We start from the raw sequence: 142,476 nt of genomic DNA, 5'->3' as shown, positions 1-142,476 counted from the left end.
TTTTAGGATTGGAATATCATATAATCCAATAACTGAGCTCCTAGGCCTTTTTCCCAGAGAAATGCAGACTGTTCACAAAGAAATTTACATATGAATGTTTATAACAGCTTTTTTCATAATAAAATTGTTTCCTAACTGGAAACAATGTAAATGTCCTTTAATGGGTGAACCATTAAACTGTGTCCCATCTATACCATGGAATATTTCTCGGCAATAATAAAGAATGAGTTATTGATTCATGAATCACCTGAATTAATCTCCAGAGAGCTATACTAAGTGAAAGAAAGCCAGTCACAATATAATAGATATGGTACATCTCTGTAACATCCTAGAAATGACAAAATTATAGACATGGATAGATACTAGTGTTTGCCAGAGACTAAGGAAAGGGTAGATGTAGGACAGGAATGGGTGTGGCTATAAAAGGATCACATTAGAAATTGCTGTAGCATGAAAGTGTTCTGTGTCTTGACAGTAACAATGTTGATATTCTGGTTGTGGTATTGCTTTGCAAGGTACTGCCTTTGGAGGGAAATGGGTAAAAAGTAAATGAAATCTCTCCATATTATTTTTTAAGTGAAAGGTGCTCAGTTATGTCCGACTCTTTGCGACGCCATGGACTATAGCTGGCTGGGCTTCTCTGTCCATGGAATTCTCCAGGCAAGAATACTGGAGTGGGTTGCCGTTCCCTTCTTCAGGAGATCTTCCCAACCCAGGGATCAAACCCAGGTCTGCCGCATTGCAGGCAGATTCTTTACCATCTGAGCCACCAGGGAAGCCCCATTGTTTTTTAAAGCAACACATAAATCTACAATTATCTCAGAAAAAATGCTTAATTAAAAAACAAACAAAGTGCAGTACATTGTTAAAAAACCAAAACCAAAATGATGGAACTTTCATGGTGGTCCAGTGCTTAGGATTCCATGCTTTTACTGCCAAGAGCTGAGATTCAATCCCTGGTCCACAAACTAAGATCCCATAAGCCACACAGCTTGGCCAAAAAAAAAAAAAAAAAACCCTAACAAGCAAATTATATAAATGTGTTGGAAACAGAAAAAAGTCAAAGGCCAAAAGAAAACAAACAAAAAAACAAAAAAGAATAACAGTACAAATTAATGAAATAAAGAACAAAAAGGCAATAGAGAAGATTAACAAAATAAAAATTAGTACTTTGAAGATTAAGTTACACGTTTGACAAGACTGATCAAAGCAAAAAAGGAAAATGTGCAAATAAATAAAATACAGACAAGAAAAAATGGCTATATGTACAACAGAAACTTTTTATATTTCTGAATTAAATATATACTGAAAAATCTAGATGAAATGGATAGATTCTTGGAAAAACTTCAAAAATATACAATGGGGACTTCCCTGGTGGTCCAGTGGTTAAGAATTGCCTTTCAATGTGTGGGACATGGGTTCAATCCCTGGTCGGGGAACTTAGAGCCCATACGCCATGGGGCAACTAAGCTGGCATGAACCTCAACTAAAAAAAATACAGTGCCACAACTGGCAGAAGAAAAGACAGAAAACCGTACAGAGCAAAATGTATTAAAAAAAATTGCAAAGAGAATCAGACACATAGGTCTCAAAACCCAGGTGTTTCTCAGATAAGTTCTAACAAATTTTGAAGGAACAGTTTATTCCTGTCTTATACAAGCTTTTCTAGAGGGTAGAAAAAGATAGAAAACCTTCCAGTTCAATGTGCAAGCCTTTTATAATTTTGATTCCCAAACCTGGTGAGACTAATTCAGGTAAAACAAAATTATAGACATTTTTTTATGAACACAGATGCAAAAATTCTAAATATTGTATATCTAAATCCAACTCTTATATTTAAAAAATACATTAAGAATGAATAGAATTTATTCTCAGAGTATAGTGATAGTTCAACATAGGAAAAATTTATCAGGGTAATTTGCTATAGTAAGAGGAGAAAACTATATATTATCTTGAGACCTACAGAAAAATTTTTTTATAAAGTTCAATATCTATATATGATAAAATTATAATTTTTATAATGACAAATCAGTAATAAAAGATTATTTCTTTAATTTGATAAATTGTTTACCAAAACCTTATAACAAATGCTATTCTTTTTTTTTTAAGATTTTTTTTTGATGTGGACCATTCTTAAAGTCTTTATTGAATTTGTTACAATATTGCTTCAGTTTTATGCTTTGGTTTTTGTCCTCAAAGCATGTGGGATCCTAGCTCCACACCAGGGATCGAACTTACACCTCCTGCATTGGAGAGCAAAGTCCTAACCACTGGACTACCAGGGAAGTCCTCCAAATGTCATTCTTAATAGAAAATTTTAGATGCATTCTCTTTAAGACTTTATTTGGGAACCAAAATAAAGATTCCCACTGTGATTGCTACAATTTGATGTGGTACTGAAGGTCTTGGCCTAATGCTATAAGGAAAGACTAAGAAATATTAGGTGTAAAGAAGGGAAAGATATAACTGTCATTATTTGGAATTGCTACAATCATTGACTTTAAAACAGCAGAATAAACAAAACAACTGAAGCTAAAACGAGGCTGTAGCTGGCTTGTCAGACACAAGTAAATGGCATACTGGTTAATAGACTCTACCCTGTTAAAAGATTATCTTTGGACTCTCAGCCTTAAACCACAAGACAGCCTCCTCCATGAGGAAATTTTGTACAGCTGCTAAAGGAATAAATATTCTCAATGTGCTGCTGCTGCTGCTAAGTCGCTTCAGTCGTGTCTGACTCTGTGCGACCCCATAGACGGCAGCCCACCAGGCTCTGCCGTCCCTGGGATTCTCCAGGCAAGAACACTGGAGTGGGTTGCCATTTCCTTCTCCAATTCTCAATGTAGTTAGGTCTATTTACTCTTAACTAACCATGAGTATTTTGAGGACAAGAACTTTGCTGTTGAGAGGGAAAGTTGATGAAGTCCCAATCAACTGGTATTCCTTCAAGAATGGAGATATAAACTTCCAGCTGGAAAATAAATGAGTCATCTGCCAGGAGGAAATATATAGCATGGGGAACACAGTCAATAATATTGTAAAAAAGTTGTATATGGCAAAAAGTAATTTGATCACATTGGTCATTTTGCAATGTATAGAAATATTGAATCACTATGCTGTACACCTGGAACTAACATAGTGTTGTAAGTCAATTATACTTGAGTTAAAAAAAATAACCATGATCAAATGGATGTGGAGGCAGGGAAGTTTGCCAAATTCCTTTTAGCAGCATCCTGTTCCTAAACATAATTAGATAAAGTTGTGGGAAAAAGTTGCATTGAAGTCTCACTCAGCTATAGTGTCTGTATTCCAGATCCCAAGTCCAGCTCAAATGCCATCAGACAAGACAGAAATCACCAAAGCATAACAAAAATGTGATGCTATCTCTGAGGGTGGAATTGTGGGTCATTTTATTTTCTTCCTTATACTCTTATGTATGAATAACTTGTATAATAAAGAATGGCATAAAAAAACAAAAAAAGTGAAAACAGAGTCCTTGATATGGAGATAAAAACAGGTGGTTGCCTAAGGAGAGCAGGGTTTGTAGAGGCAAAATAGTGGAAGGGGATTAACAGGTACAAACCTCCCATTATAAAATATAAGCCACAGGGATGTAATACATAGCATAAAGAATATGATCAATAATATTTTAATAACTATGTTTGGGGAAAGATGGGTACTAAACTTATCATGGTAATTATTTCATAATGCACGCAAATGTCAAATCACTGTGTAGTACACCTGAAACTTACATAGTATTGTACATCAGCTATATTTCCATAAAAAAGAAAACAAAATGCAGAACTCCTTTTTCAAAAAGCAGAAAAGAAATAGTGCTATTAAAGGTACTAAAATGTAGAGGTTTTTCCTTCCTTCCAGGATCTTCTTGATATGTCCTGGCGTTTTTATTTAATGTAGGTCTGCTGCTGCTGCTAAGTCGCTTCAGTCGTGTCCGACTCTGTGCGACCCCATAGACAGCAGCCCACCAGGCCCCGCCGTCCCTGGGATTCTCCAGGCAAGAACACTGGAGTGGGTTGCCATTTCCTCCTCCAATGCATGAAAGTGAAAAGTGAAAGTGAAGTCGCTCAGTCGTGTCTGACTCTTAGCAACCCCATGGACTGCAGCCTACCAGGCTCCTCTGTCCATGGGATTTTCCAGGCAAGAGTACTGAAGGCAACTGGAGTTGCCTTCTCCCAATGTTGGTCTAAGCAAAGAAAAATTAAAATAGTAAATTATGAGCTTGAATTTTATATTTGATTTTATATTGTGCAGTGGCAGTTTTAAATGCAAATATCAGAGGATTTTACTGCATGTAGAATTGCCGAAATTATATAGTTCTGCTTTGAAACTCATATATGCGTTTGCATTTCATTCTTACATGAATAGTGGAAATACTGCAAAAAGTAACTCGACAGATTTTATTTCACTTCTTGATGAGCACATGTTCTACCAATATTCTTTGACTTACTGATAAATGAGAAAGGCCTGAAAGGAAAAGAATTATGGGTTGCCCTGTTTTTCCCTTTCCTTTTATGTTGCCAGTTTTGGCAAGTCATCAGTTACTACAAGGAAGTCACATAAATAAGAATATGCTAGGGTTCTTCCATTGTCTGCATTTTTTTATCTTGTTTTAAGTATTGTTTTATTTTCTTAACTAATAAACAAAAATTAGATTTTGAATATAAATTAAAATTCTTATTTTTCCAAGTGAAAATGCTGATGCTAGCTAAAGTTGATAATTTAAGAAAACAGTACTAGTAGATTACTTAGAATTATGGTAGCACCCACCAGAGGAAATAGCAATCAGGAGGACTAGGAATGAGACGGTACTTTTCCTTATGTAGAACTAGGCAGCAGAGTCTCTTAAGATGACTTGGGCTTACATACAGTATGATATATAACGTACATCAGGATTTTAAATGCCTTCAAGAGTTTAGTAAATCATCTTAAGTAAAGCCAGGCACATAAAACAAAAACCAAGAAGAACCAATTGTATATATTAGTTGGATACTCAGTAACTGAAAATAGTTTGTTTGTTTTTAAACAATTGTTTAAAACAGTTGTTTTTAAACAAACAACTTTTATCCTCAAGTGGAAAGTTCGGTTCAGTTCAGTCACTCAGTCGTGTCTGACTCTTTGTGACCCCATGAACCGCAGCACGCCAGGCCTCCCTGTCCATCACCAACTCCAAGAGTCCACCCAAACCCATGTCCATTGAGTCGGAGATGCCATCCAACCATCTCATCCTTTGTCATCCCTTTCTTCTCCTGCCCTCAATCTTTCCCAGCATCAGAGTCTTTTCCAATGAGTCAGCTCTTTGGATCAGGTGGCCAAAGGATTGGAGTTTCAGCTTCAACATCAGTCCTTCCAAAGTGGAAAGTAGCCACGTTCAAATGCGTTAAGAGATAAGTAAAAAGGAATAAAACTTTATTAAAAGTAAATAAATGTAGCATATAACATGTACAGATGGCCCATGGTGCCAATTTTATTTGCAGATAGTATTCCAAAGTTCACAAGTTACACTGTTGCCACAGCCTTGGCTAAATCTTGAACTAGTGCAGAATTCAGCTGTGCTGATCATGCTTAGATGTGGCATACCTGTTCTTGATAGTCATGTGCTTTGTAAGCCCACGATTCACCATGACCGTATTTTTGCCAGGTGTTGCATAACAAGAAGGGATTCTTCAGTGTATGACAGGTAATGCTGTAGAGATGGTGTCCATTCACCATTATCAAGAATTTTCAGTGCTAAGCAAAAAGCTCCCGCTGCAATCCGAGGAGGAAAGTACACCATATCATAGTCCAGCATAGTTAGTTCCATCAAATATTTGACCAGAGTATGTAGCTCAACATTAACCTCTCCAATCTTAGATGCTCTCTGAAGGAAATGCAGGAGTAGAGAGTGACCCTGACTAAAATTTACAGCTCTTAGAATCTTCATTTCTGTCTGTCTGATTTGGAACTTGGAGTAAGAATTGTCAGTCACAAAGGCAAAGTCACCGATTTCTGGAGGGTACGTTTCCTCATATTTGCTTGGAACAAACACGGCAGTGACTCCAGCCAGCTGCAGCATCTTCTTGGGCACACAATTATCCTGCATGAACCGATCAGTTTTGGAACAGTCATGTACCTGTTCTCCTGCAGTAACCTGAATTTCATTTGAACATGCACCTAGCCAGTCAATTAGGATGGCTCTCATGTTTCCAGTGACTTCATGACCCATTGGGTATTTTGGTTTGACTGCTTGCTCTTCCTCAAGTTGTCTCAGATAAGCATAGATATCTTTTACATATTCACTACAGAGGTTTGGATCCACTCCGTCTTCTGCATCCACATCACTCACTGCAAGAATTACATCCAAGAAAGCCTGACACAGATATTCTTCTGCAGGGGCACAGCTAGATGTTTCCATGGGGCTTGGAGAGGGAGTATGGACCAAAATGGGCTCAGGGGAAAGTTTCTCTTCCTTAACAGGCTCTGGTTCTGTCTCCGGCCTCGGCTGGGGCTCCGGCATAGGTACAGGAGCCTTTTCCAGAGGTTTTGCTACTTTTTTAGCAGTAACTTTTCCTGCAGCTAAAATTTTTGCTTCCTTTTTCAGGGGCAGTTTGGCCTGCGGCTGTTTACTGACTTTGTAACGGATGTCTCCAAGAGCTGTTCGGGGCCTCAGCCCAGGCTTAGAGGTTGCAACAGTAGCCACAGGCAAGCGCTTTGCCCCTGCCATACTGATCTTCAGCTTATTTTCAGCATTAGTCTTTGTGTTCTGGTGATCCAAAGCACCATGGCTTCTTCTGCAACAGGCAGCAGCTCAGTGAGGGGAAGGAGAGCACTGGAGCCCCAGACCAGCCTGGAACTTGATGGTTGCACCACAGGCCAACCCATTGTCTGCATTTTAAAAGGTTTTTTGTATTTTGCTATGGTGGACATGGAACAACAGACTGGTTCCAAATAGGAAAAGGAGTTCGTCAAGGCTGTATATTGTCACCCTGTTTATTTAACTTATATGCAGAGTACATCATGAGAAACGCTGGGCTGGAAGAAGCACAAGCTGGAATCAAGATTGCCGGGAGAAATATCAATAACCTCAGATATGCAGATGACACCACCCTTATGGCAGAAAGTGAAGAGGAACTCAAAAGCCTCTTGATGAAAGGGAAAGTGGAGAGTGAAAAAGTTGGCTTAAAGCTCAACATTCAGAAAACAAAGATCATGGCATCGGTCCCATCACTTCATGGGAAATAGATGGGGAAACAGTGGAAACAGTGTCAGACTTTATTTTTCTGGGCTCCAAAATCACAGCAGATGGTGACTGCAGCCATGAAATTAAAAGACGCTTACTCCTTGGAAGGAAAGTTATGACCAACCTAGATAGCGTATTCAAAAGCAGAGACATTACTTTGCCAACAAAGTTTCGTCTAGTCAAGGCTATGGTTTTTCCCGTGGTCATGTATGGATGTGAGAGTTGGACTGTGAAGAAAGCTGAGCGCCGAAGAATTGATGCTTTTGAACTGTGGTGTTGGAGAAGACTCTTGAGAGTCCCTTGGACTGCAAGGAGATCCAACCAGTCCATTCTGAAGGAGATCGGCCCTGGGATTTCTTTGGAAGGAATGATGCTAAAGCTGAAAGTCCAGTACTTTGGCCACCTCATGCGAAGAGTTGACTCATTGGAAAGGACTCTGATGCTGGGAGGGATTGGGGGCAAGAAGAGAAGGGGACAACAGAGGATGAGATGGCTGGATGGCATCACTGACTCGATGGACGTGAGTCTCAGTGAACTCCGGGAGTTGGTGATGGACAGGGAGGCCTGGCATGCTGTGATTCATGGGGTTGCAAAGAGTCGGACATGACTGAGCGACTGATCTGATCTGATCTGATGGTGCGTCTTCATTGTTACACGTGGGCTTTCTCTTGTTGTGGTGTGCAGGCTTCTCATTGCAGTGGTTTCTCTAGTTCTCAATACAGAGTCCTGTGCATAGGACGTACATACACCCATGGAGGTGGCCCTGGGTATAATAGAAGGTAGTAAGAATGGTTGTAGACTCCAATTACTATATCCAGTATAGTGCACTTGTAAACAGGTGAGTAAGGAATGTGGATGGAAGGTGAGGGGGAAGAAAGAGCAGAGGAACTGAAAGAAGCCAAGAGAGACACAGAGAGAGAGAGAAAGAGAGAGAGAAACTGGTGTTGACTTTCTAGTTCTGTGAGGCCCAGTTCTACTTCGTGTGTCCTGCTGTTTACCAGCACTACATTGGGCAATGCAAAGAAAATGGAGCCCCACTGGTAGTTCATGCGTGATTTGGGGTGAACTAGAAAAAGATGCCCCTTTCTTAAGATACTTTACTGCCATCTGTTGGGAAACTGTCATAATAACTATGTGAATGAATAGTGACCACAATGAATCCTATCTCTTGGGCAGAGCTCAGTCTGTATACTTGTGAATGGCAGCCCTGCCTGTTACCCTCAGGGTCCCCAGGAGTCAGAGGCACGAATGGGGATAACTTACAACCTGAGCTTAGCAAACTTAGTGGGTAGCAGGCAGCAGGCCTGCCCACACGTGGGTTGAGACAACAGGCCAAGGGGTGGCCCAGGCACACCTCTGAATAGCAGCTTCAGAGACATTCAGTTGAGAATCAAAGCCAGTTCTTCACTTTATATCGCCTTGCCCCTAGGAGCTTATGAAAATTATCTTGGTGAGGGCTTTTGGCCAATTCCAACATTTGAGAAAGTTTAGTGGAGGAGATTGGAGAAGGAAATGGCAACCCACTCCAGTACTGTTGCCTGGAAAGTCCCATGGATGGAGGAGCCTGGTAGGCTGCAGTCCATGGGGTCGCTAAGAGTCAGACATGACTGAGCAACTTCACTTTCACTTTTCATTTTCATGCACTGGAGAAGGAAATGGCAACCCACTCCAGTGTTCTTGCCTGGAGAATCCCAGGGACGGGGGAGCCTGGTGGGTTGCCGTCTATGGGGTCACACAGAGTCGGACACAACTGAAGCGACTTAGCAGCAGCAGTGGAGGAGAATAATATTTTTATCTAGGAGAAGCCTGTGCAGGCTAAAAAATCCCACCAAGCTTCCTTTTCTTTTGCTTTTAGCTAGAATTACATTAACTTGTTGTGGTCTACACATCTTGTGTTAATAAAAAGGTCTGAAATAAGATTAATGTATCTTTTATTAATAAAAAATGGGAAAACTATCTATGCAGTTTTTTTCAGAGATATCTTTCTAATTATAGGGTATCTGAGGTGGGAAAGCAATAAAAGGACTCTGAAAGTTGCAGCTATTAGAAACTGTACTTCTCTGTAAAACTGGGTAAGCCAAAGACTTGAGAGAATGAGAAATCTGCCGAGGTCACTTCATCCGAGCACATTGCATAGTGGGGATTCTAACCCGGGTTTCCTGGTTCCTGAGTGTCGTTCACTGAGTATTTCCAGTCCCCAGGAGCGGCATCTGCATCTTTCTTCCTCCTCCTCCTCTTCCTGAAATTTCATGAAATTTTATTCAGGCTCAGAAAAAACCCAAACCATTTCTTTAACATTTGCTAAAATCTATTGAACATTGTGAATGTATTGCATTGAATAGCAATTATTAATAATTCTTTTGCAAGCTCCACAGTTACCAGCAACACAATAATATCTCTTCTTTGTCCACAGAGTACATTAAACTGTACTCTTAAAAGAGAACATCTCGGAAATTCCCTGGCTGTCCAGTGGTTAGGACTCAGCGCTTCCACTGCAAGGGGCATGGGTTCGATCCCTGGTTGGGGAACTAAGATCTGGTATACTGTGTGGGACAGCCAAAAAAAAAAAGGAACATTTTCTTATGTGTGAATAAAAACAAAGAGGTCCCCAAATATAAACTAGGACATAATTCTGTGAACTTTTTTAGAAATTCAGTTTGATTATAGTTAATACTTGATGTGTTAAAAAGTCTTGTGCTGTTTAAGTCTGTCAATTCATTATACATTTAATCATTTCAACAACTAAATTTCTTTAATTTTTCTATATGTAATTACTCTTACATGTTTTTTTTGTCTGCCATACTAAAGACAAATTGATATAAACTAGCAAATTGATACTGTGACACTGGTTTTGTTCATAGCTGAAAAAATATTAAATTATTCAATTGTCAATTGTACAGACTTTTTCCTATTTTTTAATTAAGATATGATTTACAGTAGAATTCACTTTTTTGGTGTACAATTCTGTAAGTTTTGACAAACATACACAGTTATGTAACCACCATCACAATTAAGATATATAACAGTTTCATCACCTCCCCCTCCAAAATCTTTGCAAGCTCAGCCACAGTTAAATATATCTTCCTCTTGGGATCTGGTCCAAAGGCCTTTCACTTCCCCTCAGCAGACCATCTGGCCTTTCTCAGAAAGCTCTTGGCTCTCGAGTTGATGGGAATAGTAAGGGGCTGTGTTCACAGCCTAAGGGATGCAGCACATATAAGGTCATCCACCCAGACTCGCAGGCTTTCCTGGTGGCTCAGATGGTAAAGAATCTGCCTGCAGTGCAGGAGACCTGGGTTTGACCCCTGGGTCAGGAAGATCCCCTGGAGTAAGGAATGGCTACCCACTCCAGTATTTGTGCCTGGAGAATTCCATGGGCTGAGGAGACACATGGGCTAAAGTCTATGGGATTGGAGTTGGACATGACTGAATGACTAACACTTAGACTTTCACCCAGGCTCTCAAAAGACTCTCAACCTAGGAGGATAGAAGCGACAAGGGGACAGAAGGGACCACCAGTGAATCACTCCTAGGTTTGTCAAGAGCCTCTGCTTATCTGGTCTAGCAACTTGTTCAGCCTTCTCAGATATACACAACACACACACACACGCACACACTCACATGCTACACACACATATAATTTTTGACGCCTGCAAATATGAAGACACATCTAAAATATTTAAGTGCCTATATATACATGATCAACTCTGTATACAAATGTTCACTCACATATAAATAAACAGACACATACATAGATAAACACATGCACACGATCATGCACAACTTCTGGGAATGTTGCACCATTGTGAACATTATCGGCAATTTGCTCTTCCTGTTGCTCAACTTTATACCTCCTCAGGCCATGGGGCAGGGACTCTTCTTTGGGGCTTCTTGGTTTCTGTGAGTTATGGTGGCTAACTGTGATATCTGGTTTTCAACCAATTTAGAGCTCTTGCGTCAACAAGCGACGTGAGGAGCCTGATGCTGGTCATGAGTGAAGTACTGGGGGCTGGTGGGGCAGCAGGGCATGGATCAGTGTACAGAGGGACCTGACTGCCTGAGATGTTGTGAGTGTGTCACTCTATACCCAGCAGTGTTTGCATTTTCTTGTGTTAAGAAAGCCTGTATTGGGACTTCCCTGGTGGTCCAGGGCCTAAGACTCTGAGCTCCCAACACAGGAGGTCCAGGTTCGATCCCTGGTCCAGGGAACTAGATCCCACATGCCGCAATGGAGAGTTCACAGACCACAACTAAAGACGTGATAGGGCACAGTGAAAATTGAAGATCCTGCGTGCTGCAACTAAAAGCCAGCATAGCCAAATAAATAACTTTTTTTTAAAGGAAGAAAGCCTGTATTATGAAGCTTGCATTTTTTTGTATAATCAGTGGGATTCATTTCAGTTTGTACATGGTGAACTCTTCATTGAACATTGGAGAGGAGGGGTTTTGAGCACCTGTGAGTTCACCTGCAGGCCTTTCTTGAATGCTGTAATGTCATCTGGGAGTGGGCAGGTTCAAGCCACCCCTCAAGCCCACCCCACTGATCTGCCCCTACCCTCATCCCATTTAAGGGATCAACTCACTCCCCTCAGGGAGTGAGCAAGGACCCCTATTACCTTGTACTACAGCAGGAGTCCCAATAAAGCCTTGCCTGAATGTCTCATCTGGCTTCTTATCAACTTCTATCTGTTAAAGCGTCCAAGGGTCTGTTACCCTGGGTGGGTAACAGAGGAGGAGCCACAAATGAGTGATTAACTCTGGGCTTTCCAAATGAGGATTGGTTATGGGTACTTCATCCCAAGTCAGGTGACTGCTGGGAAAGTAGTGAGTAGTAAATCTTGACTGGAGATAGATGGTGTGAAGGGGGATGTTGGAAGAATAATAAGGTGGGTGGGTTGAGCCTGGATCATACAAAGCCTTAGCAGTCACACTGGAAAGAGTTTGTGCCCTACCAAGGATTCTGACTGGCCGGGTGTAGCATGACCAGAGCCATGTCTCCAGAGGATTAATCTTGCTGTGTGAATAGGGGGCAGTGGAGGAAGGGGATAGCGTTTTTAAAAGTTTTAATATTGTCTGTTCTTGAGTAAATAATGCATTCTTATGGTTCAAAAGTCAAAAAGTAAAAAACAATGTATAATGAAATATTTCCCCTCTAGATCCCTGTGAGTTTCCATTTCTAGAACAATACATTTTAACAAAATTATTTATTCTTCCAAAAATAGTATATGCATATACAAGAAAGAATAAAGTACATATTTCTTTTATTCTTTTTACACAGATGATAGCACAATACATGCACATTCTTTTTTACGTGTATCACTTTAATTCACACAACAAACATATGAGACAAATAACATTATTGTTTTCCTTTTACAGATGAAAAAATTAAGGCTCAGAGAGGTTAAGAAATTTACCTAAAAATACAGATTTCATAAATGGTAAAGCTGAGATTTGAACCTTGGGTGTCTGACTTCAGAGATCTGTTTAGAGCTCCACTCAGAGCTCTTCTTTAATAAGTCAGTTTGCTTCTTCTACATTTTATTTATTTTTACTTTTTGAAGAAGAGTTGATGTAAAAATTATGAAAGTTATAAGTGTACAATATAGTGATTCACAATTTTTCACATTCTTATGTCATTTATATTTATATTAAATATTAGCTGTATTCCTTGTACAATATATCCTTGTAGAGTATTTTCTTGGAGAAGGCAATGGCACCCCACTCCAGTACTCTTGCCTGGAAAACCTCATGGACTGAAGGGCCTGGTAGGCTGCAGTCCATGGGGTCGCTAGGAGTCAGACACAACTGAGCGACTTCCCTTTCACTTTTCACTTTCATGCATTGGAGAAGGAAATGGCAACCAACTCCAGTGTTCTTGCCTGGAGAATCCCAGGGACGGGGGAGCCTGGTGGGCTGCTGTCTATGGGGTCGCACAGAGTTGGACCCGACTGAAGCAACGCAGCAGCAGCAGCATATTTTCTACCTAATATTTTGTGTCTTTTAATCCTCTACCTGTATATTGTTTTCTTCCACATTTTAATTGTATCTTTAGCTCATATCTACCTTTTCATTTTTAAAAACCAGTGTCCAAGAAATAAGTTCAGAATAACTGAAGAATTGTGCGTTACTTTGAAATTATTTATTTATTTATTTATGGCTGCGCTAGGTCTTCGTTGCTTTGCTTGGGCTTTCTCCAGTTTCAGTGAGCAGGGGCTACTCTTTGTTGAGTGCACAGGCTTTTCACTGGCGGCTTCTCTTGTTGCGGAGCACAGGCTGTAGGCCTAGGGGTTCAGTAGCTGTGGCTTGGGTGCTCTAGGAGCTTTGTTGCTCCGCAGCAGGTGGAATTTTCTTGTACTAGTGATTGAACCTGTGTTTCATGCATTGGCAGGCAGATTCCTGTCCACTGTACCACCAGAGAAGTCTACCTTGAACTTTTATTTTATTTTTACTGTGTAATTTTTTTCGTAATTTGAGAAATTGTGATAAAATACACATAAAATTTATCATTTTAATCATGTTTAAGTGTACAGTTAAGAGGCATTAAGTGCATTCATAATGTTGCGCCACCATCATCATCCATGACTCTTTTCATGTGCAAAATAGGTACTCTATGCCAATTAAGCAAAAACTCCTCATTCCTCTCCCCCGCCTCAGCCCCTGACAACCACCACTCTTTTTCTGTGTCTATGACTTTGACTCTTCTAGGTACTTAAATAAGTGGAATCACACAGTACTTGTCTTTTTGTGACTGGCTTATTTCACTTAGCATGATGTCCTCAAGCCTCACTTGTGTTGTAGCATATGTCAAAATTTCCTTCCTTCTTCAAGCTGAATAATATTCCACTGTATCTATATACCACATTTTCCTTATCTAGTCACCTACTGATGGACACTTATGTTACTTCCATGTTTTAACTATTATACACAGTTTTGCACCTTGCTTTTTACATTAGCAAAGCAACTTGTATTTTTTTCTGTATCAGTATCTAATGAGTCTCCTTTTTTTCTTGTCTTTTCTTTTATCCTTTCTTCTTGTTTTGTTTTACAGGTGCATATTTCAGTATTTGTACAAGCTGTAGTTTCTTTAACCTGTTCCCTAAAGCTGCATATTAAGATTGTTTCCAGTTGGTTTTGTTTGTTTTCTTTTGTCTTGTTTTGCTCTTACAATCAGATCAGATCAGTCGCTCAGTTGTGTCCGACTCCTTGCGACCCCATGAATCGCAGCACGCCAGGCCTCCCTGTCCATCACCAACTCCCGGAGTTCACTGAGGCTCACGTCCATCGAGTCAGTGATGCCATCTAGCCATCTCATCCTCTGTCGTCCCCTTCTCCTCCTGCCCCCAATCCCTCCCAGCATCAGAGTCTTTTCCAATGAGTCAACTCTTCGCATGAGGTGGCCAAAGTACTGGAGTTTCAGCTTTAGCATCATTCCTTCCAAAGAAATCCCAGGGCCGATCTCCTTCAGAATGGACTGGTTGGATCTCCTTGCAGTCCAAGGGACTCTCAAGAGTCTTCTCCAACACCACAGTTCAAAAGCATCAATTCTTCGGCGCTCAGCTTTCTTCACAGTCCAACTCTCACATCCATACATGACCACGGGAAAAACCATAGCCTTGACTAGACGAAACTTTGTTGGCAAAGTAATGTCTCTGCTTTTGAATACGCTATCTAGGTTGGTCATAACTTTCCTTCCAAGGAGTAAGCGTCTTTTAATTTCATGGCTGCAGTCACCATCTGCTGTGATTTTGGAGCCCAGAAAAATAAAGCCTGACACTGTTTCCACTGTTTCCCCATCTATTTCCCATGAAGTGGTGGGACCGGATGCCATGATCTTTGTTTTCTGAATGTTGAGCTTTAAGCCAACTTTTTCACTCTCCACTTTCCCTTTCATCAAGAGGCTTTTGAGTTCCTCTTCACTTTCTGCCATAAGGGTGGTGTCATCTGCATATCTGAGGTTATTGATATTTCTCCTGGCAATCTTGATTCCAGTTTGTATTTCTTCCAGTCCAGCGTTTCTCATGATGTACTCTGCATATAAGTTAAATAAACAGGGTGACAATATACAGCCTTGACGAACTCCTTTTCCTATTTGGAACCAGTCTGGTGTTCCATGTCCAGTTCTAACTGTTGCTTCCTGACCTGCATACAAATTTCTCAAGAGGCAGGTCTGGTGGTCTGGTATTCCCATCTCTTTCAGAATTTTCCACAGTATGTTGTGATCCACACAGTCAAAGGCTTCAGCATAGTCAATAAAGCAGAAATAGATGCTTTTCTGGAATTCTCTTGCTTTTTCGATGATCCAGTGGATGTTGGCAATTTGATCTCTGGTTCCTCTGCCTTTTCTAAAACCAGCTTGAACATCAGGAAGTTCACGGTTCATATATTGCTGAAGCCTGGCTTGGAGAATTTTGAGCATTACTTCACTAGCATGTGAGATGAGTACAATTGTGAGGGTAGTTTGAGCATTCTTTGGCATTGCCTTTCTTTGGGATTGGAATGAAAACTGACCCTTTCCAGTCCTGTGGCCACTGCTGAGTTTTCCAAATTTGCTGGCATATTGAGTGCAGCACTTTCACAGCATCATCTTTCAGGATTTGAAATAGCTCAACTGGAATTCCATCACCTCCAATAGCTTTGTTGGTAGTGATGCTTTCTAAGGCCCACTTGACTTCATGTTCCAGGATGTCTGGCTCTAGGTCAGTGATCACACCATCATGATTATCTGGGTCATGAAGATCTTTTTTGTACAGTTCTTCTGTGTATTCTTGCCACCTCTTCTTAATATCTTCTGCTTCTGTTAGGTCCATACCATTTCTGTCCTTTATCGAGCTCATCTTTGCATGAAATGTTCCATTGGTATCTCTGATTTTCTTGAAGAGATCCCTAGTCTTTCCCATTCTGTTGTTTTCCTCTATTTCTTTGCATTGATCGCTGAAGAAGGCTTTCTTATCTCTTCTTGCTATTCTTTGGAACTCTGCATTCAGATGTTTATATCTTTCCTTTTCTCCTTTGCTTTTCGCTTCTCTTCTTTTCACAGCTATTTGTAAGGCCTCCCCAGACAGCCATTTTGCTTTTTTGCATTTCTTTTCTATGGGAATGGTTTTGATCCCTGTCTTCTGTACAATGTCACGAACCTCATTCCATAGTTCATCAGGCACTCTATCTCTCAGATCTAGGCCCTTAAATCTATTTCTCACTTCCACTGTATAATCATAATACTGCAATGCAAATATATATAATTTTGCAGTTAGTGTTGATCCAAGATATACCAATGACCTCATTCCAGCTTTTGAAGGAAGGTTCGTGTCTGTAAGCGGACCTGTGTGGACCATTCCTAGGGGCTCACTTCTCTGCTCTTGAACTGATCTATTGGGATCACATCCTCCTTCCCTCTCTTTACTTTGGTGCTTCTGTGTAAGGTACAAACTTGCAAGATTAGCCCTGCTATTCCTACATTTCTCTAGGGAAGAACTGACACCCATGGGAGTTATAAGGCAAGTAACCCTGTGTATTTCAAACTGATATTTTAGAAATGTTTATTGACTATGTATTAAGCAAAGGGAAATAAACTGACATTAATAAAATTACCTACTTTTTTCTTTATATTAAAAATAATGGATTTATTATCGTAGCTATCATTATATTTTATACAGTATAAATTTGTGTTTTTCCTCAGTTTTTCCATTATTGATATCATTATCCAGCAATACTAACTAAACATACGGGTAACTTATAAGATATAGTTACAAAGTGTTGGGTCGGTCAAAATGTTCATTCAGATTTTCCCAATAGATGTTATTGAAAAACTCAAATGAACTTTTTGACTAACCCAATATTTTTCAAACCATGCTTAGTGATTTTCTGGAATTCACGTAACCAAGATGTTTCACACTTTCAGAAACCTGTTCTTTCTCCAGCTTCCTTTGATAACTTTCTGAACCAAACAAGGGTTAAAAGTAGACAACTTGCTATGCTTTACTTTGTTAAAATTTTCAAAAGCAATAGACTTTTCTAATGGATATGATGTGGTATGTGTGCATACGTGTGTGTCTGTGTGTTTGTGTGCATGTGGTATAAGAGTGAGGAGGGAGGGAAAGAGAGAGAGAGAGAGGAACGAGTGTGAAGTTTTTGAAATGAACTGAAAGCATGAGGTTGCCAATTACTGAGATAGGGAAAGTGTATGGAAGGGGCATCGTATTATGGGTGTAAATTAGAAATTTGATTTGGAATATGTTAACTTTGAGATGTCTCTTAGCGACTTCTAGATTTATATGATAGAAGTCGGTTGGATATACAAATCTTGAGTTCAGGACAAGTTCTAGACAGAGTTAATGTATATAAAATGCTTAAAATGGTACCTTTTGTTGTTCAGTGGCCTAGCCGTATCCAACTCTTTGCAACTTCGTGGACTGCAGCATGCCAAGCTCCTCTGTCTCTCACTATTTCCTGGCATTTGCTCAAACTCATGTCTATTGATGATATCAATATTGATACATTCAATAGCATAAATGATGCTATCTAACTATCTCATCCTCTGCCGCCCCCTTCCCCTTATGCCTTCAATCTTTCCCAGTATAAAGGTCTCTTCCAATGAATTGGCTCTTTGCCTCAGATGGCCAAAGTATTGGACCTTCAGCTTCAGCATCAGTGCTTCCAGTGAATATTCAGGGTGGAGTTCCTTTAGGATTGGCTAGTTTGATCTCCTTGCTATCCAAAGGACTCTCAGGAGTCTCTCCAACAGCACAATTCCAAAGCATCAGTTCTTCGGTGCTCAGTCTTCTTTATGATCCAACTCTCACATTCATACATGACTACTGGGAAAACTATAGCTTTGACTATACCTTTGTTGGCAAAGTGATGTCTCTGCTTTTTAATACACTGTTTAGATTTGTCATAGCTTCCTTCCAAAGAGCAAGTGTCTTTTAATTTCATGGCTGCAGTCACCATCCACAGTGATTTTGGAAAGTGAAAGTGTAGTCGCTCAGTCGTGTCTTACTCTTTGCTACCCCATGGACAAGAGCCCACTAGGTTCCTCTGTCCATGGAATTCTCCAGGCAAGAATACTGGAGTGGGTTGCCATTCCCTTCTCCAGGGGATCTTCCTAACCCAGAGATCGAACCCAGGTCTCCCGCATTGCAGGCAGATTCTTTACCATCTGAGCCACCAGGGAAGCACAAGCAAAAGTGATTTTGGAGCCCAAGAAAATAAAGTCTATCACTGTTTCAATTGTTTCCCCATCTATTTGCCATTAAATGATGGGACCGGATGCTATGATCTTAGTTTTACGAATGTTGACTTTTAAGCCAGCTTTTTCATTCTCCACTTTCACCTTCATCAAGAGGCTCTTTACTTCCTCTTCACTTTATGCCATTAGAGTGGTATCATCTGCATATTTGAGATTGTTGATATTTCTCCTGGCAATCTTAATTCCAGCTTGTGAGTCATCAGCTCAGCATTTTGAATGATGTACTCTGCATTTAAGTTAAATAAACAGGGTGACAATATACAGCCTTGGTGTATTCCTTTCCCAAATTGGAACCAGTCTGTTGCTCCATGTCTGGTTCTCACTGTTGCTTCTTTACCTGCATGCAGATTTCTCAGGAGGCAGGTATCTCCATCTCTTTAAGAATTTTCCACAGTTTATTGTGATCCACATTGTGGATCTCCAGTGACTTTTCATATTATTCAGAGACAAAGGTAAAATGTTTACAATGTGCTTACAAGGCTCTCTGTAATCTGTTTCCCCCACCCCAATGTCTTCTACTTGAGTGATGGTAATGCTGGTTGCCATAACAAAAAACAACACACTACCAGTGGCTTAACACAACTGAAGTCTATTTTCTGTTCACCAAACAGTCCTATGGGGGTATTCTTGGTCAGCGAGAGCCTTTCCTCCATGTAGTTGATTCAGAGATCCAGGTTTCTCTGTCTTCTGATTTGCCGTTCCTTAGAACCTCCGAATTCTTTACTTCTAGCTGGTGGAAGGCAAAAAAGAGAGACAGAAAATGTCTCATTTGTTTCTTAAAATTTTAATTAATTAGTTAATCTCATTTGCTTCTTTTTAAAATTTTATTTTTTTTTGACATATAGTTGATTTACAATGTTCTGCCAATGTCTTCTATACAGCAAAGTGACTCAGTTATACGCCATGTAGACATTCTTTTTAAAAATATTATTATTCTTTTTTAGTATAGTTTATCACAAGCTGGAATCAAGATTGCCGGGAGAAATATCAATAACCTCAGATATGCAGATGACACCACCCTTATGGCAGAAAGTGAAGAGGAACTCAAAAGCCTCTTGATGAAAGTGAAAGTGGAGAGTGAAAAAGTTGGCTTAAAGCTCAACATTCAGAAAACAAAGATCATGGCATCCGGTCCCACCACTTCATGGGAAATAGATGGGGAAACAGTGGAAACAGTGTCAGGCTTTATTTTTCTGGGCTCCAAAATCACAGCAGATGGTGACTGCAGCCATGAAATTAAAAGACGCTTACTCCTTGGAAGGAAAGTTATGACCAACCTGCTGCTGCTGGGGCTGCTAAGTCGCTTCAGTCGTGTCCAACTCTGTGCGACCCCATAGACGGCAGCCCATCAGGCTCTCCTGTCCCTGGGGTTCTCCAGGCAAGAACACTGGAGTGGGCTGCCATTTCCTTCTCCAATGCATGAAAGTGGAAAGTGAAAGTGAAGTTGCTCAGTCGTGTCTGACTCCTAGCGACCCCATGGACTGCAGCTTACCAGGCTCTTCCGTCCATGGGATTCTCCAGGCAAGAAGATTGGAGTGGGTTGCCATGCCTTTCTCCAGGGGATCTTCCCAACCCAGGTATTGAACCCAGGTCTCCTGCATTGCAGAATGCTTTCCCATCTGAGTCACCAGAGAAGTCTAGGAGTATTTCCTGTATTTACCTTCCCTCAGATGTCGACTTGCTCTCTCCCAGATCCTCGGTGCTGAAATGGGTGCTCCAAGTTGCTGCTTATTAAGAGTATGTTATGGGGACTTCCCTGGTGGTCCAGTGGTTAAGAATCCATCTTGCAATGCAGGGGACATGGGTCAGATCGCTGATCAGGGAACTAAGATCTCACATGCCATGGAGCAACTAAGCCCGAGCCACAACTACTGAGCCTATGTGTCACAAAGATCCTGTATGCCATGACTAAGACCCAGTGCAGCCAAATACATAAATAAATATTAGAAAGAAACATTGGTTTAAGAAGAAAAGAGTATATTATGTTCTAGATATTTAAATTCCTTTCTTCATTCATTAAAAAAAATTAAGAATCTTGAAAGCAATCTTGTGGGGGTAAGAATGATTATTCTCAATTCAGAGAAGTTAACTGATGTACCTCTGCTCACATAACTAGCAAGAGTGGAAGTGAGGATTTAATCTAAAACAAGAGCACGCAGCTCTGTTGTTTTCCTCTGAATCTGGAAGAAGCAATCACTCTGCCAAACATATTTCCTACTGGAAGGAGATCACTTTATTCTGGGCCTCTGAGCAGTTACATTCCCCAGGGCAAATTAATATAGTCTTTTGTTTCTAACTTGTTTTATGAGTTCAGTTAGTCTGAGAGGTCTCCTAGCACCTGATCACCCTGGACACATTGAATAAAAAGTTTCTAGACTTCAAACTGAGGATAATCAAGGCCTTTTTAAGTCTCTTCTTCCACATGACTCCCAGAGGGAACATTCTAAGATGTAAATCAGATCTTGTCACGCCTCAGCTTAAACTCCTCCAGGTTACCATTCCTCTGACACAGGGTAAATTCTTTAGCCTGGCATTTGAAGCCTTTCCTGCTTTGTTCCTCCTCTCTCCCTGGTTTCATCTTTTAATTCTCTGTCTTCCAGAGAAATGAATTACATCTTGTTGCTTCTATGTAACCATTTCAACCTGTCATTCCCTGTGTGTTGTTGCACATGCTGTCTGAAACATCTTTCTCTCCCTGTTTCACTTGAGATATTTCTTTTGGTCCTTTGGAACTCAGGTCGGATTATATCTCCTCCTGGAAGCCTTTCCTGACCATCACCCGTCCTGGAAGGATGCCCCCTTTCCGTGCATTGTAACCATTTAGCTCTCTGAGCCTCCTCTCCTGTCTCTGTGTCCCCAGCATGCAAGAGAGGGTGAGGCACCACCCCCAATGTACTTTGTAAAGCTATCTTTTCTGCACTTTTTTTCTTACTGGTTCAGGCAGGTTACATACAAAGAGGATCAGGTGCTATGGTTCCAAGTGATGTTTGCTGTGACCTCCAAGTCACCCTCCCCGCGGGAACCAATACTTGAGAGAGGTACCCAGGAGAGAACTCAGGGTGAGCCTTTGGGGAAGCCAGCTGCCTTCTCAGGCCTTTAGCAGCAGCCTGTCAGAACAGTCCCTAGGCACACCTCTTGTTGGAATAATAATATAATCTCTAATATTTATTGAGTGCCTTCTACTTCCAGACACTATTCTGATCACTTAACCCATATAAGCATTCATTTTATGTAATCACAAGAAACACGATTGCTGGCACCTGGAAACTGCCCAAGGTCACACAGTAAATGATAAAGTCAGGTTTCAAATCTGAGCACTGTTTCTAGAGCCTACTAGAAGTAACCACTATACACATTGCCTTCTTGATTTCTGATCTCCAGTTTTCTGCTTAGATTCTGTGGGAAATCAAATCGGAGAGTCCCAATCCAAGTACCAGGAAGCAAGTTTCTCTCCTGGTCCCCCACTTCTCTCAGGAGAACTTGCTTAGGGATGGAACTGAGAATTGTCAGAAGCAGAAGGGGAGCTCGCAGTAACAGGGGCCTCTGGAGGCTCTAGGAGAGAGAAGGGCACAACCATGTGCAAGGAAAAAGGCCTGCTTGGAGTCGGGGTGAGAGGGCAGGGACTCTCCTCAGACAAGCTCAGGATTCAACTCCAGGCTTTGTCTTTCAGAGTTTACGTAACCATGGGGAAAGGCCTCGCTTCTTTCTGAGCCTTAGTTTCCCCATTTATAAGCCAAGTGTAAATACAGAGCAGGCTGATTCACATCTGGCGAAAGAGGAGACATCACCAGCTCTACTAGAGAAAAAGCCAGCCATGGACGTCAGGGAGCGGGGCTGGGGAGAAGGCTATCTGCGGTTTAGGCCGGTGGGCTTCCTAGAGTTAGGATGAACTGGGCTTCCTAGCTCAATCTTAAAACCTATTCCCGAGACAGCGCGTTGGACCTTTAGTGGGAGGCGGGGGTGGGGGCGGAGCATGGGCCAGGGGCCAGGCTCTGAAGGATGCGTCCACTCATCCCGCACCTCCGCTGCCCTTCCTAACGGAGTCGCAGCCCCGAGGGGGTGGCGGATGCGGGCGATCCAGCAGTTGCCTGCCGCGCTGCGGCGACCGCCTCGGAAGCCGCAGCCCGCCAGGCCAGAAGAGCATCACGTCATCCTTTCGGCGAGGAGCCCGCCCCCTCCCCAACGGCGCCTGCGCAGGCGGGAGGGAGCCGCGGTAGGGGCTCTCCTCAGCGCTTTCCGCCCTTCTCCGAGCTCGCTCCGGCCGCGGCGCTCTCGGCTGGCGACAGCGGCCGCGAAGCGGAGGGGAAGGAGTCCAGGATGCGGCGCGGGGCGGCCCGGTGCCCCCCTGCCCCGTCACGGCAGCCGCGGCGGCCGCGGGGACCGGGCCAAGGCCGGGGGCGGCGGCCGGAGCCGCGGTAGCGGCGGCGGCGGCGGGAGGGGCGGCCTGAGGGCGGGCGGGCGCCCGGGTGCGGGGGCTCGACGCTCCTCACGGCCCGGCCCGGCTCGGCCCCGGCGCCATGAGCGGCGGCGGCGGCGGCGGCGGGGGCTCGGCGCCCAGTCGCTTCGCCGACTACTTTGTCATCTGCGGGCTGGACACCGAGACCGGGCTGGAGCCGGACGAGCTGTCGGGTGAGTGCGCGCTGAGTCCGGGGCCGCTTCCCCGCGCCCGCGGCCGCCGGCGACCCCCGAGAAATCCTCCCTCACCCTGGCTTTGTCCCGGGAGGCGGGCGAGGGGCGAGCGCCGGGAAGGGGGCGTCGGGCTGAGGAGGGGAACAGGCAGAGGGGCCCTGAGCTATAACGGGTCCGAACGGTCCCTGCTCCTCGCCGCTCTTGTGGCCAGGTCCTCCCGGCTGAGGAGGGAAGGATTGTGTTCTCAGTTCGGTGAAGGTTGACTGACTTAGTGTAAAATAAAAGGGAAGCTTGTTCTCGAACACCCGTTGGGGAGGGAAGAAGGCATCCCACTCCTGGTGAAAGTAAGTTCCACCAGACTTTAAAAAAGAAAGGAAAACAAAAACTTGGTGAGTTTTATTTGGCCTCCTCCCAGGAAACCTGTGATCGCAGTTCCTCAAAACATTTCTAACCCAGCCCTGGGCTAGGCCCCCTGAGTTGATGGGACGTGAAGTAATAAAGTGAACTTGGGCCACACCAAGGAGGGCGAGAACTCCCTTCGTTCTGGAAAGGGTTCGTAACCCGGGGCCGTGCCGTTTTTTTTTTTAATTGAAAATAATTTATGCCCTTTATGAGACCAGCGTCATTGGTGAATAAAAGGGCAGCAGCCTACTTGGAGAGCCTGGGTTGCGTAGTGATGCTTCTCAAGTCATCTTTCAAAGGGAAGTGGTGGGGAAGTGAAGATAAGGCCCAGATCAGATCTGGCACTAATTGCACATGAGTGTCAGAATTGTAAAATCCCGTGAATTCCACTGCACCGGTGTCAAAGTTGTAAAGTCCCCGCGAATTCACCACTGCACCGTCATTGGTTTTGGAAAAGTTTTCGTCTGGAGTGTCCAGTTTGCAGGTTTTATGTAGGTGGAGGTTTGTTGTGTCATCCTGCTTTGGATGAGAGAGATTCCTTTTTACTGTTCTGTCATGATGTGTTTACTGTAGAGTTTTTCTCCTGAAAGCGAATATCCTGTTGACTAATTTTCCTTTGCTCCAGAGATGACAGGACAAGTTTTGTGTGTCCCCCCACCAACCAGAAAAATTTCAGTGTTTCTTATGAAAAAGAATTAGATGCATGCATCAAAATGGACTGTCTTTTAAAAAAATGATAAATCGATGACCTTTAACAAGGTCAGAGCAAATACACTACTTCCTCAAATTAATAGCAGGTGGAGAAAAAAATCATGAAGCAGTAATACAATTAATACTTGGTCTATTGTTGGGGTAGTTTTAAGTTCTCTTTTTTAGGTCTTTGAATTCCTGTAATCTGATGCTAATTTTTCATCTGTGTTTCCTATTTGTTAAATTTATGACTTTGATATATAGTTGTTGGAATTCAGTTCATGGTACTGGAGCTGGAAGGATCTCAGAGAAGAAAATGAGCCCACGAAGGACAGTAAATTGCCTCACTTTGATCCAGTGCCCCTCTTGTGCCATAAACTGCATTTCATTGCTTGGCTGGGATTTTAGAAAACACTAACATGTTGACAAAAAGACTTAAAATGATACAGTTCTCCTCAGTAAAAGAAACTTTAAATTGGTGAAATAAACCAGTGTTATTTTTATGCTGTGCTTTTGAGTGTCTTATTTGATTTTCAAAAATAAAGAAAATGATTTGCAGATGATAAAGCTTATGAGTCGAATTGGGAATGATTTGATTTGTTAGTGAGAACATGGGTTTTGGGGTTAAATATTCTCACTCTGCTATTGACTATCTCTGTGACTGGAGGCCAAGTTATATAACTGCTGGGGTCCTCATCTCTAAAAAAGAGAATTTAAATAAAAAGTGTCTTATTAAGTAGACTCTCAAAAGTGTTAGTTCTCTTTTAGTGAATATCTGTTAATTATCTGGCTTTTCAGGAAGCTAAAATTATATCCTTGTGAAAGCTTATTGAGAGAATAAAGAGGGGGATGAGATGTATAAAATGTGTAAAGAGGGGTATTTTTCTTTTTAAATATGGTTGCAGTAGTGGAATGCCAAGACTGTTTATTCAGTAGGTGGCCTTTGCTAGAATAAGCACTGATTGAAGGATTTCTTTTTTTTCTTCATTTCATTTCTGGTAGGTTCATAGGGGAATCTGGACCCCAGAGGGAATCTTTAAGGAAAACAAAACAATACAAATAGCTCTATGCGGGTCAGTGTTGAAGCTCTCCAGGGTGTATTTTCTCTCTGCCTTATAGCTCCCAAACTGATGATGTCATAGTAAATGAAACTACAGGAAATTGTGAGTTGCACCCAGATTCCCTAGGGAGGTACTGAGGCGCCTATGTTCTCTTCAAACAAATTAAGTTATATACTTCAGATAGATTCTATATCTTAGTAAGTAAATCCAGAACAAACAGATCAAAGATGCTGTGTTCTTCTAGCTTTATGGAGAAAGATTAAGATTCCTTCTTTTCTGTTTGCAGCAATAACCATAGAACTTGCACTGTCAAAAAAACACTTTGATCATTTAATTTTATATGAAGTTTCTCCCTGTCACCTCTTCCCCTTTCTTGTAGACTTAAGCATTTAGGCAAGTTATGTAGTTACCTGTTGTGCAGGAACTGAAGAAGGTATGAAAATTTATTTTGTTTCTCTTTGAGTTCGTTGAGGAATTACTACTTTGGGCAGAAGGAAGGAAAGGTAATCTGTTGGTGAAGCACAGGTCTAGCCGACTGGAAGAAATGGTATCTGCTTGTTTGGGTTTTGAGTTTGTCAAGGAGATAAAAGCAATTCTGGAAGGAACATTTTTGATTTTGATTTTACAAAACGTTGGCCCCTTCTAAGTGGGGAGGCAGATGGTCGTAGATTCCAGGCTCTCTTTCTACCTCTTTGATAGATGGGTGTTCTGGACATCTTCATTTTTGCTTTTTCTTCTGTGATCACCACCAGGTGACAGCAGCAGCAGGTTTACCAGGATATGGGACTCTTGAGTTCACTTTCCCTATCTCTGTCTGAGAGTTAAGTTTCCGATATGCTTATAACTTATTTCTTACTTTGGAATCCTTATATTCCTTTTCACTGACCTGCACCCAGCATTGAGATATAAGTATCCTAGGTTCATGAATCCGCTACTCCAGTTTCTTAGGCTCTGAGTAGTGGGTCTTGCCAAGAATTAAAGAGAGGGCTTGGGAACATAGATGGGAAAATAACCAGTGTCCTGTATGAACCTACTTAGAATACAGACAGTACCCTGAAATCATCTTTTAAAAAGAGAAAAAATGGTTCACTGTCCAGGAAAGCCAGAGGACTGGACAGATCTTACTGCTCCTTAACTATATTGGGCAGTGAAGTTAGAACAACAGAATCATGGAATGTCAAACATGGAAGCACCTTTTTTTTTTTTTTTTTTTTAATATGTATTTATTTGGCTGCATCAGGTCTTAGTTGTGGCATGCAGGATCATCATTGCATCATGTGAGATTTTTGTTGCCTTGCTGTGCAGACTCTCTAGTTGTGGCACGTGGGCTCAGTAGTTGTGGTGCATGGGCTTAATTGCTCCAAGGCATGTGGGACTTTAGTATTGCATGGCGGGTACATAACCACTGGACCACCAGAGAAGTCCTTGGAAGCACTCTTAGAGATTATATAACCTGATTTTTACTGATGAGGAAACAGGTCCTGAGAAAGTTGGGGAATATTTATCTCACTTGCTACATTTTATCCTTTTTTTTAGAGTGATGTTTTGTATGCTTTGCAGGAATTTGATGGGTGGTAGGGAGACAGTAAAACGTTTGGCAGGAGCAGACATTCGATTCTTTTTTTCTAGGGCAGGTTTCTGTTTCATGTTAAGCAAGGATACTGTGTGATTAACAAGAAAGAGATGGGTGTGTTTTTTTTCTTTTTTTTTTTTAATTTTTTCTTTTGATGTAACTTCACACCAAATGTTGTCATTCAGTACCAAGAACTTTAGTGCATCCTTTTTCCGGACTCAGTGTTAACATTTTGCTCCATTTGCCTTATCACTTAGTATATACATCACCTTTCTCTTTCTAATATATAAAAATGTCTTTATTGAGATATGTCTTCTATTTAAAATACACAATTCTGTGTTTTTTAGTATATTCACAGAGTTGTACAATCATTACTACAATCAATTTTAGAATATTTTCATTACTTGCCCTTCAGACCTATATCCATTAGCAGTTACTACCTGTATCCTTCCAACTCCCTAACACCCTAGCTGTAAACACCCACTATTCTACTATTTTTTTGTGGGGGGAAACCTTTTATTTTTTTATCACCAAATCAGTACTAGTTCACATCATTATTCACATCCATAGTATAAGAAAAATGTAATCTCTTCATGTAGAAATAGTAGTTAACATTTTAATATAGATTCTTCTAGACCTTTTATTAAAATGAAAGGCACTCTTATTATTGTAATTATAATTTTGTAAAAACAAGTGCTGATGAGTTTGAGAAAGAAGAGAGTTTGAGGGCGATAGGTTGTTGGACAGGGAGGCCTGGTGTGCTGCGATTCATGGGGTCGCAAAGAGACGCACACTACTGAGCGACTGATTTGATCTGAATCTATCTTTGATCTTTATGGATTTGTCTATTTTGGACATTTCATACAATGGAATCATATAATATATGGTCTTTAGTGACTGGCTTCTTTCACTTAGCATGTTTTCAAGGTTCATTTATGTTGTAACATGTATCCGTACATTGTTTCTTTTTATGGCAGAATGATATTGTATAAATATACCACCTTTTGCTTATCATAAGTTGATGTACATTTGGGTTATTTATATACTTTTCATTTATTACAGATAATGGTATTGTGAACATTTGTGTATGTATATTTTCATTTCTCTTAGGTATATGCTTAGGAGTGGAATGGCTGGGTTAATGGCCAGTGTTTAACCTTTTGAGAAATTGCAGACTGTTTTCTAAAACAGCTGCATTATTTTACATTCCCACTAGTGGTGTTTGAGGGTTACACTCTCTGTACCCTCACCAGCACTTACTATCTTTTTGATCATGGGTGGCCTAGGGAGTGTGAAGTGGTATCACAGTGTGGTTTTGATTTGCATATTCCTGGATGACTCAGAAGGATATTTTACTTAGAAGGAAAAAAAAAAGCTCATCCCTTCTCAGAGATGGAGTATAAAAAGTTTGATGAGCCAGTTTCAAACAGATAGTCAGTTTGAACTAACCTTAGATTTTATTTTCCTCTACCAGTCTGGTCAGTTCTGGGCAGATTCTCTCAGATTCTTTTTATAAAATGGTCATTTTTCTGAAGCTCAGACTCTTAGCTGAAGCAAAACTCAGATCCTGATGGCTTACTTCAGGCATTTGTGGATACTTTCAGGGGTAAGAGTAGGAGGAGGCGAGTTCTTAAGTTGGGTCATGTGTTTCCTTTTATAAGGTAGAGCAAAAAAGAAGTCAGAAGGAGAGACTAACACACAGAAAACAATTACACAGCCCCAAGGCAGTTTAGAATTATATGCTAAATTTAGTTGGAGAGACTGTGTTCTTAACAGAAGAGCACCTACTTCACACACCCTTAGGTAGGGAGGATCACATTGAAGGTAAGTGGATTTCACTTTAATAACACTAGGGCTCTGCTCCTCTTTTTTTAGGAGGAAATCCTGAGTAACTGTCTGGTGTTTAAACCAAATTCTTAGACTCTGTTTAGCCCTTCCTTCCTTTTGTAGTAGATTATAGATAAAGTTTTTCTAGCCTGGTCCTCCTTTGGTAATGCCATTTCCAGTCCTGTATCCTTTTATAAGTCTAGTCCTATATCCTTTTTTATATCCTTGTTTTTTTTTTTGGCTGACTGGTGGAAGATGGACTTGACTCAGCTCCTCAATTCCCATTGCCGTCCTTGGGTTTGAATTATTGTCAGTTAGTCTTAGAAGTCTCTCAGGAACCTGGGTACACAGGAGGGGACCTATACTTGACATGTTTTAGGTTACTGCTGGATAGGCATAGGACCTAGTCGAAGAGAGAAAGCCTTGCCTTTTGGAAGCTGGTGTCTTCTTGTGGAATTCATTGATAACACACAGGCTATCGCTACTAAATTTTTAGATTTAGTTCTCAAAAGTTTTTAGGTGAGGCAGATACTGGTTAAATGTCTGTGTTCCAGATGTTTTGTGATGACTGATTTTAGTTTGGAGTATGTAACCCTGGATGTTGGAGTCCTGTCATGGTGGAAAATGAGGGCATGCGCTGGCTCTCAAGCTATTTTCAGTGTGCTTCCTAGGAGTCGGCTATGGCTCCAGGAAGTTAGATGGGAGTGGCTATTGTTTAGACCATCAAGTTTTCAAATATTACACTTAGGATATTTGCTTGATTGTCATCCATGGGATCTATCATAGTTTCCTGTTAAAGAAAGCCAGGTTAGTAATTTGTTTGTTTTGTTCATTAGCGTGATGGGCATTTCAGGTCAAAACTTTGCTAGGCCATCTGTGATATACTCAATGGACTGACCTAGCTGCATTAATCTAAAATGTTTTCATGGAGTGCTGAGGGGCCTTGAGCAGGGAGAATATGTGTGGAGGTTCCTCTTATTAAGCTTCATCCCTCTGTGAGTGTGAGTCCAATTCCTTGTTTTCTAAACTACTCCTAGTTGGCAAAACATAATATGAGTATGAATTCATTTATCTTGGTCATAGAATCAAAAACTGTCAGAGCCAGATCTGAGATAATCTGGCTCCCACATTTGACATATGGTAATGATTAATATTTATAAATGACATAATAGTTTTTAAACACTTTTTAATGTTTTCAGCCCCATTTGAGAATATATTTTTTGGTCCACTGTTCCCCAGCAGTTTAGAAAGAACTGTTAGAATCCAGGTCTTTTTTCTGCTTCTCACCATTGATGAGATTACTCCTTTTTTTTTTTGCCATTGCCAAGTGGCTTGTAGGATCTTACCTGGGGTTTGACCAGGGATCAGACCTCCCGCCTTGGCAGTGAAAGTGTAGGGTCCTTACCACTGGACCATCAAGGAATTCCTGAGATTATTATTTTGAAATGATAGATTTGTCAATACTTAAGAAATGACTTAAGTATTAATACCAGACCACATTACCTGCCTCCTGAGAAATCTGTATGCAGGTCAAGAAGCAACAGTTAGAACTGTGCATGGAACAACAGACTGGTTCCAAATTGAGAAAGGCTGTATATTGTTACCCTACTTACTTAACTTATATGCAGAGTATATCTTGCAAAATGCTGGGCTGGATGAAGCACAAGCTGGAATCAAAATTGCCAGGAGAAATACCAATAACCTCAGACGTGCAGTTGATACCACCCTTATGGCAGAAAGCAAAGAAGAACTAAAGAGCCTTTTGATGAAAGTGAGAGAGGAGAGTGAAAAAGTTGGCTTAAAACTCAACATTCAGAAAACTAAGATCATAGCATCTGGTCCCATCACTTCATGGCAAATAGATGGGGAAACATGGAAACAGTGACAGACTTTATTTTCTTGGACTCCAAAATCACTACAGATGCCATGAAATTAAAAGACGCTTGCTCCTTGGAAGAAAAGCTGTGACCAACCTGGACAGCATATTCAAAAGCAGAGACATTACTTTGCCAACAAAAGTCTGTCTAGTCAAAGCTATGGTTTTTCCAGTAGTCATCTATGGATGTGAGAGTTGGACTATAACGAAGCTAAGTCCCTGAGAATTGATGCTTTTGAACTGTGGTGTTGGAGAAGACTCTTGAGAGTCCCTTGGACTGCAAGGAGATCCAACCAGTCCATCCTAAAGGAAATTGGTCCTGACTATTCATTGGAAGGACTGATGCTGAAGCTGAAACTCCAATACTTTGGCTACCTGATGCGAAGAGCTGCTTCACAGGAAAAGACCCTGATGCTGGGAAAGATTAAAGGCAGGAGGAGAAGGGGATGACAGAGGATGAGGTGGTTGGATGGTATCACTGACTCGATGGACATGAGTTTGAGCAAGCTCCGGGAGTTGGTGATGGACAGGAAGGCCTGGCGTGCTGCAGTCCATGGGGTCACAAAGAGTTGGACACAACTAAGTGACTGATGTACTCCTTTTCCTATTTGGAACCAGTCTGTTGTTCCATGTCCAGTTCTAACTGTTGCTTCCTGACCTGCATATAGGTTTCTCAAGAGGCAGATCAGGTGGTCTGGTATTCCCATCTCTTTCAGAATTTTCCACAGTTTATTGTGATCCACACAGTCAAAGGCTTCGGCATAGTCAATAAAGCAGAAATAGATGTTTTTCTGGAACTCTCTTGCTTTTTCCATGATTCAGCAGATATTGGCAATTTGATCTCTGGTTCCTCTGCCTTTTCTAAAACCAGCTTGAACATCTAGAAGTTCACGGTTCACATATTGCTGAAGCCTGGCTTGGAGAATTTTGAGCATTACTTTACTAGCGTGTGAGATGAGTGCAATTGTGCGGTAGTTTGTGCATTCTTTGGCATTGCCTTTCTTTGGGATTGGAATGAAAACTGACCCTTTCCAGTCCTGTGGCCACTGCTGAGTTTTCCAAATTTGCTGGCATATTGAGTGCAGCACTTTCACAGCACCATCTTTCAGGATTTGAAATAGCTCAACTGGAATTCCATCAGCTCCACTAGCTTTGTTCGTAGTGATGCTTTCTAAGGCCCACTTGACTTCACGTTCCAGGATATCTGTCTCTAGGTGAGTGCTCACACCATCGTGATTATCTTGGTCGTGAAGATCTTTTTTGTACAGTTCTTCTGTGTATTCTTGCCACCTCTTCTTAATATCTTCTGCTTCTGTTAGGTCCATACCATTTCTGTCCTTTATCGAGCCCATCTTTGCATGAAATGTTCCCTTGGTATCTCTAATTTTCTTTCCTTTTTTTTTTTTTTTCTCTAATTTTCTTGAGGAGATCTCTAGTCTTTCCCATTCTGTTGTTTTCCTGTATTTCTTTGCATTGATCGCTGAGGAAGGCTTTCTTATCTCTTCTTGCTATTCTTTGGAACTCTGCATTCAGATACTTATATCTTTCCTTTTCTCCTTTGCTTTTGACTTCTCTTCTTTTCACAGCTATTTGTAAGGCCTCCCCAGACAGCCATTTTGCTTTTTTGCATTTCTTTTCCATGAGGATGGTCTTGATCCCTGTCCCCTGTACAATGTCACGAACCTCCGTCCATAGTTCATCAGGCACTCTATCTATCAGATCTAGTCCCTTAAATCTATTTCTCACTTCCACTGTATAATCATAAGGGATTTGATTTAGGTCAGGCTATGGTTTTTCCAGTGGTCACGTATGGATGTGAGAGTTGGACTGTGAAGAAAGCTGAGCGCCAAAGAATTGATGCTTTTGAACTGTGGTGTTAGAGAAGACTGTTGGGAGTCCCTTGGACTGCAAGGAGATCCAACCAGTCCATTCTAAAGGAGATCAGCTCTGGGTGTTCTTTGGAAGGAATGATGCTAAAGCTGAAACTCCAGTACTTTGGCCACCTCATGCGAAGAGTTGACTCATTGGAAAGGACTCTGATGCTGGGAGGGATTGGGGGCAGGAGGAGAAGGGGACGACAGAGGATGAGATGGCTGGATGGCATCACCAACTCAATGGACGTGAGTCTGAATGAACTCTGGGAGATGGTGATGGACAGGGAGGCCTGGCGTGCTGCGATTCATGCGGTCGCAAAGAGTCGGACCCGACTGAGCAACTGAACTGAACTGAACTGAACTGATACCTGAATGGTCTAGTGGTTTTCCCTACTTTCTTCAATTTCAGTCTGAATTTGGCAATAAGGAGCTCATGATCTGAGCCACAGTCAGCTCCCGGTCTTGTTTTTGCTGACTGAATAGAGCTTCTCCACCTTTGGCTGCAAAGAATATAATCAATCTGATTTCAGTGTTGACCATCTGGTGATGTTCATGTGTAGAGTCTTCTCTTGTGTTGTTGGATGTGGGTGTTTGCTATGACCAGTGCGTTCTCTTGGCAGAACTCTATTAGCCTTTGTCCTGCTTCATTCCGTATTCCAAGGCCAAATTTGCCTGTTACTCCAGGTGTTTCTTGACTTCCTACTTTTGCATTCCGGTCCCCTGTAATGAAAAGGACATCTTTTTTGGGTGTTAGTTCTAAAAGGTCTTGTAGGTCTTCATAGAACCGTTCAACTTCAGCTTCTTCAGCTTCAGTGGTTGGGGCATAGACTGGGATTACTGTGATATTGAATGGTTTGCCTTGGAAATGAACAGAGATCATTCTGTCATTTATGAGATTGCATCCAAGTACTGCATTTCGGACTCTTTTGTTGACCATGATGGCTATTCCATTTCTTCTAAGGAGAAACGTTGGGCTGGAAGAAGCACAAGCTGGAATCAAGATTGCTAGGAGAAACATCAATAACCTCACATATGCAGATGACAGCACCCTTAGGGCAGAAAGTGAAGAGGAACTAAAAAGCCTCTTGATGAAAGTGAAAGAGGAGAGTGAAAAAGTTGGCTTAAAGCTCAACATTCAGAAAACGAAGATCATGGCATCTCGTCCCATCACTTCATGGGAAATAGATGGGGAAACAGAAATTTGATGGGGGAAACAGTGTCAGACTTTTTTTGGGCTCCAAAATCACTGCAGATGGTGATTGCAGCCATGAAATTAAAAGACGCTTACTCCTTGGAAGAAAAGTTATGACCAACCTAGATAGCATATTGAAAAGCAGAGACATTACATTGCCTACAAAGGTCCATCTAGTCAAGGCTATGGTTTTTCCAATAGTCATGTATGGATGTGAGGGTTGGACTGTGAAGAAAGCTGAGCGCCAAATAATTGATGCTTTTGAACTGTGGTGTTGGAGAAGACTGTTGGGAGTCCCTTGGACTGCAAGGAGATCCAACCAGTCCATTCTAAAGGAGATCAGCTCTGGGTGTTCTTTGGAAGGAATGATGCTAAAGCTGAAACTCCAGTACTTTGGCCACCTCATGCGAAGAGTTGACTCATTGGAAAAGACTCTGATGCTGGGAGGGATTGGGAGCAGAAGGAGAAGGGGATGACAGAGGATGAGATGGCTGGATGGCATCACCAACTCGACGGACGTGAGTTTGAGTGAACTCTGGGAGATGGTGATGGACTGGGAGGCCTGGCATGCTGCGATTCATGGGGTCACAAAGAGTCAGACATGACTGAGCGACTGAACTGAACTCAACTGAACTGAGTGACTGAACTGAACTGACTGAAGCAATAACTTAATCATTGACTGGCAGAACTGTTGTGTGGCCTCTTTGATTCAGTCCCCAAACCACAGTGCAGCAGAGGAACTCTGTTAGGAGAGGAGTCAGGTCACTTGATTTTTGAATTGTCGTGGCTGGTTGGTGTTTTATATATATATATATATATATATATATATATATATATATATATATATATATTTTCCTATCTCCCCATTCTTATCAGTTCTGGAAATGTTTTTTTTTAAGACCAAATAGTTATTGGGGCTTTGTTTCTAAGAAGCTGTCTTTTGTAAGTCTGTTTCAGAATGTTTTATGCTTTTTGTCTGAAGTCAGTTTTCTTTGAAAAGAAAAAAAAAAAAAGGTTTGCATTTGCTAACCTCAGAAATCCTTCCCTGTAGCCTGCAGTTTGCATCTTTTTCTGATTGTCGTTGGGTGCTATCTGTGACTTCTTTTTTTAAAAAATAATCTTGTTTATTTTTGGTTGTGCTGGGTCTTTGTTGCTGCGAGGGCTTTTCTTCAGTTGTGGCGAGTAGGGGCGCTACTCTGTTTGCAGTTCATGGGCTTCTCATTGCAGTGGCTTCTATGTTGAGGCTCTCGGGCTCTCGGGTATGTGGGCTTCAGTAGTTGTGGCACGTGGACTCCATAGCTGTGGCTCCCGGGCTCTAGAGTACAGGCTCAGTAGTTGCAGTGCAGGGGCTTAGCTGGTCTCCACAGCATGTGGGATCTTCCCCGATCTTGGTTCAATCCCGTGTCCCATGCATTGGCAGGCAGATTCTTTACCACTGAACCACCAGGGAATCCCTGGACTTCTGATTTACCATATTCTTTATAATGAAAGGATATGGAAAGCAACTAAGAAACTTTTAGGATTTTTAAAGTCAGAAAGACAGAAGAAAATGATTTAGAAATAACAATCATAAACCACATGGATAAACCCAATTTACAACAACTTTGAATCTACATTAGAATTACTTTTCCAGTAATGTCAGAAGAATTCCTTTCTCAGTTGTGTCATCTCTGGTGTCCTTTTCCCCCTTGTTTTTTGTAGTTGTAAAATAGCTTTTTAACAGTGTCATGAAGATAGGTATTAATTATTGCTATACTGTTGAAGAAAACCAAAGGTTTTATTGTGAGTATGTTAGATGTCTCTTTTCTTCTTTCCCCAGAGTCTTTATTTGACAATGACCATTACATTAAAATTTTTTCCTGATTATAAAGACCATAGGTCTTTATACAAATTAAAACATGTTATAACTTCACTTATCCTAGAGTCAGGTAGACAAATTTCTTAGCTTTGCTAGAAGACCATGCTTTATCTAGTAGGTATTTGATAAATATTTGTATTAATTATGAAAAGATAAAGCCTGCTTATTTAGGCTTTCAAAGAATTGTATGTAACCATGCTTTTTTTTCCTGATAATAAGGCATAGTACTTAACTTTTTAAAACTTAAATAAGTCATACTTCCACAGCTTTTCCAAGTGCTGAGTAATAAAGAATGTGGAGGTTTGTAGAAGAGTAGCAATGATTGTTTTCCCATATTCAAAAAGCTAAGGGTCAATGGCAGATTTGGAGTTAAAATGGTGATAGGAGAGGTATTTTATATTGCTGCTGCTAAGTCGCTTCAGTTGTGTCAGACCCTGTGCGACCCCATGGATGGCAGCCCACCAGGCTCCCCCGTCCCTGGGATTCTCCAGGCAAGGGTACTGGAGTGGGTTGCCATTTCCTTCTCCGATTTTGTATTGTGCTGTGATTATTTTGTAATTTTTAATAGAGCTAAATTTTATAATAGTTTGGATGAACTTTTTTTTTTTTTTTAAAGTGAATCCATATAGTTTTAGTTATTTAACCAGTCCTATTGACAAGTTGACTTAGGATCACAGTCTCTTTTTGGGAAAAATAAAACAAAAACCTAGAAGTATCACCTGCCAAATTAACCAGTTGTGCTTAATTCTAAGATTCTGTATGTTCAAATGGTTCTTAATCCTTTTCTTTGCTAAATAATTATCTAGGATTTATCCTTTACGCCCACTGTGAAACATTCTTTTTGGTGCAGTTTTATTGTTTGAAAAGTTGATATTTAAGCATTTGTAGTTTTATCTTCTAGAAGAATGTTTAGTGTTTTGTGGAGGATTGTTGATCTGCTGGTCTAGCTCTGTTGGTTGCTCAGCTCAGTTGGTAGTGAATGTGATGAATTTAATGAGGCCAGGGTCATTGAATCAATCTTCCTAAGGACCAGTTAGCTTTGTTCTACCCATTTTTATGCTACCTTCTGCTGATCATCCCACTCACAAGTACACTGGGTCATGGGGAACACAGTCAGCTCCATGCCTAATAATGAAATTAACATATTATTTATTGAATAGATTTCATTGCTAGGTACCACTAGACATTATCCTCGCTTTACAGTTTACGAAAGCGCTGGTAACTACTGAGCCCACACTTTGGAGCCCAGGAGCCTCAACTACTGAGCCAGTGTGCTGCAATTGCTGGAGCTGGTCCGCCTACAGCTCTGGGTCTGCTACAGGAGAAGTCACTGGAGTGAGAATCTCCTGCACCACAACTAGCAAACCCCATGTGCAGCAACAAAGACCCAGTGCAGCCAAAAATAGCTAACTAAGTAAATAAACAAGTGTTAAAAATGAAGTGAAAGTAAAAGAGATATTGCCAAATCACCTTCCTCAAAAGGTTAGACTCTTTGTGCTCAAGTCACTCAGTCATGTCAGACTCTTTGTGACCCTACAGTTTTTAAGATGCTACCCATTTTTTTCTCTACATGTGTAATGGAATATTAGCTGCTTTTCTAAAGTGTTTTCAATCTTCTAGGAAGAAAATGTCTGCTTTAATCTAAATTTAATTATTTGTGAGGCTGAACATCTTTTCATATAGTTCATGTACATTTGTATATTTCTTCAGTGAATTACCTGTTTAGTACTTTGTTCATGATTTCTGTTGTGTTGTTTATCTTTTTCTCATTGACTTGCATAAACTGTCTTTTGGAATATGTTGATTGTTAGGAAATATTTCAAAAACACTTGCAGTGAAAAAATATATGGACACTAATATAGATTTATAAAATTGAGATCATAAGAGAAAAAATGTATCCTGCTTTTTAAATTTACTATTATATGTTGATCGTTTTTCCATATTTTTAAATGTGTCTTTAATATTTTTCCATGTCATTAAATATTCTTCATAAACATGATTTTAATTATTATTTTTTTAACAAATAAATGAAATTGTTACTTGGTTTTATTTTTAATTTGTTATCCAGAGTATGAGTGAACTATACAATTTTTAATGATTAACTGGCACTTGGGTGGTTTGTTTCGGAGAAGGCAATGGCACCCCACTCCAGTACTCTTGCCTGGAAAATCCCATGGACGGAGGAGCCTGGTAGGCTCCAGTCCACGGGGTCGCTAAGAGTCAGGCATGACTGAGCGACTTCACTTTCACTTTTCACTTTCATGCACTGGAGAAGGAAATGGCAACCCACTCCAGTATTCTTGCCTGGAGAATCCCAGGGACAGAGGAGCCTAGTGGGCTGCTGTCTATGCGGTTGCACAGAGTCGGACATGACTGAAGCGTCTTAGCAGCAGCAGCAGCAGCAGTAGCAGGGTGGTTTGTTTATACTCTATTATGATAAGTAATTTTACAACATATATACTTTATATAAATCTGTGTCTGTTGCTCTAGTATAACAGTAAGACAGTTATTTAAGCACATTTCATATGTATGATGAATTTCTTCTTGGAAGTGCTGTGCCAATTTATGCTCACTTCTAGTGTGCTATCATTTCACCATATATATATATAAGTTATATATATATTATTTGGAGAGGGGGTAGTAGATTACATGTAACATAAAATTTACCGTTTTAGCCATTAAAACATGTACAGTTTGGTGGCATTTAGTACTCTTCACAATATTGTGCATCATCATTATGTAAGTGCTTAACAGGTTCATCGCCACAAAAGGAAACCTCCATCTATCGAACAGTCATTCCCTATTCCTCCCTCCCCCAAGCCCCTGCCAACCTCTGACCTGCTTTCTGTTTCTTTGGACTTGCCTATTCTGGATATTTTTGCCTTTTCATACTTCAGGAAAGTTAGAGATACCAAGGGAACATTTCATACAAGGATGGGCACAGTAAAGGACAGAGCAGCAAGGACCTAATAGAAGCAGAAGATATTAAGAAGAGGTGGCAAGAATACACAGAAGAACTATACAAAAAGGTCTTAATGACCCAGATAGCCATGATAGTGTGTTCACTCACCTAGAGCCAAATATCCTGGAGTGTAAAGTCAAGTGGGCCTTAGGAAGCATTACTCTGATCAAAGCTAGTGGAGGTAATGGAATTCCAGCTGAGTTATTTCAAATCCTAAAAGATGATGCTGTGAAAGTGCTGTACTCAATATGGCAGTAAATTTGGAAAACTCAGCAGTGGCCACAGGACTGGAAAATGTGTTTTCATAACAATCCCAAAGATGGGAAGTGCTAAAGAATGTTCAAACTACTGTACAATTGTGCTGATTTCAAGTGCTAGCAAGTTAATGCTCAAAATCTTCAAGCTAGGCTTCAACAGTATGTGAATCGAGAACGTCCTGATTTAGAAAAGGCAGAAGAACCAGGGACAAAATTGCCGACATCCATTGGATCATAGAAAAAGCAAAGGAATTCCAGAAAAACCTCTACTTCTGCTTCATTGACTATGCTAAAGCCTTTGACCTGTGTGGATCACAACATACTGTGGCAAATTCTTAAAGAGATGGGAATACTAGAACACCTTACCTGCCTCCTGAGAAACCTGTATGCAGGTCAAAAAGCAACAGTTAGAATTGAATATGAAACAATAGACTGGTTCAAAATTGGGAAAGGAGTACGGCAAGGCTGTATATTGTCACCCTGCTTATTTAACTTATATGCAGAGTACATCATGAGAAATTCCAGGCTGGCTGTTCCAGAAGCTGGAATCAAAATTGCTGGGAGAAATATCAGTAATCTCAGAAATGCAGATGACACCACCCTTATGCAGAAAGTGAAGAGGTACTAAAGAGCCTTTTTATGAAGGTGAAAGAGGAGAGTGAAAAAGCTGGCTAAAACTCAACATTGAAAAAAACTAAGATCATGGCATCCAGTCATATTACTTCGTGGCAAATAGATGGGGAAACAATGGAAACAGTGACAGACTTTATTTTCTTGGACTCCGAAATCGCTGCAGAGGGTGACTGCAGCCATGAAATTAAAAGACGCTTGCTCCTTGGAAGAAAAGCTATGACCAACCTGAACAGCATGTTAAAAAGCAGAGACATTGCTTTGCCAACAAAGGTCCGTCTGGTCAAAGCTATGGTTTTCCCAGTAGTCATGTATGGATGTGAGAGTTGGACTATAAAGAAGAATAGACTATAAAGCTGAAGAATTCTTCAGCTGAGCACTGAAGAATTGATGCTTTTGAACTGTGGTGTTGGAGAGGACTCTTGAGAGTCCCTTGGACTGCAAGGAAATCCAACCAGTCCATCCTAAAGGAAATCAGTCCTGAATATTCATTGGAAGGACTGCTTCTGAAGCTGAAACTCCAGTATTTTGGCCACCTGATGTTAAGAACTGACTTATTTGAAAAGACCCTAATGCTGGGAAAGATTGAAGATAGGAGGAGAAGGGGGCAACAGAGGATGAGATGGTTGAATTGCATCACCAACTCGATAGACATGAGTTTGAGCAAGCTCCGGGAGTTGGTGATGGACAGGGAGGCCTGGCGTGCTGCCATGGCCTCATGGGGTCACAGAGACGGACATGACTGAGTGACTGAACTGACTGACTGATTGATGGAAGGTCTTAACGGGTGAAGATAATTCTCTTCTGTTATTGAGGGTAACCTGACAGGAGGCTCACAGATTCTTAAATCTCTTCACCCGGGGAAGAAGACTGTTGAGTGCTTCCTGATAAGCTGTGGTTTTAAGTTTGGATTTAGGGACATATTAGTGTTCTTGGTGCAGCCGTGTTTCCTTCTCTGAGTTCTGCTTCGGTCCTCATTCTGTGAAGCTGATATATATGCTGTCACTTTCATGCAGTAGAGGCTTCCTTTTGGTGAAGCATTTGAAAATTTCCAGGGCATTTCTGTCTGTGTCTTGTTTCCGTGGTTAAAGATTTAGATGTGATTCTTGCATGTTTAGGATTTCCCTGGTGGCTCAGACAGTAGAGAATCTGCCTGCAATGCAGGAGATCTGGGTTCCATACCTGGTTTGGGAAGATCCCCTGGAGAAGGGAATGGCTACCGACTCCAGTATTCTTGCCTGGAGAATCCCATGGACAGAAGACCTGGGGGCTACAGTCCATGGGGTGGCAAAGAGGTGGCCATGACTGAGCAACTTTCACTTTCACATATGGATTTTTTTTTTTTTTTTGCCTCTGTGCTCCATACAAGAATATGGTCATAAGGAATGTCTCCCATATTCTTTATACATATTTACACACTCAGTCCTCTCAATAAACCTGTGAAATAGGTATCATTATCTATATGATACAGATGACAAAACTGAGATTTATAGGAGAGAGACCTTGGTCAGATTAGTTAAAATTCAACAAGACATGGAACTAGTATTTGAATTTAGATTTGCCTGTCATTAAAATCCTGTTTGTTCCACTATAGTATCTATAACACAATACCTTCCTTAGCTTCCTCTGAATGAGAGGCCCCTTCAGATCTGTGAGGCCTGTCTGCTTTGGAGAAAGAGATACAAGGTTATTCAAATTGTGTTCATGAATTCCAGGAGTGGTTGGTTTTGAATGATAAATTTTTGTGTCTCTGTAGCACTTAGCCTCGGAGAAAGCAATGGCACCCCACTCCAGTACTCTTGCCTGGAAAATCCCATGGACGGAGGAACCTGGAAGGCTGCAGTCCATGGGGTCGCTGAGGGTTGGACACGACTGAGCGACTTCACTTTCACTTTTCACTTTCATGCATTGGAGAAGGAAATGGCAACCCACTCCAGTGTTCTTGCCTGGAGAATCCCAGGGACTGGGGAGCCTGGTGGGCTGCCGTCTATGAGGTCACACAGAGTTGGACACGACTGAAGCGACTTAGCAGCAGCAGCAGCAGCAGCACTTAGCCTAGAGCTGGGTGCCACACAGTGGGAAGGAACTCAGTGAAGATTGAGAAATTGCTTGAGTATGGAATAATGTAGTAGTGTCACATAATAGGCAAGTGTGGGGTAGACAGTGTCTCTGTCCCATGGTGGCTGAGTGGAGAAAACATCATTCTTTGCCTATGTTTATAGCTTGGATTTTTTGAGAGGGTGTGAGTATGATGTTAGGTTTTGAATGAATAGTTTTGATTAAATGCCCTGCACGTTTAGTAAATATCTGTTGGTTTATATGTTGACGAATTATGGGGATATTTTCACCTTGAGAGACAACTAAAATTTTTGGCTTGACACATTTTCTTCCCTGTCTGTGGCAGCAGTATATTCATTTTCAGAATTCTTTAGCCTGATTTTGTAATACATTGACTAGTTTGGTGTTGGCTGCTGTGGTAAGAAGAACTGTGCTATAATTAGCATTTCTGCTTCCTCTAACAGTTTTATGGATTTGCTTTGAAGAATCGTAAAAAAAAAGAGAAAGTTTTATTGTGATAAATATTTCTTCAGGAAGGATGTTTTATACAGAGTGATATTCTAAATGTGAAATCCCAAATAACCACATTTGAAAAAAATATATCCACAAGACTGAAATGGCCCCAGAATCCCTCCCCACAACGCCCATTGTCAGGGTAAATTATCAGTAGATTGGCAAGGATAGAACTGAATTGTTAAGAGGAGACTGAAACCTGAGATCATTAAGCATTTACATAGAAGCATTTAATTTCTGTGAATAAATTCAAGTCTCATGACCCAGACAAATTACACCTTAGTGTTCTGAAAGAATTTTGGGATGATTATAATGATGATTAGTCACTGTCAGTAATCTTTAAGGAATGATAGAATTACCACAGTAGACATATTTTCAAGTCTGAGAAGAAGGTAAGAGCTTGGCGTATTCCTAGTCAAAATCTCAGATGGTTTATTAAGGATGTATTATGAGGATTTAGAAAAGAAAGCTGTGATTATTAGGAGCCAACATGGACTCACTAGGAATGTGTTGGTGACTTAATAACTACCTTTTCTTTATTAAGGGAGTAGACTTCTAGAGGAGGGGAATACCGTCAGCTATCATTTTTTGATTCAAGAATGTTTTGAAGGGAATGATTAGAATATAGTTGGGGTTAAGAGATTTGAGTTGTGTGGTGAAATAGGTCATGCAAGGAGCTCCCAGACGATTCAGTGGTTAGAACTCTGTGCTTTTACTGTCATGGCCCTGTGTTTAGTCTCTGGTCAGGGAACTAAGATCCTGCAAGCCGCTGAGGAGGGGAAAAACCTAAGGAGGGGGAAAAGAAATACGTGATGCAGAAGTATGGTGTGATAGAAGGGAGGACTTAATAGCAACACAAAAATGTAAGGCTTGTAGTTGTCTGTAAATTGGATTTATGGCAAAAATGTAGTTTGGTTGACAAAAAGTTTTGGTTTTAGCCAGCATTAATAGCTACTGTTGAAAGAGTGAGTGGATAGTGTTGTTTTAAACGATGTTAGACCACTCCAGTGGTCATGTATGGATGTGAGAGTTGGACTGTGAAGAAAGCTGAGCACCAAAGAATTGATGCTTTTGAAAAACTGTGGTGTTGGAGAAGACTCTTGAGAGTCCCTTGAACTGCAAGGAGATCCTACCAGTCCATTCTAAAGGAGATCAGCCCTGGGATTTCTTTGGAAGGAATGATGCTGAAACTCCAGTACTTTGGCCACCTCATGCGAAGAGTTGACTCATTGGAAAAGACTCTGATGCTGGGAGGGATTGGGGGCAGGAGGAGAAGGGGACGACAGAGGATGAGATGGCTGGATGGCATCACTGACTCGATGGACGCGAGTCTGAGTGAACTCCAGGAGTTGGTGATGGACAGGGAGGCCTGGCGTGCTGCAATTCATGGGGTCGCAAAGAATCAGACACGACTGAATGACTGAACTGAACTGAGACCACATCTATCTAGATAGATTTTAGTTCTAGGAGCTCGGATGGTGAGGGACCTGAAAATATGAACTACTTTCAAAGGAGCAGATTTGTTTTTTGACTAGTTAATATCTCTGACAATAGCTTCCACAGAAGAGTTCCAGAAGAACTTGGAGAAATGGCAACATTGTTGGAATACCGTAGATTTTGATAGCATTCATTTGAAAAAATGTAAATTTTGGCTAATCAGAGGTCATGCTAGGCAGGGAATAGCATCTGCAAAAAGAATGAAGGCATGAAAAAGCATGCCACATTTGAGGAACAAGTGAGTTAGTACAGATGCTGTGTAAAGAGGGAGAGGTGGGCTATAAGAGGTGAAAGTGGGGAAATTGGCAGGTGTTGTATATGAAGGTGGAGAAACTGGAATCCAGGAAGATAAAGTGATTTGCTTAAGTCTTGATTGTGTATTGAACCAGGCCTAGAATTCCAGGCTTTCTTGTGTCCTTTCAGGAGTTCGTTCCATCTTTCTTTTCTTTAGGTATGTTCTACATTTACTTTAAAATGGCCAGGGCATGCCCTATGTTTATGAACGGATTCTAAATAATCATGTAAGACTATCTTTTACATTCTTTAATAAACTAAAAGAACTTAAGTAGCTGTGATCTATAAGCAGTATAACTTTCCCAGTTATCAGTGCCAGATATTATGGTTTTAACTTTTAGAGACCAGCAGCCTATATTCTGGGTCATGCTAGAATCAAGAACTCTTTCTACTTTCCCATGCTATTTGTTTAAAAGAGGATTCTTTCTTTGCCTAGTTCAAATGATAGATGCTTGGATTAACAGTTGCAGCTATAATGATCAGTTACAGTGTTGTAGCCACGCGTTCTGGGAAACAAACTCACTCAGAAGGACAATGCAGATAGTGGAGTGCAGTTTATTACACCAGCGGGCCCAAGGCAGAGTCTCCTCTTAGCCAAGGACCCCGACCAGCATTTGTGAAAATCTTTTATACCCCATATGTACGTGTCTGAACCCACCACTCCAAATTCCTTGAGACTTACATAAACCGAGGAAAATACAGTCCCAATAACCCCATCATTCACGTGCTGTGTGATCAAACAGTCAAACAATTAGCCAATAATCAATAAACCTGAGGTTATAATCCAATAGATACAGAAAAATTCATGGCCTCTCTGGAGGGAGGGGTGATTAGTGTATGTTTTCTCTTAGGCGATAAGTAACCTAGATACGATCTTCAAGGTTCCCCTCTCTGGAGGGGGTCTTATCCTTCTGTTGTTGTTTTCATAGGCACTAAACACAGAGTTCAGAGTCCATTGGAAAGGTGGCTGAGCATGATCAGCATGAACAGGCCTAAGATGGAGTCCAGGCCCTATGAATTCCTTCTTCCAACAGCTGTGCAAAGTAAAAGATAAGTTTATCAAGAACTTGTGGCAACTTTGCTTGTGACTGCTGTGGTTGTAACTTGTTGTTCCACTGCAGACAGGGGTGAATTTCACATGGGAAGCAAGTTTCTGAGGCCTCTCTGTTTGTTCCTTAGTCACAGTTCTATCCAGGTTTGATGTCCAGTCAGTATACCATATGTGAATATGTATATGGCCAGCATTTGTCCTGACTGGTTGGTGCCCACATTGTATTGATTGTTAACTATTTTGAGAATCATGTCTAACTCTCACCATCCATCTTTCCTCATTTTATGCCAGATCAGAAGTTTCTCTAATTTGTTTGTGGTTTATTCATACAGAGAAATTCCTACCTTTTCTTCTCAGGCTCTTAAATAATTTTATTAAAAAAAATTCCTGGAAAGACTTACCTGACAGTCCATTGGTTAAGAATCTGCCTTCTTAACCACTTAACCAGTCTTCAAGGGGACACAGGTTCAATCCCTGATCTAGGAGCTAAAAGTCCCACATGGGCGCCCCGAGCCGACATTGATAGGTCTTCGCGATTCGGCCCGACACGCCCCCTCTCGCGACATCATGGTGGCGTACTGGCGACAGGCTGGACTCAGCTATATCCGATACTCCCAGATCTGTGCAAAAGCAGTCAGAGATGCACTGAAGATTGAATTCAAAGCAAACGCCATGAAGACTTCTGGCATAAAAATTGTGAAAGTGAAAAAGGAATAATCTACCCTGAGTACAGCCTGAATGCTGCATGTTCAAGGTGAAGCTGTGGGCACGTATTATAGCAGATTGGAAACCATCTCCCTTCATGGAAAAAAAACAAAATAATACCTGTCTTGCTCATAGATTGACAATGCCAGTAAATTAAAGTACAGTTCACTCTAAAAAAAAAAATAAAAAAATAAAAGTCCCACATGCCCTGGAGATAGCATGTGATCTGGAGTTGCAGATCTGACCCTGTAATGCTGTGCGCTGCAACGAAGAACCCATGTGCCATAACTAAGACCTGATGCAGCCAAATAAATTAATATTAAAAAAATTCCTGGAAACAAAATTTTTTAAATTATGAAGACCACTATGTTCTATTTTCCTTTAGGTCCACTTAATGATTGAAAAGCTAGTTTCAAACATTTATGTGACAATTAAGGAAATCTGAACACTGATTAGATATTTAGCTTTAAGTATTCTTTTGGTCAAATTTTTTTAGGTATATTAATAGAATTGTGGTTATGTTAAAAGAAAAAGAAGTCTTATTTTTAGAGACACATGGTGAAATATTGTAGATATGTCTGGATTTGCTTTAAAATAATTTGGTATGAGGGTGTACAGATATAAAGTAAGACTGGACATGCATTAATATTTGTTGAAATTGGGTGATGGATATAAGATAATTCGTTGTACTTTTTATAATAAAAAGTTATAAATAGTTTATTTTTAACCCCCTGAATTTATAAAATTATAATTGGATTTTTAAAATTTTCAAAGGTATATTATTGGCAATTATAACTTCTGATTGCCTTGAAATAATTAGAAGTACAACTTGGGGTTAGTATGGGCATACCTCATTTATGTGCTTCCCTTTATTGGACTTCACAGATATTTCATTTTTACACAGTCAAGATTTATGGCAACCCTGCATCAAACCAGTCTGTCAGCACCATTTTTCCAACTGTATTTGCTCACTTCATATCACTGTGTCACATTTTGGTAATTCTGGCAGTATTTCAGACTTTTTTTCATTATTATTATATTTGCTCTGGTGATCTGTGATTAGTGATCTTTGTCTTGCTGAAGGCTTCAGTGATGGTTAGCATTTTTTAGCAGTGAAGTATTTTTAATTTAGATCTGCATATTAATTTTTTAGACATAATACTGTTATACACTTACTAGACTACTGCGTAGTGTAAACATAACTTTTATATGCATTGGGAAACCAAAAAATTCGTGTGACTTCCTCTTGCTTTATTGTGATAATTTGCTTTACTGAGGTGGTCTGGAACCAAACCCACAGCCTGTCTCAGGTTTATCTTTGTACATGCATGCTAAGTCGCTTCAGTCATGTCTGACTCTTCGTGACACTATGGACTGTAGCCTGCCAGGCTACTCTGTCCATGGGATTCTCTAGCCAAGATGATGTGTGGGTTGCCATGCCCTCCTTCAGGGATTGAACTCATGTCTCTTAATGTGTCCTGCATTGAAAGGTGGGTTCTTTACCACTAGTGCTACCTGGGAAGCCCAGGTATGTCTGTACTTCCAGCCACAGGCAAAGAAATTTGACCTTTTAATTTATGTAATATTTAAAAATATGTTTTAATGTAGCTTTTTGAAATATTTAAAGTGGTCCCCCTATCATTACCATTTCATTTATGAGCCTCTAGTTGGGAGCCATTAACTCTAAAAAATTTTTTTTCTATCTTTTGGCCATATCATGTGGCATGTGGGATCTTCTTTCCCTGACCAGGAATCATACCCTTGTCCCCCTCAGTGGAAGGGCAGAATCTTAGCCACTGGATTGCCAGGGAAGTTCCCTGGCTCTAAAAATTTTGATCAACCTTGTTTGTATTTAGACTTCTTAACTCAATTGTATTAATATTGTAATTAATACAGAATTTTTTCTTTTCTTGTGTATATTGCTTTAATGGATAGATTGTATCCCTTTGCCTTAATGTACCTAACTTTTTTTTAAAGCATTTGCTTTTCTTCTTTTTCCTGCAGTTATAAATATCTTTACCATGAGAAATAGCTTTTCTAAAAAATGCTCCTTGAGTGCTATTTTAGTGGGGGCTAGTTTTTTTCTTGGTGCCTTTTGGGTGGTATTTTAGTGGATTTAGCAGATCAAAGGGTATTTTTTTTTTTTTTTACAGTTTTTGTGGTGTCGTGCTACTTTGGTTGAGCTTCTTTCAAAGGTGTCACTTTGTGGGTTGGAACCATTTCAGTGTTTAAATCTCGACTGCTGAACCAAAGTTTTAAGGCATGTTAACAGTCTTGAAAAAATGATAAATTGGATCTATTCAAAACTGAGCTTTCATTGGAAACAGGTGGAAGGATGGAAATGCATTAACTGTAAATCTTGAAGTCAGTTTATTAAGATACTGCTGTTTAGCTTAATTAGAGAGCTGTATAACAGAGGTGGCATTTGAATGAAGTATTGAAGGATAGGAACGACTTAAACTTGAGGATGTGAGTTGTTGTTTAGTTGCTAAGTTGTGTCCGACTCTTTTGCAACCCCATGGACCATAACCTGCCAGGCTCCTCTGTCCATGGGATTTCCCAGGCAAGAATACTGGAGTCAGTTGCCATTTCCTTCTTCAGAGGATCTTCCTGACCCAGGGATCAAACCTGCATCTCCTTCATTGAAGGTGGATTCTTTACTGCTGAGCCACTGGGGAAGCCTGATGATGGTGGGGATGGGTAAAAGGTGGGTGAACGTGGAACTCTGGGGCATGTTTAGGCAATCTTGAGTCATACTATTTGGCTATAACATATGCTATTTAGAGTATAGTAATGGAAGCTAGGATTAAAGAGTTAGTTAGGGGAACAAGTAAAATAAATAAGACTATACCAGGTAGATTGTGAAAAAATAATAGTGGGAAAAAAAGAAATGATGGTAATTGATTGTAATAGCTTGAAGACTATTGAGAGGGTAACAGGCAGGAAGGCCTGGGGATCAAATCTATTCCAAGTTTTTCAGGATACAGTTCAAAGGAGTGAGGCTGGAATTGTTAGCTCCCATCTGTAAGAGAGAAAAAAAGCCACCAGCGCCATCTTTCTACCAGAGGCGTCCCTTGCTGTTCTAGATGGGGGTGTAGACAGTCTGTACACCAAAGCTTTTCTTTCCTGGTTAGACTTAGTCTGTCCCTTACCGACGCAGGCGTCATACTCATCCCTCCCGGTTCTACCACCGAGACGGGGTGGGGATGCACTAGGGGTAGACCTGATGGCATCCCTGACCGATGTCCAGCTCCTCACCATTAAAACCTTATTTGCCTCTGATGTCACCTGGGTGCAATCAGAGTAAGCTTCTGGAATGTCTCCCAAGCTGAGACCGCTGGGGGAAACATTTTTCAGCTGAGTGCCTGTGCACGACCCTGAGTATATTCCTGACCACTATAAGACCAATACCAACATAAAACTGAGATGTTCCTTCCAAGCGTCACCACACCAGTATAAGAGCCTCCTCTGGTCCACTAAGAGCCAGTGTTACTAAAGGAAAAAACCCATTGTAGTTCCAATCTGAGTAACCTTTAACTTCAGAGGTATTCTGGGAGCTAGAGCTCCATCTAGCTTCCGAACTTCCGATTCCTAGCGAGGCTAGGTGCTTCCTGACTACCAATGCAAGAAAGGCGCCTGCTCTTTCCCTTGGCCCGTGGGTTACAGAATGCCGGTCTGACGGTGTGGTTCCCACAGTGACTGCTCCTGGGAGGCCACTGTTAATCGGTCATTTTGGTCTTCGTGTGTGATCCTCACATTCCTCACCATCAAACCTAATCAAGCGTAGGTTCCAAAAGTGCCTTGAGGTTCCCCAGGCACACAGGGCTCATAAGCGTGTGGCAGTTGCGCATTTGTCCTCCCCACCTTGGTGGGGATCCTGGTGGCACAGGAGAGGGGGCTCCTGATTGCTGTCTCCAGGGGCAGTGCAGCTGGAAACAAAGGGCTGCCCACCCACAGCTCCTCCCGGACCTCTCCACCCAGTATCTTCTTCATCGTGGTTGAATGTCCCCTTTCCTGCCTTATTTGTTTGAAGATTTTTGAAAAGCCAACTATGTTTTGTAACCTCAAATACTTTCTTAATTTACAATTTTTATTATAAAAATTATGTAACCATGCTATAGGAAATTTGGAGAAAAGGAAAAGAACCACTCTAATGTGACAACTATTAATTATATTATATTTCATGTTAAGTCATTTTCAGTGGATATTTAAGATGCCATTGTACAACTTTGTTCTTCAAAAAAGCATTTATTTGATTTTTTTTTAAGCCAGTGAAAGTATTCATGGAGCCATAGATCTTCTATATTCAGGGTTTACTGTATTAATAAATACGATATTATTCAGATTTAAAAAAAAAAAAAAAAGGGGGCCCCCAGTTTAACCTCATTTATTACTCTCTCTGGATCTCTAGTGCCAAGAGAAGACTCTGCCAAGAAGACAGTACACAGTAACAGCATAGATCACAAGTCCCTTGAAAGTCTATGATCCAATAGATTAGGTTAGTACTTCTGATTCCCAAGGAGTTATGAAATGGTCAAAGAGACCGAAAAGTTTGACCGAGAAAGGAGAGTTCGGTCCACACACTTTGCCCATTTCTGGTTGGTCCCCAAAGGAGACATTGGGTGCCTCTTGGGATTGGCAGGTCAGTATAAACTTCCGACAGGTTTCTGCCATAAGCCATATGAGATCACCGTAGAACCACAGAGCAGGGCTCCTCACTTACTTCGTGCAGGGCGTTTCATTCATTCACACAAGCACACCGTAGAGTTAGTAGAGTATAGCAGAAAACGTGTTCGCTAGGAGAACAAAGAACTAGAGCTCCAAGCATCCTTACCTTGTCCTGAAGGATCCCGGACGAGCCCCCAAGATGAAAGGTTGTTGTTGACCCACGAAAAGACGCCGTGATTCTTGGCCTCCGGAGGAGAAAATTCAATCCGGGGCCAGAGACGAGGCTTGATCACTCAGAGCTTTTGTGTAATAAAGTTTTATTACAGTATAAAGGAGATAGGGAAAGCTTCTGACATAGGCATCAGAAGGGGGCAGAAAGAGTACCCCCCTGCTAGTCTTCAGCTGGATGTTATATAGTCACTGGCAGTCTGTTAGGAGAAGGCAATGGCACCCCACTCCAGTACTCTTGCCTGGAAAATCCCATGGGCGGAGGACCCTGGAAGGCTGCAGTCCATGGGGTCGCTAAGAGTTGGACACGACTGAGCGACTTCACTTTCACTTTTCATTTTCATGCATTGGAGAAGGAAATGGCAACCACTCCAGTGTTCTTGCCTGGAGAATCCCAGGGATGGGGAAGCCTGGTGGGCTGCCATCTATGGGGTCGCACAGAATCAGACACGACTGAAGCGACTTAGCAGCAGCAGTAGCAGCAGTCTGTTAGTGAAAGAAAGGAATGTCTTAAAACTCAGAATGGCACTAGGCCCCTCATCCATAAGATGTATTTTGGGATAATCTTGGCACCAGACGATTCATCCCAGACCATAAAACGGTTGACTTGAATCTTGTAGAAGGGCAGATTACCATACAAATAGTTTCGTTTACATAGGTTAGGGGAACAATGAGTATAACATACTGGTTTGTCAAGTAGGTTCTGAGCCATTAGGCAGAACCGACTTGAAGACAGAGTTTGGGGTAAATGCATAGTACATTAACATAGCTTAAGACAAACATTTCCATAAGAAAAATGCATTGGTTAACTCAAGGTTTGAGAATAGTTAACTTCAGGTGAAACCAAGAGTCATTATGGCAACACAGTATTTTAAGAGAAACCTCCTTTTAAATTTGTATCTAAATAGCATATTCAAAAGCAGAGACATTACTTTGCCAACAAAGGTCCGTCTAGTCAAGGCTATGGTTTTTCCTGTGGTCATGTATGGATGTGAGAGTTGGACTGTGAAGAAGGCTGAGCGCCAAAGAATTGATGGCTTTTGAACTGTGGTGTTGGAGAAGACTCTTGAGAGTCCCTTGGACTGCAAGGAGATCCAACCGGTCCATTCTGAAGGAGATCAGCCCTGGGATTTCTTTGGAAGGAATGATGCTAAAGCTGAAACTCCAGTACTTTGGCCACCTCATGCGAAGAGTTGACTCATTGGAAAAGACTCTGATGCTGGGAGGGATTGAGGGCAGGAGGAGAAGGGGACGACAGAGGATGAGATGGCTGGATGGCATCACTGACTCGATGGACGCGAGTCTGAGTGAACTCCAGGAGTTGGTGATGGACAGGGAGGCCTGGCGTGCTGCAATTCATGGGGTTGCAAAGAGTCGGACGCTACTGAGCGACTTATCTGATCTGATCTGAGAGAAGGGAAAAAATATCACTAGTTTGTTTCCTCCTGCCGCTTCCCAGAGATAAAATGTCTGACACTTGCAGCCTATTTCCTGCTTTGGAGACCCCTGGCCTTCCTGCCCTTACCCTCTCACTATCAGCTGCCACTATTGCTACTATAAATAACTCTTGCAGGAAAATTACTACTCTGTTAGTCATTCTGCTAGGGTCCTCATTTTAGCAGACCTGTGATTTTCTAGGAAAAGTAGGGTCAGTGTTTGTTTGTAGGGTTGTTGATATAGGTGGAACTGATTCATTTTCATAGTCTGTTCAGATACGAGACTATGAGAGATACAGAAGACAGTGGACATTGAGAAGGTGGAGAGGAAAAAAAAAGTGAAATAACGTTTGCTTCTTGGGCTCTTTCTAAGAAGCTTTTAATCTAAAGCTTCAGCAACAATGGTGGCTTTTAGTCTTGGTTTTCTTCCAAGGACTGATAGAAGGCCCTAGTCTCATGTGTTCGTGTTACTCTTACTAAACTCAGTTACTGGCAGGTTGGGCCCCCAGTTTAACCTCATTTATTACTCTCTCTGGATCTCTAGTGCCAAGAGAAGACTCTGAGGGGCCATCTTTGTCGTAACTGCAACTTGAAGATTGATGGTGCTTGGAGCAGTGAAAGGATCCAGGAGACTTGGGTTGCTTTAGTTGGGGAGGAACCCCTCTTATGACCTGTGGGTTGAGGATGCTGCTTTGTATCACAGTGTAGAACTTGAGGTTTTAATGGCTTTTTAACCTTCTGATGAAGATTACTTACTCTTAACATCGAGATGTACTTCGTAACAGCTCCAGATTCTAAAGTTTTAAGAGACATCTGCGCTCATGCAGTAGGTGTAAAGAACATTGGATGGGATGTCTGGAGAGGTTTCTAACCCCATTTTGCCTTATATTCATTGGTGACTTACTCTCTCTGAGCCAGTTTCCTTATCTGTAAAAGCCCTCTGAGGGTTGTGATGAAGCTTAATGAAATAATATACAATATGAAAATGTTTTCAGTGGATTTCAGGTGGTATATATGTTTTTCCCTTTTTCTTCTTCAAGGTTTCTCATTCCATATCTTGCCACGCGAGTAGGAAATATGCAGAAGTAATGTGTAGATAAGTATGAAAATTTGGGTTCATGTAATTGACCTTTTGAAAAGGAGTGCTTTTCACTTAAAAAGATGTATAGAAAACTGTGTCCTTACTGCAAAATTCAGGGTTAAGAAAGTAGGGAAAGAAGAAAGTAGGGAAAACCACTAGGCCATTCAGACCACTAGATGTAAATCAAATTCCTTATGATTGTACAGTGGAGGTGATGAATAGATTCAAGGGATTAGATATGGTAGATAGAGTGCCTGAAGAACTATGGACAAAGGTTCATAACATTGTAAAGGAAGCAGTGATCAAAATTAACCCCAAGAAAAAGGAATGCAAGAGGGCAAAGTGGTTGTCTGAGGAGGCTTTACAAATAGCTGAGGAAAGTGAAAAGCAAGGGAGAAAGGTAAAGATATACCCAGCTGAATGCTGAATTCCAGAGAATAGCAAGGAGAGATAAGAAGGCCTTCTTCAATGAACAATGCTAAGAAGTAAAGGAAAACAATAGAATGGGAAAGACTAGAGATTTCTTCAAGAAAATTTGAAATATCAAGGGAACATTTCATGCAAGGATGGGCACGATAAAGGACAGAAACGGTAAGGACCTAACACAGGCAGAAGAGATTAAGAAGAGGTGACAAGAACACAGAAAAACTATACAAGAAAGGTCTTAATGACCTGGATAACCACAATGGTGTGGTCACTCACATAGAGCCAGATATTGTGGAGTGTGAAGTGGGCTTTAGGAAGCATTACTATGAACAAAGTTAGTGTAGGTCATGGAATTCCAGCTGAGCTATTTCAAGTCCTAAAAGATGGTGCTGTTAAAGTACTACACTCAGTATGTTAGCGAATTTGGAAAACTCAACAGTGGCCACAGGACTGGAAAAGAAGGACAATGCCAAAGAAGGACAGTGCCAAAGAATATTCAGACTGCTGTACAGTTGCACCCATTTTGAATGCTAGTAAGGTTATGCTCAAAATACTTCAAGCTAGACTTCAGCAATATGTGACACAGAGAAATTCCAGATGTACAAAATGGGCTTAGAAAAGGCAGAGGAGGGTCAGGATGGGGAACACATGTATACCCATGGCTGATCCATGTGAATGTATGGCAAAACCACCACAATATTGTAAAGTAATTAGCCTCCAATTAAAATAAAAATAAAAAGAAAAAAAGGGCGGGGGGAGAGCAGAGGAACCAGAGACTAAATTGCCAACATTTGGTGGATCATAGAGAAAGCAAGGCAATTTCAGAAAAACATCTACTTCTGCTTCATTGACTGGGCTAAAGCCTTTGACTGTGTGGATCAGGACAGTGGAAAATTCTTAAAGAGATGGGAATACCTGAACATAATACCTGTCTCCTGAGAATCCTGTATGTAGATCAAGAAGCAACAGAACCAAACATGAAACAAAGGACTGGTTCAAAATTGGGAAAAGAGTACAGCAAGGCGATAAATTGTCACCCTGCTTATTTAACTTGGATGCAGAGTACATCATGAGAAATTCTGGGCTGGATGAATCACAACTGGAATCAAGATTGCCAGGAGAGAAATATCAACAACTTCACATATGCAGATGATACCACCCTAATGGCAGAAAGTGAAGAGGAAGTAAAGAGCCTCTTAATGAAGGTGATAGAGGAGAGTGAAAAAGCTGGCTTAAAACTCAACATTCAAAAAACTAAGATCATGGCATCCAGTCCCATCACTTCATGACAAATAGAAGGGGAAAAAGTAGAAGCAGTGACAGATTTTATTTTCTTGGGTTTCAAAATTACTGTGGATGGTGACTGCAGTCATAAAATTAAAAGACACTTGCACCTTGGAAGGAAAGCTATGACAAAAACCTAGACAGCATTTTAAAAACCAGAGACATCATCTTGCCAACAAAAGTCTGTATAGTCAAAGTTATGGTTTTTCCAGGGGTCATGTTCAGCTGTAAAGATGGCTGAATGCCGAAGAATTGATGATTTCAAATTGTGGTGATGGAGAAGACTCTTGAGAGTTCCTGGGACTGCAGGGAGATCAGACCAGTCAATCTTAAAGGAAATCAACCCTGAATATTCACTGGAAGGACTGATGTTGAAGCTGAAGCTCCAGTACTTGGCCACCAGATTCGAAGAGCTGACTCATTGGAAAAGACCCTTTTGCTGAGAAAGATTGAAGGCAAAAGGAGAAGGGGACGACAGAGGACAAGGTAGCTGGATGGCATCACCGACTTAGTGGACATGAATTTGACCAGCTCTGGGAGATAATGAAGGGCAGAGAAGCCTGGTATGCTGCAGTTCATGCTTTATTCATTTGTGGTAATCTGGGAAGGGAGAACCATGCTGAGTCTAGTTGGAAACTGAACCTAATTGGAAACTGAACTTAGAGTCTCGTTAGAGTTTTCATCATAAGGTAGTATTGGGTCATGAATTTCAGATACTTTTTCCTCCTAAGAGGAATTTTAGTAACAAGGCAGGAAGTGATGTTTCTTCTCCCTTTTGCAGTCAGTGAGTAATATAGCTATGCAAGTCCCTTTTGTAGTTGATGAGTCAGGACTCCTACAGTTGTTTTGGCTTTGAGTTAAATTTTAAGTTTTATTCATTTCAGTTTTCAAATACTGTGTTAATATTGTGGAACTATTTTAATATATGTTTCTTTGGTTTAAAAGAAATCATTTCATTGGAAATAGATGGGGAAACAGTGGAAACAGTGTCAGACTTTATTTTTTTGGGCTCCAAAATCACTGCAGATGGTGATTGCAGCCATGAAATTAAAAGACGCTTACTCCTTGGAAGGAAAGTTATGACCAACCTAGATAGCATATTCAAAAGCAGATTACTTTGCCAACAAAGGTCCATCTAGTCAAGGCTATGGTTTTTCCAGTAGTCATGTCTGGATGTGAGAGTTGGACTGTCAAGAAAGCTCAGCGCCAAAGAATTGATGCTTTTGAACTGTGGTGTTGGAGAAGACTCTTGAAGAGTCCCTTGGACTGCAAGGAGATCTAACCAGTCCTTTCTAAAGGAGATCAGTCCTGGGTGTTCTTTGAAAGAACTGATGCTGAAGCTGAAACTCCAATACTTTGGCCACCTCATGTGAAGAGTTGACTCATTGGAAAAGACTCTGATGCTGGGAGGGATTGGGGGCAGGAGGAGAAGGGGATGACAGAGGATGAGATGGCTGGATGGCATCACCAACTCGATGGACATGAGTTTGAGTAAACTCAGGGAGTTGGTGATGGACAGGGAGGCCTGGCGTGCTGCGATCATGGGGTCACAAAGAGTTGGACATGACTGAGCAACTGAACTGAACATGATATATTAGTCTTCTAATATTCACCCTTAAATTGGTATATATAAATAGGAAGAGTTTCTCTTTGTTTTTTAAATTTTTTTATTTATTTAGCTGTGCTGGGTCTTAGTAGTGGCATGTGGGATCTGGTTCCCTGACCAGGGATCAGACCTAGGCCTCCTGCCTTGGGAGCACGGAGTCTTAACCACTGAACCACCAGGGGAATCCCGAGTTTTTATTTTAATCCTGTACTTTAATATTATTAAGACATGTAAGTTTTGCAATGTAGAAATTAGGAATAAGTTAGTATTATAAATCCAAGTTGAAAAGAATCTCTTACCAACTGGAGAGAAATGTGCTATTATGCATATATATATATATATATTTTACTATAATCTCTTTATCTTGGGATCATATGTGCTCAAAGTAGGAAATTTAGAAAGTACATAAAAAGCATAAAGAAAAAATAGCAATCACCCATAGTCCAGCCTTCTAAAAGTAACTTGAAAGTGAAAGTCTCTCAGTTGTGTCTGACTCTTTTCAACCCCATGAATTATAAAGTCCATGGAATTCTCCATGCCAGAATACTGGAGTGGGTAGTCTTTCCCTTCTCCAGGGGATCTTCCCAAACCAGGGATTGAACCCAGGTCTCCCACATTGCAGGTGGATTCTTTACCAGCTGAGCCACAGGGGGAGCCCAGAAGTAACTTAGCCATGTTTAATATTTTGTGTATTTCTTTCCATAATTGTTTCTGTGTTGAATTACAAATACATTGTAATTCACCTCAGTGTTTACAGCAGCATTATTTACAGTAGCCAAGACATGAAAGCAACCTAAATGTCTCTTGAGAAGTGAATGGACAAAGAAGATGTGGCATATATACACAATAGAATAGTACTCAGCCATACAATGGAGAAGGCAATGGCAACCCACTTCAGTACTCTCGCCTGGAAAATCCCATGGACGGAGGAGCCTGGTAGGCTACAGTCCATGGGTCGCTAAGAGTCAGACATGACTGAGCGACTTCACTTTCACTTTTCACTTTCATGCATTGGAGAAGGAAATGGCAACCCACTCCAGTGTTCTTGCCTGGAGAATCCCAGGGATGGGGGAGCCTGGTGAGCTGCCGTCTATGGGGTCGCACAGAGTTGGACATGACTGAAGTGACTTAGCAGCAGCAGCAGCAGCCATAAAAAGAATGAATTAATGCCATTTGCAGCAACATGGTCAGAAAACTAAGATCATGGCATCTGGTTCCATCACTCCATGGCAAACAGATGGGGAAACAATGGAAACAGTGGCAGACTTGGGCTCCAAAATCACTGCAGATGGTGGTTGCAGCCATGAAATTGAAAGACACTTACTCCTTGGAAGAAAAGCTATGACCAACCCAGACAGCATATTAAAAAGCAGAAACATTACTTTGCCAACAATGGTCTGTCTAGTCAAGGCTATGGTTTTTCCAGTGGTCATGTATGGATGTGAGAGTTGGACCATAAAGCAAGCTGAGCGCTGAAGAATTGATGCTTTTGAACTGTGGTGTTGGAGAAGACTCTTGAGAGTCCCTTGGACTGCAAGGAGATCCAACTAGTCCATCCTAAAGGAGATTAGTCCTGGGTTTTCATTGGAGGGACTGATGTTGAAGCTGAAACTCCAATACTTTGGCCACCTGATGTGGAGAGCTGACTCATGTGAAAAGACCCTGATGCTGGGAAAGATTGAGGGCAGGAGGAAAAGGAGACAACAGAGGATGAGATGGTTGGATGGCATTACCGACACAATGGACATGGGTTTGGGTGGACTCTGGGAGTTTGTCCCTGGGTGGACAGGGAGTCCTGGCGTGCTGCGGTTTATGGGGTTGCAAAGAGTCGGACACGACTGAGCGACTGAACTGAACTCTCTGTATTTCTTCTCTTTGAGATTTGCAGCATCTGAAAGATTCTTTTTGTTACAGGAGTTTGTTGTGGTTTGACTCTTGAGTGAGACCTGTAATGCATACTTTAATTTAAGGTAGTTGTTGGTTCCCAGATCCCTTTGAGAATCTGATACCAACTATGGATCCTTGCTCTAGCTTTGTCAATCTGTTTCATTTGAAATCTTGGCTTGCCTATTGCACAGATAATATTCATACCTTAGGTTGTCCTTTTACTTTATCTTGAAGTTATTCTTGTGACACTTTTCTGTGATAGATTCAGTTTCCTGTATCTCATATATACATCTTTCTTGGTTAATTTAGTTTTGGCAGAGAACCTTTTAAATTTCCACAAAGCTTGCTGTTGTCTCTCTTTTTTTAAGAAACTTTATTGAGATATAATTTACATACCATGAAGTTCATATTCCCCCCAATGTAGGCAACTACAAATCTACTTTCTGTCTTTGTAGATTTGCTTATTCTGGACATTTTGTTTAAATGGAATATAATTTTTAAAATCTTTAAATTTATTTATTATTTTAGAATAGATTTAAACTTACAGAAAAGTTGTGAAGATAGTACAGGAAGTTGCTGTATGCCTCACACGCAGTTGCCCCTAATAGTAATATCATTACACTCATTTGTCACAGTTAGTGAGCCAGTATTGACACATTATTAATTAAAGTGTGGATCTGTTTTCATCCACTCTGCTAGATCTTTGAAGTGCACTTTCAAATTTGGGAATTCATGGCACTTCACTTCTGGAAGAGTTTGTTGAATTATTTTTTTGATCTTCCCCTTAATTTTCTCTTTATGGGATTCTGTTATTTGGATATTAGACTTCTGGACTGACTAGATACTTTATTCATATTTTCTTAGTTTTTGCATAACTCTCCTTCTGTTCCAGTATTCCCGTTCAGGATACTGTATTATAAATAGTAGCTATGTTTGCTTAGGCTTCTTTTAGCTAAATCGTTCAACTGGCTTATTTTCTTTTTGATGACTTCAGCAGTTTTTAAGAATATTGGTCAACTGTTTTGTAGAATGTCCCTCAATTAGGGTCTGTGTGATATTTTTCTTCTTGATTAGACTGGGATTATGGTGTTTTGAGAGGAAGATTACAGAGGTATGTATATCAGGAGTACACACATATTCTGAACATGACTTATCATTGTTGACGTTTATCTTAATCTCCTGGTAGCATTTATCAGACTTTTCCAATGTTTATCAGGTTTGTCACATTTGGTAGTGTTTGTCAGATTTTTCCTATGAGCAGCCCATACTTAAGGAGTGGGGAGTTATTTTCCACCTCTTTGAGAACAGAGTATTTATTTACATAAATTATTTGGAATTTTTCTGCACATGAGATTTGTCTATTCTCCCTCTATTTAATGACTTATTTATATTAGTATCACTCATCACTCATGGATATTGATTTTATTCCTTGGGTTATAATTCAACTTCTTTATTATTACTATTATTATTGGCCATGCTGAGCAGCTGGCAGGATTCTGGTTCCCAGACCAGGGATCAAACCCGCCGCCCTCAGCACTGAAAGCATGGTGTCCTGATTATTAGCACGCCAGGAAATTCCCTCAGCTTATTTATTTTGTTGTTCAAATTATTCTAGCTTTGGCCCTTGGAAGATGGTTCAGTGGGCTCTTGTGTCTGATGTGCCTGAATCATTGTGGGACTTTTTTGAATACTTCCTTACTTTTTGGCTCTACAAGATGTTCCAGGCTCCTCCTTTATATTTCCTGCTCAGTTAAAGAACCAGCTGTTTCTCTAAGTAGCCTTAAGTCATTTTATTGGAGAATAATATTAGAAACTAAGATCTCGGTATTAGTTGTGCTCATTGTTAATGGGGTACTCTTGCCTTTAAGCCTAATCAATAGTATTTTTGAAACTTTTTTTTCTATATAATTTTCTGTTTCCTCAGAGTTGCATTAATTGATCGATTGGGTATGCTGTGCTTGGTGGCTCAGTCATGTCTGACTCTTTGCCACCCGTGGACTCTGTAGCCTGCCAGGCTTCTCTGTCCATGGGGATTCTCCAGGCAAGAATACTGGAGTGGGTTGCTATGCCCTCCTCCAGGGAATCTTCCCAACCCAGGGATCAAACCCAGGTCTTCTGCATTGCAGGTGAATTCTTTACCATCTGAGCCAAGAGGGAAGCCCTTGATGTCTTTCTTTAATTGTAGTCTTTCCCCAAATGCCTCATGATCTCTGGCTATGCATTCACATCTAAGAATAATGCACCAGGAAGATGATTGGGAAGCTATGTGTTTGTAGGTGGGGTTTGGTTACTGAGAGGTTAACTATAGAATTGATTTGGCTACATAGTTTTTTTTCCTGGGCCACCAGTATCTCTGGGTCTTTTTTCTTGTGCTGGTCAGATTCATGTAAAAGGCTGCTTAGATCTCCGCCTTGAAGTCATAATCCTCGCTTCCAGTTTTCTTGAGAGCCAAGGGTTTCTTGAAGAGAGGCCAAGGGAAGAGTTCTGGGGGGCTCAATGTTCAGTATGTAAATGTTCTATTTTCCTATTTTTATTTTTTAAAAAATTTTATTTATTCGTTTATTTTTGGCTATGCTGGTTCATTGCTGCACAGGCTTTCTCTGGTTGTGGAGAGCAGGGGCTGCTTTCTAGTTGTGGTGTGTGGGCTTCTCATTGTGGTGGTTTCTCTTGTTGCCGAGCAGGGGCTCTAGGGCATGTGGGCTTCAGTAGTTGTGGCACGTGCCCTCAGTATTTGAAGCTTCCAGGCTCTAGAGCACAGGCTCAGTAGTTATGGTACATGGGTTTACCTGCCAAGTGGCATGTGGGATCTTCCCTGACCTGGGTTGAACCCATGTCTTCTGCATTGGCAGGCAGATTCTTTATCACTGAGCCACCAGGCTCAGACACTCCTTATATTTATATTGTGAAATGATCACATACGTCTAGTTAATATCTATCACCAGACATAGTTACAAGTTTTCTTCCTCGTGATGAGAACTTTTACCCTTGAACAGCGTTTAGATATATAGTATATTACTGTTAACTATTGGAAGGACTGATGCTGAAACTGAAGCTCCAATACTTTGGCCACCTGATGGGAAGAACTGACTTATAAGAAAAGAACTTGATGCTGAGAAAGATTGAAGGCAGGAGGAGAAGAGGACGACAGAGGATGAGATGGTTGGATGGCATCACCAACTCAATGGACATGAGTGTGAGCAAAACTCTGGGAGTTGGTGGTGGACAGGGAAGCCTAGCGTGCTACAGTCCATGGGGTCGCAAAAAGTCGGACACAATTGAGTGACTGAACTGAATTGTTAACTGTGGTTCAGTTCAATTCATTCATTCAGTCGTGTCTGACTCCTTGTGACCCCATGAATCGCAGCACGCCAGGCCTCCCTGTCCATCACCAACTCCCTGAGTTTACCCAAACTCATGTCCATTGAGTTGGTGATGCCATCCAGCCATCTCGTCCTCTGTCGTCCCCTTCTCCTCCTGCCCCCACCCTCCCAGCATCAGGGTCTTTTCCAGTGAGTCAACTCTTCCCATGAGGTGGCCAAAGTATTGGAGTTTCAGCTTTAGCATCAGTCCTTCCAGTGAACACCCAGGACTGATCTACTGGTTGGATCTCCTTGCAGTCCAAGGGACTCTTCAAGAGTCTTCTCCAACACCACAGTTCAAAAGCATCAATTCTTCAGCACTCAGCTTTCTTCACGGTCCAGCTCTCGCATCCATACATGACCACTGGAAAAACCATAGCCTTGACTAGATGGACCTTTGTTGGCAAAGTAATGTCTCTGCTTTTTAATACGCTATCTAGGTTGGTCATAACATTCCTTCCAAGGAGTAAGCATCTTTTAATTTCACGGCTGCAGTCACCATCTGCAGTGATTTTGGAGCCCTAGAAAATAAAGTCTGACACTGTTTCCCCATCTATTTGCCATGAAGTGATGGGACCAGATGCCATGATCTTAGTTTTCTGAATGTTGAGCTTTAAGCCAACTTTTTCACTCTCCTCTTTCACTTTCATCAAGAGGCTTTTTAATTTCTCTTCACTTTCTGCCATAAGGGTGGTGTCATCTGCATATCTGAGGTTATTAATATATCTCCCAGCAATCTTGATTCCAGCTTGTGCTTCTTCCAGCCCAGCGTTTCTCATGATGTACTCTGCATAGAAGTTAAATAAGCAGGGTGACAATATGCAGCCTTGACATACTCCTTTTCCTATTTGGAACCAGTCTGTTGTTCCATGTCCAGTTCTAACTGTTGCTTCCTGACCTGCATACAGGTTTCTCAAGAGGCAGGTCAGGTGGTCCAGTATTCCCATGTGTTTCAGAATTTTCCACAGTTTATTGTGATCCACTCAGTCAAAGGCTTTGACATAGTCAATAAAGGAGAAATAGTTGTTTTTCTGGAACTCTCTTGTTTTTTTGATGATTCAGCAGATGTTGACAATTTGATCTCTGGTTCCTCTGCCTTTTCTAAAACCAGCTTGAACATCAGAAAGTTCACGGTTCACATATTGCTGAAGCCTGGCTTGGAGAATTTTGAGCATTACTTTACCAGCGTGTGAGATGAGTGCAGTTGTGTGGTAGTTTGAGCAGTCTTGGCATTGCCTTTCTTTGGGATTGGAATGAAAACTGACCTTTTCCAGTCCTGTGGCCACTGCTGAGTTTTCCAAATTTGCTGGCATATTGAGTGCAGCACTTTCACAGCATCATCTTTCAGGATTTGAAATAGCTGAACTGGAATTCCATCAGCTCCACTAGCTTTGTTCGTAGTGATGCTTTCTAAGGCCCACTTGACTTCACGTTCCAGGATGTCTGGCTCTAGGTGAGTGCTCACACCATTGTGATTATCTGGGTCATGAAGATCTTTTTTGTACAGTTCTTCTATGTATTCTTGCCACCTCTTCTTAATATCTTCTGCTTCTGTTAGGTCCATACCATTTCTGTCCTTTATTGTGCCCATCTTTGCATGAAATGTTCCCTTGGTATCTCTAATTTTCTTGAAGAGATCTCTAGTGTTTCCCACTCTGTTGTTTTCTCTATTTTCTTGCATTAATCACTGAGGAAGGCTTTCTTATCTCTGAATTACATCTCCAGGACTTACTTATCTTATAACTGGAAGTTTGTAGCTTCTGACCACAATCACCCGTTTTGCCTTGCCCACTTATTGTTTTATTTACTCACTGTAAAGGATAAATTTTCCTTTTTCTTCTGCAATGGAGGAGCTAGGTGGAGTGGGAAAGGTGTGGGGTCAGGTGGGGTGGGATGGGATGGGGTCCAGCTGGTTGTTTTCTTTTTTAATTGAGATATAATTCATGTAACATAAATGTGTCATTCTGAAGTGTAGACTTTAGTGGTTTTTAGTGTATTCACTGTGTTGTGCAGCCATCACACTATCTAGTTCCAGAACATTTCCATCATCCCCAAAAGAAACTACATAGCTATTAGCAGTCTGTCCCTTGGTACTACTTTTTGTTTCTACGAATATGCCTATTCTAGACATTTCATATACGTGAAATTGCACAACATGTGGCCTTTTGTGTCTGGCTTCTTTCACTTAGCATAATGTTTTCAAGGTTCATTTGTATTGCAGCATATAACAGTACTTCATTTATTTTTATAGCCAAATAATGTTCCATTGTGTAGTTATACAGTGTTTTGTATTATCTGTTCATGAGTTGATGCCATCTGGTTCTTAAATAGACTTTCAATTAGTCCTTCTGTTTTTAGCCCCATCTTAATCCCTACTTCCATAAGTACCTGATGCTACAAGTTCTTGAGCTTTTTGGAGATTACCTTCAATTTTTCATTCTGTAGGTTTATGCTTCCCTAATTCTGGTATTGTTTCAGTGGGATTTGGGGAAGAGACAGGCAGCAGAGGAATAACCAATGCTCACAATTTGAGAGGTAGGATTTCTGTGCTTGGTCAGACCCAGTAGTCATTTAGTCATGGAATGATCGAGCTGGAAAAACCTTTACAGATCACCAGTGAGTTCTCCACTTTTTAAAAAAAATCTTCTGTTGAGGAAAGTAAGACCCACAAAACTCAGTAAATTGTTACGAGTCGTACATCTGGTAGTCAAGGTAGGACCTTGACCCTCTCTCTTGCCTTCTACCCTAGTTTCTTACACTCAGTTTAGACTGCTAATTTTAAAATTTGGTATTGAGAGCATGGGAACTGTTGCTCAGATTTGTCCTCTGCCACTTCTTTCTTAGAGATTCTAGTCCAGTGGGTTTGCCTAAGCCTGGTCTTCTGGACAGCCCAGCTTTTAGAGAAAAGTACCCCAGTGTATGCATATGTATAGCCTCTGGGAGCCCTCACTCTGTTAAGAACAGTATGTGTATTTCCAGCTCACAGGACTGGGTTTGTTAGACTGGCCTGAAATACCATGAATTTGAGAGCTTTTTACTTCCCCCACTAAACACCAGCAAATTACATGTCTTAGTTCAATATGTTAGCTCAACAGATGTGTCCCCTGCAGGGTATTCAGCTGGGCTGAAAGGGAGGCAGTCTGCACCTGATGCCTTGCTACTTAAATTCTGTCTTATCTGTGGTTTGGGGCAGTCCTCTTTAGATAGGTACTCAAATCTCAGTCTCTTGTTAAAATTGGGTACGTGAGAAGTTCAGCCATTTTAAGAATACTAATTGCATGAATTGGACTAGGGTGGTGCCCTGATGATATCAAGTTGGAGGCAAAGCATCAATAAAGGTAGTGGCCATATGTACAAATCTCAAGTTAGTCTGCCAAAGAAAATACATTGAGAAAGAAAGTGAACAAATTTGCCCCAGGGGAACACATAGGGGTAACAGATGGTTTCTGTTGCGCTTTCTTTGAAAGCCTGGTAAACAGCTTTCCTGGGTTAATAGTGCCTTAGAAGAGGCCTGTGGCTTGTCCAGATGGGGGGCAGCTCACTATCTGCATTGTGGATATTTGTGAGTGTCTGTCTCCTGAGCATCACAGTCATCTGGTGATGGGGGGCCAAGGTACAGGCTGTCTCTTCAAGGAGTGGTTGTCTTCTTCACTTTATGCAGGAGCTGTGAATTTACCTCAACTTTGTGTGTACAAGAGAGAAAGAAGACAGTGATGAGAGCAGTGTAAGATGGTTTTCTTTAGGTACCAAAACTCTGCTTGTTAGTCTGTGTTATTTTAAAGCTGTCTCTTATTTAAAAAGTGCTGATAGTAATGAAGTTGTCATCTAAAAGTAATAACAAGTTAATTTAGTTAGAAATTTGCATTTCCTTCTCTTTCTACATTGTGCCCTGTTAGAGTTGACAGAAGGTGATCTCTGATTCGTGCACAAGTTCAGAAATTATCTAGAAGACAAGGAAAATTGAAATGCTGGGGCAGGAAGTGAATCGAAGATACAACAGTTGGTTTTCAACATGCACTGAAAACCTAAATTGAGTTGGGCAATCAATTTCAGAAATGTTTATAACAGGAAAAATATAGTGAAATCTTTTAATGCAGGAAAGAAATTGATTATAGCATGAGTAGCACTGAATTGGTGACCAGTGTCACTAACAGGATCAGTTCTAGGACATCCCAGGTTGTCATTATGCAAAGGATAGCGTAATCATCTGATTATATCCATTCCCAAGGGCTTCTCTGGTGGCTCAGTCGTAAAGAACCCCCCTGCCAATGTAGGAGAATCAGGTTCAATCCCTGGGTCAGAAGGATCCCCTGGAGAAGGAAATTGCAACCTACTCCAGTATTCTTGCCTGGGAAATCCCATGGACAGAGGAGCCTGGCGGGCAACTGAGCATGCTCACACGCATGCATATATCCATTCCTAGGGAAAAAAAATTTCATCACTCTTGCTGTAGATAATGTGAACTAGACCTTATAGGATTGGTGGTGTTGTGTTGAGAAGAGGCAGTTTATATGATGCTTCTGTCTTAGAGAGGGAGAACATAGCTGTCTTCAAAGAACTCTGTCCCAGGTATAGCTTTGAATGCTGGGTTTGTGTTGCCTGCAGTTTTGGCTTTAAAACCTTGGCCGGTTGTTTAAAACATTAAAACACTTTTTTAAAATTAAAAATACACTTTTTAAATACATTAAACTTTTTATTTGAGGTAATTGTAGAATCAGTTATGCTGCTGTAAGAAATAATACAGGGAGATTATTTTCCTTTACCCAATGGTAACATCTTGAAAAACTGTAGTATACTGTTACAACCAGTACATTAACATTGATACATGTTAATATCAGGACATTAACATCCTGATATAGTCAGGATACAGGATAGTTCCATCACCACAAGAATTCTTGGAGTTGCGCTTTTATAGCCTCCCTCCACCCATCCCTGACTTCTGATCATTCATTTCTGTGATGAATGAATGAATACCACTCTTGATCTGTTCATTTCTATAATTTTGTCATTACAAGAATGTTATAAAATGGAATCATACAGTATATAACCTCTTCTCATTCTTGTAAGTGCAGGTCTGCAGCAGTGAATTCTCTCAGCTTTGTTTTACCTGAAATGTGTTAATTTTTGCCTTCAATTTTGAAGGATTTTTGTTTGTAAAGTTCTAGATTGACAAGGCTTTTTTTTTTCTTTTAGTATATGTAGAATGTTTTCCATGTCTTATAATCCCTACTGTTTCTGATAAAAAGCAGTAGTAATTTCAGTCATTTTTCTTCTTAATGTAATGTATTCTTTTTCTTTGGCTCCATTCAAGATTTTCTCTTAAAATTTTTCTTTTTTCAAAAATTTAATTGCATATCATTTTCTTGGTATTTATTCTGCTTGGAATTCTTGACTGAGCTTCTTGACTCTGTAAATTTATATCTTTTACCAAACTTGGGAAATTTTTGATCATTATTTCTTCAAATATTCTTTTTAACCTCGTTTGCTCTTCTTTCCTTTGGGGCTCCAATTATATGTATGTTAGACTTGCTGTCTCCCATGTCTCTGGTTTCCCTCCCTTGGCCCCCCTTTTCTCTCTAATCTTTTTTCTTTCTGTTTTACAGTTTGGTTACTTTGTGGTTGATTTGTTTTTCAGTTCACTAACTCTTCTGCATCTCCATTCTACTTTTCCCATCAATTTAATTATAGTATTTATTTCTTTACTGAGATTTACTGGCTTTTCATTCATTATGAACACCCCTCTTTTAAATCCTTGACTGCTAAACCAAACATTTGGGTCAATGCAAAGTCAGTTTCTTTTGACTCTTCTCTTGAGAATGGGTCATGTTTCTTGTTTCTTTATATGCTAAACAATTTTAGATTGTGTCCTTGACATTGTGTATGGTATGTTATAGAGACTCTGAATTCTGTCACTTTCCTTCAGAGAACATTGAATTTTGTTTGTTTCCCAGCAGTGAGCAGCAGCTTAAATCTCAGTTCAGTTCTTTTAGCCCTAATTTAGCTGTTTGGGGTCTGTTCCATGCACTTATGGTTCAGGGATCAGTCAGAGACTTGAGCAGCATTTATACAGTTAGTGGTACCCCCTCTCTGGCTCTCCTTGGAATTTCCCTCCCTCACTTCTCAGCTGTTATGGTTGCCTTTAAAGTCTGTTCTCTGGTTCTTCAAGCTAATAAGACTGGATTTTTATCTGAATTTTAGCCACCTCTCATGGCACAGACTCGGACCTGCCTAGCCAAAAGGGGACTCTTTTCCAGTGTTATTACCTTTTCCCCAGAGTTGGCCCTCCATCTCCTTTCATAATCTGTTTGTTTTTTGTTCTCTATTACCTTTGGATGGGCTTTCATAGTGGCTCAGACTGTAGAGAATCTGCCTGTAGTGCAGGAGACCCGGATTTGGTCCTTGGATGGGAAGATGCCCTGGAGAAGGGAATGGCAACCCACTCCAGTATTCTCGCCTGGGAAATTGCATGGACAGAGGAACCTGGTGGGCTATGGTCCACGGGGTTGCAAAGAGTCAGACAAGACTGAACTACTAACACACACACACACACACCTTTGGGTAGTTGTTTTTTATATTTTATCTGGAGTTCATAGTTTATCTGCAAGAGAGTTGGTGTCATAGGAGACTTTCTGCCATGGCTGTAAGTAGAACTTCCATCAAACTAGATATAAATTACTCTTTTGACAAAGTCATTTTTTTGTTATTGTTTATTTATTCTTTTAGTTTCACCGATATTTATATTATCCTCCCTATGTCCTCCAAGGGACCAGATATAAAAATGTTCTTAGCTTTTTTTTTAAAAAAAAAACTTCAAATTTTATATAAAGCTCCTTTAGTGTATCACAACTCTGACTACTGATAGTTTAGAAATTGAATTTATTCATTTTATTTGGTGTATCTAATCCAAGATGTAGGTATAACAGATATATTCTATAAACAGTTTCCCAACTCTGACTACTGATAGTTAAGAAATTGAATTTACTCATTTTATTTGGTGTATCTAATCCAAGATGTAGGTATAACAGATATATTCTATAAACAGTTTCCCAGGAAATAATGGTTACTTTTATTTTGCTTGAATCTAAGCTATGATCTGGAGAAGTTAGGTGGTTCAGCATAAACCAGGTTGAGATTTAACTATATTGGGTCTTCCTCAGGTAGACCTACCTTTTCATATCTGCTCTACCACTTAAAAACACAAACATAATAAGTTTAATATAAATGTGGAGGTCTTGATGAACATTTTCTGATGACCTGGATTTCAGACAGAAGTTTTGAGGTATTTTCTATTTTAACTTGTTCACATGAGGCAATCAACATAGGCTTTTCATGGTAAGAATGGAGAAAATAATGTCCTAATTTGGGTCATTATCAACCTGGAAAGCAGTTATTTAGTAGTATGTGTATTTCATTTTAGACTCTGTGAAAACCTGCTCATTTAGGTTAACTTTTAAGTGGTCAAAATATTTTCTGCCCAAATCAGAAATATTTGGAGCTGTGGTTTTAACTTTTTTGAGTCATGAAATCCTTTGAGATCTGATAGAAATTGTGTTTTCTCCCCAGAAAAATGCAGACGTCTTCCTACAAAAATTTGTAAAGCATTGCAGAGTTTAGGGGTTCCTTTGAAGCTTCTCAGCATCAGCATCCCTCATTCAGGGTTATTCAAATCAAGCTAGTACTAAGAAGCTAATAGCAATACAAATGTCAGTTTGTTTCTGGCTTGGCCAAAGCAGGACAAGTAAACAAAGAACCTATTAGAAGTCCTTGTAAGGCATGCAGGCTTTTAAAGAAAATCTGTTGTGATTTTATCTGAACTGTACTTTCCAGGGGGCAGGTTCACAAAGATAGATTGATACCTAGTTGACTAATTTTTCAGTTGTTGTTAGAAATGGGCCTTAGTTTTGATGTTCAGACCTGCTGACATTTGTGTTGGGCAAATAATTAGTTATTGTTTATAGAACAATGGAACAGCTGTGGTTGTGATGTCATATTCCTGGTATTGTTTGAATTTCCAGAGGTCTAAATAACTGAGGATTTAAGGGACCTGTGACATGTGTAGGTTTGAGGAGATAGGGCTATCTAGATGTTCCTGAGGCAATATGTGTGTGTTGCTTATTCTCTGAAAAACTCAGCCCTCAGTAAATGAACAGTGATTAAGTTGTTTTTAATAAAAAGATCTTAGGTTTGTGATCTCCTTCCTCTATTACTTTATGACACTTCATATGGTGTCTATAATGAACATGATTTGGTCTCAGGGCCCTTATACCTATTCTTTACACATCATCTTTCCCCTTGCAGTGAAAATACTATGCTCCTGCTACTGGTTCAGTCTAATACACAGCAGGACTTTTGTCTAAGAGGCACTGTCTGCTGTGCATTTACTCAGAAATTGACTATTTAACAAGACTTCTTTACTCAGCTTGTTTAAAGAAGGAGTAGGAAGTGGAGAGGTGGTGGTGGGGACAGAGGATCTGAAGACCACTTCTGTGATCATAGCTTTCCTCCTCCTCTTTGTCTACATTCCAGGTCAGCTCATCATGTTCACTTTTGGCTCCATTCTTCATCTCACTGCTTTGAAATTCTTCCCCTAAATAGTCCCCTGTTCCATCTTTTGAATGCTCTTCAGGTTTTAGGGGGTACCTCATAGCCATCTGAGGAAAATGTCTTTCTCTGAACGCTTTCATATAGGACATTGCTAACCACCCTGACTCCTGTGTATGTTCAGATGTTTTGTGGTTTTTACTGAGGGGATTTTTTAGCCTACTAAGAAAGAAATGAGAAAACTGACAATTAAAAGTAAAGAAGCTTATGAGGAAGAAATAGTTTATCTTCTCTCAGAATTGGATTCAGTTTAAAAATACATTCTGAGAATGTCAGAATGTAGACAAGATCTTTTGTCAGCTGCTTGCAGTTTAATTACTTTGTACAGTGAGTGCAGGCTTGTATGGGTGGGCTCTTTGCACTCTGCAGGTGTTAGTGAAAGCTCTGAGACTCGCTTGACATAGCTGTAGGGCTTTGTTGCATTGCTTCCAGTATCACCAGCTGCCTGCTGATTTTGCAAGTTTTCTTCAGTGAACATTACCAAATGTATTTTGAGAAATGAAACTTGCTAGATACGAGTTTCAGAAAAATCAGTTTGAAAGAAGGGATTGAATGTGAGAGAAATTGAAATTGTAGAACTTGCTTTATTAACAGAAAGAAGGTTGGGTCTTGTCAGAAGTTGAAGATTATGAATAAGTGGGCTTATGATGACAATGATGGACAGAACCTGACAGAAAATGGATGTGAAGGTTTTAATTATAAAAGCAGTAACTTTCTGACTGGAATGATTATTAGTTTCTGGAACAGGTGCCTTAGAATTAATATAAACTTTTTTTCCCCCAGAAGCTTTCAAGATGCCTCTCAGTTCAGTTCAGTTCAGTCAGTCAGTCATGTCCGATGCTTTGCGACCCCGTGAATCGCAGCACGCCAGGCCTCCCTGTCCATCACCAACTCCCGGAGTTCACTCAGACTCACGTCCATCGAGTCAATGATACCATCCAGCCATCTCATCCTCTGTCATCCCCTTCTCCTCCTGCCCCCAATCCCTCCCAACATCAGGCTGATTTAAAGTGAAGGACTGTCTGACTTTAGGTTCATCCCAATCTTGTGTTGGTGAGAAGTGCATCTTCCTTAATAATCACCAGCCTCCTGGGGTTCTAAGCCAACTTAGAAAAACTTTAGTTGGAGCAGAATTTATTCTGGCAACTGGAGCACATGAACAGGATCCTGTGCAAGTGTGCTCTGAATGGATAGATCACATAAGCTGGAGCCTCCCACCTAATAACCTCCCTGCAAAATTGTTATTTGTGTATGTTCTTTTTCCTATAGAATGTTTCATATACGTTTGATGGAACGGTTCTTGAGAATAGGTGGTTCATCTCTATCCTCCACAGTACCTAAGGCCCTTGTATAACACGATTACTCAGTAAATAGATACGTAATTCAATTGAATTGTCCTTGGTCATGTTTCCCACATATTTTTCCATGATTACTAGTAAATTTATATGTTTGAAATATTTAGGTGCATTTAATTTGTCCCCTTCTCCCTCATTCCTTGGGAAAAACAATATTTGGTGGTATACTGTCAGAGAAAGCACTAGTGGCTTTATAGTACTTTAACTAATCTATTGAGCTCTTTATCCCATTATACTATATTGTAATGTTTTTCAAACTGTGAATCGTGGCCATTAGTAGGTCTGCAGGTAGCATTTTGGTTTTAAATGATATAGAGTAGAAATTATGAAAAGATATCTCATGTAGTAAGGGTAAGTATTTTTGGGGTGAAATTTTTGTTTTAAGTGAATTTATATATACATATTATGTATGTGTTTATTGCTTCATGATGTAAACTTTGTTTCATACTGGAGTTATGGTCAAAAAAGTTTGAATAACATTGCTTTATTGTAATCCTGTGTTATTTTATTTATCATGTAGCATTATGCCAGTACATACAGGCTTCTAAAGCCAGGGATGGTGCCAGCTCTTTCATTTCAAGTACAACTGAAGGTAAAAACAAACTTGAAAACACCCGTAGCATTCTGGTGGCTCTTATAAAGTCTCTCCGGTGGCATTTTGTACCCTTTGACATTCTAACTTTCTTATGCCTTTTCCGACCAATACATTTTTCATATTCCTATCCTTCTAGGTGGTGGGTTCTTTGATTCTTCCTCTTTTCTCCTTAATGTCCTTATTTCTGTGTATTATTAATGCTTTTAGGAGGGGACGGAGGAAACAAAGGAGAATTTCAGAAATTTCAAATGATTCTCAACTGACAAATAACTCATTTATCCTGAAAAATCTGCCTTGTATTTTTTCAGAGATCATAGAAATGCATACTTTATTTTGAATTGAAAATAATTTATGCTTCTGTCATGTTTTCAGTTGACTTTTATCAAAGTAAATGTTGCTTTTAGGGGAAAAAAAATGATATAATCTTTCATCTTTCCTTGTGTTTTCTCCCCTCTTCTCCCAGTAAGATTAACTATTGGATTTGTAGTAATGATTTCATTTTAAAGAAAAGCCAAGGTATCTAGCAGTGTCCAGTATTAACCATGCTAAACTTTTCCAGCTTCTTTACTGATCTATAATCTAATAACTATAATGCCTTTCCTGTTCTTAGATGGTTGACATACTAACCTTTTTGCCTTCATTTCTGTACCTTGCTGGACTGCCAAGCTCAGATATTCATAACCCTGTGTTTCAAGGGACTTTGTGGAGATGATTTGCTTCGTTTTTTTTCTTGCAGGAGAAAATTTTGAGCAGACACCATTGAGACGAACATTCAAGTCTAAGGTCCTTGCACGATATCCTGAGAATGTGGACTGGAATCCCTTTGACCAAGATGCAGTGGGAATGGTTAGTATTTGTTAGCTACAAGTGTGAGATAATTTACAGAGTAATTTACAGTAGGATTGTAAGTCCAGACTATGGTAGCTGTGATTCCACCTAGTATCAGTAACTTCTGAAGATGGGGTAATATGCATGTTGTTCATGATTCTGCATTTTGATCACTGTATCAAATACTCAGAATATATCAGCTATACCAAAAGTCACAGTGTGCTTCTGTTGAGTCAGACAAGTACTTAGTATTGGGTTAGTGAACTTTTTTGTGAGATTGAGCTGTTAGTTGCTTATAGCACTGATACTGTATGATGAGATTTAAAGCAGTTTCCTCTTAATTTGTACTGTATATATCTGAGTAATATGGCAAAAATGAATCTTTTTTAGTATAATTTTAGCACCCAGCTGGTGCCAGTGGTAAAGAACCTGCCTGCCAGTGCAGGAGACCAAAGAAACATGGGTTCAATCCCTGGGTTGGGAAGATCCTCTGGAGGAGGAAATGGCAACACACTCCACTGTTCTACTTGGAAAATCCCATGAACAAAGAAGCCTGGTGGGCTACAGTCCATGGAGTCGCAAAGAGTCAGACATGATGGAAGTGACTTAGTACACAGATAGGGCAGCATTTTTAATCTCTAGAAGAATACTACCATGAATAACGTTTATTGAGTATTCAACTTATGCTAGGTACTGTGATAAGTACTTTACATGAATTAACTCATTTAATTCTCATAGTACCCCTTAATGTGGGCTACCCTGGTGGCTCAGTGGTAAAGAACGCATGTGCCAATGCAGGAGATGTGATTTTGATCCCTGAGTTGGAAAGATCCCCTGGAGAAGGAAATGGCAACCCACTCCAGTGTTCTTGCCTTGGAAATCCCATGGATAGAGGAGCCTGGTGGGCTGCAGTCCATGGGGTCACAATGAGTTGGACACAACCTACTGACTAAACAGCAAAAAATGAAATCCTTCATGTAGATATTATTAAATAAACACAGACACATGTATTTTATGGGTAAGGAAACTAAGATCCAGAGAGGTTAGGTAATGTGTTCAAGTCACATGGCTAAGGAGCTGTTTGAGTAAGCTTAAATACTAGTTCCAGAACTCTGCCCTTGACCACATCTTTGTACTTTGTTATTTTTTAATAGCTTTGTGAGGATGATCTTGTTTGATGGACACAAAAAGCCTGTGAAGTAGGCAGAGTAAACAGTATTATCTTCATTTTACAGGGGAGGAGTCTAAATCTAGAGAGCCTCAAGTGTTTTGACTCTTAGCAATGGCACCCCACTCCAGTACTCTTGCCTGGAAAACCCCATGGACAGAGGAGCCTGGTGGGCTGCAGTCCATGGGGTCGCTAAGAGTCAGACATGACTGAGTGACTTCCCTTTCACTTTTCACTTTCATGCATTGGAGAAGGAAATGGCAACCCATTCCAGTGTTCTTGCCTGGAGAATCCCAGGGACGGGGGAGCCTGGTGGGCTGCTGTCTATGGGGTCGCACAGAGTTGGACATGATTGAAGCGACTTAGCAGCAGCAGCAGCTGGTGCTTATTTCCTTTTAACATGGTATATTCTAGAAACATTTAGGCTTTGAGAAGTCAAGTTCAAGAATAATGGGAATACTATAATGTAGCTCCTTGTACTTGTTAACCCAGGTTCCTCAAAGTCCATTTGTATGACTAGGTTGGTGGAAAAGTAGAAAATGAAAACTGATTGATTCAGGTCAGTTTGATTAGCTGTTCAGTTTCTTTATATAACCCATCTGAGTTAAAGTGGAAAAAGTACATCTTTATCCTGATTATGTCATCTCTTTGCATTGTATGAAATGAACATCTCCCCCTTCCCCCCTTTTTTCCCTCTGAAAAGAGAAGATTTTGTTGATGACAGAATCTTGTGAACTGGATAGAGTCTAAAACTTGGTTTATTTTTAGGTATGAAGTTGCATCTATCTGGTTTTTAGATATGTTTCTAGCATCATCTCCTAATACATGCTGTCATGCTTGACCACCTACCTAAATTCTCCAAGCTTTCTTTAACCTCCTTGATGCATTTTTTTTTTGTGCCCATTAAATACCCTTCTTTCTCTTGTCTGCCTAATGAGTTCAGGCATAAGCTCATCTCTGAAGCCTTTTCTGATGAAGACTGAGACTGAGTTGTTTTGTGTTCCTCTGGTACTTTGTGTATACTTCTATATAGCCTTGATAACTACATTATAATTTTGGTTATGTGTGTGTCTTAGAATGGGAGTTCTTTAGGGCAAATAGTTTGCTGTGTTGGACTTGATATTCCAGACACACAGCATAGTAGGTGCTCTTTAAGTGTTAATAAATAAGTAGTGATGGTGTTCTGAGAAGAGGAATAGCAGTGTGTTCTCACTCGTTATTTTCTTGTTGTCTTTTACAGCTATGCATGCCCAAAGGGCTGGCATTCAAGACCCAGGCTGATCCCAGGGAGCCTCAGTTCCATGCCTTTATTATCACTAGGGAGGATGGCTCTCGGACCTTTGGGTTTGCTCTCACGTTTTATGAGGAGGTGACTAGCAAGCAGATCTGCAGTGCAATGCAGACCCTCTACCACATGCATAATGCAGAGTATGATGTCCTCCATGCTCCACTTGCTGATAGCCGAGACCTCAGTGGCATGGAGGATGGTGATGGCACTCCTGGGACCAAGCTGCAGCGCTTCAACTCCTACGACATTAGCCGAGATACACTCTATGTCTCTAAGTGCATCTGCCTCATCACGCCCATGTCCTTCATGAAAGCATGTCGGAGTGTGCTGGAACAGCTTCACCAGGCAGTCACTTCACCTCAGCCCCCTCCACTGCCCCTTGAGAGCTACATATACAACGTACTATATGAGGTGCCACTCCCACCTCCTGGCCGGTCCTTGAAGTTTTCTGGGGTCTATGGGCCAATCGTCTGCCAGAGACCAAGTACCAATGAGCTTCCCTTGTTCGACTTTCCTGTCAAAGAGGTCTTTGAACTGCTTGGGGTGGAGAATGTGTTTCAACTTTTTACTTGTGCCCTTCTGGAGTTTCAAATCCTGCTCTACTCACAGCGTAAGTCAGTGCTTACTAAAGCTCTCTTCCTGACTAGGGCCTCTCTTTTTTTCCAATTCAGGTAACAGTGGGGGTGACTGTAAAGGCCAAGGGCTGTTAGAGTTTGAGCAGAATCCAGATCTTTTGCTTTCCATGACTCATCAGCTTTTGTAAATTCCAAGTATGTGAATTGTCAACCAATTGCAAAGAACAAATACAGAATTCCCTATTTAGCATTAACTAAATTAACTTGTGGCGCTAGTGGTAAAGAACCCACCTGCCAAGGCAGGAGACAGAAGTGATGTAGGTTTGATCCCTGGGTTGGGAAGACCTCCTGGAGGAGGAAATGGCAACCCACTCCAGTATTCTTGCCTAGAGAATCCCATGGACAGAGGAGCCTGGCGGCCTATGGTCCATACAGTTCCAAAGAGTCAGATATGACTGAGGTGACTTAGTATGCACACGTGCTAGATGGCAAACTAATGGAACATGAGAGGTCTACCATTTCTTATTGACTATCATCATGGCCTTTTGCTGGACTCTCCAGTCTGGGAGGAGAACCCTGTCTCCTAAGTCTGGCTGATGGCTGAAAAGAGGAGGCAGGAGTTGATGTTTGTGGGACACACTTTCTACCAGTTTGTCCTGTCACTCTGCAGAGTTGTTTCTGCCCCTTCCTCAGCCTGACGGTAGTGATGACCCTTCATATATTTGGAAAAAATATATTTGAGTAAATGAGGATGTGTTGCTTTTTTCTGTTGTTTGTTATAACTGAATTGTTTTTATAAATGAGAGGTTAAGTGATTTTGAGCAGTGGATATGGACAAAACAATAAAGTAGAGCAGAAGGAAAAAATATTTATTAAGGGAGTGAATTAAGTAACAAAATTCGTTCATTCAGAACATATTTACTGAGTGTATGTTGTGTGCCAGGCGTTATTCTAGGGGCTAGAGATTCAGGGTGGACAAAATAGATAAACATTCCTGCTATAATAGAACTTACATTTTAGTGGGAAAGAGGTGATTTTTGCTTGCTTGGCTTGTGAGCTCTTAGTTCCCCAACCCCAACCCTAACCCAAACCCCAAATCTAGGCCCTGGCAGTGGAAGCACAGAGTCTTAATCATTGGATTGATAGGGAATTCCCCCCACCCCTCTCTTTTTTGGAGAGGTGATTAAATAGATAAATGTACAGTATGTCAGGTGCTAATAAAAATAATATAGTAATTTTAATAAAAAGTTAAACAGTAAAGAGGATAGTATTGGGGGAAGGGAAATTCCAGTTTTTAATAGAGTGATTAGATTAGACCTCTCTGAGTGATCCATATTAATGTTTGTAGGAAAAGTTTTCCAGGCAAAGAGCACAAGAAATAGAAAGGTTCTGAGACAAAAATGTAGTTGGTATGTCCAGAAACAGTGAGGGTGCTTGATGGATAAAATGGTGTGAGAGAGCAGGCGCTTAATAGCAGATGGTGTTAGAGACTTAACAGGAGGCCAAACTGTCGAGTCCTGTAGGCCACTGTAAGGACTTTGTTACTCTGAGATGTTTAGTCATTGGAGGTTTTAAGATTTTTGACTTTTTATTTTGAAATCATTCCCAGCTTATAGAAGAGTTGTAAGAAATGTTCAAAGAACTCTTGTATACTCTGCCACAATTCACCAATTGTTAACATTTGGGTGCATTGTTTTATCATTCCCTCTGTATCTCTGTATGTGTGTGAACATAAATGAACCATTGAGAGTTACTGTAGATTCCATGTCCCTTGACTCCTTAGTACTTCAGCTTTTATTTTGTAAGAACAAGAACATTTTTTAACATAGCCATAATATGATTAATAAATTTAGAAAATTTAACATTGACAAAATAATAATACTGTATTCAGCTTTTATTTACCATTGTTCAATAATGTCCTTTATGATAAATTTTTTAAAATTGAGGGATAGTTGATACACTGTTAACGTAAGTTTCAGGCATACACCATAGTGATTCATGATTTTTAAGGGTTATATTCCAGTTGTAGTTGTTATAAAATACTGTCAGAGAATACAGACAACATTCCCTGTGTTCCCTGCATTGTACAATAGGTCCTTGTAGCTTATTTTATACATAATAGTTTTTACCTCTCATTTGTTTGTTCTCTATATCTATGAGTCTGTTTCTTTTTTGTTATAACCTAGTTTAATTTCTTAGACTCTACATAAAAGTGAATGATAATTAAAAAAAAAATTCCTGGTTCAGAATCTTAGTCCAATAACATATGCAGTATGCATATTGCTTTTAGTAGTCAATTCTTCATGTCTCTCATGACTGACGTTTTTGTAGAGTACAGGCAAGGTATTTTGTAGAATGAACGTCCATTTGGGTTTTCCTTCTGATGTTTCCTTCTGGCTAGATTCAGGTTATACATTTTTGGCTGTGATATCACAGAAGTGATGTAGTGGTTCTCTCAGTGCATTATATCAAGAGGCACATCATGTCTATTTTTAACACAGGAGGCACATGATGTTCGCTTGTCCCATTTTTTGATAATGTTAATTTGATCACTTGGTTAAGATGATGTCTGCTGAATTTCTTAACTGAACGTTATCATTTTTTCCCTTTGTAATTAATAACTGATTTGTGAGTTGATACTTTGAAACTCTGTAAATTTATTGTTGCTCTTCAGAGTTTTACCTAATAGCTTTAGCATTCTTTGATAATTCTAGTCTGAATTAGTTACCAGGCTGGTTGCTTTTTACTGTGAGGAAGAACATTTCATTCTCTCTTGTTTATTATTGTACAGACTCAGATTTTTATTTTATTCAGTAGGTTATATGGTCCATTACTATAATTAATTTTTTTTGATTTTGAGGTCAAATTGTCCCAGATCTGGTCCATGGGCCAAGTCTGAATAATGTTAGTTAGGAGGCCATTGTAATAATTGCAGTGAGACTCTATGTTGTCTCTTCATTAAGGAGGTAACAGCAAAGTGGTGTGAAATGGTTGGATTCTGGATATGATTTGAAGTAATAGAGACTGTGTTGAATTGAATAGCATATACCCCATCTAAAATGGACAGCCAGTAGTTAGCTTCAGTTAATTCCTTTGGAAATCCTGGCCTGATGTTTCTAGATCTTCCAGTTTTTCACGAGGACCCAGATTTTTTATGTGAAATTTTTGATTTTTAAACATTCATAACAATGTTGTTGTTAAACACTGCAGAACAAACAAGAAAAGCCTCTGTTGACTGAGTGTGGTTCCTGAGGCTTCACTTTGCAACTTGTTTTAAGTAATGATGTTTCAGACTCCTGTCTCTGGGTGATGTATAGACTTGTGTAAGTCTTGTTGTTTTTTAGTTACTGTTTCTTGACTGTGCTCAGTCACTCAGTCGTGTCACACTCTGCGGCCCCATGGACTGTAGCCCCTCAGGGTACTCTGTCCATGGGATTCTCTAGGCAAGAATACTGGAGTGGGTTGCCATACCCTCCTCTAGGGGATCTTCTTGACCTAGGGATGGAACCTGTGTTTTCTGCATTGGCAGGCAGATTCTTTACCACTAGTGCCACCTGGGAAGCCCATGTTTCTTGAAACAGCTGACACTGAAAAACATGGGTTTGAATTACATGGATCCACTTATATGTGGATTTTTTTCAATGAATATGTACTATAAGAATGAACAATCCATGGTTGTTTGAATCCTTGGATGTGGAACTGTGGATAAGTGGAGTGAAGTGAAGTGAAGTGAAAGTTTCTCAGTCGTGTCTGACTCTTTGCAACCCCATGGCCTGTAGAGTCCATGGGATTCTCCAGATCAGAATGTTGAAGTGGGTAGCTATTCCCTTCTCCAGGGGATCTTCCCTGCCCAGGGACTGAACCCAGGTCTCCCTCATTGCAGGCAGCTTCTTTACCGGCTGAGCCACCAGGGAAGCAGAGAGCCACCTGTAAATGTTTGAGATGATGAAGTTTTAGTCATCAGTTTTTAATTATTGCATTACTAGTTAAACAAAAAAAAACAAAAACTATTTCCAGGTCATGCTTAGTCAGGAACAACGTGTAAGCTGCTCCAGAGTTTTATTGGTGACCACACAGGATGCTTTGCTAAAACTTCTCTATCTAGTTGATGCATATCAGCTTCTGCTCACTTCCTACTCATTTGTCTTCATTTTCTGGAAAGCTTTTTGTTACTTATAACTCCTTTAAACTGGGATTTGCTTAAATGGTGGGCTGAGTTTTTAGTGAATAGAGCTGTTTAACCCCTGTGAAAACTCACTCATTTGAAATCAACCATTCCAAGAGGATATTATTACTCATATGGTTTTAAAATTTTTGTTCCTACTTTGTCCTTAAGTATCTGAAACCATCGTACCATTTGTAAATAGTAACTTGTTAAATTTTGATTTTAATAAATCTATTGTATTGGCTTTGCTTATTTAAAAAATAAAACTCCAAAAACAAAAAGAAAAACAAGTCTAGAAATTGCATCCTGAAGAAAAGCTAAACTTTGAACATAAGCCTTCTCTTCCAAGCTATGCTCCCTGACCTAGAATAGGCTTTTGAGTAATGAAAATCAGTCTTCTGAGCCTGTCAAGTTCTAGGGAAGGTTTTTATCAAAGTGTTAAAATGACACTTGCATACTGTTTCTATTCAGGCTAGGTTGTCAGGTTGGGGGCAGACTTGGCTAAGAGTAGAAAACCAGCTTCTGCTTGGTTGGTGGTTCTTTGGTCTTGATCTTGACTGCAAAGTTCACATCAGCTCTTTATAGAATGCAGATTCATGTAAGTGGTAAATGAGGTGTTTGACATTCATGCTGAATAGAAACCAGACCACAGTTCCTTTTCTTTTTGTTCTAGTTCTCTACCCTCTTTCTACCTAAGAGAATCTACTTAACATTCTCATTTAGTATTTAGAGCAAGTTGCCATTTATGAATTCTATTGTATTTCTATTAAATGTTATAATGAGTATGGACCTGTGTGTGTATTGGGGGAGGGTATACTTCAGCATGTGATCCACTGAGGTTTCTGGGTTGTCTCTCTGATACCCATAAGAGAATCATGCTCTGAGCATACCCTTGCTGAAGTTTATACTGTTCTTTCTACATGTGGAATTGTATTAAAAATTTTTAATTGCCATTGGAGAAGCAGATGCCTTGTTTTTGACTGGTTTTTGTGTATGTGTTTATTTTTTTGACCTAGATTACCAGCGACTGATGACTGTGGCGGAGACAATTACAGCTCTCATGTTTCCTTTCCAGTGGCAGCATGTCTATGTTCCTATTCTCCCGGCTTCTCTCCTACATTTCTTAGATGCTCCTGTGCCATACTTGATGGGCTTGCATTCCAATGGCTTGGATGACCGGTCAAAACTGGAGCTGCCTCAAGAGGTAAGAGAAATGTGGAGCTTGAGTACTGGTGCCGGTGGCCCTGATACAAGATTTGGGAGACAAGGGCTTTGGGATGAGTCCAGGGTGGTATTGCCAAGTTTGTTTTCTTTTATTCTGGAGAACATAAATAACTTTCCAGGAAAAAAGTAAAAATAATGAACATTTAGCTCAATTTATATCATTCCGGAAACACTTGTTTATCACCTGACATACGTTTATTGTAATCTCTGTGTTTATACTATTATGAACTGCCTTTTTCATGCACATTTTTTTAAACACAGAATTTTATGTATTTTTAAGACATTTATTAGAAAATCTTATTATGTAAAATTTTAAATTTACATGGAAGAGTAGCATAGTGAATCTGTTTTCAATACTTAGCTTCAACAGTTATCATACATTTAAATTGTATTTTATTTCTATACTATTTCATATTATTTAAAGAAATTCCACATAATATAATTTTATAGCTACTTTAGTAGCCAGACTTATGTTAATAAATCATTGGTTTTCTTTTATAGGCCACAGTTGCTCTGTAAAAGTTGACCAGATCACAGTGATTCTTGTAGTACTGAGACATCTTTGAAAATTTTCCTTGCTCAAGATAATTTAGGCCTTGAGATAATGCATTTCCTCTCTTGCTGTGAGAATGGCCTGTTCAAAGTCTTTTCTATTGTTTCAAATACTACCATAACTGTTTATTTATTTAGTACTTCATTCTAAAATAAATTTAAAGCACTCTTAGAAATAAGATTGTTCACTGTTTATTTTCCTAGAACTACAGGTAAAACTCATCTACCTCTTTTGGTCATTTGGTGGCTGGTATGAAACTAGCTGGGGGAATTGGGCTTTACTACTCTGAATTTCATAATCAGTGGAAAGGCCTGGGAAGAATACTTTGGAGTATTCACACAATGGTCTCATCCCTCTACCAGTGATTTTTTGGGGTAAGATTTTTATGTATAACTGAGGAATATGAGTAAAAGGACCTCCAAAGAAGAGGCCATTCTCATGGAATTGGGTCTGAGCAGCTTCATGTTGTTGGGCATGTCTGGGTAGCCACAGTGATGAACAATCCTGATAATTAGATCATACCTCTAATATTTAAATTATATTCAGATGCATCTCTTTTTCTCTATCCTTTGGTTTTAGAATCAAAATGTCTTCTTTGTAGTTTTTGCTTTTTTACCTCCTTTGCTGCTTTGATTTTATAGTGCTTTGTGCTTCTTGGGGTGGGACAAGGTGAATTAAGAAAGAAAAGATCTAAATGATGTCAGCTAAAAAAAAAATTCAGAAGTCTGCAAAAAGAACAGAGTTTATTTGGGGACTTAAGATTTGCAATTGGGGAGAATCAGATTTGGTAACCCCTGAAAGAGTGTTCCAAGGAAGAGAAAGAATCGGGGCCTTATAAGGACAAAAAACCATGAAGTTGTTAAAAGTTGCCCTGTGAGAGTTGGGATCGACTCTAACCTAAGTCAGAATATTTGTCCTTAAGAAATCGCAAGTTATCTTATGGTAGGGGTCCTATAAATAATATAGACTGTCACAAATTGTTTGAGGGTAAGGACCTTTTAGTATCTTGAGTTTTTGGAGGTGTTCTGGGTGACTTCATCAGGACAAAAGATCTGAATCCATCCAGACTGAGTCGTGCAAACATGATACCTCCTTAGTGGCCTCCTGACTCCATTTTAGAGATCTCTTTTAGCAATACTGACTCCATTTTGATTTTCACAATGATGGAGAATACCATTGCATTTTTGGGTATTGGGTTTTTATATGTATTTGTCTACTGATAAATATGCCTGAAGAGTAGATATCAAAGATTGGAATGTGGAGAGCTTTTTGTTGTTGCTTTAAATGATTGCATATTTAATATTGACACTTCTTACTGGTAAACCTAAGTATAATTTTGTAGAAGTCAAATAAGAATAACAGTAGAAATGATTCAAGGTAGAAAGGCAGAGAGGCATGCATAATCTGATAAATAGGTCACTAGGCAAGAAGCCAGATTTCTGTTTTATTTTCATCTTTGGCATCAGCTGGCTGTACACTTGCGGTCAAGTTCTATTTCCTGTAGGGTCTCTCAGTATCATTCTGTGTGTGCTTCGGGTATGTGGGTGTGTGAAGAGGCTGCTGGGAGACCAGCAGTTTTCTTAACAGGACTGTTTGAGAAACTGTGGGTTGTTTGAGAAACCCAGAATCTCACTCTGTTCTGGGATGTTGGAGCTTCCACTTGGCAGCCGCCACTGTTGCTGCATCTTTTGTGCTCTGCCTCTCCTTGTGGCCCCCTTGAGAAGGAGTGGTAGGTTGGAGATTACCTGTGTGTAGTTTATAAGCAGTTCTAGGGTTTCAGAGTCCCACTTCAGCCAGCCAGTCCCTCTGAAGATCATGTGTTTGTGGGGATAGTTACACAGCTGGGTATTGTCTACCTTAATTTTTAGCAGATGACCTCTGGGATATCTGAGTCTGTGTAGTCCCCCTGGTAAACTTTAGGCTGGTAAGGAACGAGGGGGTTTCTCAAGGAGTAAAGCATCATCAAAGGTACACATAATGAATGGAGAGTGATAATTATTTTTGAAAGGTAATTTTAAGATGTCTCAGAGATGATACATTTATAGTTTCAAATTCTAACAGTGCACAGAAGTATAAAGTAAAAAATTACCTCAGATTTTACCACCCAGAGATAACTAAGGCTGGGAAATTCACTTGGGCCTTTGCAAGTGGGCATCATTAGGGTATTGGGGTCGGGCACACTCGATCTATAAAAGGGACTTTATCCAGAGGCATAAAGAGTGTACATTCCCTAACCCCCCCAAGTCAGAATTCATCAGTTGCTGCCCCATCTTTGGGCATCAGAAGTCTGTGAAAAGCTCTTTGTTTCTTTTTACACCAACACATGAGCTCAGCTGGCCCTGAGCAAGTGAGAGTGCTGTGCTGCTTTTGTGAAGCTTTCTTTGTCCTGTGCTTCTCTTTTGGGTTTCATTGTCTGAGCACAGGAAGGAGGCAGTTCCTCCACAACTGTGTTGGGGGAGGGGGTGTTCCTTCTTTCTGTCTTGGGTCCCTCTTTCTTCCCTTCTTTGTCAGTAGCTTTTCCCTAGTAATCTGTTGAGACTAACCAGTGAGGCTGTCTGTGATTTGGTGCTAGGAACTCAGGGCTGGGAAAGACCGTTGTGACCTTTTGCAGGAAGGGATTTGGGAAACTTCTGTGGTTTGGGATATCTCTGTGATCACTGCCGCAGAGTAGCTAAGTCTTCCCATGGCCTCTCCTGATGAGATAGAAGGTTAACTGAAGAAAACTGATCACTTGGGTTCAGTGCCTCTTCCAGGCTTCTTCTTGTCCCTCAAGCTGTTTGCAGGAGTTGGCCTCTTTTCAGATAAGGAAAGGGGTTTGAGGTAGATTTCAAGTTATTTCTATTTGTCAGAGCCCTCTGTGTCCTGACAGGAAAGAGCATGAAGCTGTTGTGTTAGGCTGGTAGCTGAATGGCCTTCTTTTCATTTTACCTTCTTATCCCTACCGGCCTCAGCCCAACTCTGAAGAATGGCTAGTAGTTTTGTCTCAGAGGCTCCTGTCTTAACCTCCGAAGTGCGCGTGAGCTGCTTTCTTTTCTCCAGCCGCCTCTGTCCAGGAGTATCTGCAATATGTGGATACAGCATTTGGAGTTTATCAGATTCTTCACAGATGTTCTGTGTTTGGTCAAGAGCAGTGGGAGAAACGGCAGCCAAGCATTGTTGAGTGGATGTAGTTATGTTTAGCTGCCTCTATGTTTCCTATTGAACAAACTGTTTTTTCCCTCCTCTAAAGAGAGGAGAACCAAGAGGATAAGTAATTGCACTGTGTGCCTCTGGGGGGAGGGGTCACAGTGCTTTCTTCCGTTAGCTGTATGGACAGGGCTTGTGAGGCAGGTGATTTTCAAGACTAGATGATTTAATTCTGTCTTTACTATATTTTTTAATTGCTTGATCCAAAGGCATTTATGATTTTAAAATCTTAAAGGAATAAACGTAAAAGTAGGTGTTATTTTTAGGTGTTAAACATGTATTAGCTCTTTAACAAGGAAGCATTTAACAAGGACGGAAGGGTTCAAAGTTGTTTTCTAGTGGAGGAATCTGGAAGGTGGAATTTAAAGTGATTCTTCTGATTTTTGAATCTTGGTTATGGGAAAGTTCTCTTTAGTTATGGACTTGTTAATGGAGTAATTTATGCAGTCAGCAAATGTGTTGTATTGAATAAATGCATACATGGCACATGGACATGTTAAAACATGAAATTTTCATAGATTGAGAGTCTGTGGAATAGTTAGATAAAGCTGGACTTACTATATGGTCCTCCTGCCTCCTAGAATATAAGACTTACTGATACAGGGATAAATAGCAGAAACAGTGGAATAGCATTTTGATATATAATAATACATACCATGCCAAAGAACATTTTAGTAATGGAGCTGGAAAAATTGCTTGTCCATAGGAAAAAAAGGATTCTTACCTAAATCGCATAACAAAGTCAACTTGAGATGGAATAAGCATTTAAATGTCAAAAGCAAAAATTTAAATCATCTAGAAGAAAACATTAGTACAGTCTTGATCTCGGGGTAGGAACTTTGTGAATAAGATGAAGAAAACACTTTCCATAAAATAAAAGATTGACAAATTTGATTTTTTTAATTAAGAAAAAGACATTTTAAAATGAAAAGATAAAAGCTAGGAGAAGATATGTGTAGGACACATACAGCCTATAAAGAGTTAGCATCAGGAGATTATAAAGAACTTTTGCAAATAGGTAAGAAGATGAGCAACCCAATAGATAAATGGGCTAACCATATGAAGAGAGATTGCATAAAAAATACACATATCTTGAAATCAGGAAAGTGTAAATTAAATGTACCCAGTCAAGTGGAAACAGTATCTGACTTTATTTTCTTGTGCTCCGAAATCACTGCAAGTGGTGACTGCAGCCATGAAATTAAAAGATGCTCCTTGGAAGAAAAGCTGTGACCAACCTAGAGAGCATATTAGAAAGCAGAGGCATTACTTTGTCAACAAAGGCCCATCTAGTCAAAGCTCTGGTTTTTCCAGTAGTCATGTATGGATATGAGAGTTGAACCATAAAGAAAGGTGAGCACCGAAGGATGGATGTTTTTGAACTATAGTGCTAAAGAAGACTCGAGAGTCCCTTGGACTGCAAAGAGGTCAAACCCTAAAATCCTAAAGGAAGTCAGTCCTAAATATTCATTGGAAGGACTGATGCTGAAGCTCCAATACTTTGGCCACCTGATGCAAAGAACTGACTTATTGGAAAAGACCCTGATGCAGGGAAAGATTGAAGGCAGGAGGAGATGGGGACAACAGAGGATGAAGTGGTTGGATGGCATCACTGACTTGATTGACATGAGTTTGAGCAAGCTCCGGGAGTTGATGATGGACAGGGAAGCCTGGCTTGCTGCAGTCCATAGGGTTGCAAAGAGTTGGACACGACTGAGCGACTAAACTGAACTCAAGTGGGTATATTAAGAAATCTGATGATACCAAGTTTTGGAAAATACTTGGATTATTAGTAGGATCACTTTAGATTGTTGGCAAAAATGTAAATTGTTAAAACCATTTTGGAATGCAGCTAGGACTTATCTTGTAAAATTGAACATTTGCATACATTATGACATAGCAGTTTCACTCCTAGGATATAACCAAGAGAAGATCTTGTACTTGTGTCCAAGAAAACATGTATAAAAGTGTAAAAGCAATACACAGGAAGCTAGTTGAAGGCCTTTTGATGAGAAGATTGATAAATTGTTCTATATACACACAGTGGAATATTGTATAAGAGTGAAAATGAATAATGGATAGTTAAATAAAACAAAACGGCTGATTGTTAGTAACTTAATGTTGAGTGAAGAAAAGTAGTACCATAAGACTACTTAAAGAACAGTGATCCTTTTATAGAATTTAAAAACAAGCAAAGAATCTAAAGACATGTATACATATGTGATAAATGAAAAAAGGCAAAAAGATAACATAGAATTCAGGATAGTAATTACCTGGGGGTGAAACTGTGTAGGTTGGGGAGAAGTACATTGGTAGATAAAAATATTGGTAATTTCTAGTTTCTGGGTTGGACTGGTTTAAAAAAATAACGTCTTTAAGATTGTTCCCAGAAAGTTGTCAACTCATATTCCCAGTAACAGTCTTTGTTTCCTAGTAACTTTGCCAGGGTTGGACACTGTAAATCTTTTACATTTTTGCTAACCTAGTAGGTAAAAATATTTTGTTTGCATTTCTTGGTTTATTAGTGAAACTGAACATCTTTTCATATATTTGAAATTAACAGAAACTTCTTCTGTTTGCCTTTCATAGCCATTTTCCAGCTGGATGAATTAGCTTTATCTCAATAATTTCTTTGAATATTAATCTTTTACATGTTATGTATGACAATTATTGTTTGCCAGATTATTAAAAAAAATTTTTTAATGGCAGTATTTATACAAGGTTTTTAACCTTGAATAAAGTTTAAAGCTTCCCTCATAGCTCATTTGGTAAAGAATCTGCCCGCAATGCAGGAGACCCGGGTTTGCTTCCTGGGTTGGAAAGATCCCCTGGAGAAGGAAATGGCAACCCACTCCAGTATTCTTGACTGGAGAATCCCATGGACAGGGGAGCCTTGTAGGCTACAGTACCTGGGGTCGCAAGAGTCAGACACGACTTAGCAACTAAACCACCATCACCACCACCACCACCAGAGTTTAGAAAGCCCAACTCTCTACCCTAAGGCTTAATAGTAATCATTTATATTTTCTTTTAATACTTTTGTGAATGTTTTTATATTTTTTCACTTTTTGTTATGGAAAATGTTGAACATACGTAAAAATAGAGAGGCTAACATCCATCATTGCACAGTAATCATCAATTCATGGCCAACTCTTCTTACTGTATCCTCTACCCTTTCCCCATTTACCCTTCTGGATGAACCTACTGGATTATTTTGAAGCAAATCTCACACAACATTATTATGTCATCATGTATTTCATATGTGTCTCTAAAAGGTAGAAATTTTTTTTTATGACAAAGTGGCTTTATTTATATTTAAATCTTCAGTCTATCTCAAATTTATTTTTGAGTATGGTATTATACTTTTAACAATTTCTAAATGTCCATTTGTCCCCAAAACATTTATTGAACAATCCATCCACAATAGATTGGTCTGTTCAAGACTATTCTTTTCCAACAGATTGTTGTTTTACATTTGTATTAGAATCCAGCAAAGCAGTTCAGTTCAGTTGCACAGTTGTGTCTGACTCTTTGTGACCCCATGGACTGCAGCACGCCAGGCCTCCCTGTCCATCACCAACTCTTGGAGCTTGCTCAAACTCAGTCAGTAATGCCATCCAACCATCTCATCCTCTGTTGTCCCTTCTCCTCCTGCCTTCAGTCACTCCTAGCATCAGGGTCTTTTCAAATGAGTCAGCTCTCCGCATTGGTGGCCAAAGTACTGGAGCTTCAGCTTCAGCATCAGTCCTTCCAATGAATATTCAGGACTGATTTTCTTTAGTGTTGACTGGTTGGATCTCCTTGTTGTCCAGGGGACTCTCAAGAGTCTTCTCCAGCACCAAAATTCAAAAGCATCAATTCTTTGGCACTTAGCTTTCTTTATAGTCCAACTCTCACATCCATACATGACTATTGGAAAAACCAAAGCTTTGACTAGATGGACCTTTGTTGGCAAACTAATGTCTCTGCTTTTGAATATGCTATCTGGGTTGGTCATAACTTTTCTTCCAAGGAGTAAGCGTCTTTTAATTTCATGACTGCAGTCACCATCTGCAGTGATTTTGGAGCCCAAGAAAAGAAAGTCTGTCACTGTTTCCATTGTTTCCCCATCTATTTGCCATGAAGTGATGGGATCAGATGCCATGACCTTAGTTTTCTGAATGTTGAGTTTTAAACCAACTTTTTCACTCTCCTCTTTCACTTTCATCAAGAGGCTCTTTAGTTCTTCTTTGCCTTCTGCCATAAGTGTGGCCTCAGAATTTTCTTGGATATTTTTTTCTTTTATTTTTATAGGTAAGATTCAGTCAGTTCATCAGATATGCCCTTCAAAAAAGTAAAAATCTTTCTGGGAATTAAAACCATTTTACATTAAATTTACAAATGTGGGGATAATTAGCATCTTTTCATTATGGAATTTTCCTATATAATAATATATAGTGTGTACTTGTGTGTATATTCATTTATTGAAATTTTATATTCCACAGTGATAATAACAGTGTCGATTGACATTTATTGTATACTAACACTGTCCTAAATCCTTGATGTTGGTTGTCTCTTTATCCTTGTTATAATAAATGCTTAATTAAGCACATAATAATACTCTGCAGTGAAGCAAATGACAATCATCTTGGCAATTGGTTCATGGTTATAAGATAAATATACAAAGATACTTGGCAACAGGTTCATGGTTATAAATATACAAAGATAGAAGACTTTTCTAATTTATAGCAGCATTACTCGAAAATTCCAACATGGTTGAGAACTATGAAATATTTAAGTTAAACTGAACAAGAAACATACTAAGACCTCTCAGGAGAAGAGTGGATGGTTACGAGCTTGAGGATACGACTGAAGTCAGGCCAGCTGAGTTCAAATCCCGGATGTACTACTTACTAGCTGTGTGACTTTGGACAAGTTACTTAACCTCTCTGTGTCAGTTTGTCTGTAAAATAAGGATAACTATTGCCAGGTTGCTTTTTGTTTATCTAGATTACCTGCCTCCCCAGCAGTGTATGAAAGTACTGTCTCTCTGTATCCTCTCAGAAGCAGTCTTAAAGGCAGAAGGAAGCACAGAAATCAAGACCAGCCACCAAATCTTACAAATCAGGAATGAGGCTCAGAAAGAAATACTGGCATGCTCAGGACCATATAGGGAGATAGTGACAGAGTCAGATCTGGTACCCAGACTTTCTGACACTCTCCTAGTACTCTTTCTACTGTTGTAAGAATTTGTGAGTTCAGTAAATATTCTATGAGCATTTACTATGTGAGAATTTGGTGCTAGATACTAAGCATCTATGTACTTATATAATCCTTATCACTAAGGTAAATATTTTTATCTTCATTTTATAACTGAGGAAACAGAGTTTCATAACTTTCCCAAGATCCCAAGACTGGAAAGCATCAGGGCAGTATTGGAACTCAGGTCAACCTCCTTCCACCCCATCTTTATGCCACACCTAATTTATCCCCATTGCAGATGTTTGCTCTTTCCTCTCTTGTTCATTATTCCTCTAAGTAACTCTGGAGTTGTTCACAGTCCTCCTCCTGTTTTGACTACCAGGCTAACCTCTGCTTTGTGGACATTGACAACCACTTCATTGAGTTACCAGAGGACTTGCCTCAGTTTCCCAACAAATTGGAGTTTGTCCAGGAAGTCTCTGAGATTCTCATGGCATTTGGCATTCCCCCTGAAGGAAACCTTCACTGCAGCGAGAGTGCTTCCAAGCTGAAGAGGCTCCGGGCCTCTGAGCTCGTCTCTGACAAGAGGAATGGAAACATCGCAGGCTCCCCTTTACATTCCTATGAGTTCCTCAAGGAGAATGAAACTATCGCCCGTCTGCAGGCCTTGGTCAAGAGGACTGGGGTGAGCCTGGAGAAGGTAAGATGTTGTATATGGGTCTGAGCTAAGGTGATGACCTGGTCAAATAAAGTATAGGGTAAGAAAGTACCCAGTGCATACCTGTGAATTGTGAAAGGATGCTCTGTGTGGGAGACTCTGGATTTGGCCCTGGCAAACATGATCCTATGTGAATGCTACTTGAATCTAAATCTGGGTACCTTTTCACTTGGACATCAAGGAGAAACTGCTGTCATTCTCTAAACACTGCAGCAGAGACTTAGAGGGGTGATGGTGGGAGTCTGAGTTTGGACCTCTTTCAGATCCATTGCCATGTGAATGTCACAGCAACCTAGAGCACATAGAGCAGGGATTGTTGACTTAGAGAGCCAGAGTGTTTTGCTTAAGATTAAATGCCTCTATGTGGTTGACTTGAAGTTAGAACCTGGTCCTCTTGAATTCTAGTCCTCTGCTTTTCCCGGGGATGTATTAGCTTTCCATTGCCTGACTTTGATGAGACTGTCTGCTTTCCGTAGTTGTTTACTCATCTCTTCACCCTCTCCATTCTCACTGTTATATCACTTTCTTAAATTACATATAAACAAAATAGGGTAATCATTTTGTTGGGCTTTTTTTTTTTAGTGCAGTATGAAACATGTCATTTTCCTGGTTTGTTAGTAGAGCAGATATTAAAAAAGAAAAATAATGGCCAGTTAAAAAAGAGCAGAGAAATATTTAGAGAGATTTAAGAGGTTAAAAGAGACCAGTAAGGAAAAATTTTTAGGGAGAAAGGAAACGTTAATATGGGGGAGAAAAAGAGATGAAGGGAGAATGAGAGCCTGACCTTGGTGCTTTGCATTATCATTTTCTTATTGCCTTCCCAAATTCCTTCTTTCCTGACCCTTGGGATAACTAGTGCCTTTTCTTCTATTGCTGTTTCTTGGCCTGTAATGAGTTTCTCTCCACTTTCATTGAGTTGCTGGATTCCTGCGAGTGGAACACCCTCATTTATCTCTTCTTCATGTCAGAATTCCTTTCATTTTTCCCCCATTTTTTTCTCTTTTGAATGACTCTTGTGGGGAAAAAAGGATGAGTTGCCTTTCTTTGGGATAAAAAGAAAAACTTGGGTGTTCTCAACTGTTTTATTTTGTTTTGTTTTTGTAGCTGGAAGTGCGTGAAGACCCCAGTAGCAATAAGGATCTCAAAGTTCAGTGTGATGAAGAAGAACTCAGGATTTACCAGCTAAACATTCAGATCCGGGAAGTTTTTGCAAATCGTTTCACTCAGATGTTTGCAGACTATGAGGTGTTTGTCATTCAGCCCAGCCAGGATAAGGAGTCCTGGTTTACCAACAGAGAGCAGATGCAAAATTTTGATAAGGTAAGTATTAATATAGTCCTGCTGGGGAGGTGGTAAGAAATGAGAACATTTAAAGATGTGACTGAAGATGAGTTTTTCTTCCATAAAACGTGCTGGAAACAAGTTCTCGGTCCTTCTGATGTTGGTAAAGTGTTTGGTTGCTTTAGAGCAGAGTGTGGGTTATTGCTATCAGGTGATTTACCTTCTTTCGGAGCTCTCTTAGGCACAGATGCACATGCAGGTTGAACACTAGGATTCTGGTAATGTTGATTGCCACAGTAGGTTACCTGAGTAAGTTTAGGCCGGTGTGTCAAAGTTTCAGGATATTTGAAATATATGCATTTTTTAAAATGATGAGGTTTTGCGCTTTGCTTTTTATAAAGACCTAGGAAGCTTCAGAGAACAATTAACCTATATGTAGGCTTGGTTGATTGAGGCTGACATGACCTCTTCCCTCTCGATGACTCTCTGTTTCCTTTTGGTCCCACCAGGCATCTTTTCTGTCAGATCAGCCTGAGCCCTACCTGCCTTTCCTCTCAAGATTCTTGGAGACTCAGATGTTTGCTTCTTTCATTGACAACAAAATCATGTGTCATGACGATGATGATAAAGATCCTGTGCTCCGGGTGTTTGACTCCCGAGTAGACAAGATCAGGCTGTTGAATGTTCGGACACCTACTCTGCGCACATCCATGTACCAGAAGTGTACCACAGTGGATGAAGCAAGTGAGGCCTCCTTGTTGCTAGCTTTCTAGCCTCTTGGATTATGTCACTAACATGTCCTTATTCCTAAACATGCCAGCTTCTTTCTCTTGTTTTCTGCTTTTGCATAAGTTGTTTCCATTGCCTGCAATGCTTTCCTCTGTCTTTTTTGCCTGGCAAACTTTTTCTCATCGTTTAACACTGTGTCAGTTAAGAATGGGTCCTGCTATAAGTACTAGAGAATCTAATTAGCAGCACATTAAATAAATGGGGGTTATTGTTCTCAAATTATCAAGAGGGGCAGAATTGGTGGTGGTTTGGCTGCTCAGCAATGTAATCAGGAAATGAAATTCTATCTTTTCATTCCGATATTTTTAACATGTTGACTTTTATTATATTCATGCTTATTGCCTCATTGTTAACAAGAAGCCTTCTATGTTCAAATTCAGGGCAAAGGGGAAAGTTGATGCCAGCTGTATCGTCCCTCTTATATCAGAAAGCAAAAGCTTTCCCAGAAATTCCCAACAGCTTCTATTGTCTCATAAAAGCATATTATGTGACTACTGTTAAGTGCAAGGGAAGCTATGAAAGTGAGTATTGACCTGGTATAATGTTAGCCCAAACTGTATTGAGATTCTATTAGCAAGAAAGAAGGGGTGAGTGAGTTATGGGTAAGTAAGCTGCTGATAGAAATCCAGCTGATGTTTCTCTTCCTCTGAAGCCTTCTCTGATGCTCTCAGTCTGAGTTGATTTCTTTGCTAAGCTCTTTTGTACCTTGTTCTTGCCTCCCCTTTATAATCTCTGTTCTGAGGTATCATTATCGGGGAACAATTTAAGATCTGAGACTGTATTTACTCATTGTCTTACTCCCACTCCTCTAACATTATACCTAGAACATATAGATGTTAAAAGTTGTTTGCTACTTGCATGGTGGAGTACACCTTTTTGTTCACAGAGATTCTGTCTGGATCAGTTTAGCTAGAGAATAGTCTCAGCCTGAGGTGTCAAATTAAGTAGTGTGCTCACTTCATGAGTGATATTCAGTGTCCTTGTGGCTTATTGGTATGTTTTGTTTGTTCATTTACTAAACGTAAATACTTTGTGCCCAGTGTATGGTAAGTGCTCACCAAGTATTTACTAAATGAATGAATGAATGTGCCATGCATTTTTTTAGGTTTTGAAGATACAAGTGGTGACAGTTTGGACAATGTCCTGGCTTCCTCAACCTTATGCTTGGTAGCCTTCTGACTTTATCTTTCAGCTCATGCTCTAGGCCTTTCATTAAGATGATAGTCCTCTTGGCCAAGACTTGAGGACATGTTGCCCATGCAGGTGGAGTACTCTGACATAGTCATCTTTGCCTCCTAGAGCACACATCCAGTTTCAGATTCCAGAACACTGCCTAAGGTTTTGGTCCTGGGGAGCAAAGTGATCTCCTAAACCATCACTTTAAAGCAGGACTTCCCAATCTTTTCATGTTGTGTTACACTTGAAAATGACAATATTTATATATGGCTCTGAGAGCCCAGGTCTACCACTTAAGGCCAGGAAGCCTTGAATTTGGGCCTGCTTGGTCAGGATGCATGTCCTCTCCCCAGGAGACCCACATCCTGAAGTGTTCTCCAGGTCTGCCCATTAGAGCTGGTCAGGCTGGTCCTCCACAGAGCACGGATTGCATGCCTGCACACGTGTGGCCTTGGCACTGTGTGCAGAGCTGGCCTGCCTGGGTGTGTGTTTTCTGCAGCCAAGAGTGTCCAGAGCAGGAGCCTGCTTTTGTAGATAGCTCTGTGGGGTCAGAGGGCTTCCCAGGTGGTGCTAGTGGCAAAGAGCCTGCCTGCTAATACAGGAGGCATAAAAGATGCAGGTTTGATCCCTGTGTCGTTAAGATCCCCTGGAGGAGGAAATGGCAACCCACTCCGGTATTCTTGCCTGGAGAATCCCATGGACAGAGGAGCCTGGCAAGCTATATAGTTCATAGAGTCTCAAAGAGTCGGACACAACTGAAGTGACTTAACCTTAACATTGTGGGACTAAAGGGAGGAGTCTGCTTATACTGGAGACTAAAATGAGAGGCTGTGGTGACTTGAGGCCTTGTTCTCCTGCCCAGAGGTTGAGGCAGTCAGTCCTCAGCCCATCTGTAATCCATTTGTTGAATACCAAATACTGATATGAATTACGCTTGTCTCATTTGTGGCCAGGACATGAATTCTTGTGGTCAGTTAGAATGTGGGGTTTGGGATATGGAAGGAGAGCTAACTAACCCTCATTTCTGTGACTCCTTTCAGAAAAATGAGTATCAAAGACCCTCCACGCAACTACACACTCTGTTCCCAGGAGTAATGCCATTGGTATATTCCTGAGATACGTAATCCAATAATGCTTGTTCAGGGTTCTTCCTGCTGGCTTCAGATTTCTAGCCTAGAGTAGCTCAGCTACCTCATCTCATTCTGCATGGACAACTCAGTTTCTTAAATCAGTGTGATTGGAAAATGGTAAAAACATAGCTAATGGTGACTTTTTAGAGATTCTTTAAAATGTGACATTTAGAGGGGATCTTGGAAATTCTTTTTTAAAGAATGAAGTTCCACAAATTTTGGTATCTTGTGTTTTCCTTTTTATTCAGCTCAAAATATTTTATTTCCTTTTTTGATTTCCTTTTCGACTGCTGGTTTATTTAGAAATGTGTTATTTAGTGTTAAGGTATTAATGATTGTTGTTGGTCACAGGACTTAACTGTCTGATTCAAGTTATTTCAGATTTATTGAGACTTGTTTTATGGCCCGGAATTTGATACATTTTTTAAAGTACTGGACTTTCTTTTTCATTCTTATCCAGAGAAAGCAATTGAGCTGCGATTGGCAAAAATTGATCATACTGCGGTTCATCCCCATTTACTTGACATGAAGATTGGACAAGGGAAGTATGAACCAGGCTTCTTCCCTAAGCTACAGTCTGACGTGCTTTCCACTGGGCCAGCCAGCAACAAGTGAGTCAACCCCAGAGATTCCCTGGTGCAGCTCCCAGGTCACAGTGGTAATATAGTATCTGGACCTAGACTGTCATTTCCAGAAGACCTTGACTTTTATAAAGCAAATGTGGAGAAGATACAAACTGTCCAGGTTGTTCACTTGTTTAAACAAGGAAACAGGTGACAGCGCATCATCAGCTCCTGTCTCCACTGTGCAAATTGGGATAGCTCCATGTATCAGGACCTGTAAAAGGCCAGACTGCAGATGGGTTGCAGACTGCAAATCTCATAACTGGGCCCAGACAGCACCTAGCTAGCACTGTAAGTGGTGGAGTAGAGTAAGTGGTGGTTGAAATAATTGAAGTCTGACCTGAAACTCAGTAACTTAGCAGAATTGTTTTTCCTTTGTTAACTTTCGGAGATGAGTTTATCGAAGGCCAGGCAGAGATGAGTGAAAATAGTTTTGGATCGGCAAGTGAAGTTTCTGTAGATGTTTCAAGAGAGAGAACGTCTTGGTTCCCTGGAAAGATATCTCTTTATTGCCCAGTCACTGATCTTTAACCTGCCCTTATATCAAGGTTTCTGAGCTACTTCTGATGACTTCTTGGTAGCTTCCCATTGGTCCCTAGATGTTTAAGTTTTCTCCTATAAGTTGACCTTACTTTCTTAGCCGAATATTCTTAATTGTCTGCTTTGATTCTATCAGGTGGACAAAAAGGAATGCTCCTGCCCAGTGGAGGCGTAAAGACCGGCAGAAGCAGCACACAGAACACCTGCGCTTAGACAATGACCAGAGAGAGGTAAGACACCTTGAGAATGATAAGAAATGACCCTGTTACCATGCTGTACCCTCCTTCTCTTTCCTATGTCCTTGGTCTCTGATCTGATTCAAACATCCTTTCCACAGGGAAGGGTTAATAATGAGTTAGTTCCTGATATGTGATACAGGCCTGGCTTGTGACAAGGATGTACAGTGGTTCACAAGTGGCAGCAGCCACTAACCACATGCATCCTCTCCTGAGCCAGACTTGCACTTGTGTTTAGTGATGCTCCCAGTACTTGGAAGAAAGCCTTTCACTATTGTTTCAGTAGTCACTCATGCATGATACTCACTCTCTCCCAGGTGTAGGGAGAGTGGTAGGGGTGACAGGAACATCAGGGAGTAAGATTCTACAACTTGGGAAAATTCCTTTGAAAATTTTTGAGGCTTTTGTGTGTGTTTGGTATGATAGAAAAGAAGTTAATTTGTTAGAATGAGATGGAGGAAAAGCTGAACTTGGGTTAATGCTGTGAATCTCTGAACCTGGGGAGGAGAAGCCTTTTTTACCTATTTTTTTTCTTCATCTTAATTTAAAAGAGATAATCTTGACTTTTTTCTCAGAGGAGCCAAGGGAATATTATTATCAGGTGCCTGGGGATTGAGGATTCTTCAATTGACCTGAGTCCTCATTGCTTGTAAGCAGAGTTTCTCAGCACTTCTGTAACCTCAAGTTATAAACCTCAAGTTGCAGACCTTGCCTTACTGAGTTGCAGTGAAGTTGTGAAAATGGAGCTTAAGCTTCAGAAACCTATTTCAGCAACTTCTCTTTAAGAAGAGACCCTGCAGTTTGCATTTTATACAAAGTCAAGTAAAGCATATTATTTTCATATGTGTCTAGCACCTCAGTGGATGGGAAAATATTTTGCTTTTGCTGTTTTTTAAATGAATAAATTAAAATTGCAAAGTATGGTCATGAATTTTTAACTGCTGGTTTATAGGGTACAGTTGCACTTAATGTTTTTGTGAGGATGGCATAATGGGTGTAGGGTGTGGGTGTTATTTTTAAAGTTCTCCTCCTCTAGGTCTTCCACCTAACCTCCATAAATATTTCTTTCAGCAGGGTTTATTGAGCATGCTTTCTTGGTCAAAATCACTGTAGTAAACACTTTGAAATATAAAAATGACAAGGAGATAGCCTTGTCCTCAGGGAATGCCAGTTTACTAAGGGAGCAAAGGCAGGTATGCAACTGTCTTTAGTAGAAGAATCTTTTGAAAGAGCTGTATGGGAGGCATGCCAGTGTTTGATTACTGATTAGAGAAAACAGAGTTCCATTCTGTCTGGGATAATCTCAAACAAGACTGCTTAGAGGAACTAGCATCTGTTTTAGTCTTGAGGATGATAGGATTATTAGGAACAGAGATGAGCATTGCAAGTAGAGGAGATGGCAGGACCCAAAGTGTGGTGGTGGATTGTGTAAAGTAGACCGTGGGCAGAATATTTTGGAAGCAAGAGGTACTGAAGGTAGCTAGCAAGTTAGAAAGCAGATGGCAGTAGTGCAGGTGATAGTAATTGAAGCCTAATCTTGAGGGTTGATAGTAGGGGCAGAATGAGGGGCCAGAAAGTAGAATGGACAGAATTGTACTTATGGGATAAACATGGGCAAGAAAGAAGTTGGGTACAAATGTTGGTTGTGAAACTGGGATACTGAGAAGGTGTCAGTGTACAGTTTATTGCATTGATGTGGGTTCTGTGTTAAAACAGACAGCATGTGGGGAATCACCAGCAAATTATAGAAAAGCAGAAAATGCATTTGTTTTGAGTGTGCACACATGCAAGAGTACTTCATGTAAGATGCCGGACTGGGTGAATCACAAGCTGGAATCAAGATTGCCAGGAGAAATAACAGCAGCCTCAGATATGCGGATGATACTACTCTAATGGCAGAAAGTGAAGAGGAACTAAAGAGCTTCTTGATGAAAGTGAAAGAAGAGACTGAAAAAGCTGGCTTAAAATTCAACATTTAAAAAGCTAAGATCATGGCATCTGGTCCTATCAGTTTATGGCAAATAGATGGGGAAAAAGTGGAAGCAGTGACAGATTTTATTTTCTTGGGCTCCCAAATCACTGCAGATGGTGATTGCAGCCATGAAATTAAAAGATGCTTACTCCTTGGAAGGAAAGCTATGACCAGCCTAGATAGCATATTAAAAAGCAGAGACATCACTTTGCCAACAAAGGTCTAGTCAAAGCTATGGTTTTTCCAGAGTAGTTTACGAATGTGAGTGTTGGCCATAAGGAAGGCTGAGTGTTAAAGAATTGATGCTTTCAAATGGGGTTGCTGGAGAAGACTCTTGAGAGTCCCTTGGACAGCTAGGAGATCAGACCAGTTAATCCTAAAGGAAGTCAGCCCTGAATATTCATTGGAAGGACTCATGCTGAAACTCCACTGCTTTGACCACTTGATGCAAAGAGTGGACTCATTGGAAAAGACCCTGATACTGGGAAAGATTAAAGGTAAAAGGTAAAGGGAGTGGCAGGTGATGAGATGATTACCGTCACTGACTCAATGAATATGAATCTGAGCAAATTCCAGGAGATAGTGAAGAACAGGGGAGGTTGGCTGCAGTCCATGGGGTCACAAAAAGTCTGAGACAACTTTACAACAGTTTAGCAAAGATGGATATCTTTGATATGAGCAGAGGGCTAAAATTCCTCCCAACTTGGTGGGGAAAATGATTTTTCTCAATAGTACTCTGAGATTATAGTTGGTTTGTCCACACATAGGAGTTTGCACATACGTGTTGCAACTGTGTGTTTTTTACCTTTTGTATTATTAAAGCCAAGATAATTCCAGCACTCATGGAGTGCTTTACCTCAGAAAAAGAATTAATTCACCCTATTCTCTTAGTTTTCCCTAAGATACAGTTGCTTTTTAAACTTTGTCCTAAGCCTAAGATTGAGGCAGTAAGATAGTGCAGGGTGATAGTGCCCTCTTCAGGCACCCATCTGTACTGGTTGTCTTTGATTTTTCCTTTTGCTTTAGAAGTACATCCAGGAAGCCAGGAATATGGGCAGCACCATCCGCCAGCCCAAACTGTCCAACCTCTCCCCATCAGTGATTGCCCAGACCAACTGGAAGTTTGTGGAAGGTCTGCTGAAGGAATGCCGCAACAAGGTGAGCTGTGGGCTCTTCTGAATGTGTGTTTTCCTTGGCAGCCAAGGTGAGACCAAGGCTTAGCTCTGACCATTCTTCTCTTGATTTTTAAAATATTGTTAATATAATGAGATAGTACTAATGTTAAGATCCTGTTAATTTGGAATTAGATGTATTTGTTTTACATAAAATGTAACATTGATTGAGAGCAAGCATAGTTTGCTTGATAAAAATTTAATATGTATTCTTTAAAGCTGAGAGGCAGTGGTAGTTTTTAATTTTAGACATCTTGTGTTACTTACTTAAAATCATTAGTTTTAATGTAGTTAAATTGTCAACAGATTCATTTTACACATATGCAAATATTTTTGCCCCTCTAGTTTACTGATAACACTGATCTCATGTGTTTAGAAACAAAAGAATTCACTGAGTGCCTGCTGTGTGTCAGTGTGTTACTCAGTTTGTTTGCTGTTGGCATGTTTTTTTGCCATTCTACAAGAATCTTAATTTTTTTAAAGGTATTTTATTGAGGTGTAATTGATATATAAAAAATGGCACACATTTATGTATACATCTTGATCATTTTTTTTTTTTTGGAGGTATCTATAGGTGATTAAAATTTAAAAAAAAATTTTTTTTTAAACAGAGAATAATTGCTTTACAATATTGGTTTCTGCCATATAGCAACACAAATTGGCCAAAGGTATACGTATATCCATGTGCATACACTGGTGATACCACTAGTACCATCAGGATGTCTGTCACTTCCCAAAATTTCCTTATATTCTTTTGCAGTTTTTTTGTATGTGTGCAAACGCAGCATATTTATAACCTTAACATATTTTAAATTGCACAACAGATCTGTTCAGTGTATATGAATTTCACAGACATAAAGTAGAGTGAAAAAGAAAAGAAAATAAACTATATTGTTAATCATTTCCTTGCTTTTCTGTAGTTGTATTGTGTAAGTCAGGACAGTGATCACTTCTAGAGTGGGAAGGTGATTGGAGAAGGCACATAGGGTTCTTCAAAGGTATAGATGGGCATTATTGTTTTTCTTAACCTTAGGTCATGTTAGTCTAATAGTATATACTCACATAAACACATACATGTGTATGTATATGAGATATATTTCACAATAAAAATGTTAAAAATAGTAGTACCGGAAAAGAAATATGCCAGAGTGTTAAGAGTTGTTGCTTCTGCAAGGTAGAGTATGGGGTGTTTTTTTTCCTTGCTCAGATTATTATATGTCACACATTTATAACACAATTAAATCTTCCTTAAGAACTTGGATTCAATATTCAAGCAGCTTTAGATTCAAAGACCAGATCTGCTACTACTTTGCTGTGTGAATTTGGGCAAGTTACTTAAGTTCTCTGACCTCAATTTCATTATCAATAAATTGTGAAAAATAGTAACTTCTTACAGAGCTATTTGGCTTAACTGAGATAATGTTATACTTAGTACAGTGCCTGGCACATAGTGATGAAACCTGCAATTATCATTATACAGCATGGTTTTTGTTTTACAGTGAGCACATGAAAATTTTTTTACCTAAAAGTAAATTACTTCTCAACTTTTTTTTTTTTTTTTTAAATTTTATTTTATTTTTAAACTTTACATAACTGTATTAGTTTTGCCAAATATCAAAATGAATCTGCCACAGGTATACATGTGCTCCCCATCCTGAACCCTCCTCCCTCCTCCCTCCCCATTCCATCCCTCTGGGTCGTCCCAGTGCACCAGCCCCAAGCATCCAGCATCGTGCATCGAACCTGGACTGGCAACTCATTTCATACATGATATTTTACATGTTTCAATGCCATTCTCCCAAATCTTCCCACCCTCTCCCTCTCCCACAGAGTCCATAAGACTGTTCTATACATCAGTGTCTCTTTTGCTGTCTCGTACACAGGGTTATTGTTACCATCTTTCTAAATTCCATATATATGCGTTAGTATACTGTATTGGTGTTTTTCTTTCTGGCTTACTTCACTCTGTATAATAGGCTCCAGTTTCATCCACCTCATTAGAACTGATTCAAATGTATTCTTTTTAATGGCTGAATAATACTCCATTGTGTATATGTACCACAGCTTTCTTATCCATTCATCTGCTGATGGACATCTAGGTTGCTTCCATGTCCTGGCTATTATAAACAGTGCTGCGATGAACATTGGGGTACTCGTGTCTCTTTCCCTTCTGGTTTCCTCAGTGTGTACGCCCAGCAGTGGGATTGCTGGATCATAAGGCAGATCTATTTCCAGTTTTTTAAGGAATCTCCACACTGTTCTCCATAGTGGCTGTACTAGTTTGCATTCCCACCAACAGTGTAAGAGGGTTCCCTTTTCTCCACACCCTCTCCAGCATTTATTACTTGTAGACTTTTGGATCGCAGCCATTCTGACTGGTGTGAAATGGTACCTCATAGTGGTTTTGATTTGCATTTCTCTGATAATGAGTGATGTTGAGCATCTTTTCATGTGTTTGTTAGCCATCTGTATGTCTTCTTTGGAGAAATGTCTATTTAGTTCTTTGGCCCATTTTTTGATTGGGTCATTTATTTTTCTGGAGTTGAGCTGTAGGTGTTGCTTGTATATTCTCGAGATTAGTTGTTTGTCAGTTGCTTCATTTGCTATTATCTTCTCCCATTCTGAAGGCTGTCTTTTCACCTTGCGAATAGTTTCCTTTGATGTGCAGAAGCTTTTAAGGTTAATTAGGTCCCATTTGTTTATTTTTGCTTTTATTTCCATTATTCTGGGAGGTGGGTCATAGAGGATCCTGCTGTGATGTATGTCAGAGAGCGTTTTGCCTATGTTCTCCTCTAGGAGTTTTATAGTTTCTGGTCTTACGTTTAGATCTTTAATCCATTTTGAGTTTATTTTTGTGTATGGTGTTAGAAAGTGTTCTAGTTTCATTCTTTTACAAGTGGTGACCAGAGTTCCCAGCACCACTTGTTAAAGAGATTGTCTTTAATCCATTGTATATTCTTGCCTCCTTTGTCAAAGATAAGGTGTCCATATGTGCGTGGATTTATCTCTGGGCTTTCTATTTTGTTCCATTGATCTTCTTCTCAACTTTTTATCCCCTTGGCAGGTACTTCAGATATATTTCTGGGATTAAATGTTTTTAAAGATTTGTTTAAAAGGTCAGTTAGGCAATGAGAATCAGAGAATGTCCGAGATAAGCATGACCAAAGGGTTTTATTCAACTCTTTTCATCTCATAAGTAAAAGCACTGAATCCCGAGTGATGAAATCACATGTCCACGGTCAGTGATTTCTGTGTTTTTATCTTCTTTAAAGAAAGCACTTTACTATATAACCTGACCGATATGGTGAAAAATAAATACACTCTTTACCTGTGGGTCTTCCTCTCAGTCCAACAGATGTACCTGGCAGATGGCCACAAGCCTGTCTAGTTGAACGTGATCTGGCTAATGTGGTGTCTAATCTTACCGACTGATTTCTTATAGACCAAGAGGATGCTGGTGGAGAAGATGGGGCGAGAGGCTGTGGAACTAGGCCATGGGGAAGTGAACATCACAGGGGTGGAAGAGAACACATTGATTGCCAGTCTTTGTGACCTACTGGAAAGGATTTGGAGTCATGGGCTACAGGTGAAACAGGTAATGAATGTCTGGCCTCTCCCTTTTGAGCAGACTGTCTTCCTGTTTTTGCATACTAGTTTCCCCACTTTTCCAGCTGGCTGGCTTTAAAGAATAGCACATGGTGCTTGTGGAATGAGACTTGAAATTTATTTTTTTTTTGGTATAGAAAATTGTACACCTAATAAGTGTGAATTTTATGGTAATATGAATTATGTCTCAATAGAGTTTTGGTTTTTTTTTTTTTCAATTCAGATAGGATCATCCTGTACATAATATTTTGGAACTTGTTTTTTCTTGCCTCAGAATGTCTTCTCCATGTTCTTAACTAATTTAGGTGATAGTATGGTAAGTATTTAAGAGCTGAGACTATAAGTCAGATAGTCCTGGGTTTAACTCCTGCTTTCAGTCTGTGAAACTGAGCACGGTACCTAGCTTCTGTAAGATTCTTTTTCCTCGTGTCCATGATGGAATTGTAAAAGAACACACCTCCATAGGACTCTTATGAAGATTTGAAAAGATAATTTGTGTGAAGCACTAAGTTCAGAGCTTGTTATAACTGGGAGGTTCTCTAAAAATGTTTGTGGTTATTCTTCTAAAAGTTCAGTTTTAATTACTGTTTTCACTGTATAGATGTGCAGTACTTAAATCAATCCTTTATTATTGGTTATCTAATTTATTTCTGATTTATCAATATTAAGAACAGCACTGTGATTATAAGCTTTTAAAAATGTTAGTAATTGTATATCACATCCCTAAAATGTTGAGAGTTTTGTAGTAGAGCAGCAACACTATAGGCATTGAAATCAGAAAGACCTGGTTTTTAATCCTAGCTCTTCTTGATAACTTTAAGTGACTTAGAATTTCTGAGTCTCATCTTCCTTATCTATACTACAGAGTTAATAAAACCTAGCTTTCAGGGTTGTTATGATAATTAGATATGGTTAAAAAAAAAAAAGTACCTGGCATGTGGTAGGTATGCACCATACAATAACTCTTATTATGCCAGGTTCTATGTGATGGATTTATATTTCTTTCCTTTTCTCTGTAATAAATGAGTAGACTATATATGATCATTTTATCATTTTCTTTTAAGTTTAGCAAGCATGGCAATATAGTTGAGCTCTTTCAGTTTTTTAGTAAAATATACGCTCCCCCCAAACTTCTTATTCTCCATAAAAGTCTTTAGGGAGTTAGGTATTAAAAAATAGTAATACCGTATCATCACAGGTGTCTTAAACTTGTCCTCTGAAGCTTTGCAACCATATCCTTTAGGAGTTCCCACAGCCTGGGGAATTTTGTTTGGAGCCCATTTGATCCCCCTCTCAGTCTGGATAGACAGAGGCTACTTACTGGTGAGCAACCAGTACAGAATAGTGGGAACTTTTCAGTTGAGCTTCCATTTTATCCTGAGTTCTGATTTTGGAGCTCTACATATGAAGCACTGACAGTGTCACAGAAGGAATTGAAGATCTCAGCCTTCTGGCAGGGACACATGTTCAGCTGGGGATTGAAATCCCTACAGCGTGTTCTCCTTAGGCCTCCATTTTGTTAACCTTCGTTTAGACCACTTTTCTCTCCTGCTGAGAAATTCCTCAGTTATGTTTCAGTCCAGGGATTATAACCTGGCTCCCTGGTCCCCTCAATCATGTACCCAACTGTGACCAAATTCACTCTCAAAGAGTGATCATCTCAGTCCCCTCTGGGGGCACCTTGTTGAACAACTACTTACCTGCTTAGAAAGTCAAAGAGAACCCAAACCACAGTTTTTGCTGCTAGTCTCAGTTTGTTACCAGCTGCCTGCCTGAAAGGCTGCCAACAGCAGGTCCTCATAAGAACCTGTGTTAACCTCACCACTCTCTTTGGCTTCCTGTGACATCTTCCAAGGATATGGACTTCCTTTAGTATATTTTTCTTAGGTTTGGTTTTTTCATACTGGTTTAGTAACTGTTGCCATTTCAGGACTGATCAGTGAAAAGGGGTTGTTTCTCATCTTTCATGCATGTGACATTCTTGGAGAATCTGGTGCTGTATATTGTTTGGCCACATTCCCAAATGTGTAGTTGGGCAATATTGAATCTTGAAGTCCCAGTCAGCCCCTTTGCAATCCCTGAGCACCTGGGTGTCCTTCTGGCACCATGGCTGGTGTTCCTCTTGCCTTTGGCTCTTTGGCATCATTACATGTGAGGACTCTGGTGACCAGCTATATTTCTGTGTCACATCCAGACAGTTGTGTTAAAGGAGGCTGCCTTCTTAGTCTGCCTAGATTTAGGGGATACAGTGATGAATAAGGCAGTCTCTGCTTTTTCAGGAGTTAATAATGCTTTTGGTAAATGGATGGATATATGGGTTTCTAGAAGTTGAATTAACTAAATCAAAGACCGTGAATATTTTGAGCTCTCATATTGTCTTCTGCTTTATAGTATTAATAAACCAGTTCGTAACAGTATAAGAATTGTAAGTCTCATTGATTTTGTTGAACATCTGTTTTCTCAAACATTTGGTATTTCAGTGAATTTAAAAAATGGTCTTTTCTAGTTGTGTGTTTTTTTAAAAACTGCCATTAAGGTTGTTGGGTTTTAAGTTGGTTAAATCTTGTAGGAAATCCAAACCTACAGAAAGTTAATGTCAACAGCTTGCTGATCTGTAGATGGGGGATTTTTCCCATTCACATGCTTGATTCACCCCCCTCCCCAAATCAGGTTAATTGGTGGATAAAAATAAAATAGATCTTCCATATTCTCATGGGAAAAATCTTGAGACTTAATTCCCCACATTCATTCCCAAATATAAAATTTTCTTCAGAAAATACAGCTGCAGAAGTTAAATGCTATCTTTCAGAAGCTCCCCATATAGCATCATTATTAACAGTAATGGTTCTAATATTAGCTGTACTTAAACTTGCATCCCAATACTCTACTTACTAGTTATATGATCTTTTACAAGTTACTTAGTTGATTCTCAGTTTGTTCTTTTCTAAAGAAAATGAAGGTAGAGGTACCTACATTGTAGGATTGTCAGAAGCATTAAATAAAATATTGTATTTTAAACTTTTAACATAGTGCTTAGTTCATAGAAAATGTCAAGACATGGTAGTTTCTGTCATTATTACTCTTGTAAAATATAGAACTAAATCACTTGTAAAATGACCATAATAAATGCTACTATTAAAATTATACTACATTTATATCTGCTATGTGAGAATATTTATCATGAATCTAAAGTAAAATTTTTAATCCTATAACAAGTTAACATAGAGACAAGCGTCTCTATGTACACAAGGATAACTAGACTAAGGAAACAAAGCAGTTGCTGGGTGGCCAGCTGGGCTCACTTACTTTATAGGCAAATTGCTCCCTTAATATCAGGCTTGAAAATGCTATTCAGATTTGTGCCTTGGTAAAACGCAAAATGGAAAAGTAGGAAGTCAAGAAACACCTGGAGTAACAGGCAAATTTGGCCTTGGAGTACAGAATGAAGCAGGGCAAAGGCTAATAGAGCTTTGCCAAGAGAACACACTGTTCATAGCAAACACCCTCTTCCAACAACACTAGAAAAGACTCTACACATGGACATCACCAGATGGTCAGCACCAAAATCAGACTGATTAATTCTTTGCAGCCAAAGGTGGAGAAGCTCTATACAGTCAGCAAAAACAAGACCAGGAGCTGACTGTGGCTCAGATATGAACTCCTAATTGCCAAATTCAGACTGAAATTGAAGAAAGTAGGGAAAACCACTAGACCATTCAGGTATGACTTAAATCAAATCCCTTACAATTATACAGTAGAAATGAGAAATAGATTTAAGGGACTAGATCTGATAGACAGAGTGCTTGATGAACTATGGCCAGAGGTTTGTGTTCTTGATTCGAGAACAGGAATCAAGACCATCCCCAAGAAAAATAAATGCAAAAAAACAAAATGGTTGTCTGAGGAGGCCTTACAAATAGCTGTGACAAGAAGAGAAGTGAAAAGCAACAGAGAAAAGGAAAGATATACCCATTTGAATGCAGAGTTCCAAAGAATAGCAAGGAGAGAGATGAAAGCCTTCCTCAGTGATCAGTGCAAAGAAATAGAGGAAAACAATAGAATGGGAAAGACTAGAGATCTCTTCAAGAAAATTAGAGATACCAGGGGAACATTTCATGCAAAGATGGGCACAATACAGGACAGAAATGGTATGGACCTAACAGAAGCAGAAGATATTAAGAAGAGGTGGCAAGAATACACAGAAGAACTGTACAAAAAAGATCTTCACGACCCAGATAATCACGGTGGTGTGATCACTTACCTAGAGCCAGACATCCTGTAATGTGAAGTCAGGTGGGCCTTAGGAAGCATCACTACGAACAAAGCTAGTGGAGGTGATGGAATTCCAGCTGAGCTATTTCAGATACTAAAAGATGAAGTTGTGACAGTGCTGCACTCAATATGCCAGCAAATTTGAAAAACGCAGCAGTAGCCACAGGACTGAAAACGGTCAGTTTTCTTTCTAATCCCCCAAAAAGGCAATGTCAAAGAATGCTCAAACTACCGCACAATTGCACTCATCTCACAGGCTAGTTACGAAATGCTCAAAATTCTCCAAGCCAGGCTTCAACAATATGTGAACTATGAACTTCCAGATGTTCAAGCTGGTTTTAGAAAAGGCAGAGGAACCAGAGATCAAATTGCCAGCATCCGCTGGATCATCAAAAAAGCAAGAGAGTTCCAAAAAAACATCTATTTCTGCTTTATTTGACTATGTCAAAGCTTTTAACTGTGTGGATCACCACAAACTGTGGAAAATTCTGAAGGAGATGGGAATACCAGACCATCTGACCTGCCTCTTGAAAAATCTGTATGCAGGTCAGGAAGCAAGTTAGAACTGGACATGGAACAACAGACTGGTTCCAAATAGGAAAAGGAATATGTCAAGGCTGTATATTGTCACCCTGTTTATTTAACTTATATGCAGAAGTACATCATTCAGCCCTGAGAAACGCTGGGCTGAATGAAGCACAAGCTGGAATCAAGATTGCCGGGAGAAATATCAATAACCTCAGATATGCAGATGACACCACCTTTATGGCAGAAAGTGAAGAAGAACTAAAGAGCCTCTTGATGGAAGAGAAAGAGGAGAGTGAAAAAGTTGGCTTAAAGCTCAACATTCAGAAAACTAAGGTCATAGCATCTGGTCCCATCACTTCATTGCAAATAGATAGGGAAACAGTGAAAACAGTGTCAGACTTTATTTTATTGGGCTCCAGAATCACTGCAGATGGTGACTGCAGCCATGAAATTAAAAGACACTTACTCCTTGGAAGAAAAGTTATGACCAACCTAGACAGAATATTAAAAAGCAGAGACACTACTTTGCCAACAAAGGTCCATCTAGTCAAAGCTTTGGTTTTTCCAGTAGTCATGTATGGATGTGAGAGTTGGACTATAAAGAAAGCTGAGTGCTGAAGAATTGATGCTTTTGAACTGTGATGTTGGAGAAGACTCTTGAGAGACCCTTGGACAGCAGGAAGATCAAATAGGTCAATCCTAAAAGAAATCAACCTTGAATATTCATTGGAAGGAATGATGCTAAAGCTGAGGCACCAGTACTTTGGCCTCCTGATGCAAAGAGCTGAGTCATTGGAAAAGACCCTGATGCTGGGAAAGATTGAGGGTGGGAGGAGAGGGGGACGACAGAGGATGAGATTGTTGGATGGCATCACCATCTTGATGGACATGAGTTTGAGTAAACTCTGGGAGTTGGTGATGGACAGGAAGGCCTGGTGTGCTGCAGTTCATGGGGTCGCAAAGAGTCGGACACAATTGAGTGTCTGTACTGAACTGAAAATGACAAACTACTACATGTCTCCAGCAGTTTAAACTGCAGCTTTTACATTTTCAAGTGCCAAGGTTCTGCTTTGTTGACAGTAGTATATCTTAGACGTGCAGTTAAGTACCAGCTGCCTCTTCTGCAGGCTTCTTCAAAATATCTTTCACAGTAAATCCTCATCCTTGTGATGATGTACTCTCCCTAGGCTGCAGAGGGCAGGAATGCTTTTAACTACTTTAGGAAATTTGGGAGCTATTATAAATCTTGTAGGCTGGGTATCTGTTCCTCTGCAAAAGCCATCATGCACTACCAAAGCTGACCTTCAACCAACAGACCATTTAGAGATTGATAGGTTATTTGCTTTTTTCTTTCTTATCCACTGGTCCATTAATCAGGCTCTTTTTTTGACCATGTCCTTCCTATTCCTAGTGGGGGACCATTTCTTTTTTCTGTTCCCTTCCATTCTTTGTATTTCTCCTTAATTTTAGGTAGGGGATATATATTTATATACATTGCATCTGGGCATATATTGAGATAAAAAATAGGACAGATACTTTTTAGCAAAAGCCCACATCTGTATGTTCAAATTATCTCTGACTTTGCTCACTAGATGACTTACCCTTAGAAATCTAAACTGATAGATATTTCTCCCTTGCATTGGTTCCAGGGGAAATCAGCCTTGTGGTCCCACCTGTTACATTATCAGGAAAACCGGCAGAGAAAACTCACATCAGGAAGCCTCAGTACCTCAGGTAAGATGGTCTTAGCACCATTGGGCAAGCTCCTTCCACTCACTTTCCCATCCCCCACTGAAGTGATCCTCTTTAGCAGACTGTTCCACGTCAATGAAGCCTTCACTCTGTAGTGTTTAAGCCACAGGGCTCTCTGGACCACAGGGCATGCCAAGGTCATGGGGTTTGCTTTTATTATGTGTTTCTATACACTTTTAACAGAGAAGGCAATGGCACCCCACTCCAGTACTCGTGCCTGGAAAATCCCACGGACAGAGGAGCCTGGTGGGCTGCAGTCCGTGGAGTCGCTAAGAGTCAGACACAACTAAAGCGACTTAGCAGCAGCAGCAGCAGCATGCACTTTTGATCAGTGAGATAGAAGATTTATATCAGCAAGAGGCCACCCTTAGAATAAATTTGGATTTTAAATGAATTTGGATTGATACTGATGTCCTGTGTTTGGAGCAAGTGTTTTCAGACGCTTTTGTTTTATTTCTCTGAGATGAGCGTTGAGATGATTTCCCATCACTTAAGAGAGCCTGTTTGTCAGTGTCGTGCCTTGGAACTTCTCAAAGTCCAGGCCTGGTATGCATGATCCCTTGAAGTTGCTTTCTGTTTCTATTTAATAAAAAATATCAAAGTTGGCAAGGACCCCAGAAATCATCTAGTCCAGTCCCCTTATTTTACAAGAGACAGAAACTGGGATCCAGAGAGGAATTGAATTTACTTAAGATCACACAGTGAATTGATAGAAGAGGCCAGATCAGGAGTCAGGCCTCTCGTCTCCTGGTCTGCTGTTCTTTATAACCTTGTGCAGTGTCTTTTCCAGGACTGTCTCCCTTCTTCCTTTTCTTCTTGGCAGCATCTCCTCTTCATACCATCCCTCATTCTCGTCTCTCTGCCAGGGAGTTTGTTTACTTTTCTTAAATGTTCTTGTCCTAATGGTAAAAATCAGTTTAAGTGGAGGTGAAAAGGTAGTCATGAACTCAGTGTTTGTTGTCTTTGCCCTTGAACTAGTTGATCTCAATAAGCACTCACTGCACGTGGGGAAAATATCAATAGTTGGCAAAAAACCAGATTCAAAAGCTCCCTGAGTAACCTCATAAGGAGTTTTTGAGTCCACTTTCTGGGTATGAGAACAGAATCTTCTTAGGAAAGCCATGGAAGTTATTGCCAAGGGATAAAGTGTAGCCACAAAGTCTCAGCAGCTGAATAATGAGGATACTAATTTTAAACATTGGGCTAGACATGGGGATATACAGGTATTGTGTCTAGAAGTCCTAAGCATTCCTTACACATTCCCTTGGTCTTTCTGTAGTCCATTTTGAGGCAGGAGTAGGACATGAGTATAGCTCTGAGCGGAAGCACTGCTTCCAAGGATTATGATGAGAACATGTTGGATTAGGAGCCAGAGGATCTGTGTTCCTTCCAGTCCCAACTTTGCTGCTTGCTGACTGGGGGCAAAGCAGCTCACCTCTCTGAATTTCAGTTTTCTCCTCTGTGATACTGTCCATGGCTATTTTATAAGTTATTAGAGAATTAAGTGATACAACATGCATAAAAGTGTAGACTCTGGTACCTAATAGGTACTTAATGTTCATGAAATGGTTGATTAAAGTGTTTCCAAAGTAACCAGCTTTTTTTCTGTAGAAATTTGTGGTTTGAGATAAGAAGAGTACTTAGCTATTTCGGTAGTCAGATCTCTTTGGACTTAAGCAACTTTTTTTTTCCCTAGGAATATTTCTTGATTCAGAGCGGAGGAAGTCTGATGCCAGCTCCGTCATGTCTCCCCTGAGAATCTCCCTCATTCAGGATATGAGGTCAGTCTGGGCTCATTTGTAATTAGCCACTCAAATTCTGTTTTCAGTTGCTGCTTAGGAGTCCACTTTAAATAGCAGAGTCTCAGTGACCTGGGCTTCTACAACCTCTCGTTTAACCAGGAAGCCTCCTCATTGGTCCTGTGTTTCATGATGCATTTGTAGAGCTGTACAAGCAGTTGTGTTTCCATACATTTTTGGAGAATTACACCAGAGTGTTTCAAGGCCTAAGAGCTCTGGGGTTAGCCTTGCTTTTTGAAAGCTGTACTGTCTTCCTCACCAACCCCCTAAATTATGGTGAGCCTATCTTTCAAAGCTTCATGGAAGCTCAGGATTTTGAGAACAAGAGAGATGGAGTCTCTCAGGACGGGGTGGGACTGCCTCACCAGACTTCCTTTGGCATTACAGGGGAGGTGTTGGTAGTGAGTTCATTTCCCACCCCACCCTCCACTTCACTTTCCCCATTTGTCCTTCAGGCACATCCAGAACATTGGGGAAATCAAGACTGATGTGGGAAAAGCCAGAGCGTGGGTGCGTCTGTCCATGGAAAAAAAGTTACTTTCTAGACACCTGAAGCAGCTTCTCTCAGACCATGAGCTCACCAAGTAAGGCCATTCCACTTGGAGTAGAACCAGCTCCTGGGAGTGGCGGGAGGGATTGGAAACCCACGGGAAAGGAGAGTATGTGGTGTATCATTACTGCTGAATTCACCTAAACTCAAATTGCATGTGAAGGTTTTGCAGCGTTTCTTCTTTTTCTTTATTCCTTTCTGTGTAGAACACTGTTGTACACTTATGCTGCAAAATGTTTTCTGTTTTCCTGTTGTTGAATAATAACTCTTTTGGCAGTGCTCAACACAGCATGCTTGTTTTAGTAGGAACATTCAGACAAGCAGTTGACTGGGTGCTCTCTGAACTGAGTTCTGAAGGCCTGGATTCTTCAGACTAAGCCACAACCACTACAGGAAGCACTGATCCTCCCTTTTGGCTGTTGGTTCCTTTTATGGGACCTCCTATGGTCTATTCTGGCTCCTTTAGCCGCTGGTCAGCCAGTGAGCTCTTGTTGAGTTCTACCTTGGATCAGTTCCCATAAAGATGGGAGGACTTTTCTTGTTTGGGTGATTTTTGTGATGCAGCATTTCTTCTTCTTCTTCTTTATCTGTAGAAGAATAATTCTATTATTATCTGTTATCTATTCTTCCTATCTTCTCAACCTGCATCTCTCACCTCCCCAAATAGCTTTCTTGCAGAGGTAGTGAGAAGAATGGAATCCTCATTGGGTACCTCAGAGTTTTGGGGGTCCTCCTCTCTGTGGCACTCAAATGACCTGCATACTTCCTGGGCATAGGATGTTTTATTGGTCTCTTTCTTGTCTTCAGGGAGAAAGGATTGGAGAATTAAAAAGAAACTTCTAATATATCTGCTTATCTTTTTTGTTCTCTCCTGAGCCTAGGGCCAGCCCAAAGTAGCTAGGTTCTCACTTTTCCTTGCTCCTAGAGCCGCTAACCCTACAGTTCCCTTCTCTTGATTTTATGTTTGCATTCATTCTGTACCCGGGTTACTAGAGCAGAAGGGAGAAGAAGGCTGTCCCCCTTCTCTGATTACCATCTCTCAGTCTTCTCCTATATATAATACGTTTGATTCTTTCATCATCAGCAAATCTATTGGGCATTTTTCTTTTTGGCGTTTCCTTGGGCATCTTTTAATGGTATCCTTTAGTATGTGACTTGCCTGTTGATGATAAAGCAGAGAAGCAGACCTTGGGGAAATTTTGTGTAAGTGAATTGATTAAAACTGCAGACTCTGTTTTTATTTAAAGTGAAACTGATTTTTTTAAAGACTTTATTGTATGTTTAAACCACAGCAAGAGACTAGTTTCAAAAGCTTGATAGGTTAGGGAGCTCATTTTGAGAGGTTATGAAATAGCATTTCTTAAAGTTACTGAATTTGATTCCCTTTAAGGATGGAAAGGTATAGGAATAAAATTTGAAGATTGGGAGACAACTAAAAGAAAACAAGTGAACATTTAAGCCTGGAGTTTGGGAGGGAGTCAGTTGCATACCAGTGTCTAGAGGCCAGTTGTGTGTCCTGGAAAAATCTGTGGCTGTGTGGGCTCTGGGGTCTGACAGGACAGGAGAGATTCCTGTGGGGTAGGGTGGGCATTGTCTGTTAGGAGATGGCTGCAGGTTGGCAGGAGGACAGGGTACAGAGGTAGCTGAAAGGGGGCCCAGTTCAGGAACTGTAGGATAGAGTCCAAGGCAGTAGGTAGGTCTAGGGCTGTGAACTTAGGGGTCTAGGCAGGAGCAGACAGGGCCCAGACCTTGGTGAGGAGGCTAATTTTGGTTTTTTAAAACTGTGGCCCTGTTAGAGGACGACAGCTCAGAATTCATTTACTACATAGTAACTTCTCACATGATATTCTGACCCCTGTGCAACTTCAGTGACTAGAAAATGAGGAGAGTTTTGCTGCCACAGACTGCATTTTGGGTGGGGTATAGGGAGAGAGAAAGAGGTACTTCATCAAAACCTACCTACTCCTCCATTCTACCCCTTTCATCTTTTTTCTCAGTTTGCTTACAGCTCCAGCCACTTCAGACCCCTCATACTTCTCAGGATGTGTTAAGCTCTTTCAGGGCCTAGTCACAAGTTTTCTTTGCTGGAGTCTGCCCAGACATCCCAGCGACCTGGTCCATTCCTCCCCAGGCACCCATAGCATTTGTTACAGACTTGTTCATTCCTTTCTTTTTTTTTTTAAACCACAGGTGGGGTGTGTTATCATTATTTTTACTTGTTTGCCACTTATTAAAATTTGCTTTCTTTGCAGCAAAAGAGACACAGATGTATAGAACAGTCTTATGGACTCTGGGAGAGGGCAAGGATGGGATGATTTGGGAGACTGGCATTGAAACATGTATATTATCATATGTGAAATGAATCGCCAGTCCAGGTTCAATGCATGATACAGGGTGCTCGGGGCTGGTGCACTGGGATGACCCAGAGGGATGGTATGGGGAAGGAGGTGGGAGGAGGGTTCAGGATGGGGAACACATGTACACTTGTGGTGGATTTCATGTTGATGTATGGCAAAACCAATACAATATTATAAAGTAATTAGCCTCCAATTAAAATAAATAAATTTATATTTTAAAAAGTATAAATTAAAAAAAAAAAAAGAAACTGATGCTGGGAAAGATGGAAGGTAAAAGGAGAAGGGGTGAGAGAGTCAGTTCCTAGGCGGGTTGATAAGAAGTCCAGGGTACCAGAGGAGGAGAAAGGGGTCTGTGGCTCTCAAAGCAGAGGTAGGCATCTGAAATTCTTCAGAAGGAAAGGACAAACCTCTTTTTTCCTTTTTTTTTTCTCTACATTCCTTAGTCTTAGTCACATAAAACATTTTTTTCTTTCAGCCAGGAACTGAAGATTATACAACAAACAATTCAGTTTAAACTCCTACTAATGATTATATAACAACAGTGTATCCTGATTGAGGACAGTTTCTCCTTCCTGAAACCTTCTGGCTAATCCTGTTATCTTAAAATATAAATTATGGGAGTGGGTCTAGTAAGATCTTTACAAACTTGAGACGTTCTTTTGATTTATAACTAATTTAAAAAGTATGTAACTTCCTTGCATAGACTAGTGAGGGGGGCATTCTCTGCCCCCTTCTGATGTCTATGTCAGAAGCTTTCTCTGTCCTTTTTTATACTTTAATGAAACTCTGCTATACAAAAAAATAAAATAAAATTTGCTTTCTTTGGAGGTGTGAACCATACACCTTTCCCTGTATGTATTTTCCCTACTTAGGTTCCTGGTTTTGAGTCCATGTGACTCCTTGCTTAGCTTTACCTCCCACATAACACATTTTAGGTCCTTGGCTGCTGTTCCATCTGTCTCCTTATTTATTGCCACTCCCTGGGTTTCACTTTCATGTCACTTTCACCCTTCAGCTGTGCTAAGTTTAAATTTCTTTAAGTTGGTCATGTCTTTCCCTTTATCCCTAAGAAAACTATTACTTTTAGGGCAGATTGCAAACTCTTTAGCCTGAATATTTAGGCCTACCTTCATTTTACCCTAGCCAGACTTTTCAGTCTCTTGCTAACTGTTTACTTCCCCGAGCCCTCAACTCTAGCCAAACTGGCTTTTATACCCTGTCCTTCTCCTTCTGCAACCCCTGTCTAAATGTGTACTGTCCTTCAGGCCCCTTCTGTTCTAGAACCATCAAAGCTTATGGCTCTTTCAATTTCCAGAGAGAACCTTTTAGAGCCTTTTATTTGGCAACTTGTTATGTTATATATTGTGGCCTTGAGCAGGTTTATTCATCTAGACCGTATTTGAGGATAGGCTTCCCTCTCTGGCTCCTGGGTTGGTGAATTATCTGTGTGAAGAACTGTATAAACTGTCTAGGTAGACCCTCACAGGTCTGCTGAATCCCACACTTCTCTGGCATGGTGATGGCAGTCTGGGCAGGCAGGACAGGGATCTTGCTTTGTTCTCTGTGTGTTTCTCTGTGCTGTGCTCCTCTGCATTGGGCTTTTTGTGTCCCTGATACTTGGGAAAGATAGGCCTTCTGTGCCTGCAGCGTCCAGCAGAGGACTGAGCAATGGACGGATAGGGATGGGAGGAGGTTTGAAAAGAGGGTAAGAACATTCTCTGTACAGCTTTTCCTTATCTGTGACCTGGATCATTCCATTCCTTGCCTCTGACATGTTCAGAGCAGTGTTCTGACCTCTGGGTCTCAGGCCTGCTGAGGGTCTGAGACTAGCCCTGGTAGGAATGCTGACCACGACCTCCTGCCATTGCTACTTGCACACCACACACTGGGATGATGCCCTGTAGGAGCCTTCAGGTTAGGAAAGAGGTCCCACAACCTCTGACACTTTATAGTAACGTCAGCTCTTGGACACGAGTAGAGCTTGGCTTGTGTTGTTCCTCTGTAGGTTAAGCCACTTTCGCTCTAGCCCTCAGATGGAGTGGCTGGCTTTGTTCCTTTTTTAGGTGGCTACAGAACTTTGAGGCTTGCCCTCATGTTCTTTCCTTAGCCATCTCCCTCCAGAACTGAATACTTCTAGCCTCTTTCCCGCGCTTTGGGCTGAGAGACTGATGTGTTACCTCCTCTCCGACAGAAAACTCTACAAGCGCTACGCCTTCCTGCGCTGTGACGACGAGAAGGAGCAGTTCCTCTATCACCTCCTCTCTTTCAATGCCGTCGATTACTTCTGCTTCACCAATGTCTTCACGACTATCCGTGAGTGGCCCTGTGCTCCCCACTAGCCTTCCCATTGCCAGTCTTCATGAACCTGTCCGAGGCTAACTTACTATCCCCTTTTTAAATAAAGAAGATGATCACTTGTCCTTTCTTCTGTGGGGAGAGAGGTCTTTACTGGCCCTCCTTGGAGATTGTTTTTTCTCTGAAGTTTCTTCTTGTTTTGAACTAGGATGTTCATACTTTTGGCCATTGTGTTATCACTGTGGTTTTGGTCACAGCTCTGGGGGCCTAAGATGGAATGGGGTGGGGATGGTGAAGTTCACTGCCCACTCTGCACACCTGTAAAGAAATCTCCCTTTTGTTTTGGGTTGAGAAAGTCATTCAATATCAGAGAAAGTTTCAGACTGGCCCTCAGGGAAAAACAGCTCCTGAAGTAGCAGGAGGAACTCCAGACAGCTCTGGGAGGTTTGGGTCTGGGCCTTGTTCTGCCCTAACTCACTATGGATCTGTGAGCAGTGTCTGCCCCTGCAGTGGGCCTCCATCTCCCTATTTGCAGAGTGAGGAAAAGGGTTTGAAATGGTCTCAGAAAGGCCCCTGGAGCCTCTTTGTTCTTTGGTGCCAGAATGCTCTGTTAGGCAAACAGTTGCTGCAGTCCATAGGGTCACAAAGAATCAGACATGACTGAGCGACTGAACTGAAGTGAGTCTGAATTTGCCCATGGTTAGTTGTTTGGCTCGGAGAAGGCAATGGCAACCCACTCCAGTACTCTTACCTGGAAAATCCCATGGGCGGAGGAGCCTGGTAGGCTACAGTCCATGGGGTTGCTAAGAGTCAGACACAACTGAGCGACTTCACTTTCACTTTTCACTTTCCTGCATTGGAGAAGGAAATGGCAACCCACTCCAGTGTTCTTGCCTGGAGAATCCCAGGGACGGGGGAGCCTGGTGGGCTGCCGTCTATGGGGTCACGCAGAGTCGGACCCGACTGAAGCGACTTAGCAGCAGCAGCAGCAGCAGCAGTTGTTTGGCTAGTGACTCAGCATTGTGGACTCTTGTTTTCATATGACACTCATTCTCCTCCCCAGGGAAGAGGGTCATAGGCTTTGGTGGAAGCAGCACTGGACTGGAATGTAGGAGGCCTGAGGGAAACTGTTTCCCTCTTGGTGCCTCAGAAAAGGATTGTGATACCTGCCTGGCCTCTCTGGAGATTGTTACCAGAGTCCTTGGGATGACAGATAGAAAAGTGCTCTGAAAAGCCATTTAGTACAGTGTTGAGTTGGCGATCATGTTTAAGGGACAGTTTTTCTTAGCTCTGAGCTCACAGATGGGCTTGTGTGTGGATGTTTGGGTGATAACCCTGGGAGGAGTGAGATTGAGAAGATTGGCTAATATTCTAAACTGGCCTCAGGCCCTGCTGCTCCAGGCGCCACAGACATGCCAGCACACCTGGGGCAGGTCAGGGTCAGGTACGGGAGGGATTCCTGATCCCCTGCAATGCCTTATGCCTTCCCCTAAACAGTGATTCCTTACCACATCCTGATCGTACCGAGCAAGAAGCTGGGGGGCTCTATGTTCACCGCCAACCCATGGATCTGCATCTCAGGAGAACTGGGTGAGACACAGATCCTGCAGATTCCCAGGAACCTGTTAGAGATGACCTTCGAGGTATGTGTTACCCAGGGACCACATCCCCAGGCTCTGGGGGTCTGAGTTTCAGCTGGCAGTACTACTTTGGCACCTTCCTCCAGGGTTTTATGGAGGCCTTGCTCTATACAGTATTATGTTTCAGCACAGCTGACCTGTCCCAGGATGACCAGAGGCCACAGTCAAGGGTTGACCTGAGGAGAGGGAGCCTACCTCTCTCTGTGTAAATGGTCTCTGGCTGGAAGGTACCCATTGGGACTTGCAAACCTCCCTGCCCATGGTGTGTTGAGGAATTCTCAAGAGTTCTTTCAGCTGCTGAACCCAAGGATTCACAGAGACCTCAGACTGCTCTGCCACTTTCAGAGCTTTCTGTTCCCTGGCCCTAGTTCTTCCTCTAGGTTGTAGTATCTTTCTTTCTCAGCATCATTCCTCATGAGATAGTACTGTACTGCCAGCTTTGGTGGCAGGTGGAGCTCTGAGCTCTGCCCCTGCAGATAGTGGGGCAGCTTGCAGGCAGCCAGTCAGATCTGTGCCTCTGAGCAGTGTGGCACTTTTCTCCTATTTCTTGACCTTCCTGTCATCTCTGTTTCCCTGTTCTCTTACAGTGCCAAAACTTGGGGAAACTCACTACTGTGCAGATAGGCCATGATAACTCTGGACTCTATGCCAAATGGTTGGTGGAATATGTGATGGTTAGGAATGAGATCACCGGACATACCTACAAGTAAGTGTTCTTCAGCTTTGCTCTGAGACAGTGGGGCCTGGTGTACTACCAGAGGCTGTGTTTGATGCCTGGGTATGTGGACTTCTCAGGGAGACCTTTTAGGTGTGATAGGCTGAGGCTTCTTGTTGGAAGAGAAAAAAAGGAGGGTTTTCCAAGTGGAAGTGTCTGCTACCACTGTCCAGGCCACCCATCACTCAGGTGGCTTCCCTGATGCTACCCAGTGGGATGAGTAGCTGGACCACAAAGGGTCCCAGGCCAGTTTCAGAGCCTGTCCCCAGGGATTGGCTTTGTTGATGGCCTTTGTGGATCGACAAAGGGAAAGACACTGAAGGAGCTGACAGCTCTGACAGGCTATTGCCTGAACCTCAGGTTTCCATGTGGCCGCTGGTTGGGGAAGGGCATGGATGATGGGAGCCTGGAGCGGGTTCTGGTCGGGGAGCTGCTCACATCCCAGCCTGAGGTGGATGAGAGGCCGTGCCGGACCCCGCCCCTGCAGCAGTCTCCCAGCGTCATCCGGAGGCTCGTTACCATCTCACCCAACAACAGACCCAGTAAGTGGAAGGTGGGGCTGGGCCCTCACTCTGCCCAGCCTGGAGAGTGGGCAGATTTCTGGGAGCCCTGATGAGGGAGCCCAGATCCGCGCCTACACAGCTGCCTCAGGAACCACCTCTGCAAAGCAGCATCAGGTGTTGCCACCCTCCTCTCATGAAGCAGTGCAGGGATTTGGCACTCCCGTTAGAGGACTGGGAGGAGAGGGGAGAGCTCCTGGAGCCAGGCCCGATCCTCTGTGCTATTTGTATGTGACCCTATGGAGGAGAGGGGTCTGCTTTCTGGCCTTCCCTGTTTTCACTATCAAGTTCCTGGCTTCACTGACAAGGCTTGGCACTCTTTTGGTTGCCAGAATTCCAGGGCAAAGAATAAATTTTACTAGCGTCTATTAGAGACTAGACTCCAAGGTATTAGCTGTTACTTTTTGTCCTAAGATTTTAAGAAGAGCTAGCTCCACAAAGTTGGGTAAGCCAAGAGCAACACAACTCTTCCCAGGGTCCAGGCTGCCCCACCTCTCCTGTGGTCCTTCCCTATGTCCTGAGTCTTTTGCTCTATCAACCAAGCACTATTAACCTCTGAGATTGGATATCTGCTTGATTTTTAATCAGAGCTGAACACTGGGCAGATCCAAGAGTCCATCGGTGAGGCAGTCAATGGCATCGTGAAGCACTTCCATAAGCCTGAAAAAGAGGTGAGCCTCCCTACCTTCCAGTACAGGGCCTTATATTGAATAAGAGAGAATAACCTTGTTCCAGGCTCAAAGATGTGCCTCAGTTAGAGATAGCATATTCCTTCCTTCGGGGACCTGTGCCTAGGGTTACCCTATTTTCCTTACATTTTGACAACATAGCAGAGTCCAGCGAGCTGTGTGTATTTCTCTTGTCTTATGAATCTATCTGCGTCTCCTTAATAGTGGCCACATTGGCTTTGTCCCCTGCTGGGGACCCAGAACCATCATCTGTTCACTCAACAGCTTTTCACTGAGACCTGCTCTGAGTTGGGCCCTACCAGGTGCTGGGAGACTAGACAAGGTCCCTGCCTGTGTGTTGCTGCCCTCCCAGGTTTGGGTGGTGGGCTTGGGGTGTAGTGGTTGGAGGGCATCTTGACCAAGGCTAGCCTGGCACTCTCCCCTGTTTCCTTATATAGCGAGGTAGTCTGACGCTGTTGCTTTGTGGAGAATGTGGCCTTGTTTCGGCCCTGGAACAGGCTTTCCAGCATGGATTTAAGTCACCACGGCTCTTCAAAAATGTCTTCATTTGGGATTTTTTGGGTGAGTTGGGCTAGGATTTGAGGGTGGGAAAAGCATGCAGACATGAGGGGATCATCAGCCTAATGTGTGGGTGCTCACCACCGGGGTCTGAGATCTAGAAGCCAAATCAAGTGAGTCTCAGGTTAGATCTGTTGTTTGGTGGCCCTGGCTTTTCTTGAAGGTAATGAGACAACACCCCTACCCCCACCCTACCCCACCGTTCACCCCTCATCTCCTGTGAACTGGATTGGAAAGACTCTTTCCAGGCATCTGTTACATATAATACGGGCCTAGTCATAACCCCTCACACTTCCTGCTTGTGGGTCCGAGATGCCAGTTGATAGCATTGAAGTCCAAGCCCTTTGTTAGACCCACTTGGAGAAATTGATGCAAGAAGCTTCTTCTTCAGGAGTTTTGTTGAGAAAGGACCATCCTTATATCAAGGGTCACATTAAGGAATTTAGAACACAGAGCTAGGGAACAGAAGGATCATTTTGAACTGTGACCAGGGACATCAGAACACCCTTGTTCTCACCTGCATTGACATGGAGGGGCCTGAGGTAAGACAGTCAGGGATAGGTTCGTTTTGAAAGCCTCTGTCACTGGCAAGCTTTTCTCTTGTTCACAGAAAAAGCACAAACCTATTATGAGACTTTGGAGCAGAACGAACTTGTCCCTGAGGAAAACTGGCATACGAGGGCCCGGAACTTCTGCCGGTTTGTCACGGCAATCAACAATAATCCCCGGAACATTGGCAAGGATGGCAAGTTTCAGATGCTGGTGTGCTTGGGAGCCAGGTACTGCAGCCCCGTGGCCCGGCATGCAGGCAGCCAGCCTTGCAGGTGGTGCTGGAGGTGCCGGGGGTGGGGAGTATCCTATGAACAGGTGCCCTTGGGTGGGTAAAGCCTTGTGGACTTGGTGGAAGCCCTTAATTTCCTTCATGTACCATGTGTGTGTGGGGTGTGGGGATGAGAGCGTATGTCTGGATGGGGAGGAAGGGCCACATTTTGATGGGAAGGAATAAAGCTGCCCCCCCCTGGTAAAATCTGAAGCAGAGTATATGTATCTAGTCACTCCTTCAACAAACATTTGAATGTGGTAGGTCTCATGGAAGGCGTGGGAATAAAGCTGAATAAAACATGGTTCCTACCATTTAGAAGTTCACTTGTCCTAATTAAATACAGTACAAAGCAGAAGTTTGGGAGAGTTTGAAAAAGTACTCATTGATAAGGTTTGCTGAAAATGTAGAGGAGAAAGACCAGAGGAGGCTTCGAGGAAGAGGTGGTGTTTGAGGTGAGCCTTAACAAAAGGGTAGAAGTCAGGAGGGAGCTTGAAGCAGACGAAACTAGCAGAGGGGCCCTAAACGAAGCAGAGGATGTGGGGTTAGGAATTAGCAGGCAGAATGTGGGAAGGGCGGCAGTAGGATGGGGGCCTTGAGGAGCTGGGACAGAGTTGATTAATCAGGGGACTGAAATGATAGTCATTTGATATCAGGGATGGTACACCTCAGAGTGGACAGGATTGTTGGGGGTTATTCCAGGGGTCAGGAGAGAGCACAAAGACCAGATAAACAGGGCGGTTTATTTAGGCCATGGAAGGGAGGAGTTGGCATAGTGGTTAAAGACAGACTCTGGAACCAGAGTCACAAGGTTCACATCTCACATCAGCCACTTACTGGCGGTGTGCTCTTGAATAAACCGCTTATCTCCATCAACCAGTAGATGTTTCTTCATCTCTACTGTGGGGATAATAATAGCACTGATAGCAGCTCCCTCACATCAAAGGGTGGTCATGAAGGTTGTCTCTTACAAAGGGGCCTGGCACGTGCTAGGTGCTATTTGTGTGTCAGTTTGTTGTGTATTTTTGGTGGTGGTGGCTGTGGAGAGGAGTGAGGTTCTAGGAGATGGAGGATGTGATGCAGAAGGGACGTAGTGTCTGGTTGACGGTGTGTCTGGAGGGAAGAAGGGGCAGCAGGGGAGGAGGAGCAGGCCTTGTGCGGATGACAGGATCTGTTTGGATCGGCATTCCTGGGGTTGGGTAGCCCCCACGCAGATCCTGACTGTGCTTGTGCTCAGTTGTGTCTGACTCTTTGTGACCCTATGGACTAGCTGGTCAGGCTCCTCTGTCCATGGAATTTCCCAGACAAGAATACTGGAATGGGTAACCATTCCCTTCTCCAGGGATCTTCAGACCCTGGGATTAAACCCAAGGCTCCTGCATTGGCAGGTGGGTTCTTTACTACTGAACCACCTGGGAAGCCAGGTACCTCCCAGTAGGAGCCTTTTAAAGCCTTATAAGGCATCTTCACCAGGTGATCTTAGGGGAGGGGGATGGGGACTGTGGGGAGAGACCTGCTTCTCCTGCTTCACACTTGGTTCAGGAAGTGATGGGGCAAGTTTCCCCTTGGGCTTTCGCTAACTGTCTCCTGTCCTTCTGACCCATCGGAATGGATCCTTCCCTGCCAGAGACCACCTCCTGCACCACTGGATCGCCCTGCTGGCCGACTGCCCCATCACCGCACACATGTATGAGGATGTGGCACTGATCAAAGACCACACACTTGTCAATTCCTTGATCCGCGTGCTGCAGACACTGCAGGAGTTCAACATCACGCTGGAGACGTCTCTGGTCAAGGGCATCGATATCTGACCTCCCAGCACCAGCCAGAAGCAGGACCCAGAGACTCGCCTGCAACTTCGCCCCTTCTTCACAGAGGGACCTAAGCGAGCTGTGCAGGAGATGAGAGCAGATGTACACTCACTGTAAAAAGAAAAGTAGAGGATTTTTGGAATAAATAATCTATTTTAGAGTTTATTTGCTGATTTGCTTTTTACACACTTTCATGTGAAAGAGCGATAGGGAGAGGGAGACGAGGTTGGTGCCGCTTATTTTGAAGCTGGTGCCCTCCCTCGCCGTGGCCACACTGGAGCCTGCGGCCTCCCTGGACTGAGCCTGCGGCGCCGTGGGGCAGTTCTGCCTCCTCGCCCTGCCGCGTTAATGAGGCCATTCCACATCGTTTTTAAACTAATGTTTTCTATATTAACATTATTATAGATATTTGGCTTTCATGGGCCACACAGGTGTGCTGAGCAGGAATCCCCACACTCCAATCAAAGGGATTTTTAGTAGTGCCTCTGTAAGCACTGATGAGTCAGCCCTACGTCTTTTCTGTTTTGTCAGTATTATTTGGGAAGGTGACATGCCGGGATATATCATCGTGCAGAGAATCACGTTTCCTCTTGGCACACAGTTGCACAGAAGTAAATATAAGCATGTTTTAACAGGTTTTCCTTTTTTAAAAAAATGTATTATTTATTTAACCCTCCATTGTATGTTTTAAGTCTTTTTCTTTTCTTTTTTCTATTTTTTTTTAAGGAAAGAAAAATCTGTCCCAGTCTTACTGGCTATGTTATTACTGTTAAATTTATGTTGTTTTGCAACTTACAAACCAGCTGCAGTATGGCCCACTTAATAAAACACCTGAAACAAAACTGTGTGGGCCCCTGACTTTGGCATGGGGGCTGTGAGGGGTGGTGGTGGAGAGCACAGTTTGATCTGAGAGGAAGGGGCTGTAGCACTGCCTGCCCCACCAGGCCTGCCCACATGGGTGAGGGGCTTTGGGTCCTGGGTCCTACCCGAGTGCCAGGAGCTTCCATGGCTGTTTGCGAGGAATGCAGACAAGGGTTATTTTCCCACCTTCCAGAGGAGGAAGCTGAGGCCGGCGGGGAAAGACCTAAATTGCAAAGATGGTCACTTGATTGAGACCGGATGGGCCATTTCTTGAGGGTAAGAAAGACCAGATAGGGGAACACTGGACACATGAGATCCTGTCTGCCCTCGGGAAAGAAAGCTTTTTCCCAGTGTGGCAGGTGATAGAGCTTTGCAGGTGTGGTGTGCTCAGTTATGTCTGACTCTTTGCGACCCCATGGACTGTAGCCCACCAGGCTCCTCTGTCCAAAGGATTCTCCAGGGAAGAATACTGGAGTGGGTTGCCATTTCCTCCTCCAAGGGGTCTTCCTGACACAGGGATTGAACCTGTGTTTCCTTTGTCTTCTACATTGGCAAGCGGGTTATTTACCTGCTGAGCCATTGGGGAAGCCCCATAAGTCAGCTTGATTTGGTTTTATTTTTCAACCAAGCTGCTTTGGCAGGAAGCTCCAGAGGTGTAGCACAATCAATCACATACAGCCCCTCAAGCCAATCAGTGTCCTCTTGTATGCTTCCCTGACTTGGTATGTTCTGTTCCCTCTGCCTGGTATGCCTACCCTCATGTCTGCTTGAGTTCTTTGTTGAGGGTTTACTTTAGGAATCACCTACTGACTCCTCCCTGGGCACTGTTAATCATTCTTTCATTGTGCTCCTGTAGTTTCTTAGATGCTAGGACTTCCTTTCTGGGTTGGCATTGTCTGCTTTCACATTGGGCCCACTTCTTAGACTGAGCTTCTAGAGGATGGAGAGGGTCTATGGTTCATCTCCCTCCCTGGTGACAGGCATTCTTCAGGTGAGGCTTTTTGAAGAGGTGAGGAAGCAAGTGGAGGTTTCAGGGCAGCTGCAGTGCACCATCCTGCCAGCAGGGGGTATGAGCGGGTCGCTGGAGTCCAGGTGTTTTTGGAAGCTGGGGCTGGGGGGAGTGGGAGGGAAAGTGCCTCAGAGCATACGTGTGTTGTGGGCGGTCGGCCAGAGATGACCTTAAGCCAAATGCTTTGCACACACACCTCTCCCTTTTCCTCACAACTTGCAAGGCAAATTTAGATTATTCTCTGTTTATAGGTGAGGAAATTGAAGCTTGGAGAAGTTTAGTCACTTGCCCAAGGCCACACATCACTTCGGCAGTTACCGTTAAGTAAGTTAAGTCGTTGGCAGTTACCAGAACTGTTTACTCCAAGCTTGTGGCTTTAGAGCTGCTCCCTTACTGGATTCAGGTCTCTGCTCAGATGTCCTTAGAGAGACCTGCCCTGATCACTCTAAAATACCAAGTCACTTTTTATTCCCTGTTCTTTATTTTCCTTCCTAACACCTATAACCTGCAAATACTAGTTATTTGCTAATTTTAAACGTAAGCTTTATGAGGAAGAACCCGATCGACTTTGTTCATGAAGTACTAACTGGCACCTGTTTTGTACCTAGTAGGTGTCTGTGGAATACGTGAATTCATTGGAAGTTGTTAACATCACAAACTGTGGGCCAAAGTCCTTTGGTTGAATCCTTGCTCTGCTACTGGGACTAAGAAAGCAAGCTCTTTACTTACTGTTGATGAAATGGGAATGGTAATAGTGACTGTGTCATAGGCTTGTTGTGAGGACTGAATAACTGTATACCTAGAACAGTTCAAGTATATGTAAATGCTGGTCATGGTTATTACCGTATTGTATCAAGCCCTGTCCTTGTTCCTATGACCCAGACCCCCTGTCCTCAGAGAGCTCAGAGGCAAGTATTTTGGGGGGAGTATGACATCAGGAGACATACTGCTCACCATGACTATATCTGCTCAGGATGGAGGATTTTCAGATGAGTGGAGATTGCGTGTAGAGCAAACTGCATGGGCAAAGGCGTGGTGATGTGAATGTGCCCTCCCAACTGGGATGCTTGGGGAAGCCTAGTACTAATGTTGAGTCAGACAGGGAGCAGAGCAGATGTGTGAGCCCACAAAATGGGAGACAAAAGGCCGACAGGTATCCCAGGGCCTTGAACGTTGCTGATGCTCAGTAGATGTGGACTGAAGGAACAAACGAATGCAGGCTGCAGACACCAAAAACCAAAGCCATGCCACCTGTATGCGGCCCTCCTTGTGCACACGTACACCTGTGAAGAATGCTGCTGCTCCAAGCCCGCCTTGTCTGATTATGGAATGGAAACCTGGGGTCAGAGCGTAACTACTGGGCTAAGACATGACAACTGCGTGTCCCCAATGCAGCGTGCAGTCTGAACAGGTCACCTGGAGTATGTGCTCATAACCATGTGTATGGTCTCACTGAGGGCGGACTCACCCATGACAGGACCCCATCTCAGAGCAGCAAGAGGGGGCAGTATCATATAGGTAACCTGGGAGTCTCCTCTGCCTCCTTCCAGCTTGTGGGTGCTGATTACCTGAGCTAGTGCTCAAGCCAATTGGAGATAAATGACCTTCCTGGATGTGGTGATGTGACTGACTTGTGAAACAGTCCAGTGGGTCTTTGCTATGTGTGGTGGGTGCATGGCACCCTGCTCTTGGTTATGTGCTTAAGCGGAGGATGCTGGTGGCCTCAATAAGCCAAAAGCAGTGGAGAAACAATGCCCTTTCTAGCAGATGCTGCTGAGAAGGTAAGTGTGAATCACGTTTTACAAATCAGGGCTCTCCTGGAACCATCCAGCTCTCTGCCCCTTCTAACAGCTGATTGTGCTGTGTCTCATTTTCTACTGTGTTTTGTTTTATAATCTGCTGCAAATCCTTTTTCGAATGACATGGTAGAAAAGAACAGACACGCTTGGTAGCTCAGTGTTTCAAGGACACTCAAGTCAACCGCCTCTCCAGCAGCTCTGGGGAGGTCAGATGCATTCAGTTTGCTCAGCAAGCAGCCCTTCCTGCCTCAGCTTCTGCACTTGTGCTAAATCAGTGCTTCCCAGACTCGGAGATTTCAGGGACTGTCAATAAACAAGCAGATGAACTCAGTGAATTGTTAGAAAGCGAGCACCCTTGTAACCCTGGCCTCCACCACCAGGCCAGGAATAGAGCTTTACCCACATTCCCAGGTTCCCCACTCTCCTCCTTCCAACTTGACCGTCACTGAAACCACTTCCTTGAGTTTCTTTCATCACTCACGTGTGCATCCCTATACTCTATAGGGTAGTTTTACTATTTTTTAAAACCAGAAACCCACTTTATTATTTATTTATATTTTTGGCCTCACCTCTCGGCTTAAGGGATCTTAATTCCCCAACTAGGGAGTAAACCTGGGCCCCCGGCAGTGAAATGACCAGGTCCTAACCACTAGACCACCAGGGAACTCCGTAGTTTTACTATTTGTTTTTGTTTTTTAACTTGATGCATCTCTTAATCTGAAGAGTCTCCTCTATCCCTGTCTTTTCCTTACAGTTTCTCTGTTGAGGATCCTGGGCTGTTTGATCTGTAGTTATTCCACAGCCTGGATTTTGCTAGTTTTACCCTGAGGGTGCAGTTCAGTTTGCTCTTTTATTCTCTGCATTTCCTGCAAATCAGCAGCTAGAGCCAGAGACCTGATTCACCACAGGTTGGATCCCTCTTGAGAAACCTGTATGCAGGTCAGGAAGCAACAGTTAGAACTGGACATGGAACAAGACTGGTTCCAAATAGGAAAAGGAGTACATCAAGGCTGTATATTGTCATCCTGCTTATTTAACTTATATGCAGAGTACATCATGAGAAATGCTGGGCTGGCAGCAGCACAAGCTGAAATCAAGATTGCTGGGAGAAATATCAATAACCTCAGATATGCAAATGACACCACCCTTATAGCAGAAAGTGAAGAGGAACTAAGGAGCCTCTTGATGAAAGTGAAAGAGGAGCATGAAAAAGTTGGCTTAAAGCTCAACATTCAGAAAGCTAAGATCATGGCATCCGGTCGTGTCACTTCATGGCAAATAGACAGGGAAACAGTGGAAAGTGTCAGACTTTATTTTGGGGGGCTCCAAAATCACTGCAGATGGTGATTGCAGCCATGAAATTAAAAGACACTTACTCCTTGGATGGAAAGTAATGACCAACCTAGACAGCATGTTAAAAAGCAGAGACATTACTTTGTCAACAAAGGTCCATCTAGTCAAGGCTATGGTTTTTCGAGTAGTCATGTATGGATGTGAGAGTTGGACTATAAAGAAAGCTGAGCACTGAAGAATTGATGCTTTTGAACTGTGGTGTTAGAGAAGACTCTTGAGAGTCCCTTGGACTGCAAGGAGATCCAACCAGTCCACCCTAAAGGAGATCAGTCCTGGGTATTCATTGGAAGGACTGATGTTGAAGCTGAAACTCCAGTACTTTGGCCACCTGATGTGAAGAGCTGAGTCATTTGAAAAGACCCTGATGCTGGGAAAGATTGAGGGCAGGAGAAGGGGATGACAGAGGATGAGATGGTTGGATGGCATCACTGACTCAATGGACATGAGTTTGGGTGGACTCCGGGAGTTGGTGATGGACAGGAAGGCCTGGCGTGCTGCAGTTCATGGGGTTGCAAAGAGTTGGACACGACTGAACTGCACTGCACTGATGAGACTCTAGGCATGTGCTCATTTACCAAGTGGTACATCATGTCTGGTGTTCACTTCTATTGGTGTTGGCAGCCACTGATGTTCAACACCTACATCTGGTGACCAATGCACTGGAGGTTGCTAAGCTATTATTTTGTTTTCATTTATTAGAGGGAGTAATTTTATAAGGAGATGCTACCCTCTCATCTATTTGATTTCTGAATAGAGTTTGTATAGGAAAGGTAGGATAAATACTTAATTCTTTCCTTTTATTTACTCAACTTTTAAGATAATGAACTGGACTGGTTCCCTGTTATCCTCAGAAGGTGGCTATTTAAAACAATTGTTATGAACTTAGAAATTAAAACCTACCTGATGGGTTTCGTTTCATGACAATTATTGTCTTTATTGTCTCATCTTGGCCGTTGGGAGTCCCTTCAAGTTGGCTCCTGAGTTGTTTGCCATGACTCTTGTGGTTGCTGTCTGGCATTTGCTAAGTTCCTCTTGTGTGTTTTCTATCCTAAACTTGGAATCAGCTATTTCTCTAAGAAGCCCTGGGTTTCACGTGTGCTTTGCCCCTACATATAAAGGCAGTCCTGCCATGCCCTGCCGTTCAGGCTTAGTTATCTTCACCAAGATGATGACTCCTTGTCTATGGGTCTTCAGACACATGGAATGCAAAGTGCCCTGGTGGCAGCTGGGACCTGTAGTTCCATGGACTGGGACCTGTAGAATGTAGTTCTATGTCCCCTGGAAAGCGTGTGCTCCCTTTGGAGAACAGTGCTTCCAACCACACAGAACCCAGAACCACAGAAACAGGAAGCACAGTGGCCCTCAGTGGACTCTTGGAAGTGAGAAGTGTGGCCACTTCTTATGCCCTTTTGTTCCTGGAACCAGGTATTCTTCCATAGGGACAGAGCAGCACTTGAACTTCTCTGATTTAATGCATATGCTGGATCCTGAAGGATGACATACCATTCTTGCAGATTGTTGCCTCAGATGCCTTCAGAAGGCTATTCCAGGGCTCTTTGGGGCTGATATCTTCTGGATGGCACAATCAAAAACAAACAAACAAACAAACAAACTATGAATGTGTATCTGTCAATCACCAGTAGATCCTAATGTCATGGGCCCACTTCCTAACTTCCTTCCCTGCGAACTGGGTGTGCTGGTTGGATGCAATGGAATTCCATACCTGGGGATCAGGTATTCTCTAAGCTTCTGGATATTGGTGCTGACTGGCTCTGGGCAGGAAAGGCAAACTTATTTCAAGAGTAGATCTCTATCCCTGCGAGGATGAACTGCTGACCCTCCCTGGATGGAAGGGACCTGAGATAGTTGATTTGCCACCAAGGGATTTGTTGGTCTCCTCAAGGAATAATGCCATATCTGGGGCTCAGCATTTGTTTCTTACACTGGCAGAAGGCAGCAGCAGCTAGATGAGCTTTGGTACTTGGGCATCCGTGCTGGTGGGCCTATGCATAGCCTCCATGTCTATCTTGTGATAGACAACTCCATTCACCTGCTTATTGTGCCAGTTCCAGGATGGCCAGTGACAAAGTGGCTGAGTCATTTAATCTACTTAGTTCAGTCCTCTTCTGTGATGGATGCTCTCTGGTGAGTGGTGATGAAATGACACCAAAATCTTCATACTGCCTGCCTCCTTCTAAATGTCCAATCACATGTCTCTACCCCAAACCTTCTTGTCCCCAGTCTTCCAGACCCTTCCAGTCCCTTGACAAGGCTGCTATACTACTGACCACTGCCGAAGAATGTGTATCTAGCCTCCTGTATACACTTCTGCCATTACCAGGGGCAGCTAATTGGGAAGACTTAATGCTTGATCATTACCATTTGCAGCTCTTTGGCAAGATTTCCCCTTTCTTCCCACTGTCTTTCAAGGCAACTCCTGGATGTGACTATCACACAGCCCCTGTTCTTTTTGACTTCCACCCACATACCAAGCTGACCCATCTGCAAACCAAATGAGGTTACCATTTCCATCTTACAATAAACTACTGCTGGCTGCACTTGACTTTGTCTTGGCCAGCTTGATGGAACCCAGTTTATAACAGGAAGTTCATGATGTATTTTCACTTGATGCTCAGGGATAAGCATTTCATCTAAACCAGGGCCCAGTCACATGCCAGGAGCTGCTTCTCAAAAGGTGTGTAATTCTCTGCTATAGATGACATGACTTTGCTCCAGACTCTCAGGGGCCAACTTTATGATTCTTTTGCTGGGTTTTGCAGTGAGCTCTAGATTGCATCTTTCCCCATCATTGCCACTTCCAACAATATAGAGTCTGCTGGATCTTTACCCCACACACACACCCCTAAATGCTCAAAAGATTTTTTCCTTTTCTTTAAAGTTGAGTAATTTTACTAAAATACATCTTGGTGTTGGTTGCCCTAGGTAGTTGTCTCAGGTACATGGTGTGCACTTGCAATGTGAGGGGCCTTGGGTAGCTTTCCTTTCATTGTGACTGTAACACCCATCTTGGAGGAAACAAGCACTCTGACCCAGGTCATACCTTTCATGGTTTGAATCCAACTTAAAATTTTAGACACCATCTTGGCATCTTCTCTGCTGATCAGAATTCCTGTAGTTCCATATGGGCCTGCTGCCACTCTGCACACTGCAAGGTCTTGTTCACAGGTGGTCCAGTAGATCAGCATAGTCCAGTCTTCTAGCTTGACTGTTAAAACACCAAGAGTATTTTAACTCACTTTTCCAACAAATATTTATTAGATGTGTCAGCCACTGTTTGAGGCACTTAGGAAGAAATTGTGAGCAGATACTATATAGTGAAATACATTTCTTCAAAATCATCCAAGGTAAGGGGAGTGGGTGAGAGTATAGGGAAAATAAAGCTGCCATGAGTTTCTAATTGTTGAAGCTGGGTGAGGAACATGGAGGTTCATTATACCAATGGGTGTCTCTACTTCTGTATGTTTGAAACTTTCCATAATAAAAAGATTAAAAAATACATATGGTTCTTGCCTTTAGGCAGTTTGCAATCTAATGAAGAGTTAGATAATAATTTTTAAAAATCATATAAATGTCAAGTTGCAACTCTGATAATTTCCTTGAAGATATCCAGTGCTATAAGAGCCTACATGAGGGGTCAGGAGGACTTCCCTGAGGGTGAAGTTCAAAGTTAACTAGGCAGATGGGCAAGGAGGAGAGAAACTTCTAGGGAGAAGGAGCAACCTTCTGCCAAGTGTCTCTTTCTGTGGTGGGAAGGAGCACAGAGCACACAGGACTCAAAAGGAGGTTTGCTCAGTTGAAGCAGAGGCTGGTAGGGAACGTGGTGGGAATGAGGCTGAGTGACTGCTGGAGCCCAGCTGTGCGGGGCCTTCGAGACCACCTTGAGGGGATTTTGTTTTTAAACATTGAAAAGAATTGATGCTTTTGAACTGTGGTGTTGGAGAAGACTCAGAGTCCCTTGGACTGTAAGGAGATCAAACCCAGTCAACCCTAAAGGAAATCAGTCCTGAATACTCATTGGAAGGACTGATGCTGAAGCTGAGGCGGCAATACTTTGGCCACCTGATGCGAAGAACGGACTCATTGGAAAAGACCCCGATGCTGGGAAAAACTGAAGGCAGGAGGAGAAGGGGACAACAGAGGATGAGATGGTTGGATGGCATCACTGACTCGATGGACATGAGTTTGAGCAAGCTCTGGGAGTTGGTGATGGATAGAGAAGCCTGGCGTGCTGCAATCCATGGGGTCACAAAGAGTCGGACGCGATTGAGATACTGAATGAACTGAACTGATTGGAGCTCTGAGAGGTCATGCAAGGGTTTCCTGGAGGTGGATGATGCATTCAGATTTGCATTTTTCACCTCCCAGCTAGTGGCCAAAGGGAAGATAAGAAAGATGAAAACAGCTTGAACTAATGGTGGTAGAATTAGAGGGAAAGGAAAGGATTTTACAGTTGCCTCAAGAGGCAAGGCTGACAGGACTTGGCCACTGACAGGTGAGGAGTTATCCAGGTTGTCTCCTAGGCGTTAGGGGTGCATCATCTACACCCAGACTTGTGCTGTTAGCCAAGCTAAAATGTGTGGGGTAATGGTGAGTACATCTGTGCTTCATTCACCTGTAGGACACCTTGATCTGTTTTGAGCTTCCTTTACTCGTACTAACTCTGTAGGAGGTGGGACTGCCTGGGCACAACAGAATCTTTGAGCTTGAGGTTCCTTCCTGCCCTCTCCTTGACTCTGCTGTTTCTTCCGGGGTGGGGCAGCCCCTGAACACTTCTGTTTAGATTTGGGTCTCAGTGATCTCAACTTCCGAAAGAGGCTTATTATAGGGTCTGACCTTTAACTTGAGCTTCACAAGCTGGACAATTCCAGCAATCTCGGAACTACAGGATTAATTGCTGAGAACCTGGTTTTGATAGCTTAAATGCTGACCCCAGAGCTAGTCCAAGCTGGACCAAACTGTTATTTCCTATCTTGGTTCAAACTCTTGATATCTGATCTCCTGCTCTGCCTTAGTAAGTTCTGGCCTTGGGGGACAGGCAACACCACCCTTACCTCTAAAGGCAGCCATGGGCCAGGCAGCTCTTTGAATCATGATGCTTCAGTTGTTGAAAATGTTAGTTATACCCTAGAACCATAACACAGAACATGGTAGGCTCAAGCTTTCCAGTAAAGAAACCTTTAGCCCAGATCGAGTAAGATTCTGTAAAAGCTTCCTGGTTTTGTGGTTGTGCTTCATTATTTCGGTTTTGGTGTTTGGAGGCACCTCTGGCAAGAGCTGGAATTCTGTGACCTCAGCCCACCGTTGTTACTCAGCAAGCTGTATAATTTGCTAAGCTTAACCCTCTAGTATCATGAGAACACATGGGTTTATATACCTTTGTAGGAAAAAGGAATCATAAAATTGAATTAAAATTGGTGCTTGGTTTTATTTGCAACAGATTCAATGTACTGAATTCACAATTGTGGGCAGTGCTCATGGATAATGCTTTACTTTGAATAAGGTTGCTGAACCCCAAAGGCAGGCTTTAATTTGGGAAGCTGAAGAAGCTAGATTTAGTCTTAGAATACTGTGGGTTCCACATACCCAGATTGTGTGCCTTCCTGCTCCTCGTATATAAAATAAATAATTTAGCCTTGTGTTATTGCTGTGTGCTAAAGAGGAAAGGATCTAGCAAATAAATGCCTTTTGAAAACAAGTCCATAGCAATTAAGAAAGTAAATGCAATAAAAAGCATTCATATCAGAAATTGGAATTAAAAACTGTCTCTATTTGCAGATGACATGATCTTGTATACAGAAAATTCTAAGGAGTCTACTAAATCTATGAAAACTAATAAATGAGCTTAGCAAGGTTTCAGGATACAAGATCAATATAAAAATCAATTGTGTTTCTCTACAGGAACAATGAACAAACTGAAAGTAAATTATTAAAACAATTTATAACAGTATCAGAATAAAATACTTAAGAATCTTTAACAAAAGATGTATATTCTGCAAAATACCAGACATCACTGAAGGAAATTAACAAAGATGGAAATAAATAGACTATGTTCATGGATCAGAAGACTTAATATTGGTAAGATGGCAATACTCCCTAAACTGATCTATAGTTGAATGTGTGCATGCCTGCGAAGTCGTTTCAGTCGTGTCTGACTGTGTGCGACCCCGTGGACTGTAGCCCACCAGGCTCTTCTGTCCATGGGATTCTCTAGGCAAGAATACTGGAGTGGGTTGCCTTGCCCTGTCCTCCTCCAGGGGATCTTCTGACTCAGGATTGAACCCGCGTCTCTTATGTCTGCTGCACTGGCCGGTGGGTTTTTTTTTACCACTAGCACCACCTGGGAAGCTCCACAGTTGAATGCAGTTCCTACCGAAATTCCACCTGACTTCTCGGAAATTGATAAACTGATTCTAACTGAAAATTCATGTGGAAATTCAAGAGACCTAGAATAGCCAAAACAAGCTTGAAAAAGAAGAACTAAGTTGGAGGACTCACACTTCCTGATTTCAAAACTTATTACAAAGCTACAGTAATCAAGACTGTGGTACTGGCATAAAGATAGATGTTGGAATAGAACTGAATTCAGAGATAAATTCTCACATTTACAGTCAATTAAGTTTTGACATGGCTGCCGAAATAATTCAAAGGGGAAAGAATAGTCTTTTTCAACACATGTGCTGGGATAACTGGATAGCCACATGCAGAATAAAGTTGGACCCCCTACCTAGCACCACATACAAAAACGAACTCAAAATGGGCTTCAGGGAAGATAATGCTCATCTGTGGTTTCTCGGCTGGGCTGTTTCTTCTCTCCAAAGTTTTAGTCAAATAGGCGTTGAGCATAAATCCCATCTGGTGCTTGTGCTGGCTCTGATAACAGAGATAAATCACAACCAGACTCTCCCCGGGGCAGCCTCCCACACCTGCCCATATGCTGTCTTCATCGAGGGCAGAGTCTGTAGACATGGTGACAAGAATAATGATGGTGATGATCGCTAGCACTCTGAGTCAAGCACCATTCCAACCATTTTACAAGTACACTCATTTGATTCTTACAAATATTAACCCCGTTTCATAGATGAGGAAATTGAGGCAGAGATGGACTAACTTGCCACACAGCTGATAAACAGCAGGGCTTCTGAGAGGGTGGGTGGGGAAAACTTGCAGGGGAAGGGCTGTACCTATGCCAGGACTCGGCCGATGATATCAATAGAGAGAAAAGGGGCTGGCATCATAGTCGGCTGGGGCAAGGTGACCTTGATGACAGTGGCCACGGGTCTCCTTGGAATCCTGTTGCTGACCTGCCCAAACTGGATTCAGCAGCCCCATGGAACTCTGGGCCTGCTATGGCCTCCAAGTCCCATACCGCCCTAATGAGCATCTCCTCAGCCTAGCACAGAGCAGGAGCTTGTGGGTAGTTGCTGGGGTCCAAGAACTTGACATTTCCACTTGCTCATGGCCTGAACTCCTAACTTCCATGGTGCTTCTCCTCCTGAAAATGTGATTACAAAAGCAATAGAGTCATTATAGAAAATGCACAGCCATTACACAAGTAATGGAAAGCCAAGCAGAAGAGCTGGTTCTGGCGTCTAATTCAGCCTGGACGAGGGGACTTTTTAAAGGGTTCTTGATGGTCTTTAGGATATGAAAGCTCAGGATATTCCAGCTGGAAAAAGCACATTCCACAAGGGAGGCCTCATACTCCATACAGGAAAACAAAGGACTTGAAAATGTTAGTGGCTCAGTGAAAGGTAAGGACACAAAGTGGGACCCCGGGGACAGAAGTGAGGGTATCCAGAGAGGGACCCAGCCACCCGTGAGAGGCAGGGGCCAGAGAAGGAGGATGTCCGGTGAGAACCCCCCAGAAACAGGATCAGCCTGGACACACTAGAACACAGACACTCCTGCTGATTTTAAGTTGTCTACCACACCATGCACAACAGTAGCCCCTCAGCAGTGCCTCGTGCAAGATATTCTTAGAAGAAATCAAGGAGAAGGGGCAGTGTTTCATATTTGTGTTAATTATGGACAGAGAAAGGAACAGCTGTGGAAAGTGAGATGCCAGGGAAACTGAGACTGGCAGGAAGAGGAAATGGGAGTAAACAGAACTTGTTGTGGTTCTTGAGCTGCTCAGTTGTGTCTGACTCTTCTCCAACTCCATGGATGGTAGCCCTCCAGGCTCTTCTGTCCATGGGATTTCTCAGGCAAGAATACTGGAGGGGGTTGCCATTTCTTTCTCCAGGTGATCTTCTTGACCCAGGGATTGAACCCACGTCTTCTGCATTGGAAGGCAGATTCTTTACCACTAAACCACCAGGGAAACCCAAACAGGAGAACTAGGCATCTGGAAATTCACACCAGTGTGGAGGAGGGCATTGGAATTTGCACATATGTGTACTTGCTTACATACATTTACTATATACTTTCCTTAGTATAGAGGAGGATGGTTTCAGCCATTTTTATTTAAATGTTAAAAGAAGGGATGATCCTGTGAGGCTGGAAGACTGCAGGATACAGAGATAAACAAGATAAACAAGTGGAGGAAAATAAAAATCCCTCTCTACCAGGTAAAGACAATAACTCCAAACATTTTGGCATATATATTTCAGACTTTTTTCTATGCACATATGTAGTTCTGTTGTTCAGTTGCTCAGTCTCATCTGATTCTTTGCAACCTCATAGACTACAGCACTCCAGGCTTTACTGTCCTTCACTTCTCTCGGAGCTTGCTCAAACTCACGTCCATCAAGATGGTGATGCCATCCAACCATCTCATCCTCTGTCATCCCCTTCTCCTCCTGCCTTCAATCTTTCCCAGCATCAGGGTCTCTTCCAATGAGTCAGCTCTTTGCATCAGGTGGCCAAAGTATTGGCACCTCAGGTTCAGCATCAGTCCTTTCAATGAATATTCAAGGTTGATTTCCTTTAGGATTGACTGATTTGATCTCCTTTTAGTTATGAATCTAATTTTAAAAGTCGATTGAATGTGCACATCATTTTGAAGTCTGCTTTTTTCCTCTTAATGTAGTATTATGAACATCCTTCTGTTTCAATAAATATTCATCTTGTGTCTTTTCTAGGGGCTGGGTGATATCTTGTATGAAGATACTAGAGTTGACAATCAAGCCTTAAAGTTTTGATTTTAGTTGTATTTTTATGAAAGTTAGAAATGCTCATAGTTTGAAGAGTCAAATAATTCTATAAATCTTGCTATGAAAGATAGCAATCCCTTACACATTCTCTGTCTTTGCCCAGGAGCAGAAGCAACCACTTTCACGTCCATCCTATTAAGCTAAGTACTTTGGTATTTACTTCTGCACCTCTGAACAACAGCCTCAAATTGCTGTTTGTTGATTTTTTCATCTTAGGTATGATTTCTTCACTTCTTGATATGGAAATTGAGGACTTACCTCACGTTCCTCCTATATTCCCAGGAGACATCTCCCTATGTCTTCCTGATAAAATGATACGGTAGTTTTGACTAGATCAATGTGTAGAGTTGACATTATTATGGTTACGTAAACACTGTTGATGGCTGCGTGGTGTAATAAAATATGATGAATTGTCCTTTCCCCTATAGATTTTCTTTTCTCTGGATTGCCTTGTGTTGCAGGTTGGTGTTTCCAGAGACAAAACTCTGAGATGGATCTCCGTGTAGGATGTTTATTACAAGAATACCCTGAGGATCCACACCTGTGGATAGAGGGCGAGCAGACAGAATTGAGGAGAGAAAGAAGTCAGAGTGCCATGCAGGCTGAGCACAGCCTTGACTGATGCCCTGGGAGCTCTGGAGCCAGAGGGTAACTCAGGAATAGTCCCTTCAGTGTTCATTTACATGCATTAGTCACTCATTTAACCCCTAACCCTTGGTCAGTTGGCAAAATCTCCTCTCAAGGCATTAGTTTGCACCAGATTTTCAATGAATTCCTATCTTCTCGAAGAAGTCTCTCCTGGACCCTCGCACCTACTCCAGGCTGCATTGGTACTCCAGGCTGCCCTGCACTGCACTCCAGCCCCTACTCCTGGGGCTTTTGTCGCTCCCGGCTCTTGTTTCAACATCACTCTGGGCTTCAGGGCAGCCCATTGTACAGAGGTTTCTGGTTCACTGTACTCCCCTGTATTGGATATTCTGTTTTCATGTGTTCCATGCCATCTTCTTTCTTAGTTTATTCTGTTGTTTTAGTGGAGCATATCTTCCAGTCACATCCACAGAAAGCAGAATAATGGGCTACATATTTTTTTTTGAGATCTTAAATATATGAAACTGTTGTCATTCTTTCCTTGCAGATTCCTAGTTTGGAAAAAGACTTCTAGCTTGGAAATACATTTTTTTTTTTCCAGTTTTAAATGCATTGCCTTGTGCCTTCTAGCTTCCAGCGTTGCTACTGAGAAGTCCAAAACCACTCTGATGTCTGACCTTTTTCTGAGACCTGTTTTTCTTTTCTGAGAACTTGTAGAATCTTTTCTGTTTATGATGATAAAATTGGCCTCTGTGTGGGTATTTTCTTTCATTCATTGTAGGCACATGAGGGACCCTTTCAATTTATTTGGAAATTCATGGGCTCATTCCCACAAAATTTTCTTAAATTCTTTTTCTTGGATATTTTCCTCTCCTTTTTCTGTTTCATTTTATATTTTTCCTGGAATGTCTATGATTAAGACACTGTATGTTCTGTACTTCATCTTACCACTCACTCATTTTTCCATCTTTTGCTTTTATTTTTGGAAAATTTCCTCAGTTTTATCATCTAGCACTTCTCTAGTAGAGTTTTAAAAGGAAACCTGACACATAAACAGCAAAGTGTAAAAATCACAAGTGTGCATTTAGCTCAGTGACTCATCAGAAACTGAAGCTTGCATAGCTCCAACCCAGGGAAAGGGTAGGTGATGACTATTACCTGCAACTCTTTCGTGCGTTTATCTCACCACCACTCCCTTTCCTCCCCCAAACAATCATGATCCTAACTTCTAACACCATAAATCAATTTTGTTGTTTTCAAGCTTCAGCTTACATCAGAATCACCTGGAAGATTTGTTAAAACAGATTTCTGGCACTCACTTTCAGAGTTTCTGATTCAGTAATCTATGTTGGAGTCTAAAAATTTTCATTTCTAACAAGTTACCAGGTGATGCTGATGGTGGTGAGAACTACCGGCCTATTCCTTAACTGAAAACAAACGAAATCATACAGTGTTTCCTCTTTGGTGTATGGTTTCTTTTGTTCAAAATTAACTTTATCCTTTTTTAAAAAACATGTAGCTGAAGATCATTCATTTAAACTACTGAATAGTATGACTGTACCCTATAGTATGAAGTTATTTATCCATTTTACTGTTGATGGTCATTTGTGCCATTACCAGTGTGTTAGTACCAGTGTTACTATGATTAATGGCTCTACAAACATTCTTTTGGAGTATTTTGGTGAAAATGTGCACACATTTCTGCGGGGTATGTACATGTAGGAGAGGAATTGCTGGTACACAGTATGGGTCAAGCTCTTTTCCAAAGCAGTTGTACCAATTTTTACTGCCAACAGCAGGGTGTGAGTGCTCTCTGTGCTCTGCATTCTACACAACACTTGATGTCATCAATCTTTTTATTTCTAGCCATTCTGGTAGGAGTGCAGTGGTATCTCACTGTGGTTTATCTCATGCAAAATGGTTTTGCATTTTCCGGATGACTGATATTGATTGTTTTTTCATAAGTGTATTAGTTACTTGGATACCCTTTTGGATGAAGTACCCCTTCAAGCTTCTTGCTCATGTTTCTCTTGATTTATCTATCTTTTTCTTATTGACTTGTAGTGATTCTTTATACATTCTGGATATGACTATTACTTGGTAATATATATTGCAATAATTTATTCCATTCTATGGTTTACTCTATTAATGGTGAATTTTTATAAATACAAACTTCTGAGTTTTATGTATGTAGTCAGAGCACCTGAAATCTATTTTTAAAAGCAAATTTCCAGTATATTATACAGTATTATGTAACTATAGTCAGCACATTGTACACTAGATTTCCGGGCTTATTCATCCTACATCACTGTAACTTTGTACTCTTTGACCAACATCTTCCCACTTCTTCCACATCTCTGCCCTTGGTAACCACCATTCTATTCTCTGCTTCTATGTATTTAACCTTTTTAGATTCCACATATAAGTGAGATCATGTAGTAGTTTTCTTTCCGTACCTAGTTTATTTCACTTAGTGTAATATCCTCCAGGTTCACCAACATTTCCATAAATGGCAGGATCTCCTTATTTCTTAAGGCTGAATAATATAACATTATATACATGTATATAGAAGACACAGAGCAAGACTATGAAAAAGTGGATGTAGGAATGGATTGAGAGTTAGCAATAGCAAAGAAATTTACAGTTGAAAAAGCTAAATTGTAAACTGTGCTCTCACCATTTGGATGCTATGAAGAGGGAATGTGTGAAGAGAGAGTGTGAGATTTAAGTCACCTCCTTTTAAGAGACTTGCCTTTGTACCGATGACTATGGCCAAGAAGATGGAATGTGCTAGTTTGTCAAAAACAATGAAGGCACACTCCTGGAGATGGGGTTGGGGTCCTTTTTCCAAAGCACACAGGGGGCTTAGGGGAGAAGTGGATACCTGAATGAAAAGAATGAATGAAAGTCCATGCATTGTTAGGAAGAGATCATGGGTAATGGATGCTTGAAGGGCAACAGAAAATATCCACCACATTTTCCAATGACTTTAAGCCTTGAATATTCTTGGAGCCCCTGCAGCACAAATAGGCATTGGCAGGGAAATTAGTTCTAAATTTTGCAGGAACTAAATAACTCTGTGATGAATTTGTCTGTTTGATAGTCAGCACTGACTTCCAAATCCTTCTAGAATACCTTTCTGCACTGTGTAAGCTGACAAGCTAAAAAACCTCATCATAAACAGCATTTCTAGGCTCCCTTGCAACTAGGATCCTGGATATGACTTATGTCCTGCCAGTGAAATGTACTTACATGAGATTGAAGAGTAGGAGTGATTCAGAGGCTATTTTCCAACTGCTTCTGGTTTTGTTTGTTTGGCTTTGGTCATAAATAAGTCTATGGAGATAAACCTGACAACCAATTTCCAGGTACTGAGAGGCAGTTGCTATGATGGCAACCTCCTTATCTTGATTCTTGAGAGTTTAACTTGTTAAAGGTACGTAGACAAAAAGTGACAGAGTCCAAGCTCAGGTGTCTGAATTCATAGCTATTTGGAGAGCTCTCAAAGTTTGCCACAGTTGCACAGTTGTTGCTTCCCTGGCGGGTTAGGTCTGGGTACTGATCCTGAAGACCCAGCCTAGACCTCACCCCATTCACCGCTTCCAAACTTGATGTAAGTGCTTAGTTTTTTCTTATATACTTTCAGAGCTACTTCAGTTTCCTGCACTGAAACCTTCTCACTAACATAATAAGGGAAACACCCTGTCTCCCCAAATTCCAGGTTTCCTAATTACAATCATGCTATGGGTATGGAATAATAGCCAAGTTTCTCCCAACAAGCAGGGGCAAGTACCTGTGCTTTGGCACAGCTGTAGAAGAGCCCTGATAGAGGAAGTCAGGAAATAGGACACCAGCCAGGTGTGGCTTCCATGGGTCCGATGGGTGTGTGGCAGGATGAGAATTGCTTGTACTATGTGCCCATTCTGCCAGCACTTGTACTCTGTGCTTCAAAAACCTTACCACAGCCACGATTCGGTGT

The 142,476-nt window shown here is 41.3% G+C and overlaps 2 protein-coding genes, 1 long non-coding RNA gene and 1 pseudogene across 8 annotated transcripts; 2 read left to right on the top strand and 2 right to left on the bottom strand.

Annotated features, from left to right (window-relative positions):
* Positions 1-5,458: 5,458 nt before the first annotated feature.
* On the bottom strand, positions 5,459-19,135 carry LOC102399418 (annotated as a pseudogene).
* A 3,791-nt stretch (positions 19,136-22,926) lies between these two features.
* DENND5A (DENN domain containing 5A) lies at positions 22,927-124,556 on the top strand. Of its 6 annotated transcripts, XM_025266628.2 has the most exons (24): positions 22,929-23,111; positions 44,605-44,718; positions 71,883-71,954; positions 72,694-72,803; positions 75,194-75,851; positions 80,998-81,185; positions 90,508-90,825; positions 91,948-92,163; positions 92,634-92,868; positions 95,680-95,830; positions 96,519-96,612; positions 99,617-99,748; positions 103,205-103,357; positions 109,818-109,902; positions 111,617-111,701; positions 112,175-112,303; positions 116,818-116,939; positions 118,419-118,564; positions 119,149-119,267; positions 119,637-119,818; positions 120,425-120,507; positions 120,963-121,086; positions 121,694-121,862; positions 123,531-124,556. In XM_025266628.2, exons 1-24 carry the CDS (start codon positions 23,000-23,002, stop codon positions 123,712-123,714), a joined length of 3,981 nt encoding a protein of 1,326 aa, XP_025122413.1. In that variant the 5' UTR covers positions 22,929-22,999; the 3' UTR covers positions 123,715-124,556. The 6 variants fall into 6 exon arrangements, with proteins under 6 accessions (XP_025122417.1, XP_025122416.1, XP_025122413.1 ...); XM_025266631.2 differs by lacking the exon at positions 120,963-121,086 and having other exon boundaries at positions 22,928-23,111; XM_025266633.2 differs by lacking the exon at positions 44,605-44,718 and having other exon boundaries at positions 121,694-121,828.
* LOC102415750 (ATP synthase subunit epsilon, mitochondrial) lies at positions 44,725-45,614 on the top strand. Its single transcript, XM_044929495.1, has one exon. It carries the CDS (start codon positions 45,294-45,296, stop codon positions 45,441-45,443), a length of 150 nt encoding a protein of 49 aa, XP_044785430.1. The 5' UTR covers positions 44,725-45,293; the 3' UTR covers positions 45,444-45,614.
* Positions 124,557-129,640: 5,084 nt separating the features above from the next.
* Positions 129,641-131,943, bottom strand: LOC102416404. The gene is made up of 2 exons (XR_326937.4): positions 131,798-131,943; positions 129,641-130,308 (listed from the first exon to the last, which is right to left on the bottom strand). It is a non-coding gene; the product is annotated as an uncharacterized LOC102416404 (long non-coding RNA).
* Positions 131,944-142,476: the final 10,533 nt, after the last annotated feature.

The sequence above is a fragment of the Bubalus bubalis genome, chromosome 16, assembly GCF_019923935.1.
Source record: "Bubalus bubalis isolate 160015118507 breed Murrah chromosome 16, NDDB_SH_1, whole genome shotgun sequence".
In the NCBI taxonomy this organism is placed as follows: domain Eukaryota; kingdom Metazoa; phylum Chordata; class Mammalia; order Artiodactyla; family Bovidae; genus Bubalus; species Bubalus bubalis.
This window is presented reverse-complemented; position numbering and strand designations above follow the sequence as displayed.

Bases quoted from the DNA above. Each gene is read 5' to 3' on its own strand.
- DENND5A (XM_025266628.2), top strand. From the start codon at position 23,000: ATGAGCGGCGGCGGCGGCGGCGGCGGGGGCTCGGCGCCCAGTCGCTTC. The intron at 109,903-111,616 runs GTAAGATGGTCT...TTTTTTCCCTAG, and splicing joins AGGAAGCCTCAGTACCTCAG to GAATATTTCTTGATTCAGAG. The intron at 118,565-119,148 runs GTATGTGTTACC...GTTCTCTTACAG, and splicing joins TGTTAGAGATGACCTTCGAG to TGCCAAAACTTGGGGAAACT.
- LOC102415750 (XM_044929495.1), top strand. From the start codon at position 45,294: ATGGTGGCGTACTGGCGACAGGCTGGACTCAGCTATATCCGATACTCC.